This window comes from Panicum virgatum, chromosome 2N, assembly GCF_016808335.1.
Source record: "Panicum virgatum strain AP13 chromosome 2N, P.virgatum_v5, whole genome shotgun sequence".
In the NCBI taxonomy this organism is placed as follows: Eukaryota; Viridiplantae; Streptophyta; class Magnoliopsida; order Poales; family Poaceae; genus Panicum; species Panicum virgatum.
The window spans coordinates 14826608-14965495 of NC_053146.1; the positions used below are offsets into that span (position 1 = coordinate 14826608).

The 138888-nt window shown below is 48.2% G+C and overlaps 11 protein-coding genes and 1 non-coding gene across 16 annotated transcripts in view; 6 read left to right on the forward strand and 6 right to left on the reverse strand.

Moving 5' to 3' along the window:
- Window positions 1-13815: 13815 nt before the first annotated feature.
- On the forward strand, window positions 13816-16506 carry LOC120658088. 2 transcript variants are annotated; one of them, XR_005668509.1, is made up of 4 exons: window positions 13825-14461; window positions 15264-15361; window positions 15579-15736; window positions 15827-16506. XR_005668509.1 is itself a non-coding variant. In XM_039936297.1 (3 exons), the coding sequence occupies exons 1-3, from the start codon at window positions 15287-15289 to the stop codon at window positions 15921-15923; spliced, it is 330 nt and encodes a 109-aa protein (XP_039792231.1). In that variant the 5' UTR covers window positions 13816-15286; the 3' UTR covers window positions 15924-16506. The 2 variants fall into 2 exon arrangements, 1 of the variants encoding a protein (XP_039792231.1); XM_039936297.1 differs by having other exon boundaries at window positions 13816-15361.
- A 3071-nt stretch (window positions 16507-19577) lies between these two features.
- LOC120658087 (pentatricopeptide repeat-containing protein At3g26782, mitochondrial-like) lies at window positions 19578-22854 on the reverse strand. Its single transcript, XM_039936296.1, has 2 exons — window positions 21790-22854; window positions 19578-20735 (listed from the first exon to the last, which is right to left on the reverse strand). The coding sequence occupies exons 1-2, from the start codon at window positions 22759-22761 to the stop codon at window positions 19692-19694; spliced, it is 2016 nt and encodes a 671-aa protein (XP_039792230.1). The 5' UTR covers window positions 22762-22854; the 3' UTR covers window positions 19578-19691.
- A 2235-nt stretch (window positions 22855-25089) lies between these two features.
- Window positions 25090-29541, forward strand: LOC120658089 (aspartokinase 2, chloroplastic-like). 2 transcript variants are annotated; one of them, XR_005668510.1, is made up of 13 exons: window positions 25090-25587; window positions 25711-25793; window positions 25893-25933; window positions 26390-26544; window positions 26882-27031; window positions 27164-27259; window positions 27446-27562; window positions 27700-27819; window positions 27909-28001; window positions 28084-28206; window positions 28601-28828; window positions 28940-29002; window positions 29096-29527. XR_005668510.1 is itself a non-coding variant. In XM_039936298.1 (13 exons), the coding sequence occupies exons 1-13, from the start codon at window positions 25168-25170 to the stop codon at window positions 29255-29257; spliced, it is 1740 nt and encodes a 579-aa protein (XP_039792232.1). In that variant the 5' UTR covers window positions 25092-25167; the 3' UTR covers window positions 29258-29541. The 2 variants fall into 2 exon arrangements, 1 of the variants encoding a protein (XP_039792232.1); XM_039936298.1 differs by having other exon boundaries at window positions 25092-25587; window positions 28601-28717; window positions 29096-29541.
- A 371-nt stretch (window positions 29542-29912) lies between these two features.
- Window positions 29913-29984, reverse strand: TRNAK-UUU. Its single transcript has one exon. It is a non-coding gene; the product is annotated as a tRNA-Lys (tRNA).
- Window positions 29985-32907: 2923 nt separating this feature from the next.
- Window positions 32908-38406, forward strand: LOC120658092 (receptor-like serine/threonine-protein kinase SD1-8). Its single transcript, XM_039936299.1, has 7 exons — window positions 32908-34292; window positions 36239-36361; window positions 36485-36624; window positions 36928-37141; window positions 37274-37517; window positions 37609-37744; window positions 37819-38406. Exons 1-7 carry the CDS (start codon window positions 32993-32995, stop codon window positions 38137-38139), a joined length of 2478 nt encoding a protein of 825 aa, XP_039792233.1. The 5' UTR covers window positions 32908-32992; the 3' UTR covers window positions 38140-38406.
- Window positions 38407-42369: 3963 nt separating this feature from the next.
- Window positions 42370-48614, forward strand: LOC120658093 (putative E3 ubiquitin-protein ligase RF4). The gene is made up of 3 exons (XM_039936300.1): window positions 42370-42499; window positions 43966-45893; window positions 47828-48614. Exons 2-3 carry the CDS (start codon window positions 43983-43985, stop codon window positions 48266-48268), a joined length of 2352 nt encoding a protein of 783 aa, XP_039792234.1. The 5' UTR covers window positions 42370-42499; window positions 43966-43982; the 3' UTR covers window positions 48269-48614.
- A 225-nt stretch (window positions 48615-48839) lies between these two features.
- Window positions 48840-52567, reverse strand: LOC120658094 (indole-3-glycerol phosphate synthase-like). The gene is made up of 9 exons (XM_039936301.1): window positions 52285-52567; window positions 51759-52178; window positions 51595-51669; window positions 51442-51486; window positions 51117-51281; window positions 50140-50218; window positions 49940-50019; window positions 49423-49491; window positions 48840-49152 (listed from the first exon to the last, which is right to left on the reverse strand). The coding sequence occupies exons 1-9, from the start codon at window positions 52405-52407 to the stop codon at window positions 49069-49071; spliced, it is 1140 nt and encodes a 379-aa protein (XP_039792235.1). The 5' UTR covers window positions 52408-52567; the 3' UTR covers window positions 48840-49068.
- An 8036-nt stretch (window positions 52568-60603) lies between these two features.
- LOC120658095 (DEAD-box ATP-dependent RNA helicase 5-like) lies at window positions 60604-67905 on the forward strand. 2 transcript variants are annotated; one of them, XM_039936302.1, is made up of 12 exons: window positions 60604-61115; window positions 61225-61349; window positions 61896-62003; window positions 62347-62427; window positions 63342-63420; window positions 63985-64070; window positions 64151-64275; window positions 64838-64906; window positions 64989-65082; window positions 65793-65957; window positions 66039-66131; window positions 67455-67905. In XM_039936302.1, the coding sequence occupies exons 1-12, from the start codon at window positions 60722-60724 to the stop codon at window positions 67545-67547; spliced, it is 1512 nt and encodes a 503-aa protein (XP_039792236.1). In that variant the 5' UTR covers window positions 60604-60721; the 3' UTR covers window positions 67548-67905. The 2 variants fall into 2 exon arrangements, with proteins under 2 accessions (XP_039792236.1, XP_039792237.1); XM_039936303.1 differs by lacking the exons at window positions 65793-65957; window positions 66039-66131 and having other exon boundaries at window positions 60660-61115; window positions 67455-67902.
- A 409-nt stretch (window positions 67906-68314) lies between these two features.
- Window positions 68315-88766, reverse strand: LOC120662432 (CO(2)-response secreted protease-like). Its single transcript, XM_039941580.1, has 5 exons — window positions 88500-88766; window positions 69522-69625; window positions 69190-69432; window positions 68758-69080; window positions 68315-68703 (listed from the first exon to the last, which is right to left on the reverse strand). Exons 1-5 carry the CDS (start codon window positions 88764-88766, stop codon window positions 68315-68317), a joined length of 1326 nt encoding a protein of 441 aa, XP_039797514.1.
- A 3714-nt stretch (window positions 88767-92480) lies between these two features.
- Window positions 92481-98866, forward strand: LOC120658096 (ABC transporter G family member 1-like). Of its 2 annotated transcripts, none has more exons than XM_039936304.1 (8): window positions 92481-93097; window positions 95071-95150; window positions 95337-95801; window positions 95915-96001; window positions 96139-96270; window positions 96369-96557; window positions 96655-96741; window positions 98163-98866. In XM_039936304.1, exons 1-8 carry the CDS (start codon window positions 92656-92658, stop codon window positions 98799-98801), a joined length of 2121 nt encoding a protein of 706 aa, XP_039792238.1. In that variant the 5' UTR covers window positions 92481-92655; the 3' UTR covers window positions 98802-98866. The 2 variants fall into 2 exon arrangements, with proteins under 2 accessions (XP_039792238.1, XP_039792239.1); XM_039936305.1 differs by having other exon boundaries at window positions 96139-96201.
- A 9288-nt stretch (window positions 98867-108154) lies between these two features.
- On the reverse strand, window positions 108155-112906 carry LOC120658097 (PGR5-like protein 1B, chloroplastic). The gene is made up of 10 exons (XM_039936306.1): window positions 112440-112906; window positions 112255-112351; window positions 112049-112149; window positions 110909-110965; window positions 110201-110277; window positions 109981-110032; window positions 109061-109171; window positions 108887-108984; window positions 108716-108800; window positions 108155-108409 (listed from the first exon to the last, which is right to left on the reverse strand). The coding sequence occupies exons 1-9, from the start codon at window positions 112779-112781 to the stop codon at window positions 108731-108733; spliced, it is 1005 nt and encodes a 334-aa protein (XP_039792240.1). The 5' UTR covers window positions 112782-112906; the 3' UTR covers window positions 108155-108409; window positions 108716-108730.
- Window positions 112907-122089: 9183 nt separating this feature from the next.
- LOC120658099 overlaps window positions 122090-138888 on the reverse strand; it is an 18566-nt gene continuing 1767 nt past the window's right edge. Inside the window, exons 3-5 of the mRNA XM_039936307.1 lie at window positions 124430-124782; window positions 124248-124346; window positions 122090-123753 (exon numbers count right to left, since the gene is read on the reverse strand). Of these exons, the coding sequence (XP_039792241.1) occupies window positions 122622-123753; window positions 124248-124346; window positions 124430-124782 (1584 nt within the window). The 3' untranslated portion in view covers window positions 122090-122621. The remainder of the gene's footprint in view (window positions 123754-124247; window positions 124347-124429; window positions 124783-138888) is intronic.

The window sequence follows — 138888 nt, forward strand, 5'->3', positions numbered from 1 at the left end:
AGCGTGCAAGGAAGTTTTGTTGATCATGCGAGGGGGGTTTGCTTGGCACGTGGAATTTCACAATCGACGGCAGCCAATTTATTCGAGGATACGGCCTTAGCCGCAGCATGGGAGGAGCCTCCGAGCCCCAACCCGTGTGAAGGCATTCAGGGGAAACCCTCGACTTAGTATTACGACCCTCGTCACCCTTCCACAGGGAGGAGGGGTGAAGCAAGCCATGCTACCCATGCCCGAGCCGCAAGCTATGGATGCTTCAGTGAGCTGTTAGCGGGTAGTTCAAGTGGACATTCGAGCCCTGTTCGATAAGGGTCAGCTCGTGGTCCGTGGACACGTCACATAAAGTGCTCGCAAAGATTTGCTAGGCGGGGCTTGGGCCCATTAGATAGGGTCCGAGGGCTCGATGCTCTCCCTCGATGGGATCCCCCTGCTAGACACCCTCGACTAGCCTTGAACACTGCGTAGGACATCTCAAACTCCGCGTTCGAGGGTAGCTTGTAGGGCACGTCCATGCTATCCCTGACTCTGGTGATCTGGGGTGTATGTCAGACCCTCCGCGGGCCAGCCTTCGAACCCCTGATCCAGTAAGGCCTCGGAATAAAGTTCCTTCGATGGTAAGGAACCCCCGAAGGGGATATTCTGTCACATTCCGCGCGCGGGGCGGAGTCATGGGTCGTGCGCGGGTCGTCCGCTGGTTGTGGGCGACGTGGCCTGGCGCGTGCGGTGCGAGCGCGCCTTTTCAGGCGGCAGCCTCGGGTAGGCGGATCAGCGTGGGCAGCGACTGGTTGATGTGACAGCGCTATAGTGCCGCTGCACCGCGTCGGTTACCGCATCGCGGTAATTATTACGCGTGCGCGCGGGGGGTTTCACAGGCGCGGGACCCAGCTGTCAGCGACTACGAAATCTACCGCATTCAATGCGGCAGATCCGGGGCCGCTGCGGAGAATCCACCCGTCACAGCGATAAAAAGAGAGAGAGGGGGGATCGGTTCGACATACCTTGCCATTACCTTTGCCTCCCCTGCTTTCTCCGCCACCCCTTAATCAGAGCCCAGAGCCAAGAAGCGAGAGGAAGAAGAGGAAGAAGAGGAGCGAGCACACATTTCCCTTCGTTTGAGCCTTTCCACCCACGTCCCCTTTCATTGAAGTGATGGCACAGCTTGCCGATCCGGCGCCATGGGGAAGGTCCACCGCCAACACAGCGTTCTTCGAGACGTTAGTCACCGATGGCTTCTTGCCGCCGAACACCGACGCGTCGCGCCCGGTGTGGATCGCCCCGACGCCGGCGGAGAGGGAGCCGCAGCCCCCAAGAGGCTACGTCGTGAGCCTGGCGTGGCTGCACGAGCAGGGATTCGGCGTCCCCACCGGCCGATTCATTTGTGCGCTCTGCCACCAGAATAAGGTGGAGCTGCACAACTTCTCCCCCAACTCCATCTCGCAGGCAGCGGTCTTCGTCGCCGTCTGCGAGGGCTATTTGGGGGTCGAGGCGCACTGGGAGCTGTGGAAGCACCTATTCTGCGGGGAGCTCTACACTGAGCACGTCCAGCAGGGGCCGAGGAGGGCCGCCCACGTCGGTGGTCTCATGCTACAAGTGCGTGAGAGGAGGGGGGACCTGTACATCCCCTGCAAGATGACAACGAACAACGCCGAGTGGAGCCAAGGGTGGTTCTACCGGCGCAACGATGGCGAGCAGCTCTCGGCGTACACTGGCAAGGTCCTAAGGGACAAGCTGGATGTGTGGGGGTATGGGGTATCGCCCGTCAAGTGCCAGGCCAAGCTCGGGGTGTTCATCGACGCACTACAGCACCTGGCGTGCCAGGGGCTGACCGCAGCCGCCATCATCGCCAACTTCCACCGGCAGAGGGTGCTCCCCCTCATGGAGAGGAGGTTGGCGATCTACAAGCTGACCCCCGAGGCCTCCCCTGAGGGCTCGAGGATGTCGAGGAGGCTGATTTCCCGCGACGCCGCTGCCCAGAGGGCGAAGAGCGCGGTGGCGCACTTCCCCTCCAATGTCGCGCAGCTTTGGTCGATCAAGATGCGTCCCGCAGAGGGGTACATCCAGCTGGTAAACTTAGCTTTCGATTGTCGATGGTTTTGCAATACTTCCACTTCCCCTTCCCAATCCTCGTCGTGTTCGCAGGGACTGACACGCACTGGGTATGTCTCGGACCCTCCACTCCCCGAGACCCGCGCCGCAAACCGCCTGCGTGCGCAGGAGGTGAAGAAGAGGAAGAACAAGGAGAAGGCGACCCGCGAGAGGAAGAGGCTGAGGAAGAAGGCACATGACAAGGAGAATCGGAGGAGGGAGAGGGAGGGACTCTCACCGGAGACCACGCCCGAGTCCACCCCGGAGCAGAGCTCCTCGTCCGGCGGGGTGGACTTCTCGGAGTCCGAGGATTTCGACATGGAGATGGCCGGAAGCCCTCCGCCGGTTCAGCAACGGGCCGGCGTCGAGGCCTCGGCACTGGCGACGGGCAAGAAGGGCCCCGTGCTGGCGGCGATTGAGAAGACGCCCACGCCGAGGGCGGACAGGAGGTCGCCCACGCCGGCAGCGGGCAGGAGGTTGCCCATGCCAACAGTGGGCCGGAGGTTGCCCGCGCCGGCATTAGGAGGGAGGTCGCCCATGCCGGCAGTGGGCAGGAGGGTGCCCGCAACGGCGGGCAAAGGAACACCCGTGCCGGCGACGGCGGCGGCCGAGCGGACGCCTGCGCCTGCGACAGCGGCGGGCGGCAGGATGTTCGCGGCAAGTGCGGCGACCCTCGGGCGGACGACGCCGAGGGTGTAGGCTAGTCCAAGGGCGACGCCCCCAAACCAGTCGTCGGGAAGCGACGAAGTGCCGCGAGCCCCGAGGAGTGGTTCGGACAAGCGTAAGTTGAGCGCCCTTTCGAGGTAAGTAACTCTAGTTTCGTTCTTCGTGTTTGCTGTTTCTTTCCCCGGTCTCTGCTGATCCTGGTTTCTCCTTGCGGGATTTAGCTGGAAGGCTACTGCCCCGGACACCACCGCGCTAGCGCCGTCCAAGGTTCTCAAGTCAGCGGCGAGTGCTACACCGCGTTCGGCGGCGCAGCCCCTGACAGGAGGGCCCCAAGCGCTAGAGGCGACCGTCGCGAAGTACAGGGAAGCACTGACCCGGGGAGCCCAGAGGGCCCAGGCCCAGACGGATGCGGGCGACGCCGACCATAGCAGCGGTGAGGAGCACGCTGCCCGGCCAGATGCGGGAGACGAAACCGGCTGAGGCGGCGCAGAAGACGCTGCCCAGCCGGGAGCTGGAGACGATGCCAGGCGAGGCGGCGCTGAGGACGCCGCCCAGCCGGGGGCTGGAGGAGGAGAGACCGGCGGGGACGCATCAGAGTGTCCCGCCAGCCAGACGGAGGGAGAGATCCTCGCCCCCGAGCCCACAGGGGCTGGTGATGAGGGTGCTGTAGCAGCGGCGGTGGCGCAGACGGGGCCAGTGGTGGTGGCGGCAGAGGAGACGCCAGCGGAGGTGACGCCGGAGGCGGCTGCGCCAGGACGGCATGAAGAACCGTGGGAGGTCGCTGCTGCGGACGCCGCGCCTGGCGCCCCGCCAGTGATGGAGATGCCGGCGGGGGACCCCTGGGAGGTAGCTGTCGCGGCCGCCCGCGTCGCGTCCACCTCCGAGGGTGGCCTTGGCGCCAGGCCGTCCGAAAGGCCTGGGCGCGCGGACGACTGGGCGATGGTTCATCCCGGGATCCCCTCGGTGTTCGACCGCAATGAGCGGTGAGAATATGAGGCCTGGGGGGAGTATTTCAAGGTCGGCGCTGAGATCAACGACGCCCTCGCTCTTGCCCTGGAGCTCCATCGGGGGAGGAGTCTCGACGCAGGCAACGTAAGTGACTCTCCCGTGACTTGCCCGTTTCTTATTGCATTTACATCGTCTTTGCTCATGCTCTCCCACCCGCAGCTGCTGAGGCAGATGTCGTGTGATAAAAGCGACGAGCTGGCCCACCAGTACACCAGGGTATATTGGCTCGAGCAGGACAACGCCCGCCTTCTCGCGCAGATAAGCGAAGTCAACGCTCAAGTGTCTGACTTGGAGGAGCGGGACCATGTGCGGGGGGATGAGCTGGCCCAGGCCCGCCGCGAGCGCGATGTGCAGAGAGCCGCAACTAAGCAGAAAGCCCAAGAGGTCGAGGCACAAGCGGCCGAGTTGCGGCGGAATGGGGGGCGCTGGAGCAAAAAGACAAGGCGCTCGAGGCGAAGGAGGCCGAGCTCCAGCGCAAGGAGGCTGAACTCCAGGGCAAGGAGGCGGCCGTCATGACGGTCACCGAGACCCTCATGCAAAAGGACGTTGGCCTCGAGGCACGAGAGGTGGCCGTTCGGGACGCAGAGGCCGCCCTCAAAGAGAAGGAAGCCTCCTTGTCCACACTCCAGGAGCAGGCGGACGCCGCGCGGGCTCGACAGGAGAAGGAGAAGGAGCGTATCGAGGGTAAGTATCTGAAATTCACTTGAATTATTTTCAGTTTGCTGAAACTTATCTTCGTTTTCTTGTTCAGCACTGAAGAAGGCGGTGGCGGACGAGACCACGGCGAAATAAGCCCTCCAGGTCGCATATTCATCGGCGCAAAAAGACCTTGTGGATCTGGAGGGCATCGCCGTGGCCGCGTGCCAAGAACTCGAGGGGGAAGGGAGCTCATCTGGGAGCTCGGTGGCCAGTCGCCTGCGATCCTTGGGCGGTCAGGTGGCCAAGCGTCTCAAAAGTGCCTTTCGCCTCGGCGTTCAGAGGACCCTTGGCGTGGTGTCGACGCACTACGTCATGGACCTCGAGCGAGTGGCGACGGGCTACGTCGTTGCACCTGGCGCCGAGGGAGATGACGCGGTGGCTGCTATGGAGCAGGCCGACGCTGCCATCGAGGGTGCTGCCTCCGCCTTGTCCGTGCTGCTCGAGGGCGACTTCCTCCCCGACGCTGAAGATGACGCCGCTGAGGGTCCGAACGATGGGGAGGGTAACCTGTAGGAAGCTTGGGCCATGGAGCCTGTGTAAATGAATTAGTATTTTGTCTTAACCATGTTTCTGTGCAAGAAAACTGATTGATGTAAATTGACAGTGCAGCCGCTCGAGGCCTTCGTGAATTTCGTGCCAGCATTTTCTTTACTCTGTTTTCATGTTTTCGTATGCAACTTAGATAAATTTTTGCAAGGAACTTCGCGTTCAAAAGCAACTTAGGCGTAGGGAGGTGAGTGGGGATGCCATATCCCGGAGGCGTAGGCGGTCCCACGGCTCAGCCGATCCCGTTCCATAGTTGCTTACGACATGCATCCATTTTTTTAAGTATATGAAAAACTTAGGTACGAAATTTTTTCAAAAAGCGGTGGCGTTTTTGGGGACGTTTGGGGGTTCCCCCCGTAGTAGCCCCCGAGGGAGGCTTGGCTTTGCCGAGGGTATAGCCGAGTCTACCTCAGTGTTCGTGCGTGTCCGAGCCCCCGAGGGTTCGAATGATTCCCAAAATATACAAGTAAAGCATACTCTTTATTACTTCGGGAAATTCGAAATACAAGTACAAACTATGTACAAATAGCTTGGAATTTCAAGAATAGAAGCGACGTAGCTGCTGAATATTCTAAGCATTGGTGAAGACTTCACCCTTCTCATTAGCTAGCTTGTACGTGCCGGGCTTGAGTACTTCTGCGATGATGTACGGGCCTTCCAATGGCGGTGAGAGGTTGTGGCGTCCTCGGCTATCCTGCCGAAGCCTCAGCACCAAGTCCCCTTTGTTGAGGTCTCGGCGCCGAACCCTCTGCGATTGATATCGTCGCAGAGACTGCTGGTATCGCACAGAGTGTAGGAGCGCCACATCTCTAGCCTCATCTACTTGGTCCAGCGAGTCCTCGCGGGCTTGCTGGTTCTGCTGCTCTTGGTACGCCTTGAGCCTCGGTGACCCGTACTCCAAGTCCGTGGGGAGGATGGCCTCGGCGCCATAGACGAGGAAGAACGTGCTGAAGCCCGTGGCTTTGCTCGGGGTCGTTCTCAGGCTCCAAATGACCGAGGGTAGCTCCGTGAGCCACCTCTAGCCAAACTTATTCAGCTTGTCGAAGATTCTTGGCTTGAGACCTTGCAGGATCATGCCATTGCCACGTTCCACTTGGCCGTTCGTTTGTGGGTGCGCCACAACCAACCAGTCCATGCGTATGTGGTAGTCGTCGAAGAATGCCAAGAACTTCTTGCCTGTGAACTAGGTGCCATTGTCAGTGATGATTGAATTCGGAACCCTGAACCTGTAGATTATGTCGGTGAAGAACAGCACGGCTTGCTCAGACTTGATTTTGCCGATGGGTCGAGCTTCGATCCATTTGGAGAACTTGTCGATTGCCACCAACAAGTGGGTGAAGGCCCCGGGCGCTTTCTGCAGTGGCCCGACGAGGTCCAGTCCCCACACGGCGAAAAGCCATGTAATGGGAATGGTTTGCAGAGTGTGAGCCGGGAGGTGCATCTTCCGGGCGTAGAACTGGCACCCCTCGCAGGTCCGCACGACCTTGGTGGCATCGGCGACTGCAGTGGGCCAGTAGAAGCCTTGCCTGAATGCATTGCCGACGAGGGTACGCGGCGCCGCGTGGTGACCGCAGATTCCGGCATGGATATCCTGGATCAGCTCCTTGCCCTCGGGAATGGAGATTCATTGTTGTAGAACGCCCGAGGGACTGCGCTTGTACAGCTCGTCGTCGATCAAGACGAAGGACTTGGCCCGCTTGGCGATGCGCCGCGGCTGAGCGCGGTCCGATGGTACAACCCCTCGGATCATCCAGTCGAGGTACTGGGTGCGCCAGTGTCGAGGAGGTGGGGCCTCGTCAATCTCCATTGCTTCAGCTTCGCCTACCGAGAAAACCTCGGCTTCCGTGTCCATGGCCTCGGACTCCTTCGCCGAGGGGTCTTCAGCCGAGGGCTCGGTGGTCGCAGCCCCTGAGGGTTCGGGTGCTGCTCCGATGGCCTCTATTGGATTCTTGAAGTCGACGGATGGCTTGGTGAGGTCGCGGGTGAAGACGTTCGGGGGAAGGTGGTCCTCCCAGATGCGATATGGGCTAGCTCGTCTGCTTCCTCATTGTACTTGCGCGCGATGTGGTTAAGCTCGAGTCCGTCGAACTTATCTTCGAGGCGGCGCACTGCGTTGTAGTACGCCTCCATTTTCTCGTTGTGGCAGCTGGCCTCCTTCATCACCTGGTCGATGATGAGTTGAGAGTCTCCCCGAACGTCGAGGCGCTTGATACCAAGCTCGATGGCGATACGGAGGTCGCTGAGGAGGGCCTCGTACTCCGCCATGTTGTTGGACGCCTGGAAGTGCAAGCGTACCACGTAGCGCGTGTGCTCTCTGAGGGGTGAGACGAAGAGGAGGCCCGCGCCTGCACCGGTCTTCATCACCGACCCGTCGAAGTACATGAGCCAACATTCTGCTTGAATCTGGGGTGGGAGCAGCTGAGTGTCGGTCCACTCGGCAATGAAGTCTGCCAAGATCTAGGATTTGACCACCTTGCGAGGTGCATAGGTGAGAGTCTCTCCCATCAGTTCCACGGACCACTTGACTATCCTACCCGTGATCTCCCGATTGTGGACTATCTCTCCCAAAGGGAAAGACGAGACCACGGTGACGGGGTGAGCCTCGAAGTAGTGGCGCAGCTTGCGCCGAGCCAGGATCACTGCGTAAAGCAGCTTCTGGATCTGTGGATCCGTGTCTTGGTTTTAGAAAATACTTCACTGATGAAGTACACCGGCCTCTGGACGGGCAGAGTGTGTCCCTCCTCTAGCCATTCCACAACAATGGCTGCGCTGACAACCCGAGTCGTGGCTGCCACGTATAGGTAGAGGGGCTCGCTGTCCATTGGTGGTGTTAGTATTGGAGCGCTAGTGAGCGACGCCTTGAGTTTGTCAAGGGCCTCCTGGGCCTCGGGGGTCCACGAAAAGCACTCAGATTTCCTCAAGCGCCGATACAGAGGCAAGCCTTTCTCACTGAGGCGTGAGATGAAACGGCTGAGGGCTGCAAGGCAACCCATGACCTTTTGTACCCCCTTTAGGTCTCGGATCGGTCCCATCCGAGTGATGGCCGAGACTTTTTTAGGGTTGGGCGCAATGCCTCATTGGGAGACGATGAAACCCAAAAGCATGCCTCGAGGCACTCCGAACACGCACTTCTCGGGGTTGAGCTTTACCCCTTTGGCTCTAAGGCAATCGAATGCGATCCTGAGATCGGCTACCAAGTCGTCTGCCTTCCTAGATTTCACGACAATGTCGTCGACATATGCCTCTACAGTTCGCCCGATATGATCCTTAAATACATGGAGCATACATCGCTGGTATGTGGCTCTGGCATTTCTAAGGCCAAACGGCATCGTGACGTAGCAGTACATGCCGAAAGGGGTGATAAAAGAAGCCGCGAGCTGGTCAGACTCTTTCATCTCGATTTGGTGGTAACCGGAATATGCATCAAGAAAGGATAAAAGTTCGCATCCCGCAGTTGAATCGACAATTTGATCAATACGTGGCAAAGGAAAAGGAACTTTCGGACATGCTCTATTTAAACCAGTATAGTCTACACACATCCTCCACTTCCCATTCTTTTTTCTTAACTAATACAAGATTAGCTAGCCACTCGGGATGAAATACCTCCTTGATGAATCCGGCCGCCAAAAGCTTGTGCACCTCCTCGCCGATCGCCCGTCACTTGAGCTCGTCGAAGCGCCGCAAGCTTTGCTTGACCGGCTTGGAGTTCGGCAGTATGTCAAGGGAGTGCTCGGCGACCTCCCTCGGTATGCCAGGCATGTCCGATGGGCTCCATGCGAAGGTGTTGGCGTTGGCGCGGAGGAAGTTGACAAGCACCACTTCCTATTTGTCGCTGAGGGTGGCGCTGATCTTCAACGCCTTGCCATCGGGGGTCTTCGGGTCGAGGGGGATGTCCTTGGCACCCTCGGCAGGCTCGAAGCTGCCCGCGTGTCGCTGCGTGGAGTCCATGGCCATGTTGGCCATCCTCTGCAGGTTCGTGGCGAGGGCCTCGTCCACAGCCAGAGCCTCGGTGTGCTCGACGCACTAGATGTCGCACTCGTAGGCGTGCTCGAACGAGGAGCTGACGGTGATGACACCCTTCGGGCCCGGCATCTTCAACTTGAGGTAGGTGTAGTTGGGGATCGCCATGAATTTGGTGTAGCGTGGCTACCCAAGAATGGCGTGGTATGCTCCCCGGAACCCCACCACCTCGAAGGTGAGCACTTCCTTGTGGAAGTTGGCCACCGTGCCGAAGCAGACAGGTAGATCGATCTGACTGAGGGGTTGGACTCGCTTCCCCGGCACAACGCCGTGGAATGGCGATTTGCTGGGGCGGAGCTTGTCCAAGCCGATCCCCATGAGCTCCAAGGTGTGGCTGTACATGATGTTGAGGCTGCTGCCTCCATCCATGATCACCTTGGAGAAGCTAGTGTTGCTGATGATGGGATCCACAACGAGTGGATACTGTCCCGGGTTTGGGATGCAGTTGGGGTGGTCCTCGCTGCCAAAGGAGATGGTGTCCTCCGACCAGTCGAGGTAGGATGGCGTGGCCTTGGTGATGGAGAAAACCTCTCAGCGCTCGCGCTTGCGCTGCCGAGAGGTCATGTTCGCCGTGGGCCCTCCAAAGATGAAGAAGACGTTCTCCACCGAGGGTAACTTTCTGTCACCACCCTTGTCATCCGCATTTTTCTTCATGTCCTCGTCCCTGTGCGCGACTCGGTTGTAGTACTTGCGAAGCATTTCGGACTGCTCGAGGGAATGGTTGACCGAGCCCTTGTGGTAAGGGCACGGCTTCTTGAGCATGTCGCCGAACAGGACGCCACCGCCCCGAGGGGGGCCTCGGGGACCCTTGCGATCTGGGAAAGCCACGAAGGCCTTGTCGGATTCCTCCCCTTGCCCCTGACCGCGCTGGTTCTGCGGGGCCTGCTTCTTTCCTTTCTTACCCCACTTTAGCTTCTTAGCGGGGGTCTTGGTCTTGCTGCTGCTGCCCTCCGCGGGCGCACCCTCCTTGCACTTGCTCGTCTTGCCGTCGAAGATGGCACAGACTGCTTCCTCGCCGGAGGCAAAGTTGGTGGAAATATCGAACAGCACGTTCGCGCTGGTGGTACGGCTTCGTGCGATCTCGTGCACTAGATTCCTGCACGTCGTGTCTTTGAGGAAGGCATTGATGACCTCGACGTCGGTGACGTTGGGGAGCTCGGTGCACTGCTTGGAGAAGCGACGGATGTAGTCGCGCAGGGATTTGTTGGGCTTCTGCTGGCACCCTCGGAGATCCCAGGAGTTCCCAGGGCGCACATAGGTGCCTTGGAAGTTTCCCACAAAGATCTTGACCAGGTCGTCCCAGTCGTGGATCTGGTTCGTGGGAAGGTGCTCGAGCCATGTCCGCGTAGAGTCCGCAAGATGCAGAGGAAGGTTGCGGATGATCACGGCGTCGTCCATCGCGCCGCCCAGCTGGCACGCCAGGCGGTAGTCGTTGAGCCAGAGCGTGAGATCGGTCTCCCCTGAGTACTTGACGAGGGTGGTAGGCTGATGAAAGCACGGGGGGAAGGGAGCAGTGTGGATCTCCCGTCTGAACACACGGGTGCCCGGAGGCTCCGGTGATACGCCCCTTTCATGCTCAGGGTCGAACCGCCCACCCTATCGAGGGTTGTACTTCTTGCCGTTGATGATGTTGCGGGCGTCGACATCGTCGGCGCGCCCGCGCGTGTCCTGGATGTGCTCCTTCGCAGGATGCTTCTTGATGCGGTCATGCACCGAGGGTGCTTTCGCGCCATCCGCCGCGAGTGCCTTGCCCCGTCCACCCGGTGGAGTGTGCACCGAGGCCTCATGGTCCTGCTGTGCGGTCCCACCAGCCTTTACGGAGGCCGCTGAGCGCATACGAGATGCGGAGCTCTCAGCCTGCTGCACTGCAGTCTGCTCGATGAGCACTCGTGCCTCGTCGCGTAGATTGCGACCCGCGTGCCTAGAGGGTCCGGGCATCGCTTGAAGTAAGTAAGCCGCGGTGACGAGTTTCTGGCTAGCCCTTTTCAGGTCCAGCGGGTTGTCTACGTCGTCATCGGCCAGGATCCGCTCCTGGGCGACGCGTCCCGCCGCCAGAGCACGCGCACCGCGCACGGTGCGCTCCTGCTCGAGCGCGGTACGCAGCTTCCGTGTCTGCCGACGCTCCTCTTCGAGCTTGGCCTCGAACTCTTGGAGTTGCGCCAGCTGCGCCTACCTCGTTGCCGAGCTTGTCGAAGCAGCCGACTTGGACGCCGCCGGTATCACCTGTTGGTTCACTGGTGGGTTTGCCGCGAGTTTTGCGGCGTCGTTTGCCCCGCCGTCTGGTGCGTCGTCGTCGTGATCGCCCAGCTCGACCATGAAGCACTCCCGAGTGGGATCGTAATCCCCCTCGCTGGAGTCCTCGGAGCAAGTGAGGCAGTAGTCCGCCGCGGTCTGGAACGACAGAAAAGCATTGAGGTCGCGGACCCCGGAGTAGTCCCACTATGAGGCCGTGAAATTATCCATGAAGAAGTTCACGTCGTCCGCAGTGTCGGGGTAGGAGTCGTCGGGTGATGATGCGATGAGGTTGCGGATCGAAATGAGGTGATGACCCGGCAGATCCTCGTACGCACTCAGGTTGGTGCTGACCGACGAAGCGTAGGTCACTGCGGTGGTGCGCATCCCAAAGAGAAAGGGTGACGACGTAGCCGTGCCCTCCTTGGGAGGCACCGTTGCAGCATCTGGTGGTGGTGAAGCGGTCACGTCCTCCGCCACGGCGCCAGGCTGCGACACGCCAGTCTCAACCCGCGTGGGGGAGCTGAGGCCAGCCGCTCTGCACAGCTCCATGCGCGCTTACCGCGCGCGCTGGCCCGAGCGCCTCCTGCGTCGGGGCGGTGGAGTCGGAGCATCGGGGTTGGCTCCGGCCGGACGAAGCTCCATGTCGTAATCGTTTTCGGTCGCGACGAAGTCGAGACTCCCGAACCGGAGCACCATGCCTGTCGGGAGCAGGCGTGGCCCGTCTGCCATCTAGGGGACAAGAGGGAACGAAGACGAAAGTCACGCAGCGCAGTCCCCTACTTGGCGCGCCAATTGTCGGTGTCCAGACCCGGCGGCCTGGCACCAACTAATGAAGATGCTGCGTGTCCCTAACCTAGATGGTTGACGCAAGAGGTAACACAGTGACGCAAGGGTTTATCTTGGTTCCGGCCACAGGGCCGTACGTCCAGCAGGGGTGTGCGAGTGCACTGTATTATCTTGCACCGAAGTGCCTATAGTAGGGGAGTACAAGCGAGGCGAGAGAGGGAGGGAAGCGCCCAAGTCTCTGCTAAGTGATTGAGGCAAGTGCCAATATCGGGAGAGTGAGCGAGTGCTCTGTGAGTTGGGTGTGAGTGAATGGATGGAAGGCGATCGGATGAAGATGAAGGTGCCCGCCTCCTCATTTTATAGACACAAGGAGGGGCGGAGTACATGTACGGGGAGATCAGAAGTCGTCGTCTTCTCCCCGAATCGTAGGGGTGCAGTGGTCGGCTATTGTTGGCTGTGGAGTACTGGAGAGCATGGCGCCGGGCGTGGCAGTCGTCCTGGGAAGCTCTTTAGCCTTGCGGGGATCGCGCCGGTGCCCTGGTGACTCCTGTGGGCGTCGTGGTTGTTGCTGTGGAAGGTACCGTCCTCCACACTTGACTCGGCGGAGCACCGAGGGTTCTGCTGGCGGGGGTCTTGCCCTGGTCAAGGTCCGTACCTCGTCCGAGGGTTGCGCCCATGCTTGCCGAGGGTTCTGCAGTAGAGGAGGGTACGGGGAGTTGGCAGTACAATGGCAAGAGCAGTGTCAGGCACGTCTGCACATGGTGTCGCAAGTTCCCACAGGGTCGAAATAGTGCCGGGGATGGCGGAACAGTGACCGGAGTTGGCGGACGGGACTCCGGTCACAGCTGTTGTGCGGCATGGTGGCCTTACACCGTCTGACTCCGCACTCTGCGGTGGAGTGGTTGGCATTTAATGGCTCTGTCTGTCGGGTGAGTGAGCAGATGGGTTGCTAGTTCCATCTGCTGAGGGGTGGCCTCGAGCGAAGCGGAGTTGGCCTACCTTCTGAGGGTAGGTCCGTACCCTCGAGCGAGGCAGAGACGGAGCGCACCGCTGGAGGCCTCGGCGGGGAGGCCTCGAGCGAGGCGGAGATCGTTCCACGAGTTCGAGGGGGCTCGGATGGGCCGTACCGTGGAACTGGGCCGTGCCGTGGAGCTGGGCCGCGAGCCAAGTGTGTATTGGGCCTTACGGGAGCCTGGGGAGGATCCGGGTGTTGTAGGAGAGCTGCAGATGCTCCACAGTATCCTGGTGCAAAGTGACGATGGAGTTATCATCATTGGTGGCTTCTTACTCTCCAGAATCGCCGTCGAGTAGTCTTTTTTCCCCTTCAGATCGGTGGAAAACGGCTTGTCTTGGTTCGCCGTGACTGAACAAAGTGGTTGGCACTGTGGGCCCGATTGTTTAATTGTGTTTTGCGTTTTTTTAGAGCAGTTTAATCCCTAGATTAAGGTGCCCCTAATTATGGTACTCGATAGTTATCTATTGGACCCCTAGTCAGTCATGGAGCCCACATGTCATTCACTTTGCCTTTATCTTCTTCCTCACCCAGCCTCCACCGCTAAGCAGTCCGCCCGCCGCCGCCCCGCCTGGCACGGCCTCCGCGCGCCGCCCGCCCGCCCGCCCCCCCCCCCCCCCCCCCCACGCCGGCCACGGCTCCGGCCATCGTCGCCGCCCTCCCCTGTCTCCGCCGCGGGCCCCGCTCCTCCGCCTCGCCTCGCCTCGCCGGCGCTCCGCCCGCAACGCGCCGGCACTCTGCCCGCCCCTGCCTCGCGCCGCCTGCTACGCGCTGCCGCTCCGCCCGCCCCTACGCACCGCTTCGCCCGGCCGTATCGCCGGCCGACACCGCTCCGCCCCCCTCGCTTGCCGACACCGCTCCTCCCTCCTCCACGACGAGCTCGGCCGGCGCCGATCCTCCCTGCTCCACGCGGAGCTCCGCCAGCGCCGATCCTCCCTGCTCCGCGCGGAGCTCCGCCGGCGCCACGCCTCCCTCCTCCGCTCGGATCTCGACGAGCTCGGGCAGCGCCGCCCCTCTTTCCTCCGCGCGGAGCCCGTCCTTGCCCCGCCCTCCCCTTCACGCTCACGGACGGAAGCCGACGCCGTCCAAGTGGGTCAGGGTGGTAAACTGGTAACTCGTAGCAGACACAAGTTGCAGTCCAACCCTCATCTTTCTTCCTAATCACCCCGCTTTTTTTTTCGAGCCCCCAAACGACCAAACTTCCCCCTGTTCCGCCGTCCCGCGAGAAGAACCCGCACCTCTCCCGCCGGCGGCGAATCGACGCCTCCGACTTGGTCCCATCTCCTCCATCGCAGCAGCGTAGCGAGCCCACCACGATTCTCCCACTTCCTTCCTCTATCCGAGGCCCTTTACTCTTGTTCGTACCCCGCAACTGTCTGGGCTCTCCTGGATTGACTTCTTTTGCCGGTAACGAGGCCTTCCTTGCTTAGGCTGGGTTGCTTTGTTTAGTGAATTTTCTGTTCCTGGATCTTCTCGTTGCTGTGTGCAATCAAACCCGACGATTTCTTGCTTGGCATGGATATTCCGGGCCATCCAGATCCAGTTTGCTGCTGTGATGCAACTTGGCTGAGGGAGCTAGAGACGCATTGTGAATTTGTGTTAGGTTGCTGTTCTGCGGCCGTTTTCATTGTGCATGTTGACTTAACTGGAGCACACCATTTCGTTGGGAACATAAATTTCAATGCTTATAAGTTATAAGCATGATTTTGTTATTTCAGGAGCTTATCCAACAAGGCAACAACACGACTGCATGAGATTCGTTCTTTGTTCAGTTACACGATTATATGTTGGGAAAAGCCTCCATAGATGGCTGGCCGCCTCAAAATTCATGTGCAAGCTTGTTATGTCAAGCAAAACTAAGAATTGAGATATACTTTGTTGTATTCTACTGTAAAAAAGAAAAAGATGTACTTCATCCGTTACTGATTGATGATGATAGCTGCATGTTTGATTCACACTGTATCCAGATCCAGTTTGTCTGATGAAATTCCAAATTATGATTGCAATTTCATCGGATTTAAGCAACTCTTTGTCAGTGATTTCCGCAAGACTTGTCCTTTTAGGTTAGGTGGACCAGTTATGTTGTCTGAAATTGTTCATTGTTGTATGTGAAAACATTGCGTAGCCACTATACCCTTTTTCTGCTATCCTGAGAACTATGATGATTCTTCATGGAGCATATACCTGACTTTGTTATCATTTCTGCTAGTGCTATTAACCTTGGATACATAAATGGAAGGGCGCCCCTCAAAAAAAATATCAGCTGCTGAAGCTGTCCTGGTGGGAGCATTGTCATCCGGTGTTAATGTAAGGGCATTTCTTTTGATGCAGAATTACTGCAACGAATTCCATATTCAGTGTCTTCCATCTTAGTTCAACTCTAATAGTGTCTCTTTTCACTGTGGTATAGTGTTCGCTGTTGTACAGTGTTCATTATACTATCAATATATCTTGTCTCTCCTTACGTGGTTTGGCATTGCACAAATTGATAAGAAAGCTCAACAGATGTTGTCTTGCTGTGCAGGCTCCCACGTGGTCTGTGCTGAAGATCACATTTTTGCTCCTGGCCTTATGTTTTACTGCAATGCTTGCTCTAGCATTTTCGTCGAAAAACTTTGTGATCGTTGGGCATGTTTTTCTGCTCATAACTATTGGCATGGTGCTATTTGTGCTGCTTAATAGGTCAGTCCCTATCCCCGTGTGGGGTGCCCCACTAACAGATTTGCTCTTTGTTGATGAATGATTAATTCAAGTGATGTTTATGTATTGTAGGTTTCTGGCAGAAGTTGGGCTTGTGCCTGTTGAACAACAGATGCAGGAGATGGGCATCCACAAAACAGAAGCCACAGATAAAGAGAAAAGAAAGTAACCGGTGACAGACTATTGTTGATATGAGAAACAGCTTAACACCTTACATTACATCATTTGACAGAGTGCCATTTGCCATTCAGCTCCGATGATAGCTTTCAGTTCAGCATTCAGACAATACAATTTTGCACAGACGATCCTACCTCTTTGGACATACTTCTAAATGCAACCCTATTCCTATCCTGAAGTGAAATGGATCATGGATGTAGCAGCGCACATCAAGCCTGCTTTTGCTCTTCCTTGGGTTTGCTCTTCTTCTTAATGTAGCAGAAGCATGAGCAGCAGGGGAACTGAAACAAGAACTTCATTTATCAGAGAAATCACGCATACTTTGTTTGGAGAAATGTTGTGTGGAAGGGATTTGCATGCAATGCAACCCTTAAATATACTAAATGTGTTGCCTTGCTTATCCATCTGACATTAGAATTTGTGGCCAACTGTTTTCGGCCTGAAGCTTTTAACCTCCTCTGATACTTTCTTTTGTTTGTGATCTTTATGTAATCTCATCATGTTTGACTGTTATTTAGCAGAGGAGATTTTCACTGCAAGTAATTATCATTCCTTTGGCTGATTCTTGTATTAAACGGGATATCTAAATCTGATTCAGAAGTCTGGAGGGCATTTGATTATTGGAAGCTTGTTTGAAAAGCTAGGGAAGCCTTCCGTCGCCATGGAAGGCATATTCGTTAGCTGCTGATGGGTTTCTGTGGTCTCTGCAATCTTTTAGACTTGTGGATTCGAAGGGCAAGTGTATGGAGTACGTGCAACTCTAAAAGAAGCTGCTTAAATACACATTTCTTTTGGGCTGTCATATAACTCTGTATTTTAACTAGTCTTCTTTCGTTGTCTGTACCCAATATACTGTTACATCTGCATTGTCAGATGCTTCTGGCATATCACTAGCTGCACAAGTAGCACCAAAAGCATCAAAAGCTGGACAAGTAGCATCAAATACGCTCTCAAATTTCTTGTCCTGGACCACACAGCAATCTAAAGAACTGAACGTTGTTCACAGATGCACCATAATGCAGACATAACAGAACCATGTAAAACTGTCCAGCTTACTTATCACCACTTCAACCCAATAATAGCTAGAGGCTGTTGAACTGTGCCATTTTGGTTAATAGTAACTAAACATGTTACAGATGTAGACACACAATAAAACATATCCCAAGAAAATACATTCTGCCAAAGTGTACACCTCAATCATTACAGAGAGCAGTTGCAGAATACGCTTCAGACTTCAGATTGTCCTGGAGTGGAACCTAAAGGCTACAGCTGGTATTCAGTTATCGCTAACAGCGACAGATACCCAGAGAAGCATCAGCACCCTCATCACAGCGACCTCTGCGAAGTTCAGCATAATTCTACCAATTCAACTTGAAACCCTGACACAATTTTTTATTGAATAAACTCTGACACAAATGGAAACCCTTCGCCCTATTCTTTCAACCCTAATCAAATGAAACAAGCGCCTGAACAGCAACATGCACTACTAACCTGTGGTTGCTTCTCACTTTTGCTTCCTCAATCTGTGCTATATCCCTTGTCTTTTTTGCTGGATTACTTCTCTCAGCTCCGATATCATCACCAGCTCGAGGAAGCTGAGGAACGGCAGGGTCTACTGCTGATCTCGTAAATGGGAGGAAATCAGGAAACAACAACAGATTCATGCCTTCCATGTATGTGTCATCCAGCAGATCTGCTCACCTTATATGCATGCCCCTGTCACCTCCAGGCATACCATATTTGTCAGGCCAGGGGCAATGCAATGGATTGTGACTACGGAATGAATTCTAGTCTACATTCGACAATATGTGTAGTTACGTAAAAAGATTACTTTAACTCTGGTTTTCTGCAAAGGAGAAATAAATATCTGCCTTTTTCTGCATTTTACTGTAATGCTGTAAAACTATCAAAGATGCTTTATTTCTTATCAAATTGCGATGTGATTAGGCTCTCTTGTCCTTATTGTGACAACAATCCAATCCACTACAAAAGGATGTATTAGCACTCACTTTTCACTAAAACACAATCCAGTTGGGTGATAGCTTACATTGTGCATGCTACTTTTTGACACACTACCAATAAAAAGAACATCATTTTTAAAGCCTTTAACTATGAATGAAATGGTATTCAAGTCCTCATTCCTCCACAGTATCACATGTTGTTTACTGATATGTACATTTAAATGGGAATAATATACAAACCTTGTATAATGTTACTGAACATTGTTGAAACTAAGAAATGATCATGCCTCCATTTTCCTATTTGAGGTACAATTCTTGGATGGACAAATTCAAGCTTCTGAAGTTTCCAGAAGTGTTTCTCATCACTTGTAAATATTAAAATCAATCCATATAAAAGAAATTCATGTGCTCCAAAATGAGTTCATACTCCTCGTATCTATGAATGATCAAGGCTGAGCCATTATGATACAAGCCCTTCAACCTTCATATCGTGATGACAATCATGTCTTGCACATGAAGGTATTACTCAGGACTGCTGAAAGTGGCCAAAGATGTGCTGCCGTTCATCTTCAACACAGATAAGCTGCCACTGCCGCATCCAGCTATGTGGTTCAGGTCATTTCAGCTTAACTAGGACAATAGCGCGCTCCGCCGCGCCCGGTTTGGACGCGCCGTCCCGTGGACGCTCCGCCGGCCGATTCCGGTGGCGATGGTCGCCGGCGGCGAGGGGGTTCGGGCAAGGGGGCAAGAGGCGACGGAGAGCTACCTTGGGAGGGTCGGATTTGGGCTCGGAGCGGCCGGGAGAAGGTTCGCCGGTGAGCAGGGGGAGGCGGCGGCGGTGGCAGCGCTCCGGTGACGGGATCGGGCTGGGAATGTGCCGTGGAGGTTCGCCTCGACTTGGTGAAGCTCTCTGGGGGCTCGGCTTGCACGGATTCGGCCCGGAGGAAGAAGTTCGCCGCGCGGGACTCGACGGCGGCGAGCGGTGTTCCCAGCGAGCACAGAGCGGGAAAGGCGAAGAACAGGGGCGCGTGAGCTTGTGGGGATGAAGGCGAAGCTTGCTAGGGGGTTGGCATGGGCTGGGGGTGACCGGAGATGGGTGCTCCGCGGCGAGCTCGTTGCGGCGGCGATGGCGACCGTGGCGAGCTGCGGCGGGAGAGGGAAGCGGGGGTTTGGGCTCTGGGAGGGAAGGAGAGCAGAGAGGGGAGGTGGGACGTCTCTTGGCGAGGCAACGTGGGAGGAGAGGGGCTGCAGAGGAGGGGCGCGGTAGTGGAGCGGCAACGGGCGGCCGTGGTGGCCGGCACGCTCGCGCGCCGGGAGGAAGCCCCACCCCGCTGCTCCGCGGGCCCGCCGCGCGCCGGCCGCCGCAGCTCCGCCACGCTGCTCCGCGTCCGTCCCATGCGCGGCGGAGGTAGAAGGGGAGGGGCGGCGCCTCCGCCATGGCCCCGCGCGGGCATCGCCTCGGCCATGGCCCCGCGCAGGCCTGGCACTGGCGAGGGCGGGCGCGAGGCGGTGCGGCAGAGGGCTGTGGGCCCCGACACGGCGCGCCCGCGGGATGTGGATGTAGCAAATCAACGGACCGCGTCTGGCATCCCTCCCGCGAGACAGGACATGTGTCGTCCCACGAGGAGCGGAGTGCTCCCAGAGCTCCCCCTCCACGCTATATAGAGTATAGAGTATAAGGATGAGAAGTTACAAACTGTATCACTGATATATTGGGCCTTGCATCTTACACAGTGATCTCAATATCTGATATTCTGATGAGTACCAATATGGCATCACAACCTAAGCCTCATTGTGTGTCACCAATAATCCCCACATGAGCACAATCCATCCTTGAAATGATGAAACCGCTTTATATCTCGAACAACAATCTCTCGTCCAGTAAGCTTTGTAATAATCTTTATTGCTGTATGGCAATCAGTGCAGACCCGGAGATTCTTTATGACATGGATTACTGATCCTTGTACAGAGTTCATTAGCGCAAAAGCAACAGCAAGCTTTTCACTATGGATGCGCAACATGGATTCTTTTTCTTCTTCATCCAAATCATGAAGAACAGAACCTGTGTTTGGTGCATAGCCTGCTTCTTGCATTCTCTCAAGCAGTTTATCCAAATAAGCATATATTTCCTTGTGCTGTGGGTGTCTCTTGTCTCCGACGTAAAACAAATGGGTTTTACCTTTCAACTCAACGGAGCTATACGCTGGAGGCTTTTCTAACCCTCTTGTTTTAACCAGAACTCTAATTCTTTCCGCATCTTTCCACATTCCCGCTTCTGCATATATATTGGACAAGAGAACATAGCACCCAGAGTGAGTTGCATCCAACTCAAACAATCTATTCGCAGCAATTTCTGCCAGCTCAACATTTTTATGGATCCGGCATGCATTTAGTAGAGCTCCCCACATAGCAGCATCAGGTTTGACCTTCATTTCTTTAATAAGTCCATAAGCCTCATCAAGACATCTAGCACGACCAAGAAGATCCACCATGCATCCATAATGCTCTATGCCAGGTTCAATTCCAAATTCTTTTCTCATGGCATTGTACCAATGACGGCCCTCATTCAAAAGGCCAGCATGACTGCAAGCAGCTAAAACCGAGATAAAGGTTATGTAGTTAGGCTTTAACCCCGACCCCCTCATCTCATTGAAAACCTCAAGGGCCTCTTGCCCATGACCATGCATGCCATAGCCAGCAATCATGGCAGACCATGAAAGGATATTCTTTTCCTTGATTCTGTGGAAGGCCTTCCTTGCCATTTCAACTCTCCCACACTTGCTGTACATATCAACCACAGAAGTTCCAACATAGACATTCTCCTCCAAACCCAATCTTACCACCTTTCAAAAATATAATTAAGAGGAAGCTATTTTAATTTCATAAATCTGAACAGAAAGAATTGCTTAGCACAAACTTCTGATCAAAAGGTGAACAGTAGATTCGATCAGTATCCTTGCTACACCACCAGAACTTCAGAAGGGAGTTAATTAAGCTTAAACTAATTTGACGAATAAACTAATGTAAATGACCTAGTATTTCAATGATTTCTAGATCCGTAAAAAAAAGATAACTATGGGTAACATAGTGACAAAAGTTTACTCAAAATTCTCAAAAACAGATGTTTATAATTTCATCCAAATTCAATCAGATGGAAGTAAGAAAATTGCTTAGTTGTGAATACTGTTTTATCAAAAACTCAAAAAATAGTTGATGGATAAATTTTGACAGATATACTGAAGATCTCCAAAAGCAAAGCGACAGTTGAGAAAAGTTACTGTATACTCTGGTACTTGAAAAGAAAAGGTGATATTGTACTTTGTTACCATGCTTCTGCATTTACATTTTCAGTATTTTTTTAACACATGCCTATCTATTGATATATTGAAATTTAGAATTATTTCACGTAAAATTTCCCTATAACAAGGCCAGGACCACCTGTACTATAGAACAATACTCCCTCCGTCCCAAAATAAGTGTTGTTTTAGAAAATTTCAGACATGTTACTCATCCTAAGAAATGACTTTATTACCCCTAATTGCTGTTAGCAATTGTGATTGAAAACCGTATTATTTATTTGGTTTTCTGGATCCTCAATGAATGCATATGCATTGAAAATAGAAAATTTGTCATATATATAGGTATGGTGTTATAAAGCCATCACACCCAAAAAGATGGCTCGTGAGGTCAGGCTTTCCTCAAGGATAGAATTGGCAGACAGGCCCTTGACAGCTAATGTAGGAAATTCTAACAGTTGCAGTTAACTCCCCTTGTTCAGCAAAATAATGAAATAATGTAGATGATGCTTTAATGGTGGCATAGTGTTTGATCCCATCAACTAATTAAAATGGTCAAACAACATCAAGACATAGATAAGGAGCATAGCAAGTAAGTCACCTGATTATGAATGCGTTTTCCGGTCTGTATTGCCCCAGCATGCGTGCAAGCCAGCAGCACAGCTGACAAAGCCACGGCATTGCATCTAATGCCACCACCAACATTCAGCATCTTATTATACAACCCGAGCGCCTCTGCTGACAGTCCATTCTGTGCATACAGCGCAATCATCGTGCTCCAGGACACCGCATCCCTCTCCATCATATCAAAGAGCTTCCTCGCAGCTCCCAGGTCACGGCTGCCTCCTTTCGCATAGGCGTCGAGCATCGTGTTAGCCACGCTAGCATTCCCATCCAAGCCTACCTTCGCAACCAGAGCGTGAATGCCACCAGTAACGCCACGGTCGGGGACGCGCGCAGACGCAGAGAGCGCCACCAGCGCGGCCGCCTCATCGACCACCCCGGCGGAATCAGAGGCGACCATAGAGCGGAATATGGCGAGGGCGGGGTAGACGAGGTTGTTGCGCGCGCAGCCGGAAGCCATGGCGGTGACGATGATGGGGTTGGGGGCGGGGATTTCGTCGAACGCCCTGCGGGCGTCGAGCGGGCGGGCGCAGTGGTGGTACATGTGGAGGAGGGCGGAGGCGGAGTAGGCGTCGGAGGGGAAGAGGCCCGAGCGGAGCGCGAGGAGGTGGAGCTGGCGGCCGGCGGCGAGGGAGGCGGCGGCAGCGGCGGCGCGGAGGGCCGGGGGCAGGGCCGGGCGGAGCGCGGCGGGGTTGGCGCGGAGGGCGGCGGCGAAGGCGGCCAGCGCGGCGGCGGGGTCGCCGGCGGAGAGGAGGTCCGCGACGGCGGCGGACCATGACGAGGGGCGGGAAGGGTCCACGGCGCGGAGGAAGAGCGCGCGGAGGGACGGGGTGGGGGCGTCTCGTCGGAGTTGGGCGTCGGCGGTGGGAGCTGTGGGGCTACGCGCCGCGGCTAGTGGTGGACCTGGTGCCGGGTCTGCGTGCGGAGGCATGACGCCTGCTGCCGCCATTGCTGAGCAGCCGACGCCCTGCGGTGGTGCCGTGGTGGTTTACTCTGGTTTCTCGGAGTCGGAAGGGAAGGCAAGGGAAGGCCTCACTGAGACTCGAGAACATCAAAGCAAATATTACCTATAAGCCCTCCGAAAATTGGGAAAATTAGAATTTTGGCCTTATGAAAAGCGAGCTTCGCTAGGATGCCATCGAAATTGTGGGCTTCGCTGGAATGCTCTTATGAATGTTGTCATTCCCGCTATAATGTCATTTTCAGCTTATTTGAGCATTTCACAAAATCTGCAGCTCACTTTTTTATTTGAATGGACGCTTTTACTCCTGCCTCATCTCTCTTGTCCTCTCGTCCCTCTGTTCAAGGGAGCGCCGCCCGCCGCTGAGCCCCCGCTGCTGTAGCGCCGCCGCCCGCCGGAGTCAGCGATCCCCGCCCTGTCCGACAGCGCCGCTATCGCTCCAGGGCCGGCCGCCCTTGCTCCCCCACCACGGAGCTTGGCCGCCGGCGCCATGGCCACACACAGGAAGGGGCGGATCTCAGAGCTCGGAGCCCTGGGGCGAGGGAGGGAGGAGGAGGGGCGGCGGCGCGCGGGTTGGAGAGAGAGAGACGCGGTGCCGGATCTGTCGAGGCCGCTCGGCGAGGGAGGAGGGAGGAGGAGGGGCGGCGCGCGCTAGCGGGAGTGCCGGCGCAGGCCAGCTCCGTTGCGGCCGGTGCGGGCTGAAGCGAGGCCGCCGCGCGCGGGCCTCCGTTGCCGCGCCATGGCTGCCACGCGCGGAGGAGCCGAGCCGAGCCGAGGCAGAGGAGAGAGGGCGGGAGGCCGGGGTGCCGGCGCCGGCGAGAAGCAGCCGCGCTCCGCCCGCTCCTCCCTCCCGCGGCTGCGCGCGCGAGGAGGGAATCGGCCGGCGCTAGAACTCCGCCGCGCGCCGGCCACCTCGCCGGATCTGGCCGCCACCTCCTCGGCCCGGCGTTCGGGTCCGCGTGGGAGACGGAAGGGAGAGGGAGGGGCAAAAGCGTCCATTCAAATAAAAAAAGTGAGTTGTAGATTTTGTGAAATGCTCAAATGAGCTGAAATGGCATTATAGCGGGAATGACAATTTTCATAAGGGCATTCCAGCGAAGCCCACAATTTCGATGGCATTCCAGCAAAAGCCCGTTTTTTATAGGGGCGAAATTCCAATTTTCTCCCGAAAATTAGATGTTGATGAAATTAACGAAGGGCATAGGTCATCTAGCCCGTTTAAACATGCTTTAAATTTGGCTATTTCCGTTTAGTTCGTTCATTTGATCATTTTTGTCTAACTGCACGTTTTGGTTTATGTTGCTATACACATTCTACTCTCAGTCACAAACAAAAGAAATACAAGTGGTTCAGTGTCGATGAACACATCATACGTAAAAAAAGATAAAACAAAACTTATGAGCTAGGTAGGTTTCATCGTAAGAAACAATCAAGTACACTGTGTGCAACAGTCTTAATGAGTGATGATGATTCTACACAACTAGTAATGTAAAAGTCGGCTCCAAAAAAAAAAGAGAAAACCCGTACCGTTACATTTCTTATAACTTTTAGTTACCTAGCTTGCCAAAGGAGGTGCTGAAACTACAAACTTTTTATTTGATAGGGACAATAAAGTACAAATTTAGATTATTATTAGGAAGATAAAGACTAAGAGAAAATGTATCAGTGGTAACTCTCACAATATAATTATAATTGCGAGGTAAAACCTTTGTTGTATTCTTTCTAATTCTTTATGTTTGCCCAGTATGTATATCTAGATGATATTGTATTGAATTAGTAATTAATTAAATTATGTTAGATTTACACCTTTGAATAGATAAACAATCCATTTGTCCCATAAGGAGAACGATCTAATTGCATAAAAATACATAGTGTTTGTGTCTCCTAAGTATCGAGCCAAGCAAACATTGTGAGAAAGACTTTGTAATTCCTTATGAAACTATCATTTAATAATATATATGAAATTTCTTACCACTACTTACTCCCTTTTCCGAAGGAAACTCTACACCAAAACATCATGCAACTGAGAATTTTTAAATTCATATAAATGAATTTTTCATTTGGACTAGGTCCCTAATCTCCTTTTAAATGTCCTTTGTCCCGAAGAAAATGCCCTTAACATTGTTTTCGAATGCAGAAAACGTCCAATTGGCTGATGTTGCCTCCCACAATGAGTTGACTCATCAACTGACAGGTGGGCCCGATCGTGCACGGGTCCACGTTGACCGATCGTCCATCTGGGGCCCATGCCTCCAACAGTGAAATCCAGTAGTAGCCGCCAAAGCTGATCTGCCCCGTCCGCAGGAGCCACCTCGCACCCTTCCCCGCCGTCCGTTCTGCCAGCTTCACCTCGGCGCCTTCCACCTCCTCTTCCTGCTCCGCCGCTCCACCCTCATGGCGGCGGCGGCGGCGGCGGCTCTCCGTACCCCCGCGCGGCTGGGACTCGACGGTGCTGCCGCCGGGGAGCAGTGGCCGCGGAAGCGGCAGTGGCAGCGGCAGCGCGGGGCCCCGGCGCCTGTCGCCGTGCCGTGCCGGACGAAGGCGGCGGCGGCGGCGGCGGCGGCGGTCCGGTGCCAGCGAGCCGCCGGCGCCGCCGTTGTCGAGAAGAAGGATGCGTCGGTGGCCGCTGCGCAGGAGGGAAGCGGCGACGCGGGCGCGGGGCCGGAGCTCACCGTCGTGATGAAGTTCGGCGGGTCGTCGGTGGCCTCGGCCGAGCGGATGCGGGAGGTGGCCGACCTCGTCCTCAGCTTCCCCGAGGAGCGGCCGGTCGTTGTGCTGTCCGCGATGGGGAAGACCACCAACAAACTCCTCATGGTATAGTGCCGCCCCGCCGGCGCCCTGCTCCATTTATTTACCTTCGATACGCGAGCTGTTCATTTTGGTGAAATGGAGGTGGGTTGCTGGGAGTGAGAAGTGGTTTCTTGATTTTGGTTGCAGGCTGGGGAAAAAGCAGTGAGCTGCGGCGCGGCGAACATCTCCGAGCTCGACGAGCTCTCCTTTATAAAGGAATTGCACCTTGGGTGTGGTTCCGTGAACCGCAGTGCTTTACTTTTGGTTTTGTTATTCAGTGGATTGCTTTGGAATGCTTTTGCCTGATTCTACTGTTTTATTTTGTCTAGGACGGTTGATCAGCTTGGGCTAGATAAGTCAATCGTTGTTGGTAAGATGTTGCTGGTTTTACCAAATGCTTTTCGTGGCCTTCTTTGTGACCCCATCATCTTCGGGGTTATGAAACATGTGAAATTAACAGTTTCACCCAAATCATATTTCCTCAAAAAAATGCCTCCATGTAGGGTATGAAGGTGGAAGGCTGGTGCACGCTATGGCTATGCAGATCCAGCTATAATGTTAACCTTAGATTTACTGTGTTAAACAGAATATAACAAACCAGTTTCTGACAACAGAAGCAATATGAGTGTTCACACAGATGAACTTACTGACAATGTACTTTTCAAGCTTATGCCTATTTTGAAGCTTTCTCTTTGGATCAATCATGTTTACTCAGAACCTAGTTCTTTTTTAATCCGCCTCATGAATATTTCACTTTCTAGCCTTTGTCTGTAGTGCTGCAGTTTTTCTTGATGAATCATAACACTTCCAATATGAAATATTGTAGGTTTGTTGGATGAACTTGAACAACTTCTTAAGGGAATTGCTATGATGAAAGAGCTGACTCTTAGGACACGAGATTATCTAGTTTCCTTTGGTGAATGCATGTCTACAAGAATATTTGCAGCGCTTTTAAACAAAATTGGGGTAAAAGCTCGGCAGGTACATTCTTGAGTTATGAATTTTGGATGATCTTTCTCTTGTTTCAGATATGCGCCTATTACTTATCTTAACACCATGCAGTCCAGTAGCAAATTCATTAAGGCACGTCATGCACTACAAAATTTATAGTTCCAAATTTGTTTTGTTGGCAAGTCATTATATTTTCTGTGAGTAGAAAATATTGGTTGCATTATATTCTTGTACAGGTACTGCTAATAAGTGTTTATAATTGTATTTTCTTCTATTCGAGTTATGTCAATGAACAATAAATTCTTCGTGTAAAGCATCGACCAAGTGGATGTCTAGTTAAAGTTATCTGATTCTCGCTACTTTGCAGTATGATGCATTTGAAATTGGCTTTATAACTACCGATGATTTCACAAATGCGGATATTCTGGAAGCAACTTATCCGGCTGTTGCAAAGAGGCTACATGGAGACTGGATTAACGATCCTACTATTCCTATCGTCACTGGCTTTCTTGGAAAGGTTGGCCATCTTACGTATTTCATTTGAGGGGTATCAATGCTCTGCTTGTCCTCATAATGCCTTTTTTTCCTCTCTCTCTCTGAGCGTGTTTGTTCATATAATGTTAACGGCTTCATCCACTTAAAATAACAGGGATGGAGATCTGGTGCAATAACCACCCTAGGCAGGGGTGGTAGCGACCTGACAGCTACAACCATTGGCAAAGCCTTGGGGTTAAGAGAAATCCAGGTTTGTAACTTGTAGGACATTATATTCATATCTTTCTCAAACATGCAGGAAGCCGTGTTCTTTGTATTATGGAGAAGGACAGAATTTTTGTCACAAAACTTCATTTGTAAAAGCAACAGAGAGACTACATCTTTGCTAATTTTAAATTTTTGTGCAGTTGACTAGCTCTTGTCTTATTTCTATTAGGTTTGGAAAGATGTTGATGGTGTTTTAACATGTGATCCTAATATTCACCCGAAGGCAAAACCTGTGCCATACTTAACATTTGATGAGGCAGCTGAACTTGCCTATTTTGGTGCGCAGGTTTGTGTTGTTATCCATTAACAAAAATGTTGACAAATGAAGATGTCATTATTTGTGATCTTGTTTTTTAGCCTATAAGAGTCAATGGTTCTCTATGATCTTTCTTTACGACTAGTTTCCATCAACCATTACTTTAGGTTTTGCATCCACAATCAATGCGACCAGCTAGAGAAGGTGATATACCTGTTAGGGTTAAGAATTCTTATAACCGTCGAGCCCCTGGTACCCTCATCACTAAAGAAAGAGATATGAGTGAGGTTTGTTGCTTTCCTTGGCTAAATACTGATCCTGGACTTAGCTAATTGATCTTGGTCTCTGACTCAAATGCTGACACGTTTTGTTGTAGAGTATTTTGACTAGCATTGTATTGAAATCAAATATTACAATGCTTGATATAGTGAGCACGCGCATGCTTGGCCAATATGGTTTTCTAGCTAAGGTACAACCATCCAGAGGCTGCTTTTCTTAAGTTTATTCTTGGCGTTTCAGTCTTTTGTTTGTAACTTTTTATCAATTTTCAGGTCTTTTCAATATTTGAAGATTTGGGCATCTCTGTTGATTGTGTGGCTACCAGTGAAGTCAGCATATCTTTGACCCTGGATCCATCAAAACTATGGAGTTGTGAATTGGTTCAGCAGAAAAATGTTTGGAACTCAATTCATTCTTTTCTAATTCTCCGTCAATAATTTTATATTTCTTCAAGCTTTATGTTTGCATAGTCTACCTAAACACATAACACTTAATGCTTCAACTTTTCCTTGTCAATGCCCCCTTTTTTCGACTGGCTGTACTTTGTTCTCACCTGATGTTATGTAGGGCTGAACCTATAGTGGCACCCTAGGAACCCAGGCATACCACTGAAGGATAAATCATTTAAACTTAGGATATTTGGTTTGCTTTGGTATTAGATTATTATTTGGTCAGGCCTTAAGCCATATCCTTAAAGATGATATTCCTTTTATCATGATAAGGAGACATTTGTAGGTAGATTAAACAGAAACTTGATTTATACTATACTCACTTTGTGACATGTACCAGGAACTTGATGATGTCATTGAAGAGCTGGAAAAGATAGCAGTTGTTCATCTCCTCCAGAACAGGTCAATAATATCTTTAATTGGAAATGTGCAGAGGTCCTCTTTGATTCTTGAAAAGGTAAGTGCTTTTAACCTTAGCTTCATGGTTGTTAATACTCCTGATGCTGCAGTTGCAACCTTCAATGTTCAAAGTTGAGCTATGAACTATGGTTATTGGCTACAATTCTAGGTAGTGTGCACAAACACATATTATAGTAAATGTAACTAATGAATGACCACGCTGTGCTAAAACTCAAACTGTCTCATATGTTTGTGATTCATACTCACTGCTGCATGGCAGGCATTTAATGTTTTACGAAGAAACGGTGTCAATGTCCAGATGATCTCGCAAGGGGCATCCAAGGTACTCCCTGTTTTCTTCTCATGTTTGATGAGACCACCCCCATACTTGTTGTTAGACACCAACCTGATGTAGAGTACATCATCCTTTACACAGGTGAACATTTCATTGGTAGTCCATGACAGTGAGGCAAAACAGTGTGTCCAAGCCCTCCATTCTGCTTTCTTTGAGAATGGCTTCTTGTCCGAAGTTGATAAAATGGATGTTCTGCGCGATGACTTCACATCGCATTCCAAAGGAACAGTTCGCAGCCATTAGCTCAGATTTTAATATAGCCCCCCGTTTTGCTACTGGGGTGTCATTTGTATTTTTCGAAATAACTATGATCAAATAATTTTGGGTCGGCATCCAATGTCTCGTGACACCAGGAGGGGGTTTTGGTTTATGGCTATTTCCAACTTGAAATATACAACGGTGCCAGTAGTCCAATGTCTGCTGAACTGTAAAGGGGGTGAGCACATTATTCGATCCGTGTTGCTTGTTCTGACTCAAATCTATTTGGGGCGTGCTGGGCCGGAATATTCACAATGTTCTCGCAAAAATCATATGGTCCCATGTAAAATCCCCGTGAAAATCGAGTTAAAATCTTGCTGCTCAGGTGGAGCCTGATTGTCTAGAAGTTTTCTCCATTTGCAAGGACGTTTTGTTGCTGCTGATTGCACAATGGCACTGAAAGGTCGTGTTGATTTCCTTTTAATTTTCCATTTTCAGAGTGAGTTTCTGATTGAATTCAACATGTCTCCTGGAGAGGCAGGGAGACGGGAAATGTGGCCCAATGTGATTTAGCCGCATTTTTTTTATATGGATTTGAATGTTACACCCTGCAATGGACAGTGGACAGCACTTCAAGTGTCTTTTCGATACACGTACCACTGAAAGGTTGGTGTGCAGTAAAAAAAAAAGGCAAAAATCACGCCGTCCGTGGGGATCGAACCCACGACCACGTGGTTAAAAGCCACGCGCTCTACCACTGAGCTAGGACGGCTGGCACATTGAATTTCCGAGTGAAACATATTTGTTACGCCTGTTCTGCATACATACGTGCCCCTTCGTAAAATTTACAAGTTAGAAGAGCTTTTCCCCATCTCACGCCTAACTCAAATGAGAACTGAGAATGGTCTTTAAGCACGCATGGCTCTGTCTTTTTTTCAACAAGTGGTGAGGTAAGAACATCAGACTCGTGGTTGTGCGCTCAGTCGCTTGCTGTAAGCCTGTACCCCAGGGCCAAGAAGTACTGCTCACTCTTCCTCTTCTGGAATCCGGAAACAAGTCCTCGCACCTAAATGTCAGTCCACGCCGATGACTATTTGTGCAAGTGATCCTGACTACGGTTTTTTTTTGTTCCTCCAGCAATGGATTTTGGTTCAGGTGCATGTGGGAGTCCAAGGTGAAACGGCAAACTCGCTCGAACGAGAAACTGATAAATGGGTGCGTCGGCATGGAAATTGTTCTAAGCAAGCCCAATGCTGGTGATTGCTTAGTTTCAGCGTCCTCAAAGTTTTTTTGCTTTGTTTTGCGAGGAAGCTTCTTGGAAGCTCCAGTACCAAATGGTCAAGAATTCAACCAAGACTTAAATGATGAGACGGATTTTTAAGATTCTCCGTCACATCGAATTTTGTAACACATGCATGAAGCATTAAATGTAGTTTAAAAAAATAATCAATTACACAGTTTAGCTGTAAATGATGGGACGAGACTTTTGAGCCTAATTAGTCCATGATTGGACACTAATTGCCAAATAAAAACGAAAGTGCTACAGTAGGCGAACTCCAAAATTTTTGCGAACTAAACACCCCCCAAATTCTTTGTCATCTTCACATATAGAAGAATAGTTGCAACAATCATGGAACTTCGTCCGCCCAATCAGAAATTCAGAATAGACAGTTTTCTTTTGAAAAAGCACCAATTTCTAGAAATGATTTATCGTAGAACAGACACATAGAGAAGTCAGTCATGCACTCCCTTTTGAGTATCAGCAGCGTACATAGATATGTGCACCAACTGACAAAATTACTATTCTATGTACAAAACTAGCTCGGATGCATGATGCAACATTTAATTAACAAATTATTGGCATTCAGACAGGTTTTTAGAAATGAGCTAAGTTCGGTAAGGATAAATCGTTTCATGTTTCAGAATGTGTGTAAACTAGTGCAATCTATTAAAAATATTTGATCATTGTAAAACTGTCTAATTTTTATTTTGTATTTATCTGACAACGCTTCTCTGGAAGTACTTGCAGAGCAAGTACAAAATGGTCAAGAATCACCTGTAATCATGCTTCAGTGCTCAGCAGGGGTTCTCACCAAGAGTTCTTGATTGGTCCATGCATCCCGTATAGACAAAGAGGCAACTTGGCAAATGGCAAGAGCAAGTGATGCCGTTGGCAGACGACTCGGTATCGCTTGAATTGTTTTTAGCTGCCGTGCACTTTAGTTAAACCATGCCACAAAGTCAACACTTTGCTGCTATGGCAGTTTTAACTTGCACTGCATCTCAGGTCCTCGACAGTATAGTTTCCTATTTCTATTAGGGTGCGTTTAGTTGGTGAAAAAGTTTGGGTTTTTGGTACTATAGCACATTTCGTTATTAGTTAATAAATATTGTCCAATTATAAACTAATTAGACTTAAAAGATTCAGCTCGTGCTAATCAGTTAGACTGTATAATTAGTTATTTTTTCAACTGTATTTAATGCTCCATACATGTGTCCGGAGATTCGATGCGACGGGTATTGTGCAAAAAATTTTGGGAACTAAACAGGGTTGTAGAATAAAGCTGCAGTGTACATCCATCCAAAGTGTTGACTTGAACACTCCAGTTTTTTTACCGACAGAATTATTTGCAGTGTACATCCATCCAAAGCTGCAGTGTACATATTATATTAGGACTTGAACATATATTTGCCGTTGCAGAGCATATGGATCAATAGTCCAACATCTCGATGAAGCATCATATAAAACAATAAAACTTACGGCTCTTGTTCAGCTGTTTAATCTAAAGCACTGCCAAACAAATGGTCATTTAATTTAGAAGGGTTGATCAGATGATACATTCCTAATTGGAAATTCTTTCTAAATTTCTTGTTAATACTCACGAGACACGGTAAAAAAAAATAACACTGCCATAAGTTTGACGGATTCTTTCATCTGCATGGGCTCGCGCATCTTGTACACCAGCACCACACTATAGTTGGGTGTAGGTAATACATCATACTTAAAGCAATTCCTCTAGGAAAAGGAAAATTTCTCATAAAATCAGAAACATACATCTATTAGTTTATTAGTGGATTCTAACTATCATTCATAACCATAGCGCGCGATAGGATCTATCTTATTTTAAAAAAAATATTCACTTCTGTCATTATAAAAATAATCTAAAGTATCCCTTAATTCTGCATCCAAATTACCCATCTCTACTATACTATTACAAAAATAATCTGAAGTTACCCCTAATCTGCATCTGAAGCCATTCCTTTCCTTGTACTATTTGCAACTCCACATTTCCCTTGCAAATCCTCCCTGTTTATCATTTCTGCTTTTGCAGAATCGAACTATGTGGGGGAGGATTTGCTCGTGTGAGGCAGCTTCTGCTCACCAATCCATTTCGGAATCCTATTGTTTCGGCACAACTTCTGGTTTCCTCTGAAGATGACTTGGAGCAGAGAGGCTACGCAAAATTTTGTCCAAGTAGTCCCGGTATGGATCACAATTCACAAATGCCAAATGGATCTCCAAAACTTCTCTAATTTACATCTAGACTAAAAGCTGAGGTGGATTTACTTTTCACCGGGTCAACAGTCAACACCAACTAACTTGATGTTAGTAAAACAATAAAGTATTCAGAAGACACCTGTTTTCCACACGAATGTTCAAGCCATGGCGAGATGCTGAAGGTTGTACATGTTAAACCCTGCGTTGCCCCCATCGTACAGTAGACTGTCCGTCCTTCAGTCTTCAGTCTTCACTTCTTCAGAGTTCTCCCTCGCGCGCGCATGGCCATGAGCCACCTGCTCGTCCTCGTCCTTGCTCTTCTCTCAGCGTCGGCTCTCCCATCCTCCGCCGCCAGCGGGAGCACGCTGACGCGGTCCAGGGCCCTCACCGGGGATCAGACGCTGGCCTCGCCCGGCGACGCCTTCCGGCTGGGCCTCTTCCCCGCCAGCGACCGCTCCAGGTGGTTTCTTGGCATCTGGTTCACCGTCTCGCCGGACACCGTCCTCTGGGTCGCCAACCGTGACCGCGCGCTGACCAGCCCGTCCGGCGTGGTCGAGGTCAGCGACCAAGGCGCCCTCGTCCTCCGCGACGGCGCGAGCAGTAACGACACCGTCTGGTCGTCGTCCACGAACTCCACCGCCGCGGCGGTCGCCGCCGGCGCGGTCGCGGAGCTCCGCGACACGGGCAACCTGGTGCTCACGGACGCGGCCGGCGCCGTGCTGTGGCAGAGCTTCGAGCACCCGACCAACACGTTCCTCCCGGAGATGCGGGTCGGGCGGAGCCTCCGGACCGGCGCCGAGTGGTCCCTCTCGTCGTGGCGCGGCGCCGACGACCCGTCCCCCGGCGACTTCCGCTACGTCATGGACGCGCGCGGCGCGCCGGAGCTGCACGTCTGGAGCCGCGGCCGCAAGACGTACCGGACGGGGCCCTGGAACGGCGTGCGGTTCAGCGGCATCCCCGAGATGACCACCTTCGCGGACATGTTCGAGTTCCGGTTCACGGCCACCGCCGACGAGGTCTCCTACATGTTCCGCAACCGCGACGGCTCGCCGATGTCGCGGGTGCTCCTCAACGAGTCCGGCGTGATGCAGCGCATGGTCTGGGACGGGGCCTCCGGGTCCTGGAGCAACTTCTGGTCGGGCCCGCGGGACCAGTGCGACAGCTACGGCAGGTGCGGCGCGTTCGGCGTCTGCAACGTCGCCGACGCCATGGTCTGCGGCTGCATCGCCGGGTTCGCGCCGAGGTCGGCGGCGGAGTGGTACATGCGGAACACGTCCGGCGGGTGCGCCCGGAGGACGCCGCTCCAGTGCGGCGGCGGCGGCGGCGACGGGTTCTACGTCCTGCGCGGCGTGAAGCTGCCCGACACGCACAGCTCCGCCGTGGACGCCGGCGCCACGCTCCAGGAGTGCGCCCGGCGGTGCCTGGCGGACTGCAACTGCACGGCGTACTCGGCGGCGGACATCCGCGGCGGCGGCGGCGGCGGCGGCAGCGGGTGCATCCAGTGGTTCGGCGACCTGGTGGACACGCGGTTCGTCGACGACGGGCAGGATCTCTACGTCAGGCTTGCAAAGTCCGAACTAGGTATGGCTGAATCCTTTGCACTGTTTCAGGATTCGCTAATGACATAGCTGTTTGAAATTCTGATCCTGCAAATATTTTTCTTTTGAGCAATTTCATCTCTGCTTCGTTTTGATGTCATCATGAACCGATGCGTGTTCGACGTGCGAAGAATTGGTTTCCTGATACACAATCACACACTAGAAATCAGTTCTTTGGTAGTTCAAACTAACTAAATCAATTGACTTCTAGCAGAATAGAAGTACAAGTTCTGAATCTGAATTTGGAACTAAGAATTCTTTAAAATTTTAGCTTTTTTTCGAAAAGAGAAATTTTATTGATTTCAAGCATAATACATCAAGCTGATACATCGTCTTGAAATTTTCTCAACCTCTATCTAAACGACACACAACCTAAAAAGAGTTTGAAATAGATCCTTCCATACTAATGACTGTCAATTCTAAAACTATATCGCCACCCATGTGCCCGGGCAAAAAAAACCTGAAACTATGTTAATCTGTAAGCTTTCCCCAAGGGTGTCGTTATATTTTAGCTTTGTTGGAGGATGACCGGAGCCGGTTGCTTATAGCAACTCTGCCCTATTTTTCCCCGGCAGGTGCTATAGTTTGTTGTCGGTATTGCTACAGTGTAAGCATTTTGTTTTCTTGTCTGACCATGTAACGTCTGCATACTTAACCTACCTCCAGAAATTCTTGAAAGCTGAAGTCATGGGTAGACTAAGGATATTAAATTGAGCCATTTGATGGTTATTTTGGATTAAGCATAAAGTATAAACCACTTCAAATTTATCATATAAATTCCAAAATATAAATGGGGTCTAATAATTGAAGCTTTGCCAAACAGCCCATATGGCAACTGAAAAAAATATACATAGACTCCAAAAGTACTTGCTTTTCTCCTCCTTAATATGAACGCACAACCCTCCAATGCATTCTCCAAGAAAAAAAAGTTAGCTCGGAACAGGGTTGTGATTTACTAAACTTACCATACTAACCCATGGCAATTTAAAAAATGGGAAATTTGTCAGAGGATGACTTGGACTTCGAAAATCTCGGCTTTACATATGTTGCTAGACGCTATACTTTTTTGTATATTTTATGGAGGATATACATGCAATTAAGTGCCTTTCCGCAAATTAAGATCCAAATTTATCAAAAGACCTTGCATTTTGTCATCCATGTAATACCCACATTTTAGATGTATCCTGTGGCAAACTTTGAAGGCATTCATCAGTCTCCTCCTACGGCAAAAACAACAAAGTCGCAGATTCTTGTTCCAAACTTCACCAAAACAAAATTAAATGTTGCAAGAGGTGCTGTTGTTTATGAAATCCCTTGTCGGACTTAGCTTCTCCTCATTTCTATCCTAAGCCAGCAGAACTCTACTAGTATCTAGCAGTTGGTAGTTGATCTACTCACTTACATTATTGCATAATCACGAGTCTGATTCTGGTCGAATGAAAGAGATGGTCATACGGTCAAACATGTATACGTAGGGACAAATTTACCCTTCACATTTTCACAAGTCAAATGGCAGTGAATACGACGTGCATCCTGCACTGCATCCACTCAGTTTCCGCCCATGACATTATTCGATCTCCTCAGGGGAAAAAAATCGAAACCCTGCTAGATCTTTCAGCCGAATTCATGCCCTGAATGATGTTTCCATGCACTGCCATGTGCCAACAAGTCCTTTTCAGTCGCCTACCAGGACGAGAACAAGTCAAGTCATGCCGACAGCGATGCTCCATGCTCGGTCCACTCTCTGATCTCATGCCATCACCACAGAATTATAGTTTCAATAACAAAGCATGAATAGTCTCAGTCCCATCACCCTCAGTCGTCAGTAGTAAGTAGGCTAGTAGCTTGTGCCTAGCTAAAAGAATTTTCTTTTGATTCAACTGCCGATCACTGTCTCACTGATGCTGGACCTGCATACCGTCTCTTCAGAGGCTCCCAAGAACACCCGGACGAAGCTCGCGGCTGTCATCACCCTGGTGATCGCCGGGTTCGTGTTGCTTCTTCTGTCCCTTGCCTTTCTGATCTGGAGAAAGGCGCGGCGCAGCAACAAAGGTCAGTTTTTCGTTTTGCAGGGGTTCATAATTAAGCATCTACCTGACAAAGAACCATTTATATTCCTTTCAAGAGGACAATCTGTTTATTGTGAGTTCCTTAATTCCTTCTCCGTATTTTCAGCTAGTACCATGCTTGATGAAGCAGCTGAGCTTATGAGCGGCGAATGCCCCACGTACCCTCTGGGGATCATTAGAACAGCCACCAACGGGTTCTGCAGAGAAAACATTATCGGCCGAGGCGGATTCGGCGAAGTTTACAAGGTGGTAACTATTGTCAAATAATTCCCAATAATTGAACTATCCCTATATATATAAGCCAAATTACTGACCGAACTGATCAGAAAATACTGAACCGAGTTACTGAATGTCTGAATTACTGAATCACATTTAGTAAAATAGTGTTCAGTAATCGCTCACAGTGGTTATTACTGAACATTTATTCAGCAATTAGTTGGGTGTAGCTACATCTAGCGCGTGGGTAGCACATGGGTATTGTGTTGTGAAGAGTTTTAGTTTGTGTCGATGCGTTGGTGTGACGAATGCATGTCTGGTTGGGTTGTTCAGGGGCAGTTGCCGGACGGGCAACAGGTTGCTGTGAAGAAGCTGTCGGCGGAGAACACGGCGCAGGGCCTGAACGAGTTCATGAACGAGGTGGTCCTGATCGCCAAGCTGCAGCACCGGAACCTGGTCCGCCTCCTCGGCTGCTGCGTCCACTGCTCCGAGAGGATGCTCGTCTACGAGTACATGAGCAACAAGAGCTTGGACGCCTTCATCTTTGGTACTACTAGTTAATTAATTATTAGCATTATACGTGTAGCTAGCTGCAGATCAGATTTCACCGCTGTTACTATTAAATAAACCTGTGTTTGATCCGATCCGGTAATGGGTTTGCATTGGGTTGTTGGAGCAGACGAGAGGCGGCGCGCGTCGCTGGGCTGGAAGACGAGGCTGGGCATCATCCTGGGCGTCGCCAGGGGCGTCCTCTACCTCCACCGGGACTCGAGGCTCAACATCATCCACCGGGACCTCAAGGCGGCGAACGTGCTCCTCGACGCCGACATGGCCGCCAAGATCTCCGACTTCGGCATCGCCAGGCTCTTCACCGCCAGCGCCGACCGCCAGGAGACCATCACCAGGACGATCAAAGGCACATAGTAAGAAGTGAACGAACGACTGATTAAAAAACCTGCTGCGTTCGTTGTAAGAATCTGCTGACACCATTTTCCATGTCCGGCGGCGGCGCAGCGGGTACATGGCGCCGGAGTACGCCATGGACGGCACGGTGTCGTTCATGCAGGACGTGTACAGCTTCGGCGTGCTCCTGCTGGAGATCGTCGCCGGCAGGAAGAACAACCAGGGGAGCTTCAATCTCATCGCTCATGTAAGGCATCCGTTTGAGGAAATAAACGGCATGGTTGGAAAATTTCTCTGACGAACTTCTTCGATTCCCTGCAGGCATGGGAGATCTGGGAAGGAGGCCGGAGCCAGGACCTGGTCGACCCGGCGATCCGCGGCGGCTGCACGGCGGGCGAGCTGGGGCAGGCGGCGACGTGCGTCCAGGCCGCGCTGCTCTGCGTGCAGGAGTGCCCGATCCAGCGGCCACCGATGGCGGACGTCATCCCCATGCTGCTGCAGCAGAAGGCGCCGGCGCGGCCGCAGCGGCCCGTGGTGTGCACGCCGACGAGGACCCACCCGGCCGCCGCCGCCGCCCTCGCCGCGCAGGCAGAGCTCACCGGCGGCAACGAGCTGACCATCACGAGCCTCGAAGGCCGATAGCGGGGCACAGTATAGCATGGATCGATGCACGCAAGGGGGAGGGGTGGACTGCTTTTGATGATCATGCATTCCTCTTCGATGAAACTAGAGAATGAAGATGTTTGTTCTGAATTATCACTACCGGTCTACCGCTAATGTGTTCCCCTTTCTGAGCTGGTTCCATTTGGATATCAATCTGAAACTTGTTTAATTGAATACCTTTAGATTTTGAATTGAGTTTCTTAAGAAAGAAACCAATAAAGCAGCTAACAAAGATTTCTACACTCATAACTCTAGTGGCAGTAACTCCACGTTTGCTTAGAAGATAGCTATGCTATGCTACCTCACAACTGCTGATTTGTCGATCAGTGAATTGCCAACAAGTTCGCGAGTGCTGTGCCCATGACTAAAATTATATTATTTTTTGGGAAAATCATATTTACACTCTTGAATTATCACAAAATCTGATTTTCAACCTTAAACTACAAAATCGGATAAGATAGGCCATTCAACTATCGAAACCAGGCAAATTTGGTCCTTGGGGTGGTTTTGAATGTGATTTTTATTTTAAGAAAAAAAATTCTAATGAGATCTATAAAATCAAAAGTATTTCATTTTAAAACAGAAAAATATGAAATTGGTTTCAAAGTTTTTTAAAAAATGTAATTTATCTATTATATTACTCTATTTGAATCTTATTTATTAAACAATAATAGACATAACTACAAGCAACCAAATACTATGAATATAAAAAAATAGATTTCGAATAAATGACAAGTACAACGCCACTAGATAAATTATATTTTTAGAAAAATTTTGATACTTATTTTGTATTTTTTTAAATGATTTAATTATGAATTTAAATATTAATTTTCATAAAATGAAAAACCACCTTCAAAACCACCCAAATGGTCAAATTTGTGCGGTTTTGATAGTTGGATGGTCTATTTTATCCAGTTTTGTAGTTTAAGATTGGAAATTAGATTTTTACGATAGTTCAAGAATGTAAACTGAATTTTTTCCTATTTTTTTAAAACCAGAGAATGAACATGTTTGTTCTGAACTATCACTACCGGTCTACTGCTATATTGTGTCCCCTGGCGGCCTATTTGGCATTTGGTTCCAAATAGACCCGAAGCTACGCTACACATACGCCCACGCGGTCGTACCGAATCACTCAAGAGTATAGACATATATCACCCCTTTTAGACTAACTCCAACAAGAGAAGGCAAAATACGACATGCATATCGCGCTTTGTATTGTACACAGTAGATGCGTTGGTCACGCATTTTTCTTCGTCTCCAACAGTTAAAGCAAATCGGCCTCGCCTCCTCCGCCCATCCCACCCGAGCCCGCCGACGGCGCCCCCTCCCCAAACTCCGGCCGCCGCTCCGCCCCGCCACGGCCGCGCATCCGACGCGGGGTTGGCGAGGAGGCGCGCCGCAGCGGCGGTCCCCTCCATCGAGCTCGCCGGGGAGCCCCTCCCCTGGAGCTCGCGGTCGCCGGCCTTGGAGCGGTGGCGTGGCGTGCGGCGGCCCTTCGCCCCTCCCTCGCGGCAGCCATGGTGAAGGCCCGCGTGGCGCGACTTCCTTCTCGTTGGGAGCGGGCCTCCTCACCTCCGCGGCTCGCTTGCCCCGCGGCGCGCCCCTCCTCCCCACCTCGAGCTCGGGCCTCCTCCCCTCCTCCTGCCGGTGGCCGCGGAGGACGAGGGGCGTCGGCGGAGGGAGGAGCTTGGAGGAGGAGATCCTACGCGCCGCCGGCCCGGGGAGGGGAGCCGAGCCGCGGGGAGGGGCGGGCGCCAGCACGTGGGCCAACACGAGAAGGGGAACTGGAGCTCTGGCGGCCGCCGCCACATCGCCCACGGTCCCGCCGCGGCAGGAGGAGGAAGGCCGCGCGGAGGTGCGGCGAGGGGGTGGCTGGCGGCGGAGGGAGGAGGAGGGCCCGGGGCGAGGCCGGCGCCGGTGGAGAAGGGGCCGCCATCCGCGTGCTCGCCCGTCGCCGCGGAGGGAAGAGGATCGTGACTAGCGGCGGGGGGAGAAGGAGGCCGCGGAGGCGGCGGCGCACGGCCTGCGACAGGAGCTGGACGCGGAGGCCCTCCGCCATTGGGAGGCCGCCGTCGAGCGGCATGAGCAGCAGGAGGAGGAGCAGGAAGGCAAGGAGGGCGTCCGCACGTCGTCGTCGCCCCGACCCGCTCTTCTCCTTCGCCACCCGCTCCGGCGTCCCCGCCAGGTTCCGCCCGCCTTCGCGCCGAGTCGTCGTCACCGGCTCCCCTCTCTCCTCCGCGCCGGATCGAGATGCATTCGAGGAGACAGGGGATGTATTTTTGCATCCCCTCTCTCCTCCGAAGGGAAAAAGCATCGCGCAATGCATGATCTGTTGGAGGAGCTCGCGAACATGCACAGTAGCCAGCGCGAGGCAAAAATGCTTTTGCCTCGCGCTGTTGGGGTCAGTCTTAGTCGGACATGTAGTATTCCTCTAATGTCCGTCCCTGACATTGGGTTGTTCACATATAGGTCCGATCCCATACTTCTTTTAGTCCCGATTTGCAACCCTTGCTACTACAAAAACTCTTTTAATTTCGGATTTGTAACCTCCTTTAGTCCCGGTTGCTAGGTCACTAGCGCTACAATCTAGGAGTAAAGATCCCAGCTTTGAGTCCCGGTTGCACGGACTAGGGTCACTGACTTAAAAAGAAGATTTTACGATCTGCTGGACTTGAATCCAAGATCTCTTATCTCATGCTTAACTTTCTTACCATCCTACCTAGAACACATGTGATTCTAGTTGGATTTCGTTTTTTAACTAACCCGTGAATGACTGTTTAGTCCTTATTGGTTACTAAAGGGTCATTTTTTAGTCCCGTACCAGCCGGGTATAAAGATCCATCATGCTCCCTAGCCGTTGGATCTGGAATTAATACCTACATTAGTCACAGGTCTAATATCGTCCAGAACAAATATAAAAAATGGAAACCTTGTAGTAGTGTATCAATCTAAAACTTATTTAATTGATGATATCTTTAGATTTTGAATTGAGTTTCTCTAATAAAGCAACTAACAAAGATTTCTATACTTGTAACTACTCTAGTCGCAGTAACTCCACATTTGCTTGGAAGATAGCTATGCTACCATCACAACTGCTGGTGCGAAGCTCATTAGTCACACGGGATTTGACGATCAGTGAATTGCCAACAAGTTTGAAAATCTGAGAAAGATTTTGGTGTCCCATGACTAGAATCATATTATTTTTTAAAGAAAATATATTAACTGCACCCACACCTTGTGTGTCTCCATCCAATAATGTCGAGAGGCTCTATAGTGATAACTCCAAAGAGTTTGAAGAAACACCAAAATCTTTCTCAGATTTTTAGAAGCGAAACTCATTTGCAGGTAGGGGTGGTAATGGGCCATGGCCCTAATACTCTCTTCACAATTCTATTTGACTCTTCATTTTCTTTAGCTCAAAATTGAAATAAGATTAGAGCCCGATCTTTTTAGGGCCGGCCCTTAGATTATCTAGGAAAAAAATAAGACCCTTTACCACCCCTATTTGCAGGTGATTTGTGAGTAGAACATGCGACACATTTTCGTGGATTTTCATCTACTGTGCAAACTGAGCTAACTGAGCATCAGCTAATAAAGTTTCTGATGGTGAACCTTGCTCACTTAAATTTGAGTCCTTGAATCGGCATTTGTATTTTTCCGAATTTATTCCAAAATTTAACTATAGCTATTCTTTCAGCGGGAGGCGACGTGCCTGTCGACAGTGAAGTGTTGATTCCATCAATTTTGAGGATCTGTCGTCTCAATCTCTCAGAGATGCTTATGCAAGTAGAGTTGTGTGCGCGTACGTGGACGATTGCCTCTATAGTACCTGCAAAAAAGAACATTAGCTATTTTTTCAGTGCTAGGCAATGTAACTATTGGCAGTGTGAGATGTGTGCTGATTTCATCAATCTTAAGATCTAGGTGCGCGTACATGAACGATTGCCTCTATACTACCAGCAAAGAAAAAACGTTTGCCTCTCTACCGTATTCGAAAAAATCATTACACTGCTCCGTGAAAAAAAGGAAACGAGGATCCAGCCACCCGTCTCGCGCGCCTGCAAGCCAGGGCCCACCCTTCAGCGCCAGGCGCGCCCGCAGGCCCCGCCCACAGGCCCCACCGCGGCACGGCGCCGAAGACACGTCACCGCCCCGCGCGGCTTGGCTGCGCTGTGGCCGCGGAGACCCGGAGAGGAGAAGGGGTTTAGGCCATAAACCGAGCACCCGACTCGTCTCCCCCGAAACGGCAAAACCCACTCCCCGCTCCGCTTCCTCGCAGACCTCCCTCCCCCCGGCGGAATCCCCCAACCAAACCCTCGCGGCCGGAGCCTCGCAGGTGAGCGCCGGCGCCGGCCTTCCCCCTCCGCTTCCCCTCCCCCCATTTCTCCCCGCTCGCATTGCGTCGGGACGGATTCCGGCTTCGGCTTCGCCCCGTCAGTAACCCCCACTTCGCGGTCGCTTGTCTCCCCCCCCCCCCATTTTAGCTCCTCGGTAGGGAAACCCTAGCTTCCTCGGATGCGATTTTGTTTCCTCTCTCCGAGTCTCTGAGACTTGCTCGCTCCGGGGGATGGATCTCCCGCTGCCTTCGCCGAGCGATCGATCCCAAATTTTTCCCCGCGGAAAAATTAAATGTGAAGGACAAGGTGGCCACGCGGAGTCCCCTTGTTCCGTGAGGATCCTAGCATTTCGTAGTTTTGTTTCGATTTCCCCCCGTCCGTTGCGTCGTTTGAGATAGCGATTTAAGCTTTTGTTTCATCTAGTCCCTTGATTGATGATGCTTGTGTGCTCAGCTATCCCGCCGCTATGTTGTTTGCCATATTGAAATTGTGCATCTTCTCCACGGTTGGTTGCAATGTAGCTGCCCGCGACTGAAGGTTATAGAAGTTATTTAGACTATTGTCGTACTAACTGCCAGGGAAACACCTAACATGCACTTACTTTGTAGCTACCGGTTTGGGTTGGGCTCATCATGCATGTTTTACCTGGAATCAGTCGTTTATCTGATACTCCTGTCATATTCTGCTACCTGTGCATTAAAATTATAAGCATCTGATGGCCTGCTTGAAATGCTGGGAGCCTAGGCACCTCTCTGACAATAATCTCGATTTGCATTGTGATGAATTTGGCATGTTAGTTTCCTCTCATCCTAATTTCTCTTGGAAGTTGACTACTGCACCTGTTTCACTGGTGTGCTTGCGCCTATGATTCCTTTCCTTGTTATAATCTGTAATCGGGACTGTTGTTTGGTAGAATGTTCTTACTTGTGTTTTTACAGTCTGTTGCTGGGTGTCCATATGGGCCTTATGCATGATTGTCCTGCTCTTGTTTGGATAAGAAACAGTTTCTGTAGATAGTGGTACAAGTTTTCAGTTTGGTTCGTATCTTGTACAAGTATTCTAGACTCACTGCATAAAGAGATGCTGTACTTTATTTTGGGTGCTACATGCCTTAGTGAGCTCAATTTCCTTTTCTTTTTCCTAGTAACTGTACTAGTTAACGCGCTACACAGTTTTATTCGCAGAGTTCTCCATTTGCTTAATGTTGTTGAAGTCTGACATTTTTAAGTTGATCATATACCTAAGATATTGAAGGAAATGGATGTTATTGTTGTATCTTCTGTATACTAGAAATTGAAATGCGTGGCTTTGTTGCTCCAAATGTGAACCTTAATTGCCATAGCTAAGTGTCATTACTTCTAGACTTCTAGTTGTTCTAACTATTCTGTCCTCAGGTAGTGTTACTGCCTTTCTTTCATTGCTCTCTTGGCTGTATTGTCATTATATTCAGTGGTTTTTTGGTCAGATAAACATATCCTGGCAATGGGTGCTGCTGGCACTGTCAGCTACCCATATTCATTACATATTGGAGAAAGAGACGACAAAAGTAGCAATACAAAGTTATGTTCAGACTTTACTGCAGCTGAAATACAAGTGAACCATGCCAGTGATGATCTGTCTTTGATTCATGTAAATATGGAAGAGTCATGGTCAAGTGTACAAGCTTTTGTTGCTGAGCATATTACCTCAAAGGATCTTGATATGGATTGGAGCAAGGAGGCTGTTGGGCTGGATGGTTTCAGATACGTGGGCTGCAATGACCTAAGGGATGTTGCACTGAATAGCTTGCACATGTTCTTCAAGACTGCAGTTCAGATGTTATCCTCTGAAGGTTACACTGAGGATGCTGTTCTAAATGCTGTTGTGGACTCTGCACTCTGTTACCAGTTTGATGGGCCTATCAATAAGATCGCAGAGCATGCACGCACATTGCTACAGAGCGGTAGTCATCAGGTTGATTATTCCGTCAGTGAGGATGTTGACACAGTTTTGCACATGTTGGGCTTGTATTTTCTGTGCAATGCATCAAGTTTGCTTAAGAGATGCTGCCCATTTTTTACCTTGGGAGATGCATTGTGGTGCATTCTGCTGTGTGACCTGGATATCTCTATTCCTCGTGCAGCTTTTATTCATATGAGTGGTTATGGGAATGGCCAATCAGAAGGGCATGCTCCTAGACAGTGTAACTTATGTGAAGGTCGCAAGGATGTAAATGAGATATCAGAAGAATGTGGTTGTAGTAGAGCCACAGAATCGCCTGGGCAATTTGATGCACCTCAATCTGAAGCAGCCCAAAGGACGTGGAGCAGTATCCTGGCAAATTATATAGTTTCAGTTCAAAATTCCGCATCGAAAAATCAATATGCTCCTTCTGCTCAAGATGAAAGTTATTCTGTGCCTAGGGATGTGGTTCAGTATAGCAAAAAAGCAAAGAAAGGCAACCGTAACAAGACTAATCCCATGAAATATCAGAAAGACTCTGGCAAGGATCTGGTAGTTTTCAAGAATATCCAACAAGTCAAGGGTATAGGTAAAACATCTTCAAGAATGCTGAAAGAGAGTAAATCATTAATGGCGTTCCTTGGATCTGCGCAGAGCACATCGACAGGCATTTCGGAGGTAGCCAATAAAAAAAGCTTACAACCATCCATGTTAGTTCCACCCCAACCTGTTTCTGGAGCTTCCTATGTCAAAAGAAGAGATTCACCAGCAGTTGTTCCAACTGGATCACTTTCTTCTGCTAGCTGTTACTCCATCCCATCATCTAGTGCAAAGGCAGAATCTAAGCAGGTAATGGGGCCTGATGTTGTACAGTTCTCTCTCCCACAAACTCCTGCAGAGGGCTTTGAATTTTATTTCTCACGTGACGGCATGCAGACTACTTGGGCTCCAAAAGATAGGGAAGAGGAGCTGGCTCTAGAACTAGTGCAGCGTTTGGGTGAGTTAAAGCTGGAGGTGAAAGTTTGGACAGATTGGGCTAATGAGAGGGTGATGCAGTCAACAAATAGGCTGGTAAATGAAAAGGCCATTCTTTTATCTCTTAAAAAGGATAAGACAGATGTTGAAGAGCCTGATGTGTTCAACAGAAAGAAGCTTGAGGAGACACAAAATGCGCTAGACAGCACTTCTGATGAGCTCAATCGTGTTAATTCCCATGTTCAGGAGCTTACAGATAAGATTACACATCATAGGCGTGAGATGAAAGCTGTCCAGCTACAGGGAAAGCAAGCAGATGAGAGATTGGCTAGCCTTTTAAGCAAGGAAAAGGACAGACTGAAGTCCATGGAAACAGAGAAGTTCCTTTTGCAGGAGGAGCTTGCTGCTGAAAGGAGTAAACTATCCAATCTTCTGAAAAGCCTTGAGCAAGCTAGAAGATCTGAAGATGTGTTAAAGGTATTCCAATTTAACCCACCTTATGCCTTCAAATTTGCTGTCATCACATGTGTATTATTTTATTGGCTTTGTTACACACCCCTGGTTTGTAAATATATGATGTTTTGTACGGATACTGTCTCCTGAAACAACTTTCACCACAACTTTTAACATGAAAGTACCACTGGAAATCTAACTTATATTATGAAAATTGGATGTGATAAGTCAAGATTTGAAGTACTTTTTTTTAAAAAATGCTTAACATCAAAGTTAGAGATTTTTTACTGCATTCTTTCTTAATTGCCAGATATTTATGAATGACTGGAGTAGTTTAGTAATAAACCAACTGCATTTTTCACTCAAATGCAGAATCCTATTCTGAGTTCGGTAGGTCAATTGTCTTCTTTAAATACGATCCATGGAATGATTTCTGCATGGCAAATATGTGGCACTTTAGATCAGCATTATATATAGTTTTTTGTTTGGTAAAATCATTTTCTTATTTGTAAAATGAATAAATGACAGGAAACTAGAATGTTGTTCATATATTTTTTGTAGTTGACTAAACTTGTCTCACCAAACTTCATTGAAATGTGTGTACATACAATTTGCATATCAGGATTTATTGAGTTGCATGGGTGTAAATCGTGAGGCTCAATGCAACCATGATGGCCGTGACAACCGTGACGGCCCGCAACCACAGGTCTGGAACTGACCCGCGAACATTGGGTCCCTCAATGCAACTTCCCCCAGTGTAAAACGTTGGCGATACCCGCCTTCGGCCAATCTGCCGAGCTAGTATACAAATCTGGCCACCAGTAGGGAAAGTTTCAGTTTAAAACTGGGTGGTAACTTGAGGCTCCGGCCTTAACCGCGAATTAGAACTGTTGGGGGCATTAGTTCTAGTTCCAAGCTCATGCGCAGCTCCCACACCTGCCTAGGTAGGGAGCTAGTGTAGCGCGCATCCCTGCGGCATCTGGCCGTTGGCCTCGTTCTCCCTCTTCAGCTCCGGCACACGGGAAAACAAGGTGGCAATCGTCAATGCCCATGGTGGTAGCAAGCTGGTTCACTCCCTAGACAACCATGACGGCCCGCAACCACAGGGGACCTGACCTGTGGACACTAGGTCCCTTAATGCACCGATCAGTTCAACCCAAAAGCTTAAGCTGATGGGGAGAGGTAGACAATTCACTTATATTCCAACACTCCCCCTCACATGGAGGCTCCCTCAGGCCTCAGACGTGGAATAGGAGCGAGCAGCAATTATTTTATTTAATTGCGCTAACCAAGATTTGAACTCGAGACCTCTGACTCTGATACCATATTGAGTTGCATGCACCGACCAGTTCAACACAAAAGCTTAAGCTGATGTCTGATAAGGCAAGGTGGGCAATTCACTTATATTCCAACAGGATTTGGCAGGATGTATTGATGTCTATTTAGGATACAACAATTATTTATGTAATATGTTGTTCATTACCATGGTGCTTGAGATGCTAAATTCCTAGGTAGCAATTGTGGTATGTTCCGATTCCTTGGTTGGTTGTATATTGTAACTTTTGTGTGTTACCATGCTAATCCTGCTTTATGATATCAACCTTGAAGGCATTATATCGTTTTCTTATTTTGCGGTTTTGCTGTGGCCATTTCTGCCTGACACATCTTATGAGGAGAATGATAGGTTGATTACGACATACCAGTTAGTGTATACATATCAAAATGACCTGTGAAGATTATGCAAGTGCACGTGTTTTCATGCATCACGGATAACTTGATAGATCATCATAGTAGAAATATGCTCGTTCTTTGGTTGTCTTGAGATGAAAATGCTCAATATGACCTAGGCATCTAGCATTGCTTGACTCATGCATAATCTACAAAAAGTTTATGTTCTTGCCTTGCTTCCCTTAGTTTAGCAAAGATTGTTTATTGACCTTTGGCTGTAAACACTGCAGAGAAGGTGCCAGGAGGGAGAGAAGATGCTAGATGCACTTATGAAGCAGGTTAACTTCGAAAGAACGGAGCTTGTGCGGATCGATACATCAGCAAGAGCAAAGTCTAGCAATCTGTTGCTGAAAGCGCAGAACAATCAGGAGTGGCTGCAGGCCAATATCAGGAATCTCAAACAGCAGGTAGACGAACTGTCTAGCTTCAGCAAGCTTCAGAGGGTCGCAAAGTTCATGGCCCCTCCAGGGTTTGTGATCGACTCTGTACAGCGGGAGCAAGAGTGCGCCATGTGCCTGGAAGAGGAAGTCTCGGTGGTTTTCCTCCCTTGTGGGCATCAGGTGGTTTGTGCAGGCTGCAACCAGCGCCACCGAGACGGGGGCATGACAGAGTGCCTGTCCTGCAGATCTCCCATCGAGCGAAGGATCTGTGCTCGCTTTGCCGATAGTTAAGGAGTGTGTGTACATCTGGTGGGGAAGAATCACAGGAGTTATAGCCTTTTGCCTTTGTTAAAACAGCTGTCGTCTAAAACCAAACTACTGCTAAAGAGCAGAGTAGCTGTGTAGGATGCGGTTGGTTTCTAATTAGTCCTGACCTCAGTTGGTTTGCGGTGGAAATACAGTTGGAAAGATTTATAGTTCTAGGATGCTAGTTTCTAGTGGAACCGGAAATCTGGAATGTTACCTCAACTATTACCATACATACTTGCATGATGGGAAAAAACCAAAACTAGCAAGCTACTAGTGCGGTTTTGCGTAAGTATGGCAATGGAATATCTGAGGAAGCACATTGGTATTTTGTGTTGTGCCTTGTGGTTCGCCGGGTCTGTTTCCACGATGATGTCATGTAATGACTGTTGGTATGAGCTAACTTCACATGGCATTCACATGTTCTCTCGTTTCGGCACGCCATTCGTTCTGGTAAGGTGCTGCGAGATGCCTCGATGGATAAACTTGGAGCTGAGATCTGCTGTCCTAGCAGCGTCGTAAGCTGCTCTCCACAAACGATAAACAAACCCTCTGGCATCACAATACTGAAACAGGATTGATATTCCAATATATGAACTGAACACTAGTACAAAACAATGCACATTCGTGATTCATGCAAGGAACTGGGAACACTAGTAAATCACATTTATAGATACAGGGCTTGTTCACGGTTACATCCTATGCAATCTTTACGCTTGGAAGCAACATATCAGCAGCCTATGATTGCTACATAAGACAATTAGATAGAGCACAAGGGGAGCAGATCAGAGCAAGAGCTCCTTCCCAAACAGCCCAGCGATTGCTCGACCAGGATCTTCCTGTGTCAATAGGGATTCTCCTACCAAAACCTGACAGCATGAGTGAAAACAAATCAATGTCTGTATATATCACCCTATGAAAAAAAATATTTCCTCTAAATAAGATCAAAATATGTGTTCGGTTCGGTACTGATACGTACGATAAATTTATCAAGTCTATGCCTTCTAAGGAAAAATAAATAAAAAATGCTTTGCAAACATATTTGTTGCCTAATAATATAGTGGCAAATGAAGAGCACCGTTTTTTAAATTTAATTAATTACACCTTCTTGGCAAAAGTTAATGACTTAGAATACTTACAGCTGCAACACCAGCATTCTGCACATACGCTACATCATCAGGCGTAAACAATCCGGATTCGCTCACAACCTGAAGAAACATATATTTATAAGCCCATCCTGAGCAATTTCTATTATGGAATCACAACACATGCTCAGTGCTAGTACGAAGGAACTGTCCAATAAATCGACCAAATTAAAAATTCTGGAAGTCAATGCACAAGAAGTGGACAGACTGCTATTGTCTCACTTTCTTATACATTCTCATGTCTAGTACAATGTTGGCAACTCGGCATCATTACGAAGTTAAATGATCTGGTAAAATGATTTACTGGGATAAAACAGTTCTGTCAAATTATGATCATGGTTTTTTTTTGTAAGTTTCAGTTGTCATTAGTGTGTCAGTTTCTAGATTTTGTATATCAAGTACAATATATGCATCACGAACTGACTGGGGAAAATAATCAATTGAAACACAACAATTATATGTATCAAGTTGGGATTGCAAAATGTTTTCTTAATGAAAAAGCCAGGCATACCATTATGTTCTTCTTCTTAATGATGTCACCACGTTTCTTTAACAACATGTTTGTGTTTGCAGTATCGACTTCAAATGTCCCTGCAACATATATATCAAATAAATTTCAGGATAGCTGCACAACATCACAAACAAATTTGGCTCGGCATAATTGATGTAATAACGGATATTATGTACGAACTGATGGAGAAAAGTACGTACCTAGACTGCGATTGTTGATGCCAATAAGTTGAACACCGTCTATCTTCAGTACCCGATCCAACTCCCGCTCTTCATGGACCTAAAATTTGCAAGTTACGTTTAGTAATTCCTTGGAAGAGAAGGTTTTATGTTTAGTAATTAGTACCCAAAATTGCAGTGGTGAATGAAAACTTGCACGAGACAAGGTGAATTACAGTTCATCATACTTTGTTTTACAGTTTTCTAATTATACATATGTTGGCAGAAAAAAATAAAATGTGAATACATGAATGTACTTTGATGAAAAGAATTTACTATAATAACGGCATATGGTTCTACCATCGTATGATTGTGCTATCTGTAATAACGGCATTGAGGAAACCTCGCAACATCTGTTCTTCCAATGCCCGCTAGCTTTAACTTGCTGGAATATGTTGCAAGTAACTCCGGTGGATTCAGATTCATTTTTTGGAAACATAGAAAGCATCAAGGCTAAAATCAGCTCACCCATGTTCATGAGTTTAATCATCTTGTTATGTTGGACCATATGGACAGCAAGAAATGAACTGATATTTCAAGGAATTCAACCGTCATTGGGGCAATGCCGGGCTACTTTCAAAAAAGAACTCGCGTTGCTTATGCATCGACTCAAGGCGAAACACAAACCACAGTTAGAAGAATGGATAAGTTCCTTTGGTTGAGCCTAGTTTTAGTTTTGATTTTTTTTCTTTCTTTCTTTGTTTCCTGAAGTTCGCGTTGTAAAGACTTTTTCCCTTTGTTTTAATATATATATTCAGTAGGAGTCTTGAACTCCTCCTGTTGCTTCAAAAAAAAAAAAGAATTTACTATAGAAATTTTAAAATAACATGTGGCAAACATATGTGTATATAAAAGCCAATAGTCAAGCTAGCTAGACTGCTTAGTATAGTAGCGTAAATTAAGATAAGTTTGCAAGGATACCCCGGAGAGTAAGAACGAAGCTTGTGATGAGTACTAACCTCAACAAGAGCTGTCATTCCAAGACTCCTGCAAACACGAAGCATGTACTTGATGTCAAGGTCCGGTAGCACGGCGGCGATCAGGAGTACCGCATCGGCGCCTTTGGACCGCGCATAGTAGATCTGCCAGATGTCGATGATGAAGTCTTTGCAGAGTAGAGGGCACTGCATTTTTCGCACAACCACCATTAAAAAAAGACAGAGTCAAGACTCAAGAGACACGGAAGGAAATTCATCTCTCTTGACTTTTTTGAAAAAAATCTCTCTTGACAATATAGTATGTACAAGCATGTTCTGTATGCAGGGCTTAACTATGGTGACTTACATTCACACCGGAGTTGCGTATGGTCTCCAGATTCTCGAAGCTCCCCTGGAGGAACACGAACAAGATCGGACATGTCAGAGAGTTTCATCATAGTCATAGCTGGAAGAACAAGGAAGAAGCAAATCTGATAAGCAGCCGTCGCGAATGGCAGACCATGAAGTGCTTCTCGTCAGTGAGGATGCTCAAGCAGGCGGCGCCATTCTTCTCGTATGCCTGGGCAATCTCGACCTGTCAAGAATCGGCAGTACATCTTCAGAGTTGTGAAGGTGCAGTGCAGGATGGGCAATGTTGATCTTGTTCAGTTCAGCTATAGTTACCGGGTTGAAGTTGTCTCTGAGCAGGCCTCTGGTTGGCGACGCCTTCTTGACCTCGGCGATGAGCGCGGGGACGCCGGCTTTGCGGGCGCGCGCGCCGCGCAGCGCGGCGGCGAAGTCCCTGGGCGGCGGCGCGCGCTGCGCGGAGTCGGCCACCCTGTGGAGCGGCGCGGCGGCCTTCCGCTGGGACACCTCGACCTCCTTGTCCCAGACGATCTGCTCGAGGACGCTGCGCGGGACGGCCCTGTCGGCGCCGACGCCCTCGGAGGGGTGCGTGGGGCGGCAGCGGCGGCGGACGCGGATGCCCTGCGCGGCGGCGATGGCGTTCACGGACTTGCCGCTCTCCCACTGGACCACCTCCGCCGAGTTGAACATCTCGGCGCCCAGGCCCAGCTCCAGCGTGCACGGCGGCGCCATCGAGACCTGCCCCCCACCACCACCATGGTCCCATGAATCTCATCAAATGAAAATGCTGTCTGCGTTGACACTTAACAGTAAAAAAAAAGCTTTTGTTTAGCCGGGCATGCACCTCGGTGGTGGCGTTGCAGCGGACGGCGCGCGCGCCGCGCGCCGCCGGCCACGACGACGAGGAGCGCGGGGAGCAGACAGCGGCCGCCCTGGCGACGGCCGCGGCGAGGGCGGAGGCCTCCATCGGCGGCGTGCGGTCGAGGGGGCAGTGGCACGAGGAGCGAGGCCGGAGCCCGGAGGTGGTGGGAAGCAGCAAGAGTAGTGATGCTCGGCGCCTCCCCGCCCCCGTAGAGGGCGCCGCTTTTATAGGCGGCCAGGCCGGGTCCCCGCCGCGCCCTCCAGCGATGACGACGGAGCCGGAGCAACTTGTCAGTTGGTCGCGAACTCGCGATATGACATCCTCCCCGGCCCGAGCGCATCGACGCCCGGGCCCACGGCGTCCTCCTCAAACCGTCCGATTCCGATCCGATCTGATACGACGACTGCGGCGGCCGTCGCATCCATACCGGCTCGCGAGCGTGAAGCATAATGTACTTGGAGCCGGATTAAGGGTAAGTACGTTGTTGTTCTAGTTTAATTGGCGGTTTCGTGCATTGTCACGTCATTCTAAGATGATGTAACAAGTAATATATGCAATGAGCTATCTTATAAGCTGTCTCATAGTAAATATATAATTTTTAATAGAATATTGTAAGTTGCAATGCAACAACTCCCAGTATATACGTTCGGATCACCTGCTCGCTTCCATCGCTAGCTCAACGCCCCAAAATTAACAATTCATTTTAGTACACCAATTGTATTTTTTTGTTGGAGTGGTGGAGTTATATATATTATCGTCCGGCTGTCACACCGGTAACGTTAGACGGGCAGGCAACCACCTCGGTTTGCCCTTTTTTTACTATCATTAACCCCTCGGTAATCAATTAGATCCGTAGGTTGTTACGGATAGAGTTGATATAAATATCGGATATGTATAGTTGTTTGTTATTAAATTCGTAGAGATCTATGTGACTGCGTCATGAACGAAGAGCTGGTCCAACTCACATACGGGATAGACTAGGCTCACTTATCAATGACATAAGATGAACTAAATTAAAATTTAAGAGAAAATCTTACTTGTTTTAGAAATAAATATAGATAGAAAGTTATGGCCATATGTTGCTATGGATAGAGTAGAGGGAGGAGAGGTTAGGATTTTGATTCATTTAATACTTGTCTCAGCAACCGGGCTCATATAGAGTTTTTATTGGACTCAGTCTATTAATCGAGGTGGACCTTTATAAGGTGTTTGCCTCCGAAAATAGGGCTATTAACTGAGGCGTGTATTTTAATGGTGACCGCCTCGGTTAATGGATTTGTGAGACGATTTTCTTTAACCCTATCGGTTAATGCCTGCCATTAACTAAAGCGGTTGAAATTTATGCCCGTCTCGAAGGTGTTTAGAAAAGATTACGGTAAATTATTTTTTTAGTAGTGAGCAGTATTTGTATAGGAGGGGGTGGAGGAAGTAATTTTCTAGGTTATTACCTACATGACATGATATGTACAGAAGCTACACGTAGTGTTTCGTGCTACGATACCCTCGGTATCCCAGCTCATAGCTCGATCATGTCATCATGTGCGCTGATGGAGTGATCATGCGCCGCGACACAGCTCCTTCAATCACGGGGTGGATCTTTGGGTAATGAATGGAACCCATGCCACTTGCGCGCATGCTCCACGCGCCGCGGACAGATTGATCCCTCTGGCAGCCACATGCCCCACATGGAGGAGAGGTTTATTAGGGAAAACGATTAAGGCTAATAACCCACAATTAACACATTTTGGCCTAGCTAGTATAGTTATTGCGCGCACGTACATACCCTCAGTATCCCTGCTCACTCAGGATGGCAACGGAGCGGGGTGGGGCCGGGGGAACGATCCCCGCCCATGACCCAATCCCCAATTCACCATTCCCGTCTCGACCCCGAAAGCACTATCGGGCGAAATTGCCCCCTGCCCCTGTTCCCGGGGATCCCCAATCCCCGATGGAGCCCCGCGGGGAGGACGCACGGCTGGACGGCGAGGGCGGGCGGGCGAGCTCCAAATGCGGCGACGGCGGATGGCGACCTCAGGGAGGAATACGAGGAGCAGCAGCGCCGGCGGATGGGGAGGTCGGGATGGGAGGAACCGCGGAAGACGAGGAGCTACGGCGGCGGCGGATGCTGACCTCAGGAGGAAGATGAGGAGTGGCGATGGCGGATGGGGGTGGAGGAAGACGAGGAGCGACGGCGGCGGCGGGTGGGGAGGTCGGGACGGGGAGGAAGATGAGGAGCTATGGCAACGGCGGATGGCGACCTCGTGAGGAAGATAAGGACCGGCGGCGGAGGCGACCGCAGATGAGGGGCAGAGGAAGACGAGAAGCGACGACGGCGACAAATGGGGAGGCGGCGGCGGATGGGGGAGGCCATGCTCGGGAGGAGAGGGAGAGACCGATAGGAAGGGAGTGAATGGGCCAGATCATTAGGGTTTCACATAGTTTAATGGGCTAGATTGTTGGGCCATGGGCTGATTCATTGATTTTTTCAAATTTTCGGGTCCCCATGGACCTTCGCGGGTCGAAATCAAGCCCCGAACCCGCCCCGGCTCCATTTCGGGGCCCCGCCCCGTTCTCCCCGCGGGGGGAAATCCTCCCCGCCCCGCTGCTAACGGGGCGGGTCCCCGCGGGGATCCGCCTTCACGGGGATTTTTGCCACCCTGACTGCTCACAGCACGATCGTGCCATCATGTGCGCTTATCATGCCACTGCTCCTTGATCACGAATCGGGGTGGATGTCTTAGCTAGTAGATTAGTGAATGAAATCAAATCCATGGTACCGCGCGCATGCTCCACGCGCCGCGGTTCAATAGTATTCATTGAATACCTATTATTTTTTTTCAAAAAAATCAAATATATATAATCATATACATGTATATGTATTACAAGTGAGGAAATAACATCCAACCTACCTATCTTCTCTAAATGGGCCGAACAGTCTAAAATCGTCCTACTGGCCGGCCTTTTCCTCTCCACCACAACCTACAACTTTAAATTATGAATAGTTTATGTTATTAGTACTTAATTATATGCTACTGATATATACTTTGAGCTGTCAAAAAAACTTTTTTGACACTACTTAAAATTTTAAATACTCATCATCCAAATCCTCGATCCGCGGCGGACGGATTGATCTCTCTGGCTGCCACGTGGTCTCACATGGATGGGTGGTTTAAGGAGAGATTAAGATTTGTTTTGACAAAATGAGCAAGATTAAGACTAACGTAACCCCTCTTTGGCCTGGCTCCGTAGCGCAGCGCGCGCGTACCTTTGGCCCAGGCTAGCTCTTCGGCCAGCCACCGCCCACCAGCCCAGCAGGATTCGCGGACAATGCGCGCACGTGGGTACACGTGATCTTTTTTTTTTTTGTTTTAAGTTGGGTGCACGTGATTCTTCTTCTTCGTTCTTCTTCTCCTGCTGCTTGCTTCAAAAAGGAGAACAAATGAATTAAACTTTTCTAACATGGTCGGAGCCGGAATCCTTGTTTATGATAGGAGTGGAGCTAGGAATTAAACTTAAGGTGGGCCGGACCAAATCAAGTTAAACTAATAGATAAAGTTACGATATTGGCATCCGTTTACTTTTTTTACTAGTCAAGAGCAAGGGCAATAAGAGAAGTTTTAAGCTTTTTCAATATCATCTAGAGATACTATTTAGAGACATATACTTTAATAATCTGTCTCTTAGACTGTTTTCTGTGGGTATATGAGCATTAAATTTTTATATATAAAAAAATGAAAGTTCACGAGACGCGTGCGCAAGAGACGAGTTTGGCTGTAAAATCGACTCTTGTGTTTTGTTTCTTGTGTTGGAGGCGTCTTTTGTATAAGAGCCCGTTGTACTTTCTCATTTTATTTCTCTCTCATCCACGTAAAATGAATGCTGACATGAACAAGTTAATAAATTCTTATTGTACATGCTTTTAAGATGCGGGATTCGGAGGGGCATCCTATCTATATTCTGGAAGATGCATAGCTATCCATCGCACAGCCCACGTACGGCCCATGTCTACGATGCGCCCGCAGCAAACAGCATGCAGCATGTAATCACCATCTAAAAAATAAAAGCAGCATGCAACCACCACGAAGTGCACATGGATACACACAACACATGTCATAGGTGAGCTTTCTTTTTTCTTTTGATCTGACATACTAAATTGTTTCCTCTGCTAAAGAATATACTTCAAGATGATACATCCAAAAGTGCCAAACTAGTCAACATTTTAAACTACTTCAATCAACATTTTAAAAACTCAGCACAACAATTCTAATAAACTGATTCAACATTTATGAGGACATGTTGAATCAGCACATATAAAATTATTGAACATATATATTCAAATTGTTGAAACGATACATTAAGAATGTTGATTTTTTAAACAATAAAAATATATTCATATTGTATTTTATTTTGTTGCATAAATTGTAAGTAACACCATGGTCCAAATAGAATCATGAAAACATTTATGGTTTAAAAGAAAATTGAAAGCAAAGTGTACTTTCCAAAAGAAATGTATAGAACTTCTCTTTCCACCTTAGCCAGCTGTGCTTGGACAGCTGTCCAGCTCCCCCACGGCAAGTTGTGCCTGTGCATACAATTCCTCCCACCAGGTTTTATTGTGTCAATTTATTTTAGTCCGCACGAATCTCAAACAGTGGAATATATCTAATGAAATTTCTTCCGGAGGATGTATACATTTTCCGGGATTCGGACGCGAGGCTCCGCTGCCTGCAGGCTATTGCTCGCGGACTTGCGGGCTGGCGGCCTTTTGCTGGATAGGTAGCGTGGGCCCAATTGCTGACAGGACATATATCCTCTAACGTGAGTCCTTCCTCACAGAAGGTTTCATCCTTGCTGACATATGGGGGTTAGCGATTGACCATGTCGATGTGGTAATTGTTCATAGATCTATCTCATCTCGATGCATTTCTGACATTATCGTGCAAAATAAGTGCAAAATTTTTATCGATCCACGTCACACTAGCTGAGATTAATGGCAGTAGCATTGCACGAACTCTCATTTTGCGATGGAAATTGAGAATAACATTTATCGACATATTACTAATGAAACAATAGCAGTCACAATTGCTGCCCTATGTACCTTTTTTTCAGCGATTGTACTGTACTCAGAGGCGGATCCAACACGGGTCTAGGGGGGCGGAGCCCCATTCCCACAAATAATGAAGTCCTCCTCTATTTTTTTGAGAATAAGAGCATCTCCAAGAGCTCTTCTATAATCTTAGCTAAATTTAAAGTTTTACAAGCTTTGTAAAAAAATAGAAGACTTTCTATAGTGTAGATAAACCAACAGATTATTTAAAATTGCACTCTTCATAAATTTACTGTGTTGTGGACCCCACATGTCATACTCATTTTCTTATCTTCTTCACCACCTCCTCTCCTCCTCTCCCCTCGCTCCCGATGGGCCTCGCCTGCGCGGCGGCCGGCACTGCGAGAGTGCCCAAGCTGTGCGCTGCCTCCTCCATGCAGGGGCGGCACTCAACGGCGGCCCGGGACGGCGAGGCCGATGCTCGACGGCGGCCGGGGATGGCGGCGGCGGCGCTCAGGGGCGGCTCGGGATGGCGGTGGTAAGGGCAGCAATCGATGGCGGCGACCTGGGACAAGCGGGGGCGGTGCTCGCCGGCGGTCCTGGACGGCAGGGGTGGTGCTCCGAGGCGGCCCGGGATGGCGGCGGTAGGGCGGCTCTCGACAGCGGCTCTGAACGATGAGGGCGGGGGCTGCGCTCGTCGGCGGCCTGGGACGGCGGCGGCGGCGCTCGGGGGCGGCCCGGGATGGCGGTGGCAGGTGCCGCAATCGACGGCGGCGACCTGGGACAAGGCGTGGGCGGCGCTCGCCGGCAGCCCAGGACGGCGTGGGTGGTGCTCCGCGGCTGCAGGTGTGTGGGGTTGGGTGGGGGTGGGGAGCAGGCCACGGAAGGATGCAGAGCAGAACAAGTCTTCTTTTTTTACCCAGGGGAGGGGAAGAAATAGAAAGCAGGATAGCTAGCCAAGCAAAATACAAAGTTTGTTGGATTTGAGTTTTGATGGAATTTTTTTTTAGCTAACTCAATAAGTATACAAGAACTCTTGGAGATGCTATAAAGGAGGAGTAAGATGGGGAGGAAGATGAAAAAAGAGGGAGAGGAAGAAGAAATCGGCCACTCCTTTAATCATTCCTAACCGTCATGCATTAGCCTGCACATGGTTGTTGTATGATTTGTTTTAGTGCAGGAAGTTGTGCGTTATGGTGCTGCTTGTTTTAAATGGAGGTGCTCTTTTGTTGGTCATGAAATATGCTGGTTGTTTAGTTGAGCATGTACTCGGTCGTTTAAACAAAGCAGGTAGCTTTATGTTTTGAAGGTGTTCACGTCAAATTTCTTGCATGTTTTATTGATTTACGTTGATGTTATTATCTCCAAAATTCAGAGTACTACCCCTCAAAAAAAAAACTCCGAGTATTGTGACTTTTTAGTTGGGCCTCCTTTGTGGTGGGCTTAGTGTGTTATCACGTAGGCTAATTTTATTCTTCGTCCAGTGCATCCATGTTTCCCTTGAACGCCGGCCATAATAGATTACTATAAACTTTGGGCTAACATGCATTAGATCTTGTGTTGGTTACTTGATTCTTGTAATAAATCTATTACAGTACCTGTCGTTTTTTTTTGCCACCAGCCAGTGATTCTCATGGATGCGCGTTTAGGGGTAGCTGGTAATGCAAGAAGACGCAAGAATTTATACTAGTTCGGGCGGCTCGGGAGTGCAATACCTTACGTCCAGTTCGTGCTGCTCATATATCTTACACTTGTTTATAGTAGGGGATACAAATGGGCGAGAAAGGGACGAGCGTCCCAAGTCTTTAGGATGGATAAGAGGAGAGTGTCATCGCTAAAGGGTGTTCCGGTTGATCTATCCGCTCTCGTCTGGTTGGGGCAGTCGCCGGCGGGAGCTGCTTGAAGCTCCTGCCTACCTCTCCCAGCCGCGAGAGTGTGCGTGTGTGATCCCTTGAGACGAGGCGATATGGTGTCTAATCTCTCCGGAGTCTGATCCCGTGCGCAAGAGTCTGTCCTCCCCTCTTTATATGACAGAGTGAAGGACAAAGTAAAATAGAGAGAACACATCCTCCACCGCTCTGGTCGTCGTGGCGGCCCTATCATCGCTGCCCTCCTCCTCCGCAGCCGGGTCTGTCTCGCCGTACGGTCTGCGGAGTGGGACACGTGGCGGTGTGTTTGTCCAGGCGTAGCACACCCGCGCCCTATGGCCTACGTTGTTGTAGGCCACGACGGGAGGGGGCATTCCACGGCACACTGTGTCAGCCCACACCGTGTCAGCGTGCGCTCAGTGGCCTATCCACCCACGCCGTTGTTAGTCACGCGCGACACGGGTCGTGGTGGGCCCTTTCCCTAGGACATGCGCGTCTTCCTCATCTGGCCGGTTGCTTGACGAGATGGGACCTCTTCCCTAGATCTGGCGAGGCGGAGGTTCCTCCCCTAAGTCGGGCGAGGTGGAGTCCCCTCCTTTGGCTGGGTGGGGCGGAAATCTCCCGTGTAGATTAGATCGGCCGGTTTCGCCGCGACTGCCAGTTAGCCTAACCGGACGGCTTAACTGCTAATCCCTTATCCCCAGGTATCTGATATATTTATACCCGACAGTGCCACATCGAATATTTGGTACCAAATAGAAAGACTAAATATAAACTAATTATACAACTAAAACATAAAAGCTTGTTCACGAGATGAATCTATTAAATATAATTAATTCATAATTAGTATATATCTAATGTAACATGATATGAGCTAATTATGGACTAACTAGAATTAATAGTTTCGTCTCGTGAATGAGATGTTATGGATTTATTTTATCATTAGTCTATATTTAATATTTTTAATTAGCATCAAGCATCCTAGTTAGCATTGCACCCTTTTCATTTTCATGCATCACTGAAGTAAAGATGCAAAATCAGTTTCTCAACATGTGAGTTGCTGCCTTTAATTTTGATTTGTATTATTTAAACTGATATTTGAGGTAGGATTCTCATAAAAAATGCATCTAATTGGTGCTAAGGTTGTAATCCAACTTATTTAAATTTTTTTTGCATATCCAACAGCTAATTTATGATCCACTTAAGAATTTCGTTTGAGAAAACAATATTTTCAATTAAATAAATTTTTTTCTAAAAGCTGATCCGGACAATTAATGCGAATCTAATCGTAAAAGATGACATACGAATAATCAGGTCTAGGTGTTTTTTAATAAAAAATCGAATGGAGCAACTGATACTTGCTGGGCGGGGCAGCCGGGGTACAGGATCACGAAATAGACGGCTGAGATTCACCAACGCGTGCCTCGGTTCCCCTCTAAAACCCTAGAAACCAACCATCCCGTCCCCCTTCCCGCCGTCCTCGCCTTCCCCGCCCACCGCCGCCATGGGCCGCAAGCTTCCCGCCGAGCAAGCGGAACCCAGGAGCAGCAAAAAGGAGAAGAAGAACAAGAAGGACAAGAAGCGGAAGCTCGCGGCCGAGGCGGCGGCGACGGAGGAGGCGGTCGCGAAGAGCAGCAAGAAGAAGCGGGCGGAGGATGGGCCCGGCGGCGGCGGAGCAGGGGAGGCGGAGAACGGAGCCGAGAAGGCCGTGGCGGTGACCGGGAAGGGCTCCGAGGACCCCAAGTACGCGGCCCGGCGTTCGTTCTCCGCCGCCGAGCTGCCGTCCCAGGTGCTCGACTGCTGCAAAGAGTTCGCGCGGCCGTCGCCCATCCAGGCGCACTCCTGGCCGTTCCTCCTCGACGGCCGCGACCTCATCGGCATCGCTGCCACCGGATCCGGTACAGCGAAATTTGTTTGATTTCTGCTTTCCGTTTGGTTATTGCTTTGCCCCGTCGGTGTACGGATTCCTGATAATCTCGTTGCTTTGCGTCATCGGGGTAATGCCAGGGAAGACAATTGCCTTCGGTGTGCCGGCGCTGATGCACATCAGGAAGAAGGTAGGAGGGAAAACGGGGAAGAAGGCCGTGCCGCGGTGCCTCGTGCTGTCGCCGACGAGGGAGCTCGCTCAGCAGGTAAGCCCGTGAGTGTGGTCCACAACTTTGCTTTTTAATTATATATACTCAAACAAGGCATGCAAAGTTTAGGTAAATGCTGGTTGATTGCTGTGGCGTTAAATAATTTACTTTGGGTTCAGTTGACACACGTACTTTTGCTTCGTTATATTCAAGCTGCTAATTTATCGAATGATGAGTCTATGGGGCTTTCCTTGTTTTGCATTTTTTTTCTGTAATAATCATTTTTTTTTACATTCGTGCCCAGTTGTTTTTTTTTGAGCTTCTGCTGCTCATTGAAGTTTGTACATGAATTTAATGGACATGGTGCCTTTTTTTCAATTTCTCCAAAAAAACTTCAATTGTACATAGTAGGGAAAAACTCTCATATGATCAGCATAATAATCCTTTTACCATTGTCTACAAATGTGTGCCATATCCTGTTTAGTTAGTGGGATAGTAGAAAAGCTTTCAATTGTAATTTGTAAGCTTGGTGGGGTCTGAAGAAAACAATATGTCTGAATACAATCATGCAAGGATGATTTACACATTTCTGTATTGTGCCAGATTGCAGATGTACTTAGTGAGGCTGGTACACCTTGTGGGATAAATTCAGTTTGCCTTTATGGTGGAACTTCAAAGGGACCCCAAATAGCTGCCCTTAAATCCGGAGTGGTAAGATAACACTAATTTCAGTTTTTGAATATATTGAGTACATTCAGGAACTTGTGATGTTGTTATCCAATTAGTACTGACACATTGCCCCCCCCCCCCCCCCCCCCCCAACACACACACACTGTTTCCACTTACTGAAAAATTACAAATATTTTTTAAATTTTATAGGACATGCAACTTTACCTTGGTCTTTCAGTATTCCACAGCATGGTTCTTAAGGCTTTAAGGTGTCCTGTTGCACATCGGCAACGCCTTAACACTACTTTTCCACAGCTACTTTTATGTAAAAATACATTGCTGCCTAACCCATTATTCATTTTCTTGGTTTTTTTTTTGCTTTCAGGATATAGTCATAGGAACTCCTGGTCGTATGAAAGACCTTATTGAAATGGGTGTTTGTAACCTTAATGAAGTTTCGTTTGTGGTAAGTCAGTTGTGCTTTTCACTGTGCTGTTCTTGTTGTCTGACAGTCTGAGTTTATGGTTGGCATACTATATACGTTCTCTTCAGTCACAAATATGGGGGTGTTTTGGACATCAACAGGCTCACCCAGTTGCAACTTCAATCACTTTTCCTTTGTTCTTTTGTATTTGATATCATAAAACTTTGTGGGTTGGCTGTATGAAGCTGTATCACTAGTTTTCTAGTTAAAAGTAGTTCCATAGGATTTTTTGTTTACAACTAGGTATCAATGCTAAATTAATGAAAAGAATAGTGAAAGTGACATCTGGAAACCAGAGGCTATGGAAATTGGGAAGCAGAAAACTGAAAAATATTATGAGTACTTTCTGAGACAGATCTGTAAGTCATGTCTAATCTAAATATATTCATAAATAGATATCCTCAGTGGTGCTGTTAAATATATTAGAATGGTAATTGAATTGACTTTTACATAGGTATTACATTCCTTTCAGCTAACTGTGTAGCCTGGTACACACTGTCATTTGGTGCTTCATAAATCTCTAAGGAAATCACCCAACATAATTCACATAAACAGAAAAAAAATAGTTGAATATGGCATTTCCCACAGCTACTTCGTCCCCAATCTTCCATACCTTGTCGGTCCTCACTCAGGTATCTAATGAACATGTGATTAGATCTAAGAAGAACTGGCGATCAAGATAAAAAAAATAGTAGTGAAATGGATTAGCATATTTCGGGCATCAGTCACCTCAAATGTTTCTTGGAACTACTGCTGTGCTCACACTTTCATGGTTGTGCTCACACTTTCATGGTTGTGCTTTAATGATTAATTATTGTGCTCTATTCTGTTGCTTTTGGCCTTGTATGGTGTAATAGATGTCCTTTTAACACAGGCTTCTTTTTTTTTTTGCATAGGTTCTAGATGAAGCAGATAGAATGCTGGATTTGGGTTTCGAACCTGAAGTCAGGGCAATTTTGAGCCAAACATCTTCTGGTTTGTATCTATTACTTTATCTTCCTATACACATGCATGTCAGTTTGTTGCTGTTGCTGCTGCTGTTGTGTGTGTGTGTGTGTGTGTGTGTGTGTGTGTGTGGACTTAATACGTACATCTGGGCTAGATGGCAGGATCTGCGATCCTTCTATGTGGTACTAATGCACTACCATGGTACTACTAGTCTCTATGTTCTGATATGGATGCGAAATATTTCAGATTCTGAACAGTTCTGCTAATAAGTTGATAGCAGGATATTAGGTCAGAATAGAATAAGCAACAATAAAGCGCTCAAATCAAAATATGAAATAAACTGCAAAAGAAATTCAGATTGGGATTCTTTCTGGATTGTAAAGTTGACAAGTCCAAGTGTCGCAGTTTTTCCTTTTCTGACAGTGTGCTTACTACAAATTAGAAATTTTATTGATGATGATATGTAATGCAACCTGAGCAACCTGGACTTTGTGGCATGCCACATAGTGTTGTTATCCTTTTTCGGCTGCATCCTTGACCTCAAGCCTTCTGTTTTCTGTGTGATGCATAATGATGCTATTTCTCATGCAGTACGCCAGATGGTTATGTTCAGTGCAACTTGGCCTCTTGCTGTCCACAAGTTAGCCCAAGAGTTTATGGATCCAAACCCAATAAAGGTTATGTTTTTTTTGTTTGTTTTTACTTTCAAAGTACCTGATCACTTGGGTTTGACAGTCTGTTCAACATTTCACTGCAGGTTGTTATTGGATCAGAAGATCTTGCAGCTAACCATGATGTGATGCAAATTGTTGAAGTATTGGATGATAGATCAAGAGATTCAAGATTACTCGCCTTGCTTGACAAATACCATAAAGCACAAAGGTATATATTAGTCAGGTTTTACTTGCTGCTGTATTTGTCATTTCCTTAAGCCCTGATTCCACTGGCACACTGGGAGATAAGCATCGGGCATGTTAATAGATTGATGCTCAAACAAACATATATGAACTTGACCATATCATTGGATGCAATTTGGTTACTAAAGGAGAAATTTGTGGTCCGCTTGAAATGCTTGAAACATCAGAGTTGCTTGAAATGCTTTGGTTACAAATGGAGAAATTTTGTCCATGGATTTTTTTTCGACTCGAACAAAACTAAAAAAAAAGTTGCTGAAAGTATTAAAAGAGGGATAAAACATCTTTAGAGATGTGTAAGTTATGAACCCCCCCCCCCCCCCCCCAGCTTTTTGGGACAAGCTTAAATAAAAATCCAGTTTTCTTACTCTACCAGTCTTAGCATTATTAGTCATTTATTACTGTCCCCTCAAAAAGTGAAAAACATTCTTTTTTGCACATGGACAGTTTTAGTGATGATCTTCTTTTGTCCTTGACTCCTTGGTATTTAAAACTCATATAAGGAAGTTTATTTGTTCTTAATGCAACAGCAACAGGGTTTTGGTTTTTGTGCTGTACAAGAAAGAAGCTGCACGAGTGGAAACAATGCTTCAGAGAAGGTAGCAGATTCATTTTCCATCTTTCAATTTAATCTCTCACAATATCTCCATATTTTTAATTATATTATATGTTCTTCTAAAGGGGATGGAAGGCTGTTTCAGTCCATGGAGACAAGGCTCAGCATGATAGAACAAAAGCTTTATCTTTATTTAAAGAAGGAAAATGCCCTTTAATGGTTAGCTTTTTTCAATCACTTTCATATAATTGATTCAGGCCTGAGAATCCAATTGTAGATAGGTATGGGCTATTGGGCTTTGCTTTTTATAAATGGTTTGGGTTGTTTAATTTATGATGATTCAGACCTTCATATCCAGGGCTTTTCTTGTTTCACCAGCTTTGCTATGCAAGGTTGGGCAATGCTAGTGGAGAGCCATACTAAGTAGGAGTACTTGAAAGTACTAATGAGATTCATGACTTCATGTTGCATTGTAAATTTTTAGAAAGTTTAGAGCAGCTAAAGAGCTCCTTCTGGATATCAACAGGTTATGCTACTCCTGGATTCTCATCTTTATTGTTTAGATATAATTTGTAATGTGTTCTGATCAGTGGTTGAAAACATCCAAGAATATAGGTGTCTATCAAATTTATTATTAGTGTACTTATTGGAAAATTAGAATCTGGTATATCAACAAGTGCTGGCACCTATTTCAGTTATGATGTTGCTCATATGGTAAGGCCACTGTATTTTTTTTACGAGGTGAACCTCAGTTATTGAAAACATTTTGCAACAGTATAAATTCTTCAAAATATGCGTGGCTGACTGGATCCAGTGTAATATTTGTGGTTTTATCTTGCATGCGAACATCTCTTATTTGTTTTACTGTTTCAGCAACAAATATTATGGTTTGTTCCATCTGTGTGCTCATTATTTTGTAATACATGCAGATTGCTACAGATGTTGCTTCACGTGGACTTGATATTCCTGATGTTGAAGTTGTCATTAATTATAGTTATCCTTTGACAACTGAGGATTACGTCCACAGGATAGGAAGGACTGGTCGTGCGGGCAAGAAAGGTGTTGCTCATACCTTTTTCACCCAAGAGAACAAGGTACACGATCATATCCTTGTTGCACATGTGCACTTGACGATGTCAGTTTTTGAGGTTATGTTAATTTAATGGCATCTACAGGGTCTTGCTGGTGAACTTGTGAATGTTTTGCGTGAGGCTGATCAGATTGTTCCTGAAGCCCTTAAGAAATTTGGCACACATGTCAAGAAAAAGGTTTGTATTTGGCTCAAATTTTTTTATTTTTATTTATTTTTTATTCATAGTCCATATCTGATTGTTTAGGTTTTGGTATGGATATCTAGCAAAGTCAGTAAGAGTACAGAAAGGAATGCATTTGCAAATACATATTCTTACAAAGTTGATTGGTATTTAATCACCTTGATTATGTGTGTCCTGTCTAGAGCTTTTGTGTTGTTGCAAATACTATAAATGCCTGGAAATTGGGTGTTTCAGTTCACTAAGTATGCATTTTTTTTCCATCTCGAAAATGCAGTTGAATTTTATCTTCATTTTTATTTCACGTCACTGAACATTGCCTCAATCTTAAATTTTCCCTAGATTTGTTTACTTATGCGTTTGAATTTCATAGGATTTGTAGCATCTGTCCATTTGCGTAGAGCTTGATGTCTCCTGCCATTTTAAGAAGCAGAATAGTCCATTTGCATCCCTATGAAAATGCCAATTACTGGATAAAGCTATTTGCCATGACAGAAAACTAGATCAGTTGTGCACTCCGCATCAAAACATGTAGGATCTGGATTCATGAAACATTTCAAGATTTGACCATCAGAATATCAAGCTGCATAAATTAATGGAAATAATTAGTGTACTCAACCCATCATGCAAAATCCGTAACTATTTTTTGTCTGAAATGACATGACATGACTAGTTGGTTCTGTCAGATATCTTCATTCAAGCGGATAACTGTCTCTAGATTGCTAGAGGCAGCAGACATAGAAATTACGGTCCTGTTACCATTTCATGGGAGCCAAGGTCTAGTCCATGTGGACAGCAATCAGCAGCGGACTGATGCTACCCCTGCAGAATCTGACCACAGTATAACAAAGGCAATTGCGACTGCAGGGGCATGCACAAACAAAGATTTTATATGTAGCAAACATATGTTTTTTTTCCTTTGCTTCCATAGTTTGTGGACCTGGAAATGCACAAGAGGTGGCAATGTGGGTGGCAAATGAATTCAGAGGGCTCGGGAGTCAGGAGCTGAGTGATTGACCTTTTTTTTAATTTGAGCTGCCTAGCCCAAAGGGATATAGTTCTGGTGATGGTTTTCAAAACTATATGCTTTCTTATATCCAAACAATTTCCAGTCAGTCAAAATAAAGTTTTATTTCTGAAACTGTAGTATTGACTTAAACCTCAAATAATTTGTATCGATTTTTAAATGTAGAGAATGTTATTCAGTTCTTTGAATGTATTGAAGGCTCAGTTAACTACATGTGAACCGAATGAACATTTAAGTAGTTTGCATGAGAATGATTTCGATAAATGATGTTATCCTCTGCCATTCTTTTGCAGGAATCTAAAATATATGGCTCCCACTTCAAGGAAATCACAGCAGATGCTCCTAAATCCACGAAGATCACATTCGGTGATTCTGACGAGGACTAAACTAAGAACGGTTGATATTTTCTGATTTTCTCATCCCTGCTTATGGAAACTGGATATATCTCGGTTGACGATGCTATTGATATCATCGGATCAGGCATCCAGAAGCTGATTGCAGTGGATGTAATACGTGGCGGAAGGCAGCTCCAAAATATAGCTCTCATAGTATCATCCATGTTTTAGGTAGTTTATTATGAGCAGTATTCTGCTTATGTATTTTTTTTACCATCCGCATTATAATTGGTTGTATGCACCACAACTCTTTTCTTGGAGAGTAGTTAAATCTGATTATGATAATGATTGAATAGTAAAAATGTATTTCTTTTCTTGCTGTAGAAAAAGTGAATACGGTTTTCCAGTCTGGGTTGGCTTGCCAATGGCGTGGCTGTTGGGTTCCTAGCGCCTTTTTAAACATTTGGCTATATCACACACTTTATGTTGTGATTGTTCGTTGCGTGGCGATCTTGCACAAGTTTAGGTGTCATGATTTACCGGTGCTACTCTGCAATTTGGTTGCTACAGAGTATGTGTTGGACTTTGTTGTCACTTTGGTAAGGCCTGCTTCACATGGTGTCATGTCTGTGACCAAGACATTGCCGGTGACCCAGCATCAGAAATTCAGAATTTTTTTATAGTCGCCACTGCTAGATGTCAACATCTTCATATCCTTTGGTCACAGCATAGCTTGACCACTGCAACATCCATGATACTTGATGGCTTGATGCTACATTGCTAGTTGTCTACTAGAATACTACATGTGGCATTCTGTTTCAGCTGGTCACCACAAATGGGCTGCGAACTATGTGCTTTCCATCCGACCATGTAATGGAGCCGGACATGGCGCCCTTCTTCGCCGCCACCGCGTCTTTCCCGCCGGAGAAGCTCACCTGGAAGGCCAGCGTCTTCACGCCCTGGGTGAACTCGAGCTTGCTCGGCGTCACCTTCACGTCCAGGCCGGCCGGCGCGCTGGCGGCGACCGTGTAGGTGGCCTCCTCCTGCGCCCCGACGTTGGTGACGGCGCGGGTCACCGTCCGGCCGCCGCCTGCGGCCTTGCCGAGCCTCGACACGGCGATCGACGGGCAGTTGAGCTCGGAGATGAGGCGTGTTGTCCAGCTGCGTCGCTGCCGCGCGCGGCGGATCGACCGGACATGATGAGAGACTTTCTTCTTCGTCGACGGCCAATTTCAGATTCGGGGATGAGGATTAATGTTACCTGTGGTCATGATGGCCGACCGGATCGCGGCGGGGCTCCACGCGGGGCTCCACGCCTTGACGGTCGCGGCGGCGCCGGCGACGTGGGGGTACGCCATGGACGTCCCGGAGACGAGCTTGAACTGCGAGGCCTGCGCCTGCCCTGCCGGGATCGACGACGTCGGGATCCACGACGCCAGGATGTTCACCCCCGGCGCCGCGACGTCCGGCTTGATCACGTTCCCGGTCTGCGCCGACGGGCCCCGCGACGAGAAGTAGGCCACCACGGGCGCTGGCTTGTACTCCGTCACGGTGGCCGCCGGCGTGATCGTCGCCACCGGTTGGCTTCCGTGGCGGATCGGAATTGAACGACGACAAAGGTGAGGCCTTTTCTTCGCTTTGGGAGACGGGATCGGCCATCGCCGGTTGCAGAGCTACTGCTAGTACTACCTACCTGGTGGAGGCGATGTACTTGCGGATGGCCTCGACGGCCGCCGAGGTGACCTCGGTCGCCGGGAAGTCGAGGTAGGTGGTGGCCACCGCATTCTCGGCGTCGTTCACGAAGATGGACCCGGCCGCTCCGGCGCTCTTCAGCTCGTCGGCCTTCGCCTGCTTCGACGTGTTGCCCTGCGAGTGGCTGCACAGCACGATCTTCCCTTGGACCTTGCTGCTGTTCAGCGTGCCGGGCTCGCAGTGGCTACATGATCGGGGAGGACGACGACGGCGTCACAAAGTTTTGCAGAGAGCTAGCTGTTCAGAATCGATTTGGGTTGGTGTTGCTCGTACCTTGCTGAGTCAGCATCGGAAACTGAGCTCGACTTTGCTGATGCGCCGGTGATCAATGGATACTTCGGGGATTTGTCCAAATTAGAGAAGTTTATAGCTACACTCTAGGTGTCTGCACAGTAGAATAATATTTATTTTCTGTGCTTCATGTGTGAAATTGCTTGAGTAAGGGTCTATTTTAAAAATATCAGGCCCATTTGTGTAAATATGAATTGATGTATGGTCATTCTTATAGTTTTATTTGAATAGGATGTGTGATTATTGTTTTGGTGGAGGGTTTATTTGAAAAGTTCAGTGTAATCATTACATGGCAGAAAATTTTACTCTTAAGTCTGAATTTGAGGTGAATTTGCAATGGAAAAGACAAAAGTCCATTAAATTCAAAATCCTTACTTTGTTTTCAAAATAACTCTTTAACCTTTGGTCAAATCAATTTTTGCACAACATCAAAGTTGTAGATCTTGAAAAGTTGAACAACTTTCATGTTGGACACCTTTTCAATTGAGCCCTAGTTTAGGAGTTATTTTTGTTTTACAGTAGGGCCCCTAAACTTTTTGGAAATTGCAAATCAGTCCAGACTTCATCTCCCACCTCTCTGCTTCTCTGTTTCTCTCTGCCGCCGGCGCTGAGCGGCACCGCCCGCCGCCGTGGAGGGCCGCAGGCCACCTCCTGCTCTCCGTGGCACCCACGCGTCGCGTCCAGACTCCACGCCGCCCTCCTTCCCTCGCGCTGGATCTCCCCTCCCTTCGCCACGCCACCCCGGCCATCCGCGCGGCCGCCACCTCGCCGTCGCCGTGGAGAGATCGGGACAGAGCCCCAGTTCCCTTCCTCGCGCGTGCCTCGGCACCAGGGGAACCCTCTCATTCTGTTCCACTCTCTCTCGCCAATTCCCTGCCTGGAAACCCCAGAACGCCGCCGCCATGGCCGCCGCCTCCCTCTGAGCTCACCGTCGAGCCCCCTCCTCCGCTTTTTCCCGCCCTAAATCGACCCTACCAATAGCTCCCTCATGTCGCGGTGAAGCTCCCCGACCACTCCACGCCGCTTCTACCTCACCGGAACGCCGCCTTTGCCGCTGGCCGTCGCCGCCGGAGCAACTGCTTCGCGGGGAACCCCCAATCCGGCCACCCCGAGCCCTAAGAAGACCACCATCGGGTAGAGCTCGGTCCTCTCTTGCTCCTCCACCCCATTCCCCTCGCCGCCGGCGAGAGAAACCGCCGGAAACCGGCCGGCCCCACCCGCCCTTTCTCCTACCTCTGGCCAAGGGCCAGGTTGCAATTTGTTTTAGAATCCCATGGGTCTCAGCGCAAGAAACCATGGACTAGTTTGTAAGGTCTAGTTAGGTTTTTCTAAACTTTGCTGTGAAATTTGAAAATGCCTAGAAATTCATAGAAAAATAAGAAAAATCCAAATCCAAATGTTTTAGAATCCTTATTACAAGATCTACAAGTTTTGTTACATGAACATCTTCATTTTTGTTCTGTATTTTAATCCAAGAAAAAGAATAGAATAAATAGACTTTATTTGTTCCATGAGTTATACTCAGTAACTGTATGTAGTTTTTATCTAGGATGTGTCTTGCAGTATTGTTAGCATCTGGTAAAAATTTGAAACCTATTTGACATCATTAGTTAGGTCAAAGTTTCAAGATTCTTAAATCTACTAGTTTTGCTAATTTATTTGTACTGTTAGAAATAATCAAGTTTTGTGTGTGAAACTTTTTCCATGATCACATGTTACTAAAACCTTGGTATTTCCCAAGTTTGGAAAATTTTTGATCTGTTTAACTATTTCTTTGATTTAATACTTTTTAAGTATGCTTTAATTGTGATAAATAGTTTCCTTTCTTAGAAAATTCTGAGAATTTTTGTAGAACTCTATTTTGGTCATATGTTCATGTCTGTAAAATTTAGGATCCAGAAACACTATATAACTTCCTGTACTAATTAGTTTTATCACATGTCACAAGGCTTGATCTTTATTTGATGATAGCCAGAATGAAGATCAATCTTAGAGAAAATCTTGGCTCCAGCTAACTGATCAAACAGAATATCAATGCGGGGAAGAAGATACTTGTTTTTAATAGTGACCGCATTGAGTGGTCGATAGTCAACAAATAGCCTCAAATTGTTGTCCTTCTTCTTCACAAACAGGGCTGGACATCCCCATGGTGAAGCACTCGGACATATAAAACCCTTGTCAAGAAGGTCTTGAAGTTGGATTTTCAATTCTGCTACTCATTTGAAGGCATACGGTACGACCTCTTAGAAATAGGGGTGGTACCGGGTTGAAGCTCGATAACAAATTCGATATCTCTATCAGGGGGCATTCCAGGCAAATCATCTGGAAATACATCCGCATACTCACACACAACAGGAATATCTTCAATTTTAATTTTTTTGTGGCATAAGCACAAGAGTTGAAGCATTCTCGTTGTGGCAGATAGAGTATGGTGGCTCCTTGATAAGGTGAATCTATCTCAATAGCTCGGGAACAGATATCTAACAATACTTTATGTTTAGTCATCCAATCTATGCCCAAAATAACATCCATGCTTTCTAAATTCAACAAGATCAAATATGTCTTTATCAAATTACTACCCAACTTAATTGGCACATGTCTAATGATTTGATTGGAAGTTATCTTCCCACCAGGGGTTGCTATCATGAAAGATCCCTTAGTATGACAAAAATCCAATCCTATTCTTGCTCCAAATTTGGCACTTATAAAACTATGAGCTCCTTATAAGTAATGGCCCGCGTTGACCAGGGGATGCGCGACGATACAATCTTCTTGAGTAATGGCCATATTGACCATCTCATTATAAGTATCCGGCTGAATAAGGTTCAGGCGTTTCTTGAGCTTGGTGTTGAGGCCACGACGAAAACGATCGCGCTTCTTGGCGTCAGTATCCGCATGATCGCCCGCGTACTGGCACAGATGATTGAAGGCCTGTGCATACTGTAGAACAGTGCGGGTTCCTTGATTCAAAGCCAAGAATTCATTCAACTTTCTCTCAATCAATCCCTCAGGAATATGATGTGTCCGAAAAGCATTCCGGAATTCCTCCCAAGAGATAACATGTCCAATAGACTGCATAGCACAATAGTGATCCCACCAAATACGAGCGGTGCCACGAAGCTGTTGGGTGGCAAACTGTGCCTTGTGCGCATCAGCAGAAGGTACTGCTAGCAAGGCAAACTTGGACTCAATAGTACGGAGCCAAGCATCAGCATCCAAAGGTTCATCAGTTCGGCTGAACAGCGCAGGTTGGGTACCAAAGAATTCCTGGTAACCCGCTGGTTGTGCATCACGTCCTCCATGTTGCTGGCGTGGCGGATTCTACTGCCTTGCACCAGCTGACGAAGTAATTCGGTTTGCATGGCCATTAACTCGGCCAGATTCGGCGGTGGTGGCGGTGGCTGCTGAGATCCACTGCCAGTTTCACGGCCGAAACCTTCAGGTGATCCACGGGTATGACCAACCATCAGTAATTATGGAAGACATCCATTAGATACATTATTCTTGCTTCCAAAATCAATGGTATGTGCAATGATCATACATTGGACAATAAAAATCAAATCAAATCAGCAGAATTAACAAAATGCGGTGTAACACAATATGCATAACACATATTTGTTCAACCAACATAACTCAGAATTGGTCAGCTGTTAGATGACTTCATACTCTTTCATTTCGATATGCATCAAACAGCCTAGAAATGCACCGATGAAGAGATAAGAATTTGGCAAGCAGAAAGATCAAGATTTCCAAACTGGTAGCCACGACTATATTACATCCAAAGTAGTCTTTATATTACAAGTCTAGCATCACGCTTCCTTACCACATATGCTACAACAAGTGGGACTCCTTTCTAGGGCTATTTTACAACATTTCATTCCTTATTTACATATACTATAACAACGAAGATCACATGTTATCTAGGACTATCCTAAGATGCCTAGAAGTCGTCGAGGTTGCCCACAGAGGAAGCACTGCCGGAGGAAGAGTCGTCCGGCTGAGGGTTAGGCTCGGTAGGCGCGTGCTCGGAATCTATCTCTGAGACTCCCTCAATCTCCTCTGGGTCTTCTTCTGCTGCAGGCTCGGCTGGGACCACTGGAGGTATTGGCTGCTCATAGAGCATACCAATATGGGTCATAGCATCATCCAGATTCACTTGGAGCTCATGAACCTACTCCTGAAGAAAACCAATCACCGTGTTGCGCTGCACTATCTCAGCACCACGCTCCAGAACCTGAAGCTCAAACTGTGCAATGGTGTGATCTCTCCCAGCAACAGCCTCATTAAGCCCCTGAATCTGAGTGTCTCTCAAACTAAGACCTCGCTGGAAAGTCTGGGCCAAGTCCATCACCTGATCCATGTGCCTCTGCTGAAGAATCTGATAGTGGGACTGGGCATTCATATACCTGATCACCGCCTGGATAGTCTCCTCTCCTACGTCTCCAACTAAGTGTCCAAAGTGGGTGGTCCTGAAGAGCCACTCTGCGTTGCCAGCACTGACTGCCGGAAATAAGCCAATAGGATAAACGGCTACTTCATCGGGATGATGCTCATAGAAGGTAGTAATAGCTTTGAGAGCTGCTGTCTCAAAAGCGTCCACAAGACGATATCCAACCACCTCAATATTAATAGGCGGCCAAGCCAAGGTGGGGTGCTGAGGAATGGTCATGGTGACTCTGCTCTTCTGAACTCCATCCTCAGAAAACTGCCGTCCCTTGTACCGGGGTGGGTCTGGGTAGTGGAAAATACGGAGCGTATCCCACAAAAAATCATCGGAAAGCTCTCCCAGTACAGGCAATCAGTATGAGCACATCCATCCTCATCCCAAAATACATTGTGATAGTTCGCCATCTGAATAAAAAAGGATTCAAATGTGAGTTATATGTTTATCTCAAGACTTCTCAAATAAAGCTTTTTAAGAAGACTGCGGAAAAATATGATTCTGATTCAAAGAATTATACGATTTCACAAACTCAGGAGGTAAACAAACCACAATTGGTACTGGTTCAACATTTGAAATTCTTTGAAACGAAAAGATCATTAGAACATCAAGATGGGGCTAAGGATAAAGGCATGACTTAAATCCATCTTTTTATCCAAGGAAATCTAAATGTTTCAACAAACATGCTCCTAATATCAAGCTTTAACTCAACTTATGGGTTAAGCATACTAGTACATATCCATGAAGATCCATACTAGAAATTCCTTAAAAAAACTCATGTCACAATTTCAAATTCTACGAATCAAATCAAACATATTCACACTATGCATGCATGACCAATTCGCCCTCACAAGATAAACAATTGCCAACTATTATTGGGCTTACGCGGTTAGTACGGTTGCATAACATAAATACGTCTCTCCCTATTATATCTAGTCGATAAATTCTAACCATTCTTAACTTATCGAATCGTGGTTAGTGTACCTGCAGAAAATTAACATAATACATATATACATTGAACCTTTCATGCCAGCACTCATGAAAGCGTTCCCATATATTACCGCTCACTATAGAAGCGGCAGCCATACAATTTCCGTCGTATGGCCAATGTTAACATACGCCACTGAGATAGCGTATTCACAATTTCCTTTACTCCCAATATAATCGACCGATGGTCGGTATATTGGCAGCAGCTCAAGTAGGCCACTGCTTGAGCGCAGCGTTCGGTTCGCATCGCCGACAGGAAGGTAAGACTCCCTCAGCTGACTGAGTATACTTTACTTCTAATATAGTCAACTAATAGTTGGTATATTGAGAGTACCTCAAGTAACCCACTGCTTGAGGGCAGCGTTCGGCTTGCATCACCGACGAGAAGGTGTTAACATACGCCACTGAGATAGCGTATTCACAATTTCCTTTACTCCCAATATAATCGACCGATGGTCGGTATATTGGCAGCAGCTCAAGTAGGCCACTGCTTGAGCGCAGCGTTTGGTTCGCATTGCCGACAGGAAGGTCAGACTCCCTCAGCTGATTGAGTATACTTTACTTCTAATATAGTCAACTAATAGTTGGTATATTGGGAGTACCTCAAGTAAGCCACTGCTTGAGGGCAGCGTTCAGCTTGCATCACCGACGATAAGGTGTTAACATACGCCACTGAGATAGCGTATTCACAATTTCCTTTACTCCCAATATAATCTACCGATGGTCGGTATATTGGCAGCAGCTCAAGTAGGCCACTGCTTGAGCGCAGTGTTCGGTTCGCATCGCCGATGGGAAGGTCAGACTCCCTCAGCTGACTGAGTATACTTTACTTCCAATATAGTCAACTAATAGTTGGTATATTGGGAGTACCTCAAGTAAGCCACTGCTTGAGGGCAGCGTTCGGCTCGCATCACCGACGGGAAGGTCAGACTCCCTCAGCTGACTGAGGATCCTTACCTTCTTACCTTCGCGTAGGTGCGTCATTACAGAAATTTAAGGTTTGCTTATGAGTATGGTTTGACAAAAATGTAAAGTGCTGGAAGTCAGATATAATAAATCATACATAGATAGCCACCTGATAAATCGCATAATTTCCCTAGGACTTTACGTTCTATGCACAATCTTTAACGAAACCAACGTAGTTTTATACACTTTGTAGGTCCAATTTTTATACCAAAATCAATTTTGAAAGTTCTAACACCTATGGTGTACACTTGCAGCTCTGATACCAGCTGTGGCAAAACCACCTAAATTATCCCGGCTCAAGTGCGCTGGCCATCACCATAAAGGCAACACCGACACAAATGCAATTCAAACGGAACAATTCTTGGTCTGTCGGGTAACGTTCCGATACAACCATCGGTTCTCGGATCGAACAAGCATACCCCGCACGAAGGCGAGTCCAGAGATATTACAACCACATATTTTACAACACAAGCATAGTAGTTATTACAAACCAGTTAATAGTATTATTACAGATCCAAACTCAGTAAACCTTATACAAGCCATAAGTTTAAAGTTCAGAGTTTAAAGCAGCGGAAAGAAAACACGACGGCTACAACACGTCGCAAAAGCATACCAAACTAACCCAAGCAAGGTATCACTCATCTGGGTCATTGCTGGCCGAAGACGGATCCCATTCTACGGACCAGCCAAGAGGCAAAGAGCAGGGCCAAGACAGACTAGCGATCTGGTCCTCAAAACTCATACCTGAAAAATGTTTCAACAGCAAGGCTGAGTATTCTAATACTCAGCAAGACTTAACCGTCAACGGGTATACATAGCCCACCTAACTAGACTATGCAAGGTTATGCGAGGCTCTGGTTTTCCTTTTGCTGAAAAGCAATAAAGAGTAGTTCCTTACTTCACATTTTAGCTTTCCATATTCTAGTTGATTAACCATTCTATGTAAGCACTAATCCTATTCAACCATGGTAGAACTTTTAAGCAAACATCAAGATTGATCATAATAATATTACTCTTATTACTCTGTGTGACAAAGGGATCAAGTAGTCCCAAACCGTGAGAAGCGGATGATTCGAATCGAATTTGTTAACCTGGCCAGGAAGACCTAACACACACGTTCGGAACACCGTCGGGTCGTTCCCAAACAACTGTTTACCTTTCATTCCGACCTGTGGATAGGGTCACTCTCCCCGACTACAGGGCACCATCTTCCTCCCAGTAGCCGCGGTGTTGCACAACATAAACATAAATAAAAACCTATCTCTAAGAGAGAGTGAAAGGTATATCCACTCACCGGTCCGATCGGCTACTAGACTTACCGCGTATCATATTTACGGCATGTGGCTAGTACGTTCAAAAACTTAACCACCACTACCACACACTGCGACCTTAACAAGTTCATTAACACAGACGGGGTCTCACACAAGGTCATGATATCGAACACGACCCCGTCCGTCGTCCTTATATTGATAGCAGAAAGTAAACAAGCAATTCCTATAAAGCTCGCGAGTGACAGGCAATCACTCGATTTTTACCGGTCATATAAGCTTAGCAATTATTCGAACTCAGGTCTAATGTTCAGTACATAGGTTCATAGGATCATGCATCTAGGGTTTCAATTCAAATCCTAAGAACTGTAAATGCACAAGTAAGTAATAACGATAAATTGTAATAATTTGAAATACTGGGTTATGTCCGAGGCTTGCCTTCGCGATAGTCGCTAACTAGATTAGCCTTGGGCTCTTCTAGACTTTGGTCCGGGGCTTTGGTCAGTACAGTGGTGTTCATCTGGGCTTTTGGATCACCTTCTTCGGACTCTGGGATCAACTTGTACGTCCCGTCCGCTAGAGCTGTCGTATCTATATGTGATGCAAGAACAATATTACACAAACACTCTTCACGATAAAGTTGTAGTCCAACATTTAGCAAACAAACATTCATATGGTGTAGCGAAAATGGCCTCTCATGCCATATTTCAATATAATGTTTTGGCGATTGATGACACACGCAACACTTGAACTAATGTGTTTGCTTAGATGATATACTCAGGCTTTTAGGTTCAAGTGATGACAAAGAGAAGAGAGGCGAAGCTAGGCCCGAAGGGCCGCCCCTACGGGGGTTCCTTCGGTGCATTGACTTGAGCACGTCTGGGAGTTTTAGTATCACCGGTTAAACCGACGTAAGGCAAAATGTACTCATCGGTGCAATGACAGAGATGGCCTGCGGGCTAGGGTTTGGCACCGGATGAACCGACGATAGGAAGTTTGAATACGTCGGTGCAATGGCAGAAGCAGACTAAGAAAAATGCATACATCGGATGAACCGATGATGCACCGGTTAATGTCGTCGGTGCAGTTGTCCAGAGAGTTAGTTTTTCAAGGATTAGAGGACAGTTGCACTCACCGGTTAAACCGACGCTAATATTACATACACCGGTCGATTGCGTCGGTTGATTGCCCGTACACGTAACGGCTAGTTTTCAGTGGGCAGTTTAGTATCACCGGTTAAACCGACGATGGCAATTTGGGGAGCATCGGATTAACCGGTGTTAAGCACATTTCTGGCAGCTTTTCTCCAACGGCTATATTTGCTTGTGCTGCCTATATATACCCCCAAGGCCGGGTCATTTGAGAGTGCTGGAGTTCAAGGAAGTATACAAGAGCTAAAGATCATCTCCAACCACCATAGAGCTTCATTGTACATCATATAGGCTTAAGCACACTTGTGAGAGTGCTTAGTGCTTGTTTAGGCTTAGTTCTTGAGAGAACTAGCTTGAGAGAAAGTCTTGCTGCGGCAAGCAACTTGTGTACTCGTCGTGTGACCCTCCGACTTGGTGTGGAGTGGCAACGACACTTTGTGCGGGGAAGGAGGCCCCTACTTGGTGTTAAAGCTCCAAGATAGTGAAGACGGTGCCGTGGTGACGCTTCGAGATAGACGGTGGCGGTGACCTCGTCTTTGTGACTTGGCGTCACTTAGCCTTTACTTGTCGGGAGCCTTGGAGGCGTGGCAAGACGGTGATTAAGCGAAGAGACTCGGCATCCCACTTGTTCTTTGTGAGCAAGTGGCCGTGGACGTAGGGAGGGACTTTGGTGTCCTAACCGAACCACGTTAAATCGTGTGTCTTGGTGTCTTCACGGGAGTTTGCATATCCTCTCCCTTACCGCTTTACTTACCGCATTACGTTTCCGCATTTACTCTTTCTTGCTTACCTTTACTTTCCTAGTTAGTTTGATTAGGATTGTCTATAGGTTGCAAGTCTTTTGGGGTAAGTAGAGGGTAGCATAGATAAACCTTAATCATAACTAGCATGTGTAGGACGTGTTAGGTTTATCTTATGCAATTAGATTGAGCCCTAGGATAGAAAAGCGATTAGCGACCCTATTCACCCCCTCCCCCTCTAGGGTCGGACACCCCGGTGATCCTTACATATGGGCAAGCATTTATACGGTAGTTATTTAACAATGATTACTACACAAAACAACAAGATCAACTTCACAAAACAATTTGATTAAACTTACAAAGTAAGTGTTAGTATATATAGCATATAAATCATGGTTTGCAAAGAATTGAGTAACTCAGTATACTAACAGTATCTAACTTCAATAAAATTACTTCAAACATTAAATACAGAGAGAAATCTACCCTGTAAAATTCATTCTATTTCATGCCACCAATTAATCAGAATAAAACAGTTATTCAGACTACACCTAGAGCAAGATCAAATTCTACAAAACAAACTACAATACTTATGAAGCTCAAAAGTTTTCAAAACAGGAGTCACATGATTATGAACACCTCATAAATTTTTCAGAATTTATCTAGGCATAAAACTGACGTAATAATTTTGACAAAATTAAACCACATATGATAAAACTAATTATTACAGGAAGTTATATAGTGTTTCTGGATCCTAAATTTTACAGACACGAACATGTGACCAAAATAGAGTTCTACAAAAATTATCAGAATTTTCTAATTAAGGAAACTATTTATCACAATTAAAGACTACTTAACCAGCATTAAATCAAAGAAATAGTTAAACAGATCGGAAATTTTCCAAACTTGGGAAAAAGCAAGGTTTTAGTAATATGTGATCATGGAAAATGTTTCACATACAAAACTTGATTATTTATAACAGTACAAATAAATTAGCAAAACTAGTAGATTTAAGAATCTTGAAACTTTGACCTAACTAATGATGTCAAAAAGGTTTCAAATTTTTACCAAATGCTTACAACACTGCAAGACACATCCTAGCCAAAAACCACATACAGTTACTGAGTAGAACTTATGGGAAAATAAAATAAATTTATTCTATTCTTTTTCTTGGATTAAAATACAGACAAAAAATGAAGATGTGCATGTAACAAAACTTGTAGATCTTGTAACATGGATTCCAAAACATTTGGATTTGTATTTTTATGATTTTTCTATGAATTTCTATGCATTTTTAAATCCACAGCAAAATTTAGAAAAAAACCTAACTAGATCTTACAAACTAGTCTCTGGTTTCTTGCGCTGAGACCCCTGGGATTCTAAAACAAATTTCAACGTGGCCCTTGGCCAGAGGTAGGAGAAAGGGCGGGCGGGGTCGGCCGGTTTCCGGCGGTTTCTCTCACCGGCGGCGAGGGGAATGGGGTGGAGGAGCAAGAGAGGATCGAGCTCTACCCGATGTTGGTCTTCTTGGGGCTCGGAGTGGCCGGATTGGGGGTTCCCCGCGGAGCAGTTGCTCCGGCGGCGACGGCCAGCGGCGGAGGAGGCGTTCCGGTGAGGTAGAAGCGGCGTGGAGTGGTCGGGGAACTTCACCGCGACATGAGGGAGCTATTGGCGGGGTCGATTTAGGGCGGGAAAAGGCGGAGGAGGGGGCTCGACGGTGAGCTCAAAGGGAGGCGGCGGCGTTCTAGGGTTTCCAAGCAGGGAATTGGCGAGAGAGTGAGTGGAACAAAATGAGAGGGTTCCCCTGGTGCCGAGGCATGCGCGAGGAAGGGAACTGGGGCTCTGTCCCGAGCTCTCCACGGCGACGGCGAGGTGGCGGCCGCGTGGATGGCCGGGGTCGCATGGCGAAGGGAGGGGAGATCTAGCGCGAGGGAAGGAGGGCGGCGTGGAGTCTGGGCGCGACGCGTGGGTGCCACGGAGAGCAGGAGGTGGCCTGTGGCCCTCCACGGCGGCGGGCGGCGCCGCTCAACGCCCGCGGCAGAGAGGTGGGAGATGAAGTCTGGATTGATTTGCAATTTCCAAAAAGTTTAGGGGCCCTACTGTAAAACAAAAATAACTCCTAAACTAGGGCTCAATTGAAAAAATGTACAACATGAAAGTTGTTCAACTTTTCAAGATCTACAACTTTGATGTTGTGCAAAAATTGATTTGACCCAAAATTAAAGAGTTATTTTGAAAACATTATCTAATAATTTAAATATTTGTCTAATAAATTTGTTAATTACTCAATAAATTTATTAACTACCTAATGAATTATTTAATTGCCTAATAAATTTGATATATGCCTAGTAAATAATTTAATTACCCGATAATTATATTAATTGTCTAATTAATCATTTAATCATCTAATAAATTAATTAATTGAATAATAAATCTGATATATGCCTAGTAAATCATTTAATTGCCTAATAAATTTGATAATGTTCACGAAAAATATTACAAGACATAATCATTCAACTAAGGAAATATTAACTATGGTTTTAGGTGCACAATAATAAATCATTTAAATGCACTATAATTTTAATTACTACATAATAAATCATTTAAATGCACAATAATTTTAATTACTACATAATAAATCATTTAGGTGCATAACTAATTATTTTAATTGCATAATAAATCATTTAAATGCACAATATTTCTAATTACTACATGATAAATCATTTAGGTGCATAACTAATCATTTTAATTGCATAATAAATCATAATAAATCAAATAATTGCATAATAAATCATTTAATTGTCCAATAAATCAATTCATTGCATAAGAAATCTAATAATGTTCACAGAAAATATTACAAGACATAATCATTCAACTAAGGGAATATTAACGATGGTTCGCTTTACAATCGTCCCTTCATTATGATCATGACGTGCGTACGGAGCCTCCTCTTCGGCTAAAAGAATACTTATGTCAACCTCCACTGCGAACGGAGTCATATCTTCAATCTTATTGTATTCTTCTTCATCTGTGACATCATCGACTCCCACAATTTTCCTTTTTCCTGCCAGAACAATATGGCGCTTTGGCTCATCTCCGGCACCTACAAATCTTGATTTATTCCTGGACTTGTCCTTTCTCGGTTTGCTAGACATGTTCTGCACATAGAAAACTTGAGTGACATCTTTAGTTAGGACGAATGGTTCGTCTCGATAGCCAAGCTCTTTGAGGTCTACCGTTGTCATTCCGTACTCGTCGATATCGACACCTTTTCCTGCGAGTTTAACCCATTGAAAACGAAATAGAGGTATTTCCAACGGCCCATAGTCGAGTTCCCAGATCTCTTCAATGTAACCAAAATATGAGTTCATTTAGCCATTAGAGTCGGTGGCATCTATACGGACACCACTATTTTAATTGGTACTCTTGTTATATTGGGCTCTTGTATAAAATGTGTAACCATTAATTTCATATCCTTGGTACATTAAGATTGAATTTGCCGGACCCCTGGCCAGCCAAGCTAGCTGCTCATGAATTTGATCATTAGCCATGACTTCCTTCTGCAACCAGGTGATGAATGTATCGTTATGATGTTTTGTAATCCATGTCTCAAACTTCAAAGGGTATATGCTTCGCACAATTTGCATGTGCTCCTCTATGTATGGAGCCACCAAGACTGATTGTTGCAGAACCGTGAGATGTGCTTTGGTCAACGAGGTATGATCTGTGGCATTTACTGATTTTCTTCCAAGTGTGCCCTTTCCAATCAGCCGCCCCTCATGACGTGATACTGGAATCCCAATTGGGCAGAGTTCTTCCACATAGTCAACACAAAACTCAATGACCTCCTCTGTGACGTAACCCTTCGCAATGCTTCCTTCTGGACGAGGCCGATTACGAGCGTATTTCTTTTGGACTGCAAAGTATCGTTCAAAAGGGAACATATTATGAAGGAAAACAGGACCGAGAATACCAATCTCTTTGACCAGGTGAACTAGAAGATGCGTCATAATATTGAAGAATGATGGAGGAAATATCATTTCAAGACTAACTAAACTTTGGACAACATCTTCTTGTAGCCTGCTTAAACTCAATGGATCGATTGCCTTCTGAGAAATTGTGTTAAGAAAGGCGCATAGCTTTATGATTGTTGCTCGAACATTAGCTGGTAGAATACCTCTAAGTGCAACTGGAATCAATTGCGTCATCGACACGTGACAGTCATGGGACTTTACGTGTGCGGATTTCTTCTCTTTCAAGTTCAGTAGCCTCTTTATATTCGAAGAGTAGCCTGATAGGATCTTGATACTATTCAAACAGTCGAACTTACTTTGCTTCACTTCCTTACTAAGAGTGCAGTACGCAGGACCTAGATAATGACGTCCTTTATCCCTTTTTTCTGGATGTAGGGCGGCCCGTTGTTTCATACGTTGAAGATCTTGCCGCGCTTCCAATATATCATTTGCCTTACCATAGACACCAAGGAAGCCTAGAAGGTTCACACAAAGATTTTTTGTTCGGTGCATCACATCAATTGTGTGGCGGACGTCTAAGACTTCCCAATAAGGCAACTCCCAAAAAATACTCTTCTTCTTCCACATAGGTGCACGTCCGCCATCACTCTGCACTGATCTGCTGCTGGGTCCTTTTCCGAATACTACTTTTATATCTTTGACTATTTCAAACACCATTTTCCCACAATGGTGCCTCGGCTTGGTACGATGATCTGCCTTTCCATCGTAGTGAGCATGCCTCCTCCTTAATGGGTGCTTGATCGGAAGAAATCGACGATGACCCATATACACGATCTTCCTACAGTGCTTGAGGTACATGCTGTCGGTTTCTTCTAAACAATGGGTGCATGCCCTATAACCCTTATTGGATTGTCCAGAGAGGTTACTTAGTGCTGGCCAATCGTTGGTGGTTACAAAAAGCAATGCATGAAGGTTAAAATGATCCTCTGCGTGCACATCCCACATACGAACACCCTCCTCTTTCCACAACAATAGAAGATCCTCAATCAGTGGTTTCAGATACACATCTATATCGTTACCGGGTTACTTCGGACCGAGGATAAGCACCGGCATCATAATGAATTTCCGCTTCATACACAACCAGGGAGGAATGTTGTATATACAGAGTGTCACAGTCCAGGTATTATGGCCACTGCTCTGCTCACCGAAAGGATTCATGCCATCCGTACTTAAGCCGAATCTTATATTCCTCGCATTATTTGCAAATGTTGGGAATGTTCTGTCCGCTTTTCTCCACTTCGACCCATCAGTAGGGTGTCTCAACATATTGTTTTGCTTACGTTCTTCTTTGTGCCATCGCATCAATTTAGCATTCGTTTTGTTCATGAACAAACGTTTCAGACGTGGTATTAGAGGAAAATACCACATCACCTTGGCAAGCACCCTCTTCTTGACACGCATCCCCTCAATGTCGCCTGTATCATCTCGATGGATCTTATACCGGCATGCGTTGCATACAGGGCATGAATCCAAATTTTCATACTCACCTCGATATAGGATGCAGTCATTAGGATAAGCATGTATCTTCTGTGCCTCTAATCCTAAAGGACAAATAACTTTTTTGCCTCGTATGTTGTCTCCGGCAAGGTGTTACCCTCAGGGGGTAAGTTTTTTATAAGTTTCAGCAACTCCTCGAATCCCTTGTCAGATAAACCATTTGATGCCTTCCATTGCAATAATTCTAATGTGGTACCCAACTTCTTTTGATCTTGTTTGCAATCAGGATACAATAATATTCTGTAGTCCTCCAACATACACTTCAGATCTCTCGATTCCTTTTCTGTTTCGCAACCTTCCTCAGCTTCGCGCAGCATCTGACCAAGATCATCTTCTACAACGTATCCTTCAGTATCTTCTTCAAGTTCACCCATTGCAGTGTCATTGAAAAAGGAATTATAATTGGCTGCAAAGTCAGGAATCCTGTCCTCTTCTTCTACATTATTATCCAGCACAATTTCTCTTTCGCCATTCTTGGTCCAAACATAGTAGTTCGGCATGAAACCACTATTGAACAAGTGACTATGGATGGTTCTTGATGATGAGTAATCCTTCTCATTCTTACAGAATTTGCATGGACAACGAACGAAACCGCCATACTTGTGTTTCTCGGCCGCTTCTATGAATTCATGCACGCCATCCATGAACTCCTTTGAACGCCGGTCGGCCATGTACATCCATTGCCGACTCATCTGGGTCCACAATACATTTATATACATCATTGTACTGTACAAATAGTTCATTCATACTACCAATTTATAACAATATATTTATATAATTGATAATGCATATACCTATAATAAATAGATACTATTCACTTATCAAATAAATTGATAAAACATATAAATACAATAATTTGATAGTATTCAAATATCAAATAAATTGATAACGCATATAACTACAATAAGATGCTACAAATAAAAATAATTATCACATGTATAAACTAAATCAAGTAATAACTGTTTCTAAAAATTAATTGCTAAGTTATAAAGAAAAATAACTAACTTTTTTTTTCAAAAAAAGCAAAAATTCGCCTCCCCTCACCTCACTCAGCTGCCATGAACAGTGAGTTCACGACAGCTTGAGGGGGGGAGGGGCTGGGGTATTTATAGGCTCGGGCAAAAGGCACCGGTTGGTTTCAATGACCCGGTGCTAAATTTTGTTCAATAGCACCGGGTCAAGGCACCAATCGGTTCCTTAGGCCCGAGCTGCCACGTTTCATCACCATATGAACCGGTTATTACCATCAACCGGTGCCTATAGCACCGCCTTCATTTGGTACCGGGTGGTGGTTCAAACTGGTTCCTATGCTGACGCATTAGAACCGATTAGAACCACCACCCGGTGCCAATTGTCCTCCACTAGGTCGGTCGAAGGCCAAAGGTACCAGCTGCTGTTGCAGCCGGTACCGATGGTACCCCATCGGTACCGGCTGCAACAGCAGCTGGTACCTTTGGCCTGGACCGATGACCCGTTTTCTAGTAGTGGGTCGTAGGTTTTAATTTGGTATGCCCTGTCTACCAATTCCGAGCTATAGCACTATAGCTCATGTAATGCGTAACATAGCTCATGTAATGCGTAACGAGGGTGTACATGGCCGAGGCAGCCCCACAACCCAAAAACAAAGGGTCTGTGATGGTGGTGGTGGGTGGATGGAAACAGATTGGATTCACGTGGATACGGATTTGGATATCTCAGATATTCATCTTCCTGTTTCCAGCCTTTAGGATCGATGGAAACTGGATTCGCATGGATATAGATTCGAATATATGTTTTCCTGTTTCGTTCTCGTTTCCATCCTACTAGATGCTTATGAATATATATAGATGGTCAAACGGACCGCCTGGCACGACACGGCTCAGGCCCGACAAAGTTTGGTACGATTAGGCACGACCCGACTAAGCTTGTTTATTACATGGGCCATGCCACGCCCACCCATGGGCCAAGCTGCTGGCCCAGGCACAACCCATTGGTCCGGCAGGAGCTGAGTAGAGTGGTAGGTGTGGGCTGAGGCAGCATCGGCGCTAGTGGGGAGGAGGGAGCGGGGCTGGCCGTGGCGCGGGGAGGAGAGGAGGGGCCGGTGCCGGGCCGTGGCGCGTGAAGGGATGAAGGGGCAGCACTGGCAGCTGGCACAACGCGAGAAGCGGCGGCGACAGCTGCGGCACGGGGAGGGAGGAGAGGAGGACATCGTCCACTGGCGTAGTGCGGGCGACACCGCGGGGCAGGAGAGGAGTGGGTGGCGCCGGCCATCGTGCTCGTGCTATGGCGAGCAAAGGGGAGTAGGCAGCCATGTGTGAGGAAGTGGTGGTGGTGTGAGCTAGCTACTAGCTAGCTAGCCTGGTTTAGGCCACCATCTCTGTTGAAGTGGCTGGCGAGATACGCGAACTGAGCGATAGTGTGGTGGGCGCTCCCGTCGTGGATGTTACCTGCCCGGGCTCCAACCTGGTGCGGTATCCCGCGCAATAAAATTCCTTCTCGTTGGCGCAGCTAAGGTTCGGAGAAAATTTTCATCACCGCGGCTTCATCCCGTGATGAAAATTTTTTCCGAACCTAAATTTTTTGTTTGATCTGTCTTGTGTCATTGACAGGTTCGAGTCAGACCATCCTTGCATCCACGCCTCGATCACGTAGATTCCTACAAATTAACGCACGGAAATTATACGGATGTGATACTTATATCAACTTTATCCGTAGCAATGTACGTGCATAATTGTCTGGTATTTTTCACCAAAATTTGACCCACCATACTCCTCATGGAGATCCCACTTGCTAGGCCAAAGATTTGACAAAAGAGAGCATAGACCCACGACAATGACTTTTTGGTAAGACTTGTTTGATATCCTAACTTGCCGCGCCGGCTCGGTTACTCACTCCCGCCAGGCACCAGACCACCTCCTACCACCTCCTACCCTCCAGACCTAGTGAGAGTTTTTTCCCTTCCATTCTCTCCTCAAATTTTCCCTAAATTTCTAACTTCTTTACTCCAACCTAACTAGTTTTGTTGTTTGATTTTAGTACGGTTTAGTTCAATAGAGGTAGGTTGTAGATGTGTGTAGTAGGAATTAGGGTTGTATTGCATTGATCGATTACTCCTTTCGTAATATGTAGACTTATTATGCTATTTAGTAGTTGTGTACCGAATTATTGGATAATTTTATGAAATTTTACCGAATTCTTAAATAGATGTACCCTGTTTGCATACAAAACTTTTAGTTTGGTATATCCTATAAAAAATCCTAGCTACGCACTGTATACAGCTGTTGCTTTCTGCATGCTTGGCTACAACTACGAATAATTTCTGAGGGAAAGAAAGGAGTTTACTCCTCTTCAATTCAAAGATCATTGATTGCAATTTGCATATCTACCAGTCAATTTTTTATAGAAGAAATCAGTCAAAAAAATTTAACTAGTCTTTTTTCTAAATATGAAAGCCCCGAAGGGCGGAGGCCTCCCCGCTAGTTATCCTCTTGCCATAAAAAATCTCAGCCCCGTGAACCATTGAGACGATTGTCGGCGCTCCGCCGGACGCCCCGACCACGCGGCGGAGGCCAGCAACTGCGGCCCCATCGGCCAACGGCTGCGGCCCTGATGCATGACGCGCACATCGGAGCCGCGGTTGGCGGCCCCGGCGCAGGAGAAAGAGGAGGAAGAGCCGCAGCGTCGAGCTGCCCGCCGAGCAGCCGCGCCGAGCCACCGCGCCGCCGCGCCTCCCGCCGCACGACGCCGCCACGCCGCCACGCGCCGCCGCGCTGTCCTCCTCGGCGTGAGCGGCGCGGCCACGCCGGGCGTCCGGGCCACCGCGGAGGAGGAGCCGCCGCGTCGAGCTGCCCGACGCTTCTTCTGCGCGGACTGCACACGGCGTGTGACCCTGATTAGCACCGTGGACGCCGGGACGGAGTTCGGCGGCGGGGACTGCGACGGCAGCTTCTTGAGAGCGTTGGCCAGCACGCACTCGAACGAGTCCCCGGCGGTCCCATCGCCGCCCGACGCCCCCTTGATGGCCTGGCGCAGGATGCCGCCCTTGTCCGCCGCCAGCGCCGCTTCCAGGTGCAGCAGCGTGAGCTGCGCGTGGCCGGCCTCCGACGCCATCTCGTGCGCCGCCGCCAGCGTCTCATTGGTCTTGTGCGTGAAGTTAACGGGATTCATGGCTGCTGCTCTCTGCTACTCCTCACACTCTGCTAGAACATGCGGCAATGAAACCTCTCTACCTCTATTGGTTTCTGAAGCAAGCGAGATAAGATTAGAGGTGCATGCGGAAATAGGTTTGCTTCAACTAGCGGGGTTATTTAAATTTTTGTCATCTTCCCAAATGGCACTCTTTCCGTTGCCATCCTTAGAATGACTTCTATATTTTTACCAGTCAAACCGAGAACTCAACAGATTTGCCAAGATGGAGCGCCATGTCAGCAAAACCGAGAACTCAACAGATTTGCCAAGGTGGAGCGCCATGTCAGCAAAATTGACAAATCTGTTGAGTTCTCGGTTTGACGGTGGCAGAGCCATGAGTCGAGCTAGCCCAACCTATTAAGCCGCGGACTGAGCTGGCCTGTCGAGCCGATCCATGACTCCGAGCCGAGCCTACCCGATCCTTCTTGGAGCCCAACAACCCTCGTTAACCTTTTCATTTCTCTTTTTCTCTTAACCAGAGCTGGCACGTGGGCTCCGCATGTCAGTGACTCGGTGAAACTGACATGTGGACCCCATTGACCTGGCTGTTGACCTGTTGACCCGTTGATCTGGTCAACATTGATCAAGTCAACACTGACGTCATCAACAGCCATGATGACGTCAGCATATACCTGACCCTGTGATGACGTCATGCTGATGTCAGCATGACACGTGGTATGGCCAGAGGCTGCCACGTGGCTAACTGTTTATTTTTCTTTTTCCGATAATCATTTATTAATTCTAGAAAATGATTTAGTCTTGAAAATTCATAATAAATTAACCGGACCTCTGGGAAATATGAAACAAGTTTCATAATTCTTATAAAATCATGACCTACCCGTTAGAGTAGGTTTTGTTGGGTGTTTGGATCTTATTTGAGCAATTTTGTGCATTCTTGCACTTTGGTTCCTGTGTTTATTTGTATATATGATTAGGTCCTTTCGAGAAGAAGCTGGTCGACGTCCCAGACCACCGGAGGATCCAGAAGACTTTCCCAATGCCGGAAGATCCAGGAGGACGTACTGGACGACCAAAAGATCTCAAAGACTTAGGAAGACTATGAAGAACTATCAGATTCACGCCCATCTATGATTTGATTACCTATTAGGCATTGCTTGCTAGATATGCTATGCTTTACTTTATGTTGAGATGAGATGAGCTTGCATAGCCTATTTATTTATCGTATTCCTTGAATTCCCATGATTACCTTGATATATAATCAAATGCTTTGGCTACTATGCTTGCTTTGGTATCTTTGTGGGATTATGTGATATGAAAGTCTCAGCGTGAGTGAAGATTCTCCTATATAAGGAATCAGTGATTAGGGTTTTTTTGCGGGGGCGAGCGAACCATAACCGATCTTCAGATCTGGGGCTGGGGATTGTGTGTTGGGCACAATCCTGCGGAATACATGTGGTGGGTACAACCTTCCTTCGGGAAGACCGTTCCTTCGGGAACTTCGACGGAGTTGGAGGGCAACACCTGTAATGGGTGTCAAACGCGGACCGCGAGGACGGAGATGCACTTTGACGAAGATGCTCGCCCCGGCAAGATTAAGGACTTGAGATCGTGGACCTGGAAACAGAACTATGTCAAACGTGTACACCACTTATCCATTATGAGGGTGGACCCGGTCCGAGCTAGCTATGCGCAGCACCAAGTCTGTAAGAGGATAGAGTATCAGTGTTAGAGGGAGAGGGCAGTCCTATGGCCCTTGATCAGCAAGATTCGTTTAGATCCCATTCTAGATTGCTTCACAGCCCCAGGTGACCTCTCGCGGGAGGACGCACCCCAGACCAGGAGCATATTGGTACCATAGCCGTTAGTTTCATTAGACTGGTGCCTCGAAGTCAATCGGGTCATTCCTGGCTGGCGTCGGGGCGAGTGGGTATAGGTGTACAACCCCTGCAGGGTGAAAACTATACGTATAGCCGCATACTCGGTCATGTACAACTCTGAATCTGACTTCACTTCTTAGAGTAGATCCACTTACTATATTTATACCTCCCTCTAGTCTACTTATCTTGCTCGGATAGCATTTGAGGTGAGGGGAGAGGGAGTTCCCACACCGAACCAGTGATTGGAGTGGAAGATAGGTATGACCGGGAGTCCGAGATAACAGATGGCCCGTGTCCAGGAGTTATGGATGACTCATATATTGCTTGCTGCTTGCATAGGAAAACCTAGACTTTCCTTTGGCTATATTTTTGTACAATTTGCATCCACATCAAGCTTGCATACGGATGGTGACGTGAACCTATCCCATCCTTGGGGATAGCCTGATAGATGCAGGATTCGAGCGAAGGAGTCAATAATGATGACGAAAGAAGGAATTAAGGATGGCCTGAACTACACTCTGAGCTACCTGTGGAGAAGAGTTGAGAAGATGAAGAATACCCAGAAGACTAGCTACCCCTTCCGCTTTCTGTTTGTTTTCTTTTAGCCCAAGAGGCTTGTACTCTTAGATCTGTATTACAATCCTTTGAATTGTGTAATAAATAAACTCATGTATTGATTTAACGTTAGATATGTCTGTGATATGTAATTGGAATAAGTTATGTATGTGATAGCTACTAATCCAGGGACTATCACGATGATACAGAGAGTCGGATTCTCCATTTAGAAACCCGGTTCGTTTCAGCTGCGCCGACTAGGGCAACCCCGTGGACAGGATACCCACGGCGAAGTGGAGCGACGTCCTCTGGCGGCAGTTGGCGAGTGTAGGGGTGTCGACAATGAGGGAGCGAGGGCGACGGCGAGAGGCAGCCCTACCGACAGGCAGGCTATACCGAAGGCGACGTCCTCTGGCGGCGGCTGGCGAGGGCGATTGCGAGGGCGTGGTCCCGTTGGCGACGGCGAGGGCGACGGCGAGGGTGAGGGAGAGCAACGGGGGCTGGGGCACGGAGGAGGCGCGGGCGGTTTGTGGTGGGGTGGAGTTTTGGGGTGGACAAATGATCATAGTACCCTTGGCGGATTAAAATTACCTAAACAAACTAAATTAAGGAGGTACCTAGCGGTATCTATTAAGCATAATTAGCCCATACGATACTAATGTAAATATATGTTAATTATGAATTAATTAGGTCTAATTGATTCATCTTGTGAATAAGCTCTAGGCATATGCAGTTAATTTTATAGTTATCTTATATTTATTCCTTCTAGTTGGCACCGAACATTCAATGTGACATGGCTTATTTTTTAAGCCTTTGGAATCCAAACACCCCCTAAACATATCCTACGAAATGAACCCCAACCAAAGCAAACTTTATCTTTACTCCATGGTCCAAATCAAACTTTCTTTGGATGTATTTTATTTGCAAACGATGCGTTATCTCACTCATCAGATGCGGAATGGATGGGGGAGGCACCGTGTGGCTCACTTCAAAGAATAAATGGGTAGCATGGTACCTCAAGCAAACTTTTTCCAGCACGGTAGCCATCAAGGGGTACGCGTGTTGCTGACTCTCAAAAAGGGGTTGGTTGTACTACTGTATTAATATGTACAAAAAATGTTACTACCTCCATCCCAGAATATAAGCATTCTTAGCTATTTATCAGATTTAAAGCATCTTCTATGTACCTAGACTAATTTTTGTCTAGATACATTAGAGAGATGCTATAAATTTAGACATCAAAAAACATAGCTAGAAATGCTTATATCGTGAGACGGAGGGAGTACTATTTATACTACTAGCTATACGGGCGGAGGTTGGCTTAGAGCAGACCCTCCGATCCCCCCAGTGTCTTCTAATTAACCTATCCTAGGCTCTGAATTGGCTAGGTAGAAACGAAGAGAAGAATTGAAGCTTGGGTAGAGGTTGCACGAGCGCCACATATTGTACGTTGAGCTTGATCGAGCATTAGAAACATGGCGACCTCGCCGCCGCCACGGTGGGCACCGACGCCCAGCCCGTCGCGGCCGCTGTGGGGTCCTTCGTCGCCCGCCGCCGGCAGCGACAGCCGCTTGCTGCCCCCGTTCCGTGCCATGCCCCCTACGGCTACGGGGGAGGCACAGCCGCCGGCACCACCGGCCGGGGATGGTGGTGGCCGCAGTGGAACTCATGCTGGGTTTGATGGCATTATTGCTCATCATCCCGAGGACGACGACGACCAGCGGGAGGACATCCGTCGCGGCGGCGGCGGCGGCGTGTTCATAACGTGGGAGGACGTGTGGGTGACGGCGGTGGACGGTAGGGGGAAGACCGCCACCATCCTGCACGGCGTCAGCGGCAGCGCGCGCCCCGGCGAGGTGCTTGCCATCATGGGCCCCTCTGGTTGCGGCAAGACTACACTGCTCGACACCTTGGCCGGTAATTTTTATTTACACGTACGTAACTGCTCCTTCCATGCCTGTCTTTTGAAACTGGATTCGAAAAAGATTATTTCTTTTGAAACTACCTTTTGTTGTGGTCACTCACCACGTAACTGCTGCTCCAGCCATGCTTGTTACATCCATATAACATCGAGAAAGCTAATGCTTTGTAGCTCCCAAAACTGGCCACCGTGCACAGTAATCGTAATGGCTTGACACACATACTAACTATATGTATTTGCACTGCTCAATTCTTTTGTCTCAAAGTTGAATCTATGACATTTCTATTTATACATCGATTTATTCCTTTGAGCCTATTATTGGTTTAATTAATTAAACTATGCAATGACGTTCAGCTCAACATTTATTAGATGATAGTTAATATCATTAAATTGTGATTGTTAGAAAGATTTTTGTTGGAAAAGCTGGGCACTCCACTAAAATATATGTGACAAATTAGTTATGGACTTTGCACTCCGTCCTGTCGTTGTTGATCAACCAATTAGTTATGGAAAAGCTTGGTTACGCCACAATGATGGATAATAGAAAATTCTCATGGTGAATGAAGGAAACACTTCTACGGTGGATGAAGGTACAAGACTAATAGAAGAAGTGAGCAGTACAACAACATATAAATAGTACTTCTCCGTTTTTTTGCCAAGCCTATTTCGTTTTGTTAGAATAAGATTTTGACCAACAATTGCTCAATTAATATTTCATATATGTAAAAAAAAGTTATAAGCATATGTTAGTGCTTTTGAATAGGAATCCAATAACACCAATTTTGTTTCCATGTACATATGCATTAATAGAGTAATTAATGGCCAATGACTTTGTGCTAATGAAATGAAATGACCCTTGTAATTTCTAATAGAGATAGCACTGTATAAGTGCATCTCCACCGGTTCCCCTATAAATCTTTCCTAATAACCATCTAGTGGTGAAGTCCCAATAATTCTTTCATGATTATTGATTATTGGGAGGTTGCTTTTGCATTTCTCCAATAATCTCATCCCAATGCAAGCCAACTACCATATTCGGAGCGCATCAATTAACTTGGGAGAGTTGGGGTGGATTATTGGTTTGTCCCAATAATTATTGGAAAAGGGGAAAGATAAATGGGATCTGCTAAAGCATAATTTTTTACACAAACTCTCCCCGTATGGTAGTTGGATTGGGGAATGAGGATCCGCAGGATCGGAGATGCTCTAAGTGCGCTGCTTTAGGGTATCTTTCAGTACGAATATATTATATTATTGTGGTAAATAGAAAGCATAACCCAAAAAGATTTTTTTCAAGACCACACGGGAGAGATGTTTATCTTTGGATTAACAAGGAAATAGCCCAAAAAAGATCACTGCCATGCCAGCATTAGCCTACAAAATTTATAGCTTGTTACATCCATATAATTTGCCGCATTTTTCTTGCTGTAAGTTTCCTTTAGCATGACGGCCTAAGTTTCTTTAGACCAAGAGAATTTGTCAAAAAAAAAACAGTGCCCTTTTGGTTGTGGCTTGTTGTGAGCCAGCGATCTAACTCCGAAAAAAATACAGAGAGCTACATGCATGCCCATCCCCCATTGACATGCTATAGGTAGATCTCTCATGGAGTATCAGCTCGACCCTGCAAACCTTAGGTGCAGATTAGTTTCTCTTTTTCATTTTTGATTCGAGAAAGTGGAATGTTCACGGTATATATTTAAATTTCTTTTTTCTTGTGACATCAATTGCATGTCGAAATTTATCCTGCTTAATATGCCTGTTTCGTTGCTTCTACATGTTGTTTGGATATATATGATGAATTACATATTTAACATCACAATTTAAAAAGTTTCTGAAATAACTGAACTTCTTGCAAGCCGGAAATACTCGTCTGATTAAAATTCTCGAACCTCACTGACATTGATCAGTAGTCAGTACAGCATTAGGAACAACTTAAAACATTTAACTAACCTTTGCTGCTGTCTCACAGGGAGACTAGACACGAACCTGAGGAGTAAAGGAGATATTCTCATCAACGGCCGGCGACAGAAACTCGCCTTCGGAACCTCGGTAAGATTTTGATCTGAATTTCAAAACAGAAACACTAAGGAAATGAAAGACACATTTGAATGAAGTTCAGGCTTTACTGTCAGTGGAGCTTCCAGCAACTTAGTAATATTCTTGTGCATTATATTGATGTTTAATGGAGTATGTAGACTGATTGAGCACCACATTAATGCATGATAATTGATCCAGGCGTACGTGACGCAAGAGAACGTGCTGATGGCCACCCTCACGGTGCGCGAGGCTATCTACTACTCGGCGCAGATCCAGCTGCCGGACACCATGCCGGTCGCCGAGAAGCTCGCCCGCGCCGGCGACACGATCCAGGAGATGGGGCTCACCAGCGCACTGGACACGCGCATCGGCGGGCGCCAGACCAAGGGCATCAGCGGCGGGCAGAGGAAGCGCCTCAGCATCTGCCTCGAGATCCTCACGCGCCCGTGGCTGCTCTTCCTGGACGAGCCCACCAGCGGGCTCGACAGCGCCGCCTCGTACCACGTGATGAGCCGCATCACCGGCCTCGCCGCCAGGGAGGGGATGACCATCGTCGCCGTGGTGCACCAGCCGTGCAGCGAGGTGTTCGAGCTCTTCCATGGCCTCTGCTTGCTCGCCTCCGGCCAGACCATCTACTTTGGCCCGGCAGCCAACGCCACTGAGGTAATTGGGGGATTTTCTTCTCCTTCGATGCTGGGATTCCACCATGTTCGCTAATTGTGGTTTTTTTAAAAAAATTCTTTGCTAATGATTTACTTTATATATTCCTTTTGCAGTTCTTCACATCAAACGGCTACCCTTGCCCACCAATGACAAATCCTTCAGATTATTTCTTGAGGACAATCAACAGAGACTTTGAATTGGTATGTAAAAAAAATTATTAGTTTACATACTCCGATGCAAACATTTCTATATAGGGAGTAGGTCATTATTACTACTATGTCAGGCTTAATATACATATATAGATCATTTTAGTTCATGTAAGCATCCGTTAATATAGGAAAATGAAGAAACAAGAACAGTATCCAAGCCATCTGCAGCAGATGAAGCAATAGAAACTTTGGTAAGTGCCTACAAATCCTCCAATACTTCAGAAAATGCCAAAAAGGAAATGCATGACATAAATGAAATGGTTAGTATCTGAACTCATGTCTTCTAGTATTTGTATTACTTGCAATGAACATGTTATTTGCTAAATCATATATGATATAGTTTGGCCTGCTAACCCAGGGCGGAGTGATGCTCAGAAGAAAGCAAGCCACTTTCCTTACCAAGGTGCTTGTACTCACTAGAAGATCGTTTGTGAACATGTACCGAGACGTTGGATACTACTGGTTGCGACTTGGAATCTATATTTCCATTAGTTTATGCCTTGGTACCATATACTACAATTTTGGCTATGGATACGATTCTATTCGTGTAAGTTGATTGATTAATTCTTCTACTGGTGTCACATAGTATATACAAACTAAATTAATTGTAAAAGTTATTGATGTTATTACTCCTATTGTTTCAGTCTAGATCATCAATGCTAATGTTCACCGGTGGCCTTCTAACCTGGATGGCAATCGGAGGATTCCCTTCTTTTGTGGAGGAAATGAAGGTATTAATATTAAAGTTTATTTTTGACTATTTCTAGATAGTTCTAATTTTGAACAAGGATTACGAGATTAAGTTCGATTATGAGAAAACATCAAAGGCTGATGCAACAAATAGAAACTTATTAACTCAGCTTGATCATGATATGATATTTGAAATTAGAGTAATGCACCGCCAGTCCTTAAATTTAGCTCATAGTGTCACCCATGCTCCTAAACTTCCAAAATGCACATTCAGATCCACAAAATTACTAATTATTTCATGTGAAGTCTAAATTACCATTTTAAGTTATAAAGCTGAAGTATTTATGTTGATGTGGAACTTACATGTGGGAAAACAAATTTCCACTCAACTCTTATAGTTTCAAAATTTATGTCCAAATATTTTTTCCAATATTTCCTCCAAAATTTATTCAATTTATTTTAAATTTTTTTACAAGTTTTGTCATATGAGTTTTATTTTCCTGCAAAATTTTTATATAGATCTTTTGTAGTTGAACGTTTTGTACAAGTAAATTTTGTTATATTTCTTTTGCATGTATATATTTTGTATTTGAAAAAATATATAACTTTCATTTTATCTTAAGCAACGTGATTTGGGCCTCACGTGATACTATTAGCAAGCTTAAGGATTTGAATGTGCTTTTTGAAAGTTTGAGGACCTGGATGGCACCCCGAGCCAAATTTAAGCTAAGATAGTGTATTTTACTCTTAAAATTAAATCAACTATGGTGACCCATAAGAATGGTATGTAGAATTAATAAAAGTTTATTTCAAATACATATCGACCTGCTCGTGAATATGAAGTCGTTGAATACCTATCAATCACATCTAAAAGTAGATTCATCACCTTTTTTGCCACATATCTACCTAGATTATTTTTTTATAAATTATGAAACAAGAACATAACCTTTGCCAACGTAGTTTTCAATGAATTTAACTGCTTCCAAGTATATACATGCAATACTTAAAAGCATTGTTGAAATTATTGCTCATTTGCCTGCAGAACAAGGTATATGTGTAACACTTACATAGAATCTATCCACATTGACTAATTTTCACAACAGTTTTCTTTATGGAGTAGAAAAGATTAAAAATGAAGTATCCCAAAACCAACACAGAAATTACTCAATTTTTCCTTTTCTTTCACTATATCTTGGGGGTCTCATCTTCCAGCTAGTATTTTTGAATCTTTGATAATATAGGGTGACACATGTTTTTATATATCCAAATGGAACATCCAATTTATATAACACAAAATTATTAGATCTTCTACAGTAGAATAAATATAGTTTTGTGAATAGCCTTTTTAAGTTTCTTGTTTCTGACTACATGAGGTGAGTACATGAATTCAATGAAGTACGAGATCATTAAATAGGGTGTTGAAGGTGCTCCTCTCACTTTTGGCCTTATTTGTGGTACCCAGATATTCAGGAGAGAGAGGCTAAATGGACACTACGGTGTTTCAGCATTTGTGATCTCCAATTGGTTGTCAGCCACACCATATCTCGTACTCATCGCTGTATTACCTGGCGCAATAGCTTACTATCTGTCTGGTCTAAAGAGACGAGTAGACCATTTCATGTACTTTACGCTTGTGCTTTGTTCATGCACAATGCTTGTTGAAGGCCTTATGATGATCGTAGCTGCTATCGTGCCAGATTTTCTTATGGGCATCATCACTGGTGCGGGAATACAAGGTATCATGTTGCTCAACTGTGGATTCTTCCAACTACCTAGTAAACTGCCAAATATAGTATGGAAATACCCAATGTTCTACATTTCTTTCCACAAGTATGCACTCCAAGGATTTTACAAGAATGAGTTCTTGGGTTTGGTGCTCGAAAATAACCCAGGAGTTGGAGATAAAACAATAACTGGTGAGCAAGTTATCAGTGTATTATTTGAAACAGAAATGGGGCACTCAAAATGGGTGGACTTTGCAGTGTTATGTGGAATGATTGTAGCATATAGGCTGCTCTTTGTAATGATTATTAAGGTTGTCGATATCCTAAAGCCCATGTTTAAGGGTGAAACATTTAGGTGCCACTCTCAATGCAAGTGATGTATTATATGATAAAGGATGCTACCAATAAATAAAAGGTACATAGTATAATTAACTCGGATATATCAGCTCCATCATTGTGTAATGTTGTGATACGAAAGTGGGTTAAATCAAAACTTTACTGACAAGCTACCTTATTAGCACAAAATAACATCAAACTATGTTAGTGCTAATAACATTTCAGAGAAAATCATTTGTGAGTATAAAAAAGTTCATACTTCATATGGTTGCGATACCTGAATTCTAGTACTCATCAATATTACTTCGACATGCATGTAAGGTAGCTTCATGCTAGTAAAGAATCAACTATCCTACATAAGATTAATGTGACTTTGGTGGTTGAAGAACAACATGGTCAGTGGCTAACAATGTTTAGTTTTAAAATGTGATTAACATATAAACATGACCGTCATTAGTGCATAAATGAGCATCATAGCAATGTCATTAGCATGAATTTTGTGTTTCTGTATATAAGTTGAGTATGACTTATAACTTTCGTTTTTCCAATGCTATTGTGCCTCCACTTAATTTAATCAAATACTAGATGCAAAATGATGTATTTAGGATAATTTTGATAAATTCTTATGAAGTAGTTTGCTAGGGTATAAAATTCATGCAAACTTGTAAACTAGCCGTTTTGTTATTTTAATTGTGATCAAATCTGAGAAGTTCTGTTGCTGATTCAAGTTGCATTTGTATTGTTTATGATTGAAAGAGCATCTAGGCACATAAATTGATTTTGGTGATTAATGAAACATAGTCATTGTAACTAACATGTGTTTTACAACGACAATCTTAAGTTTGTGCAATGATGGGCTTTCATGGTATTCTTGGCCCCCATCACTGTGGTTTTCATTGTACTGGTGACAAGGATGTGTGCATAGATTAAGGATTAAGCTAGTTTTAAGTGTCGTTTGGCATGGAGAGAAACTTAGAGCAGTCTAGGACTTTGTTTTTCCTTTCGACGTACTACAAAGGGGGGCAGGCAAGGTGTAGTAGATTGACCTAGATAAGCCTAGAGATAGTAGCAATGTACACATCTAAAAATCTAGTACTAGGTATCTCAGATGAAGCCATAATAATCTTAGACATGAGTTAGACTCAAAGAAATAGTATTGGACGAGTTTGCTCAACTCAGGAGTCATAGATTCAAATGACTGACTTGTTCAGTCATGGAAATATGGGTCACCGAAACAGTTGGTGGTCAGTTGACGGTCTATTTTAACCCATTTTGACCGCCAAATTCTGCACAAAAACCAAGTATATCAAGGAATAAATACTAGCATAGGATTAAATATTAACGAATTCCATAGATGCTGGTTTGAGATTGTGTGCAGTTAATCTTTAGCTAAAATTACGTGAGATGGTGAGGCATGATCTGAGGCATGAGGTTTCGGCCAATCAGAGCGCTATACGTGGCTTCACACAGATTGGAGGGCCCACCAGAGTAAGTAACTGACTTAAGACAAAGGCCACTCACCTGAAAATGACATGTGGACCCAAGGGACAACCTGTCCGAAGAAGTTGGGCGTGCTTGGCCACAGGCCCAGGACGGCCGACCGGCCCCGATCAGCCGAGGTCCCACCGCCTCTAAATTTTGACTTGGCAGCTCCTCACTGGTGGAGAATGTAGGTTCAAGGAGGCTCACCTTCTGCAACACGGTGTGAAGACCCGTGGCTTCCTCTTATAAATATGAGAGCGGGGTGAAGAATTGAGACACACCACACCTTGCAACTCATCCTCTTCTTCACTTGGAGCTTGAGAGCTCTCTTCCTAGGTGCCTTAGGCTGTCTAGAGGTGTAGGAAAATATGAAGAGAGTGAGGAGGAGTCAGGAAGTGCCGGGCTTGTCGGCACTCTTCTCCGCTTGTACCTCGACGAATACTTATCAATCATAGTAAGCATTCGTGTTTTCTTATATTCTTCAGTAATTTGTTTTAGACTTAGTTCTAGATCCTAATTGTTTACTGGATTGAGTGTTCACTAGTTTATTGGATGATCCTAGTCTAAGACTCCTGATAGAGACAGATGTTTTTGGCCAAGGTTAGGATTAGTAAAGGACAGCGTAGACATGGTATCTAGGCTAGATTTTACCCCTCGTTTGTTGTATCACCCCACGGTTTGTAGAGATAGCCTGCAGGTGGTGACAGCCCTATTTTGTGCCATCGAAATCCTCCACGTTCGGGTATATAGCAGTATCCTTATTATCAGAACTCGCTAGTTTTATCTAGGGGAAGCTGATAGCCTAAAGTAAACAGCTACGCTAGATCTTTCTTATCTTAGATTCTGGACCTTAGGAAACCATTTCTACCGTCTTGATCCTATCAGTGTGTCTTTGGACGAACCTGAACTGTAGGTAGTGTACTCATGTTCCTCTGTGGATATGATACCCGGTAATACTCCTGGATGAAAGCTACAGTGGTATCCGTGTGCTTGTGGATTTATTCGTGATGTTACAAAATACCAACATGGTCCTTGGCTCTAATTCAGTATGGTTCATTCTGGAATGACATATGATTTCTAGGCCTTGTAACCTGATCAAGACCAAATCAGTCGGTGTTACTATGTTGTCTGTGCAAAGCATTTTGGAATGACTGATCGATACGATGGCCACAGGTTTGGCAGTAACCATACCAAATGGTGGGTTCTTATGAAACTGTAGATGTCTCTAGAATGATAGTAAGGTTCCATGATCGTGTGAAAGAAGGCCTGATGTCGGATCCGAAAATAACCGACTGATGATCTACTCGATTGCGTGTTTATCATGCGTCAGATCGGATATGGTCTAGCACTCAATGACTCAAGGATGTAGACTGGTTCTGATAAATCCGGCCCAGGTGGGGTTGGACGAGGCCCAATACATTAAGGTTGTCCGAACCCCAACAGTCCTTAGGCACACCCACTCAGGGAATGGCCCAATCTCCCTAAAAAACTAGTCCAATAGTGGAAGGGTGGCTCTCCCTTTTAAGGTGACTTCCTCCTCCCAAACTAAGCAAGGTGGGATTATTCAGAGGCTCACACGGTCGCCGCTCGACTACAACTGGGCCACTTGGCCCCTCTGTTGCATCTTTGCTATCGGTTAATAGTGGAGGATGTCCTCATCATTCCCACCCCCTTAAACAAGGGCACATCTCAGATATGAAATGATAAATTCAATGTCCCATGCATGTTTCTAACTTCCCTTGGTGCTTCATGATCAAACTGATCTTGCCTTCTTTTGTACTGATCAAAGGAGCTCAGGATAAATGATTTAGAGGCTTGAAAGTGGTTTGATGTCTTATTTGTAGTAAATATTTTTTTGCAGTACAAATTCTAAATAAGAATTACAGAATATACAGCCTCACATTATACTCAAGCAAGCATGGTTACTATATTGTCAAATTCTATTCTGGAGCTAATGAAATTGTCATTATTTTTGCAACATAGTCATTATTTTAGGAGTAAAATGCACTGTGGGTCCTTAAACTAGTTGAGTCGTTCTGTTCAGGTCCATGAACTTTGAAAATATATTTTTAGGTCCAGAATCTATTTAAGTGAGTCACTTGAGGTCCAAAACACCTCCGACTGCCTCTAACCGTCTACGTGGACGGCCAACTCGGATCCAACATGGACTTAGATCCAACGTGGACTACCTCTCTCTCTCTCTCTTCCTCCCCATCCCCTCCTCCGGCGTCCTTCCCGTGCCGCCGCCCCTACTCAGCTCCCTCCCTCCTCCGCCGGCGGGGGCAGAGAGCACCACGTGGCCGTCGACCTCGTGCGCCGGTGGCCCGAGCGCACGCCGCCGCCGTGCCGCGAGCCCGCCGTGGCCCGAGCGCGTGCTACCTCAGCTCCGCGAGCTTGCGGCTCGCCGGCCGCGCCTCGCCTCGCCACGCCTCCACTGCGAGCGGCCGGCGTGCGCGCGAGCTGAGGGGGCGGAGGGGGAGGAGTGGTGCCGGCGATGGGGGCACCTCGCCTCACCTCCGCTGCACGACGGAGGGAGCATAGGAGGGCGAATGCCGGCCGCCATGGCCCCGTGGAGGACAGGCTTGACGGCGGAGCTCAGGCGGGCACTGCGAGGACGGCGGAGGAGGAAGGGGGCGGCGCGCAGTCTTCTAGGAGCTCTGCTCCGCTGCGCGAGGGAGGAGGAAGGGGGCGGCGCGCGGTCTTCTAGGAGCTCTGCTCCGCTGCGCGAGGGAGGGGCCGGCCACCCGCCATGGAAGCGAGGAAGGAGAGGCCGGCATTCGCGACGCTCCTGGAGCGGCCTCCGCGTCCACCACACGACGCCTCCGCGAGCCGCCTCCGCTCCGCGGCCTCCGCGCGCCGCCTCCGCCTGGATGCTGCAGGCCGCACCACCGCCCGCCGCGGAACTCGATCCGCAGGCATCTGCGCCCGTGCGCATCCTTGCCGGGGAGGCCGGAGGAGGCGGTGGCCGTGGAGGCCGGAGGAGGCCACGGCGAGCGTGCGCGCGCGGGCCGAGCAGCGAGCAGCAGCGGCGTGCGAGCAGGGGGCTGAGCGGTGGCGTGCGGGAGAGCTCCGACAAAGAGAGAGGGGCGGGGAGAAGCGGACGGAGAGAGGGGGGTCGGGACGCCGCCGGAGCTCGGGGTCGAGGAGGGCGCCGCGCATCTGCCGCGGCTGCAGCCGCGCCCCGGTCCGCCCGCCGCCGCCCAAGCCCATGGCCGCCGGGAGGAAGCGCCGGGAGGGAGGGAGGGAGGAGGAGGGGGCGGCTCTGTGCGGCGAGGGAGGAGGGAGGAGGGGGCTGCGCGCGTCGCCGTCGCCGCCGTGGGCCTGAACGCGCGTGCCGCCGCCGCTGGCCCTGCGCGCGAGCCGCCGCCGCTGGCCCTGCGCACGTGCCGCCGCCGCGGGCAGCGCGCGTGCTCGCCGCCACCCCGCGCCCCTGCCGCCGGAGGGGATGGGACGGCTCGCGGCCGGGGCAGGAAGGGAGGGCTAGGGCGGCTCGCCGGCAGGGAGAGAGAGGAGACGAAGGGAGGGAGGGCCGGGCCCCTGCTCGCCGGAGAGAGAGGAGGCGCCGAGAGAGCAGGGGGTGCCGCCGGCTAGAGGGAGGCGGAGGCGGAGGCGTGATGGAGGGGGAGGACGGGGAGAGAGAGAGAGGGGTGAACAATAAAAAGAAAATCCACGTCAGAGCCGACTTGGCGATCCACGTAGACGGTCAGAGCAGGTCAAGGGCGTTTTGGACCTCAATGGCTCACTTAAATAGATCCTGGACCTAGAAATGCATTTTCAAAGTTCATGGACCTAAACAGAACAGGAGAACTAGTTTAAGGACCCACAGTGCATTTTACTCTTATTTTAGTGAAGTGAATGTGCATTACCATGGAGTCTCATACAAGAAGATCCAGCTTTTAGCAAGTAAGCATTTTGTTCCCAGTACACTTAGATTCTCATCTTGGTTTGCTCTTTAGTGTATCATATTTTACAGGCTTCATATTACAATAGCTGCTTCCATCACTGTGTCCCTGTGTGTTCCTTTAGTTTACAAACAAAATAGGGCCATATGAATGGATCTTCATAAAGTTCTTTATGTGGTATCATACTGTAGGCTGTAGCCATTCTGCCAGATCACATAAAGTTAAAATTATGCATAGATTCAAGTCCCTCTACATAGCTTGGATTACTTCACTAAAACTCAATTTATTCAATCCAAACTAAAATATATTGCCAAATGGAATCAAGCAAACAGTTTACGCGTGCCAAGGCGCACGCACTGCACTCATATATGCTATGGTACGTTGGAGGTGTGGGTTTACCCGCATTCATGCAACTTTAAAGAGCGTTAGCTGCAGCACCATCAAAACTAGGTAGGACTGTATGAGGTGCCAACTGTATAGGTGCATCGCATAACAGCAGTGATTGTGGGCCGCGTTTCCCTACCTCCACTATCACTCGCTGACTCCAACACCACTTCGCCACCTCCGCTGCCACCCTCCACCACCGGCGCCGCTAGTCTAATTATCTTCTTCAACTCCGACCGAGCTCCCCCGTTTCTGCCACCTTATCTGACTCCGCCGAAGCAAGCTCCCTTGCTACCATCCCTACTCAGCCGCCACCCACACCACCGTCGGCAGGTGGCGTGCTCCTGTTGCCTCACAAGCTTACCTCCTCACCCCCGTCTCGACCGGCCCTACCATCCGTCCGGCCCTTCGGCATGTTAGAGTGAGTCGAAGAAGAAGTGGTGGGCTGTGGCCTGTGGGCCATCAGGACGAGAATGGAGATCCGCAGGAGGGTGATGATGGTGCCAATTGCGTTAGGGAAAACAACAATGGGAGATTTATTTGCTTATATATGTTATTAAACTACAGGATAGCTCGTGATAGATATTTTTTATCTGTATCTTGAGCAATGTCTACAATCTTTCCGTTGAAGAAGTATAGTGCATTATATTATTTTCTTCCTGTAAAAATGCAGAATTTCATGATTATTTATTAGGTCAGGAGCATCTAAGTTAATCAATTCTAGATATGCAAAAATTTCATGAAATGCTGTGAATGGGAAAAATAGTAAAGTATTTTTTTTCTCTAACATAGTGACGGTGGGTGAGTACCGCGAGCAGGAGTTTGCCTGTTTAGAGATTCGGCTAGGGGTGTAACAGGCAGTAGGGATCGCGCTTAAGAGAGGTACGGGTGATAGTGGTTTAGACAGTTCGGGCCGTCCTGGAGCGTAACACTCTACATTCTGTGTGTTTTCGTGGATTATGCTTGACGAAAGTCTCTACCTCTAATTATTCTAGGTCTCAGGTGGAATTGATGCCCTTACATGTTGGGTTTCCTACTCCCTTTATACTTGCCCCACCAGGGGATATTTACTGCCTCGCATGTGAATGTGGCGCCTGACCGCGGGCACCAACCAATGGGTGGGAGCCAGCTCTGGACGGGATGAGAACCCATGGGCTAGGCCTGTCCCTCCTCGGGGTCACTCGTCGTGTGACCCCGGGGGTGTTAGGCCGCGTTTAGTTTCCAAAAAGTTCCAAACTTTTCCGTCACATCGAATTTTTCAACACATGCATGAAGTATTAAATGTAGTTAAAAAAAATAACTAACTACACAGTCTGACTAATTACCACGAGATGAATCTAACGACGTTAATTAATTCATGATTGTACATTAATTATCAAATAAAAATGAAACATGCTACAGTATCGTAACCCAAAAATTTTGGCGATCTAAACGCGGCCTTATGTAGCTATCCCGAGGTCCCGGCACCCTCGGTGCCTTCCTCCTCGCAAGTCCCAGGGTCGCGGTGGTGCCATCCAGGGCTGTCCTTGACATGATAGGCAGTAACAAAGGTGGGTCCCTACGCCACCATTCGGGGGCAGGTGAAGTGACGTGTCCTGCGAGGGGCATCCCCGGGCCATCCGTAAGCATGTCTCCCCTATAATGATGGTGTTTTACGTGGGAGACGCACCACCCTCGGGCCTTGCGATGTGGTGGCAGTGCGGCGCAGTATATGACAGTTGCCGACGTGCCCCCTAATCGACCGGTCCCTTCTTGTCGAAGTGTGGTCCCCTACCCTGGGGGACATGGGTCCCCTGTCGTTGGGCCTTCCCGAGGAAGGCCCTTTGGTCGGGATTCCTGCTTCTTGTTCATTCTTGCTAGGCCAAGCCTGCCCAATGGAACCTTTAAGCCTATTTTGTCTGGACCTTGGATGCGCCCGTTCCCGCGGCGCTGACACATAGCATATCATTGCTCTCCGTCATCTTACAAAATTTGAAATTATAGAACTCAAGTCGTACAAGGAGAAATTAGAAGAGAAAAAACAAAAACTAAAGAGAAAAAATGAGGTAGTAGATCACTATCATGATGTAGCGTATCTTCCTGATCCCCAAGAAACATGCATTACCACTCACCAACATTATTTTTATAGGACACGCATATGTACTTCGTAGTGAAAAGTAAACAGTTCTAGGATAGGATCGCTGGGTGCGTCGGTCTGCACGAAATGAATCCGCGTGGCATATCGGTAGCGTACGCCACCCTCGTAGTGGGGAGGCACACATGCGGGCCTCGTCGGCGTTGGAGCACGCGCGCTTGGCCAATTTTCTGCTCACCACTGTACCGATGCCTCGCAAGAACTTCGCGGCGTCACTACTCTACTCCTGCCACATGTCAATTGTTCACAAGTAGCTGGGAATGAACACGCCCAACCATATGAAGCTATCTAATATCTATATCCTTGACAGGAGTAGATGCACACCAAACTTGGAGCATCAAGTGGGCGGATCTAGCACCGGGTCAGCGGGGGCTAGAGCCCCTTCTATCCGAGCTACAAGCATAGAGCCCCTTCTATAAATTTGTAGCCATTGAATCTTAAAAGAAATAGATATAGATAGAAGATGAAGTGAAAAAGCACTTCCTAATATTTTTTTCTAGATCCGCCATTCTTGTGCAAGTTGAGAGAGAATGAAACAATTAGAAGATGGTAGTTGTTGTGATATGGCCCATACCAGAATGTGAGAAAGGTTATTTATAAAATATAAATTTGACTAAAATAAAATTAATACATTCTCTTGTCCTCTCACTGGTTTGTTCGTTTGGCCTTTTTCTCTGTTTTTTTTTTGCCTCCTACAATAAATGGTCTAAGACCACTTGAAGTCATGGTTTTGCAGCATAAAGTGGTTATCTATTGTCTCCATTCCAAATTATAGGTTATTTTATATTTTCTAGATACATATTATTTTCTATGTATTTAGACATAGCGTATCATTAGGTGCATAGCAAATGCTATGTACTTAGATTTTAGAAAAAAACCAAAATAACCTATAATTTGGAACCGAGTGAGTACCTTCTTTTTGCTAGATGATCACCCACTAAAAAAATGAGATTGCTTATGGGTTGAATTTAGGTCATGTTTATGTCAAATATTTTTTATTTCATAATAAGGGTGTGGATCTGAATTCATTCTGTATTCAAGATTATTTGGATTCACATATTTGCACTCAACTATTTATAGTAATGTGAAAAGTAGACTATTTGAGTCGTAGCCGATCCGTCTCCATTTTCCACACTGAAAATGCTATTCAACGCATAATATGATAGCAGTATAAGCAGTAGGCCCATTTTGTCAACTTCCCACAGGGCAGAACCTGCCCTGGCCACCATTTATACTGAGAAAGCAAGAATGTACTGCTAGCAGCAACTTCACACAAGGTTATCATGAGCGCCAGAGAGCAAGAATGTACTGAGAAAGCAAAACCACTTTATACTTTGCCTTTCAGGTAACATCGAAGAGCAGGGTGAAGTCAAGAGAGACCTTAGTCTTTTCTCCTCACAATTAACTCGACTACAAACTCACACTGCATGGCATTTTTTCAGGTTGAGTTATGTTTTTACGATGGTGGTCTTTCCTAGTGAACTTCACATCCAGTATCAAGTTCTTCAGACAGGGTATGATATGCTAAGATAGTACGAACATATATGGCCAGTTTTTCTTTGTACACTATGCACATATCTCCATTTCATCAACACTGTATAGTACAAATATCTACACTTGTTTAAGATATACATCGACCAGCATGACAAACAAACATCACTGCACGATTGTCACCCACTCTAGGTCAGGCCTTGCTTTGTGCTGTGGATCACAGGATTTGCTCGGCCATCTCTCCTCCTAGTGAAACCTAGGAAGATCCAAGCAGTTAGTATTCTCTTGCACATAAAAATGAAAAATGCATGGTTTGAGCTGAGATTGCTGTAAAAATTGGCTGTGCGCAGTTGCAGAGGCTGGAAACTTTCCCTTTTCTAAAAAAATAAAAATGAAAAATGCATGTCCTATATAGATCTTACACATTTTTCTAAACTCTTCAATTTTTTCGACACAGTATGGTTTGATTCTAAATTAAGTATGCATAACTATGAAGTCACTAGCATGATACTTTTGGTCTAACTTTGATTGATGACTGCAGGCTGGTGGGTGAGTGACTCACCTAAACCACCTTTACTTATGCCTCTGCCAGTTCTGGGAGTGTAATCAACCGGGATGCCGAGTCGTACACCAACTCAGTGCCACAACTGATGCACAAGCATAGCAATAAACACTTATCAGAATATAAGGTTGAAAGCATACAGAACTTGATACTAACAATTCTAAGCCGTACTTTGCGCATTTCACAGTGTTTTTTACACCACCACTAGGCACTGACAATATAGTCCCGAAGAAGGAAAGGTTCTCATTTCCACAATTTGGGCATGGGCCCTGAAAAAGGAATAATAAATCATCTCTTTGTTCTCCAGTTAAACTAATAATGTATGAACAACAAAAAGGAAGATACCTTCAAAATCAGGAAGTCTTTCACAATAACATTAGTGATAGCCTGTGCTATCCAAAATATTAAAGGCAGTGCAGCGAACCATGTGAAGATGAAACTGAAAGGCTCTGGCAACTGCGTAAATCAGAAAAATGCAGTTACAACTAATAAAAATCCTTGGGTTAACACATAAACTTTCAAATTTGGCATGCACAAGAAGAGAATGTCATCTATTGTTATCAGAACTCTCGATTACAAACCCGACCTGTAATACAAGAAACTCCAAAGAAAAGTCCTAGTTGTATCTGACAATAAGTTGGTCTCAGAAATATATCATCTAATCAGAAAACAACTGTATTAATTTTATTAAATTATATCTATTCCTTTCTAACTTTAGTCTATCATTTCTTGATGCAAAGAACAAAGACTCAATAATAAAGAATAAGAAGAATAAATCGGTTGCATGTGTTGCTTTGTCGGCTGGTCTGAATATTTCAACAGTTTGGAGCAGTTTGCAAAACCAGCATGTTCAGCAAAAGACTAAAGTCCTAGCGGCTCATTTTTATGCAGGAAAAATATGATGGCAAAGGAGGTAACTTTTTAGTATAAGAGAATTATTTTCCATGATATTGGGATGGCTTGCTATTATATATCCAAAAGTGTACACGTAATAGTCAGATGTCCCTGGTAATCTTAGCAGCAGCTACCGCCCACTGGAGGGCAACCCCCAGTTTTAAATCTCCAACTCAAGAGGGAACGACTTTCAGTATACTAAAAGAAATGTGATTATAGCATTCCTAGTTCTTGTACAGAAGCCTAAACTAATGTTCTTTTAGTAGGGAATAGAACTAATTCGAGTTTACAAACAAAAAGCACATGTATGCAGTCTCTGTAATATCCTCAGTGAAAAACATATAGTAGGACTTCGATTTGCCAATATTTACCTCAAGAAGATATGTGATCTCAAATCCCGTCAAATCATCCAAGAAGAAGAATCTGTCAAGAAGAAACATGCATTAGAGACCTAATGAAGATAGTGGTCCCTGCTAACAATATCTATGTATGGTTGCAGTGTAATATATGAAGCAATCAACAAGAATTCAAGCAATGAAGCAATCCTCTTTTCGTTCCTGTCATCTCAGAATATTTCTATTTAATACTCACAGTGTTAGAGCTACAACAGCCGCTGGAACATTTAGCAGGAACATCTTGAAGTAGTCAACAGTCAAGTCACTGTAGACCTGCACGATATTCCCTAATAGGTCAGGATTCTTAAAATGAACATACTCACATTACTGTCCCTAACCAGTGACAATAGGAAAGTCACGTCTAATCCTAATAGGTATATCTAATATGAAGAATTTACGCTATAATATAACGTAAACTCATCTGACTTGATTAACACTGTTTGACAAATTTCCTGGTTTGTTTACTTGGTACAAGAGATCTACAAGATAATGTTTATTAGCATTGACTTGATGGTAGGAACTTAAGATCACAGAAGACTTCACCTGTTACTCTAGAAAATTTAATAGAAAAAATTATATACCAACAGACAACCCTTCCTTTGACCAATTAATAATATTCAGTTACAGTTCACATGGTATAGATGTTGAACACTATGTCAGCCATTTGATCACCGATGGAAATGTAGACGACCATGTTGCAAAAAGTTTGGTGACAAAGCTAATGAAAGGACTGGTTCTGATCTTCTGATAGGTAAGGATAACTATGTTGGGGCATGGTCTCATTACAAGCCTCACTACATACTACACCCAAAAATTGATAGAACTACAATTTCTTTCCAGTGTGTTCTGTGATAAGTAGAAAAATTGGCAATTCAATAAGTTGAATGATTATCATAATGCATACCTTTCGACTCCGTAGGCTGCACCTTGGACCTTCCTGTACAATGTCGCTTCCTTCTTTCTGGAGGAGAAATTATCAAGCAAAAACAATAGCAGATTTAGAATATCACATTGTTGTGCTTATGATGCATTAGTTGCTATATGAAATTCATCCCAAGCTTCTCGTGGTCTCAAAAAGTCCAAGATTGAAATGCTGGACCTGAAGCCAAATAGCACCTAAATGCTGTAACACTGTTGGCCCAGGAAACAAAAGGAAGGGAACTCCACTAAACAAATCAATTATGGACCTCTCTTCCATGCACGCTGTGGAGACAAATTGTCAGCGCACCAAAATGCTCGTTAGTCGTTACATGATCGACTGCCTCCATGCCATACTCCGTCAATCAAGAATGGAGGTCTACTAATAAGTGATTTGCTTAATGGCACAAGACCTTTGATGGTAATAACTTGCTATATTGCTAGAGTTTCATTCTCTCTATATCACACTCTCATAGATGCAGAGGAGCTGGTGATGCACAAGCATATAGAATTTATGGTCAAACTCAACTTTGTTTGTGAGACATGAGATTGACAGAGAGCAAACAAGAAAAAACAACATATACCTTGTTTGCCCTTTTCTTCATTATATCTTCACTTGCCAATTTCATACCTTAGAAACAGAGTCAAGCTCAATCTTAGAATTTTACATTTTTGTGCATCATCACCTCCTCTATATGTACGAATTCTTTCTTTAGAATTTTTCAAAACATGTCAACATGATTTTTAGCGAGGTTTTCAAGATTCCACCAAATGACTTTCTTCCATCCAATAGTTCTCCCTCTTGTTTTGTAGTTATTCTAGTCATAACTTGAGAAATGGAGACCAAACTAAGACCAACCATCCTTAGTAAATCAGGAAAATTGGTTCGTAAGAGCTAAGAACTGCACCAAACTGTTTCAAATTTATCAGAAACATATATTTTTTATAGTTTTAGGGCTCCAGCCTCAACCTTAAAGCAAAGACCATTCAGAAACGATTACAGCGGAGTTCTCGCAGCCAAAAGATTTGGCAGGTGGTGACAAAACAGTATTAAAAATTTTTCCCATAACATATCACCATGACTGCATTAATAAATTAAAAGATTCATAGAATAGCAAGATCTAACCTTTAATCTCAACTTGAGGTCATCGAATTCAGCATCCGTCATGATGGGGTTGCCAGCCACATATGCCATGGAGGCTTCCAGAAGCCTTTGTTCATCCGGGCCTAACCAAAAACCAAAGGAACATTGATCAGTAATTAGCACTATCAAATCATCTCCGTGCGTCAGAGACGAAGAAAATCAGGATGGGCTTACGGAAACGCGCTTACTTAGCATGACAACGCTGCTGCCTTCCCACATGAGCTCCTCCTTGAGGTTATCGAACTCCTCGTTGGACAAGATGGCCTTCTTGTCGAAGTAGAACGCCTAAACACCAGGAGAAGCAAATACCTCGGTCCAATTAAATTCAATTAAAGAACGCGCGGGTGGGGGCGGGTAGGGGGCGCGGGCGTGCCTGCAGCGCCTGCAGGAACTCCTGCTCCATCTCCCCGATGGTCTTCTTCTGCTTGCGGTCGATGCTGCAGTAGGGGAGCACGTTGCTGTCCACCACCTCCTCGTCCTGCTGCTGCTGCTGCTGCTGCTGCACCTGGCCCTGCGCCTCGCCCCCGGCGGCGCGAGCCCGCCACCGCCCGCGGGGGCGCGCCGGCACCGCCGTTGTCAAGACGCGGCACCTCGGGGAGGTGGACGCCGCCGCCACCGCCGCGGCGGCGCGGGGCGGAAAGCGGCGGAGCGCCGGCGGGGGCGGCAGGCACGCGGGGAGGCGGCACGGCAGGGAGAGCCGCGCGTCGGAGGCCATGGCGCGCGCGGCGGGCTGGCGGGCGGGCGGGCGGGAGCGGGATGAGCTCTACCGCTCTAGGCGGGCGCGTCGACACGGCGAGACGGAGAAGGGATAAGACGGGAGCGCGCGCGTGCGCGGGAGATACTTTTTGGTTTGTGTGTGGCGACGGTGGGTGGCGACCGCGGCGGAGGGATAAGGCGGGTGGGGGCGGCGCTCGGAGATGCGTGGTGCAGGTGGCGGGAGACCTCTCGATTTTTCTCTCTCACATGCGGCCATGCCCATGCGGGCTCGTGCGTTTCCTTCTTCCTGGTGGGCTGGTGGCTCAGCAGTCAGCAATGTCGCCGCTCGCCTGTCAGCCCGTCGCTTAATGGAATTCAAAATTGTTTTTTAAATAAAGGAAAATCTCGACTTTAAACATTCACAAGTGAATGCCTACAACCTAACATTACATGAGTTTTTAGACTCTCGACCCCAAACAAAGATATAAAACAAGAATGAAAACATTAAACAAAGAAAGAAATAAAAAAGATTAAGATTCAATCCTTCTCTTCGTCCACGTTCCATCATTGCAAAACTTTTAAATAATATCAAATCATCACATCACTCGTCTTCTTAAAAACTTGATGTCTGAAACCGTTTGATGCCGCCTAGATAACAAAGTCGATCGAAGGATCTCAAAGACAACGCTCCAAGAAGAAAATGACATCAAAGACGCCGTCGCGGCCTCATCCGGCAAGCTAGAATTAGGTTTTCACCGAGATCCATCCAAATTTGTGTAGATAGTGCATCAGCAATGTATCCAAGAAGAAAACGGCGCGTCGCCATTGCCGGCCAGCGTGATGCCGGACTAGGATTTCTCCCTGCACTCCGGAAGCCACCTATGCACGTTTGCGCCCATAGGAGCGACTGCCGGCGGCCGACCAGCCTTCGAGGTTGGGTCTCCGTTGCCGCCTCCCAACCTACCATTGCGCCGACACCATGATCGAGCCAGCCCCCGGACGGGAGCCGCTCAGAAGTGGCCAGCGACGTGGGAAGAACCCGCCAACACAGCCGCCGGAAGGGCTCCCCGTCGCGTCGGACCATAGCCTGCTGCGGTCGGAGCCGCCAGTAGATCCGAGCGTCCGGCTCCAGATCTACACTTGTACCGCCAAAGTTGCACGCGCAACCGAATCCTTCCCCCACTCGCCGGATCCGGCAAAAAGTTGCCCGGATCTGGCCTCATCGTCACCTGCGGCGCTGTCCTCGCCGGCCGATTTCCCCTAAGGGAGAGATAGGGAGGGAGGAGGAAGAACCCAACCGCCGCCATCCTTCCTCTCCGCCGGACTTCCAACCTCGAGCTCCGGTGGCGGCCAGGCCGAGGAGGCATGGGGAGGCCCTGCCGGCGGCGGCGGACGGGGTTGCCAACCGTGTCGCCCCGAGGAGAGAGCAACGCAGGGGAAATGTGTCGAGGCTCCTAATGGAATTCAAAATTTTATATAAAAGAAAGTTTATGTTACTCCCTGATTTCTTTTTGGGGTCTAAAACTCAACCTAATTATTAAGTATGAAACTGTCTCACGGACACACCGTACCCTCCCTCTCCTTGAATTATTCAAACCGGATGCGTGAGACCTTTAAAAGGGAAGGCTGCTTTTTTTCTATGGTGTATTTCGCAAAAACAAAAACAAAACAAAACCTCAACCGAAACGATGCCGTTAAAAAAATTGACGACCGATTTTGATATTAAGAAAATACAAGTCTTGAACCCCTGAGAGTGCGCTCCAATAGCCACCAGCCCGCGAGAGGGCTTTTGCGAAGCGATGATGTTAAACCTGGAAGGAATAGTGAAGCCGAGAAGATATGATGCAGAGTTGTGTCTGAAAGTGTTTTCCTAGTCCAGTAGTCCTTCTTGGAACATCCGATTAATTTTGAAGCTAAACGGAGTGGTTAACTTGCTACACATATTGAAAAGTTTCTACCACCAAAATGAGAATATCAAGATTACTACAATTAACACAAGGTTAAGAACACAATTGTGCTAAATTAGACCTAGTTTGTATCTTTTAAAATGTTTATGTCACATCTTTTTTTAAAAAATAATATGTGTGTAAACTGCAATTTCAAAAAACTTTTATTAAACTGTGAACATACATTAGAATAGGTCAAATATAAGTAAATACATCTCTTCTCTTTTGAAAACTCTTTGTGATTAGATTGCGCGTTTAAGTAGAACATGTATGCATCAATGATTCGTATTTTATTTGGATTAAAGTGAGATATTTGTACTGTAGTTTGAATTTGAATCCAAGCTCTAGTTATAATTTTACAAATGGAAAACATATCTGAATAACTAGACCCCGACTTGGGCGGAATCCAAGTCATTGCCCAGCGGGCACTCCTATTTATCTTGCAGAAGGTAGATAAAGTATGTATCTTTGAGCCTAATATATGGTCCAACCAAAATATATAACAACCCACTACTGTGACACATGCTTTTTATTCAACAGGAGACACAGCAACATGTACTCATATAAGCTAGCATATATTTTTTTCTTTCCTATTTCTAATCCATGTAGGTACTAAATGCATGTTTCATGATTTCATATATTTTAAAAGCAGTCAACATTTTCAAAAAGTTTATTCAACAAATTTCAATATTTCATATAAACTAGTTGTACATTTGATATGAAAAATATTGACATAGCATATCCAAATTGTTGAACAAGTGATTAAAAATTTTGACTTTTGAAGAGAAGCAAAATATATTCATATCGGATCTTATGTTGGATTAATTCTCAATTATGCAGTGGTTGAAACGGATTCAAAAATGAGTTCTAGAAGGAAAATGCATTTTAAGATTGGAATCTAAAAAGGCACATACATGGGTAAATAGCTCCCCAAGATCAATAAGATTTTTTCCATTTCAGCTACTTTGTAGGCACGTGGGTCATCATTTATCTTACTAAAAGACACAACAGTGTTGACAACAAACTAGAGCCGTACCGGCAAATCCAAAGACCCTATTTATCTTACTAAAAGACACAACAGTGTTGACAACAAACTAGAGCTGTACCGGCAAATCCGAAGACCCTGTGCGAAACTGTGAACTGGGGCCTAGTGGCCTAGTAATAACTACTATAAAAATGACATATATGTTATAACATAGTATATGTAAACGAGATATTTCAAGAATTATCATATATAATCATTATTCAACTCTTCTTTGCATGATCTTGACTTGAAGAACGTCATTCTTTGAGTGTTCTTTGAAGACAGCGACCGAGCGGCGCGTTTCCTCTTCTATGACATATTTGGGCCACAGTTTGTTTCGTATTGGGCCAAAAGACAGCTAAAATAAAACCTACTATATAACTATACATAGTATACTCATTATATTTTGGGGGCCCCTAAAATTTAGGGGCCATGTGTGGTCGCACGGGCCGCGGGCCTGCAACAAAACTAAGTTGATCAAAAAATTAGAAACCTCTGGCACTTCCTTAGATGCAGCAACGAGAGCTAATTGTAATCGATGAGCAAAACAATAGACATAATATGCATAAGGACAATCTGCAAGAAATTTTGCTTGTAGTCCATTCCACTCTCCACGCATGTTACTAACGCCATCATACCCTTGTCTTCGAAAATTTTGAACATCCAATTTATGGCTAGATAACAAAGAGCATATCTCTTTCTTAAGTGTTGCAGATGATGTATCATGAACATGAGCAATATCAAGAAAGCATTCTCTAACGAAACCCTCTTTATCAACAAAACGAATAACAAGTGTCATTTGTTCTCTAGCAAATTCATCTCTAGATTCATCAACAATCAAGCAAAAATTTGCATCACCAATCTCATCATGAATTATCTTTTGGGTTTTAGAAGCCATAATACCCAAGGATTCCTTTCTGAATCAGCGATGAGGTGTACTTTGCATTACCTGGAGCATTACCTAGAACAACTGCCCTTGACCTCGCCATCATATTCAGCTAGAAGTTTTACCATCTCAAGAAAGTTGCCTTGGTTCTTTGGAACCTTAGATTGATCATATCCATGAAAAGCACAAGCTTGGAACGCTAAGCACTGGACAATGTCAATTGTTACTCTTAGTTGAAGCCTATTGTGCTTGACATCTTCAGTTGATTGCTTCACCACCATCCTTTTAAACTGCCCACTTCGTTGATTCTTCAAATTATTATAGCATGTAACATTATAACTATGAGCTGAGTTAGCATCTTTTCCCATGTGAGATATGAATGCACACTTCTTTCCTTTCACCTTTTTACAAGAATTGAAATCCTTCACCGTAAACACATCTGTTCCTGCCCTTCCTCATGGTTTCTTAGAAAATAAATAGCAATGAAAGCAAAATGCGGCATCTTTTGCAGGAGAGTATTCTAACCAAGGAAACTCTTTAAACACCAATGTGATGGAAAGCAACATTGATGAGACTTGGGACCAGAATATGGGTACTTATCCTTCAAAAATTGAAACGGGCCATGCATGATGTATGTTCTGTGAGCTTGATCTTGTCAATCATGAGGATAGTTCCAAAATTGACAACGTAAACCAGGATCATGTTCTACAATTAGAACACTAGCATATGAATTTAATCTCTGAACTTTAGGTGGAGCTGGAGCTAGATCGGCGTGCGTGTGGATCCCTCCGTCGCTCCCAACATGCCTCCCCTCGGCAAGAACGAATCTCCGAGCGACCCCGCTCCCGGCGCGGCTCCCGTTCGGCGAGGAAGAATCGACGACCGACGAGGATGATGGTGCGCGAGATTGAAATGTATTGGTTTTAGGGCCGCTCCTCGACGTGCCTCCCCTCGGTGAGGACGAATCGCGCCAGGCGATGAGATCGACGCGTGTGGATCCCCTCCTTGCTTCTGGTGCAGATCCCACTTGGCAAGGAAGAATGGACAGTGAAATTGAGGCGTAGCAAATTTTTGGGGCTGGTGGAAATATTAGAAAAATGAAGGGCGGTGGGTGGAGGGGGAATTGGAATCGGTATCAGTAACCAACTTTGAGTGGGGAAAGTAAAATGGCACAAAATTCGAAATCAGAGAGGGAACGAACAACAACACAACACTGGTGAAGATGGGGTAAAGAAGGTGGATTGATATGGGGCGATCGCTACTATGGGTCCCGACGCACGCGCGCTAAATAAGAAATTGGCCTTTGATGCAAGGCATAGTGGCTCTCCAACACCCCTATCGCGGCGAATGCCCAGCAGGAGCCGCAGCCGCCCTGAGACCAGCAAAGCCAGCGTGGGGGCTGGGGGGCTCGATCCCTTGCCTAGTAGGAGCCGTAGGCGCCCTGGGACCAGCAGAGCCAGTGTGGGGGCTCGGAAGGGGGGGGGGGCTCAAGCCCCCCTGCACCACCAAGAACTCTATGGAAATTAGAGGGAGGAAGGAGGGAGACAAAGAGGAAAAAAAAGAGATGAAGTGGAAAAAGGGCTGGAAGAAGAAGAAGGGAGATGAGGCCCTCTACATCCAATTGCTGCATCCGCCCTTACCAGGGACTTGACTGGAGTGAGGCACGGGCCTTTGCCGCAGCTCTTGCTGCGCCATGCGGGCTCAGCAGTCAGACTATTCGCTTGGCTTGTCAGCCAGCCAGCCAGCAGTGTGTTTCTCTCATACCAAATTAGGATAAGCCATCAGCCACCAGCCAGTCAGCAATGTCTTTCTCTCATATCAAATTAGGATCAGCCATCACCCACCAGCCAGCCAACAGTATTTTTCTCTCATAATAAATCAGTACCAGTCACTAGCCACAGCCAAACGAACATAGTGTTGTCGCCACTTGCCCGTGGTCGTTTAATGGAATTCAAAATTCCATGTAAAAGAGAGTTCATGCTACTCCCGAAACTCTTTCTGGGGGTCTAAAAATCAACCCTAATTACGAACCTGTCTCACTGACACACTCTCCTCCCTCTCCTTGAATTATTCGTACCGGATGTGTGAGACCTTAAGATAAAAGGAAAGAAGTTTTAGGCGTCAAAAAAAAAGAAAGAAGTTTTTTTCGATAGTGTGTTTGACACACAAAAAAAAAAAACCTCAACCGAAGCGATGCCGTTAAGCCTGGAAGGAATAGTGAAGCCGAGAAGATACGGAGATGTGTCAAAAAGTGTTTTCCTACTCCTTAATGGAACATCCGATTATTGTTGAAGCTAAACGGCTATACACATTTAAAAGTTTCTACCACCAAAATAAGAATATAAAGATTACCACAATTAACACAAGGTTAAGAACATGATTGTACTAGGTTAGACCTAGTTTGTATCTTTTAAAATGTTTATGTCACATCTTACTTTTTTTTTAAAAAAATATGCGTGTAATGCTGTGATTTCAAAAGCTTTTGTTAAACTGCGTACATACAGTAGAATACATCAAATATAAGTAAATACATCTCTCCTCTTTTGAAATTTCTTTGTAAATTATATTATGCATTTAAGTGGAACATGTATGCATGAATTATTCGTATTTTATTTTTTAAGTGGGATATTTGGACTGTAGTTTGAATTCGAATTCAAAGTAGTGTTATAGTTTTATATAAAGGGAACATATCAGATGCAAACCAACTTCTTCATACAAACCATACCAACTTCAATCTAAACCACTGAACTAACATCCAAGGACATGGTGGATTGGGGAATTTTATAATTAACCGTCCTCTAATTATACTTTTGCAAATCCCCCTCCCACTCCTTCTGCGCACCCCTTGGATGTTGATTCAGTAGCTCAGATTGAAGTTTGGTGGTTTGCATTAAGAGATTAGTTTGCACCTGATATATCCCTAAATGGAAAACATATGTGAATTACTAGACCCCACCTGGGCCGGAACCCAAGTCAGTGCCCAGCCCCCAGACACTGAACACACGCCCACGCGGCATCACGGGCCGAACCAGCGCCGCCGCTTAAGCTAACCAAGCGATCCAGTCAGGCCCAGCTCGGCCTGCCGTGCCGAACTCCGCCGCCCACCACCACCGATGAGGCCATGAGCTCATTGTACTTGAGCAGCATTAGACTGACTTCAACAATACTAGTCAAACGCAAAAATGCATCGAGCACAGTGTTTTTTGGATGAAAAACGCCCTCCGACAGAAGAGGCAAAAAAAAAAAGGTAAGCATTTTGCCTAGGAGGCCAACGGCAATGCAAAAATGCATCTTCTCTCTCCAGTGATGCAAATCGCAGGCGCCGTAGTGGAGCGGCCGAGGCTGCCAGGTGCCTGCGAGCTCTGCCGCCGGGCCTCGCCGGGCCGCACGCGAGCTCCGCCGCTGTGGCCCCGCGAGCGCGCGCCAACTCCCCAGCCGTGGCCTCGCCGGGGCGTGCGTGAGCTCCAAGGCCCCGTTCCGGACGCCGCACCTTGACCTCGACGACGAGCGCCACAGCCTCCTCTCTCCCTCGGCGGCCGCCGCACCTTCCGGTCACTGCCTCCTCTCTCAGCTCGCCGACCGTGGTGACTGTGGGGACGAAGGGAGGCGGGCGCTCGGCGGCTCGCCGTCCACCACAGCCAACCGTCTCTCTTCTCCACTGAGCTTCCCAGCACCCTCTCTTCTTTCTTCTCTGTTCTTCTCCATCCAAAAAACAGTGACCACCATTGTTCTCAAGCAAGCTCCATTGGTCTACCTAGAGCCCAACCAACACGTCGGTGAGCACCTACATACCTCCCTCTTTCTCCTAGACCTCTCTATGTGCCTTCCCGTGCTCCATTTGCCCCAGCCCCGCGCGCCACCACGGAACCACCATGGCCGCCGGCCGCCAGCCACCACCAAACAGGGGCGGAGCCAGGAATTTGTTTTTTATTATTAGGGGGGCCAACCATACTAATTTATATAAAAATTTAATCAAAATTCAAATGTTCAATGTAAATTTGGGAACCATAGGGGGGCCAGCCCCTACCCGCCCCCTGTCTCCGCCCTTGCCACCAAGCCTTCCTTGGGCGAACTAGCCCTCAAAACGGAACCAGCACACTCCAATGCCCCGGCCCCTCAATTTTATCTCAAATCGATGCAACAAAAAACGACTAAATTGGCTCCTTTCTTCCCTAGCTTCAACCAGTGGCGGAGCTAGAAACGAACCGTAGGGGGGGGCATTTTGCCTAACTTATGCAAGGTGTATATACATACATATGGTTAATAATATTTTGGTCACATTCTTCATCTTGTATTTGTTCCAATCCGATTAAGGGGGCAAGAACTGGAGGTTCCTCTCGATCCACAATCGGATCATCCCTTTTCCTTTTAAAAATTCATAAATTGGTTTCTCTTTAACCATTTGTACCTAAAATTCGTACAACTAATCCTATCAGTTATAGGTAAAACAAGATGCTGTTTTTGAAGGTGGAAAGCAAGGAACAGATTAACGGAATACGCAAGTACTAAAGTAGCCAATAAGAATCGGCCTAGTTACCTGCTGTTGCCTTCTTGCCGAATGCCAGAATGCGGATGATGCTGAATTTTGCTGATTGGGGATTGGGGATTAGGGATTGGGGAATTGTGACTGGCGGATTGTAGCAGGCGGATTCCGATTGATCTCGCGACCAGCTGCAGTGGCAGGCAAGCAGCAGACGATGGAGACCGCCGGACCTGGGGCCGGCGGCGGCGAGGCGGGGGGCCGACGAGGCACGAGCGACGCTGCGGCCGTCGCCTCGACGCTGCGTGCGTCGTGCGGTCTGCCCCCTTGCGCCAACCTGGGTCAGTCCGTGAGTGGACAAACGAGATGGCCAGGTGGGCCTTCGTATACCTATGTGATTTTATTTGGGCCAGGGGGCACGCCCAATTTTACCGATACACAGCTCCGCCATTGGCTCCAACTGCCGCCTACCTCCCGTTCCGCCACCAGCCGCTGCCCCTCTCCTTGCCCCTGGCCTCGCGCTCCCCCTCTCCCTCTCAATCGCGCACGCGCGCTGCCCCGGGCCGGCGAGCTGTTGGCGCCGCCGCTGCCTGTGCAGCCACCGCCGCTTCCCTCACCCCCGGCCACACGGAGCCGTGACCTCCCTCGGATCACATTTGGACGCGTCATCTGTGCTGCTACTGCCAAAGTTTGCATTGCGCTTATGCCTTCGCTGTTGGAGAGATGAATTTTTAGGCTACTGTAGACACGAGGCAATTCTCATTTTGCCTCTCAAAAATGCAAACCATTGTTGGAGTCAGTCTTAGAACTCAACAACACAAAAATCGCTTATTTAAAAAACAACATAAATTCGCGACCAGGGCTTTGAGATTTAGGCTCCGATGAATGCAATTGCAATGCCATGTAATGCAACCAAAAAGTAACAAGGAGACAAACAAGTACAGTGTTTCAAAAATTCAAAAGTGCAGATGAGCATCATGGAAGACGGCTATGGATCAAATCAAATGAGCTCCATGCTGAAGGGGACAGACCAGTGAAACTGAAATATCCAGACTTAAGGGCTGAACAGATGTAAGCATATACATGAAGTAGATCCATCATTTAGAGACTGTTCTGAAGCATAAATCCAATTCCGCAGAATGAAAACCCCAAAAGGAAATGTGGTGTGCCATTATGTCATATTTTTCACATGATAAATTCAACTTTATTGCTCATTCAGAAAGTAATAAGTGAAGCAATACAACATTGCTTAACAGACATACATGCTGCCATGTCAATACTCATAGGCAGGCCCAGGCCCCTTCCAGCACCATAATGCTGCAAGTGTTAGCGAAACTGGAGAAATGAGTAACAAGCCAGTAACTTTCCAGGGAGCACCCATATCAGCCAGGACCTCTAAATCCAATTCTCATTCAGTTTTCCACCAAAGGATTTTGCTGCTTACTTGTCCCCTCTTGTAATACTTATGTTGCCACTCTCTTTGTGACTTTGTGTTATCCATCCATATCTTCTAATTAAAAGCATCAGCGCCTGCCATGGAAGTCACCACTTCTATCCCAATTTCTTCTTCCATTTCTTTGTGAACCTCTTGAACCATTATCTAGCTGATTACCTCTAACCCTGCGGCTCCTATCCGATATCGGCCCACCACGATGCATATTAAAACCATTAGATTGTTCGTTCCGGTCCGTTCTACTATAACGATCCCCTCTAGACTGTCTATCATTCAAGTTACGGCTTCTGCCACGTAAGTTATCACTGGTGTTTGTGGGAGACTTAGTCCGCCTAGACTGGAACCGATCAGCCATACCAGAATCCATATCATCAGGAAATGGTTCATCATCACTATAGGCAAGTGCATTGTGCCTGACAGAAGCTCTTCCCTGAATATGCCTTCGTTTACTTCTAAGACCTTCGTCAATGTCCTCGTCCAAATCGGAATTGATCCCGTCATCACTCTCTGATCCAAAAGATTCCCTTTTATATTTATTAGAACCACTCCGACCTCTGGTTTTATGCCAAGAATCAGCAAGATGACTTGATCTCAGGGAAGGCTGATCCTCGAATTCATCCTCATCAGCAGACACTGCTATATCATCCTTGGTTGCATATCTGGGCTTTCTACTGTTATCAAATTCACCAAAATCTTCTGAATCAGAAGCATTCTCAAGATCAGAATAACTCATCCTTGACATTCCACCAGCCTGACTTCCTTTTGATAAGTCAAGTTCGTAACTATCAATGTCATCCTCTTCATCATCAAAATCATCAAAACCAACCCTAGAAGATGGCAAGCTATCTCTTTCTGATAACTTATTATCTCTTCCCTTAGTCATTGTTTCAGCCATTCTGAAGTCCTCGTCATCTGAGCCTCTAGCAGAATCTCTATAGGACATGCTGTCTGCGGATGAGCTCTCCCTCGCTTTAGATGAATCAGCAAACTCAAATGCAGCAACATCAGCGCCGTCTGACTCATTATCATCAAAATCAAAGTTCCATGCACTAGAAACATCAGACTTGCGTGGAGGTTTTTCCAATCTTTTCCGTAGTGCCGATTGCTTTGCTTCCATTTGGCTCTTGGCATACTCATCAGCAGGGCGGTCGTGCTCACAATGGAAACATGACATATTCCGCCTATAGTTCAAGAAATTGCACCTGAAATTTCATGTATACAAATAAGATCAATAAGTAAAGGCATTAACTACATAACAACATAATTCATGAACGACTGGGAAGTGTGCTGTTTTCATTTTCTTATTTACCATAATCAAAAAGTCACCTCATCAGAAATTGATGTCATAGAGACCAGACCTATGGATCTTAGATACCAAGCCATTTTTTGTTCATATTTGTGTTTGATTACAGATAATCATATGCAGTGAATATGGATGTAACAAAAGAAAAGATGTTGGAAAGTGCCAGAGGCTACTGCAGTGTGTTTCCTATACAGTTATTACAGACAAAGGTTGAAAAATAGATTGCATCCTAGATACCAACTTGTTTTTTCATAAGTGAGCCTGAGGACAGATAAAATATAGCAAACATGGATGCAACAAAAGATGTTGAAAAGTGCATTGTGCGTTCAATATAGTTATGACAGAATAAGCTAGAAAATAGACACCAAACAGAATTATGGTGAGTATGCTAACCGAGGACATTCCCACTCTCCAGGGAGGAGTTGCCTTTTTGGACGTTTAGCATCACACTGCAAGCAAACATTGTTTTTTGCAAAGTTCATGAAGTCACACCTGCAAACAGACTCCAGAAAGTAAAAATACTATTCCTCAAGTCAACAAGATTGCAAAAATTACAGGAAAATGGCTTAAATTACTTAGGGCAGAGCCAATCTCCTTTCTTCATCTCTACATCATCACGTCCGACTCGCTTCTTTGGTGGGGGAGGTGGTTGCCTCACCTTAGGAGGAGGTTTCCTTATTACAGGGGGTGGAAGATTAGGATCAATAGGAACAGCGCTCAACTTGACAATCTCATGTATTAATTTCCGGACAACAGTCTTCAAAGATTTCAATTTGAGAAGAGGCTTGTTCTCTACGGTTTCCTTTATGTGATCAAAACCGTAGATCAATAAAATACGCATAACATCAAGGGTCCTAGCTTCATCTTCTTTGCGTGTAAGGATGTAACCCCTCGAGCATACATTTCGTAAATTACAAGAGCTACATACCTGTGAATTAGAAGCAAAATAAAGAAATAAGAAGGTCAGATTTTCTTAACAGGTATTACCATATTTGATGTTCACTTAGACATTGCAACTAAAAAGGAACTGGTCTACATTCCTTGGGACTAACATCATCTGTTGATTATTGCTCATAAAAATACTACACTGAATTCTATCATGATGATGTATAAAAGCAGTGCACTAGCTACGAAAAATTAGAAGAATGGGAACAAGGCATTAGCTAAGGAAATTTAGCTGCATGAGAAATATAACACAAGTAATATGTTAGAAACACAAGCATTTAGATCTCATGACAAGGCCAAACTGTAATTGACAAGGCTAACAGTAAAATCAGTATGAGAGAGCAAACAAAAAGGATATAAAGCATTAGAGTAGTAATGATATCCAAACAAAAAGAGGGCACACGTCAGACAAGGTCAAACGCAATCGGGATAGGCAAATATCTGCCATTTTTTGTCATGAAAAACTGAAAAAGCAATATACCATTTGATAACGCAGAGGTAAAATAACCTATTTCAGTGTCTTTTTTGGGCAGAACCTAAAGCAGCTTTACTAGGGAAACACTTAGTTTTCAGAAATAAAACTCCATTTCACAATTCTTGTCCATAAACTGCCATGTGCAGGAAACAAGGTGACTAAGTCCACGAAAAACTTAAGAGGAACAACCACAGATGCTAAATGGCATAATACAAAGGCACAACCTCTTTCACATCATTGATGTAGGGGTAGAGGAAAATGCAATACAAAAGGGAGTACCCAGTCCTGAAAATAAGCCACAACAAGAAATTAAACCTTTCAGGGAGGCTGGTGAAACCCAGGACAGGTAAAAAGTTCCTCTTTTTTTCTTGATGAACAACTACTTTGAAATGGCAACTCTGGGTACATGTCAATTACACTTCGAACATAGGTTTTTCAGAAAAAAAAAACATGGACGTTTCACAACAAGATTGTTCAGCACACCTTCTTTAGCTCAAATTAACAACAAAATGACCTTACAACAACTAATGCCAGGTGAATAGTTCCATTTTTTATGTAAAAAGAACGAAGAAATTATCGAAGGTTAAGCATTTTATCATATTTGTGAATAGTGACAATTTTAGTTTGTCTAGCATAGGTGGCTTCAGAATGCTAGGAACCACCCTCCTGTAAAGCTTTTGACCAGTTGATGAGCTTATGCGGCCAGCATGCCTAGGCGGTCAGAACTCAGAAGAACTCGCTGCAGCTGGTTCAAAGACATGAACAATATGCAAGAAAGTGATGTCGAGATACCTTGGGGATGAGGAGATTGTCTAAGCAGGGTGGATCCGGGTTTAGAAAAGGAAGCAAGTGGAGGTGGAGGTACACCCAGAGCGGTCAGAAGGAGAAGAACTCGCTGCAGCTGGTTCAAAGACGTGAACAATGTGCAAGAAAGTGATATCGAGATACCTTGGGGATGAGGAGATTGTCTAAGCAGGGTGGATCTGGGTTTAGAAAAGGAAGCAAGTGGAGGTGGAGGTACACCCAGAGCCAAGGTGATTATGACTTCCTTCACCTGTTGGTTTTGTGGCATCGTCAGCATGGTTAAGTTCTTTCACTCCCCCCACCCACCAACAGTCCATACTGGGCAAAACTTTTTTTCCTCATCACTCTTATCCAAGGTGGTGAGCTGGATTTGTAATTGGATCATTCTCTTCTTAATACAATGATACGCAGCTCTCCTGCATATTCGAAAAAAAAAACCCTCCACCACCCACCCCTCTTCCATCTCATCACCATCTTGGCATCTTGTATGCTAAGTCAACTAGGCATTAGGCAAAATCCAGCGACTTGCATAGCACCTTTTACAACAGTCTAGCACGTAGTGTACCAGTTCAATGTGAGAAGTAGATAAAAGAATCCAAACCTTTCTTCTTAAAATGATCTTTTTTGGTCCAAATTGTCTTTTGTCCCTATCTTAACTAACTCATCAATCTTAGAGTATCTGATAGAGGAATTAGGACAGAACAATTTCATATCAAAACAATTTAGTCATCGTTACTTCACATAAACTTCCTTCAATCTCTTGCTGCCATGACTGTATCATATGTGGCTCTGGGATAAGCCACAACCAAGCAATGACGAATAATAAATAGTCCACAAGCATCAAAGAATTTGCAGACTAAGTTTTCTAGTGGGTTGTATCTCTAGGCTACCCCAATTTGCTTGGGAAAAAAGGCTATGTTGTTGTTGTTGTTGTAAGTTTTCTAGTGGGTCCATTGACTGTTGTGAGTGTCAATGCAGCAGCTGGAGCACTTGACGTCTTGACCAGCAGTAGTAGCTAATGAGTTGCTGATGTTGAAAATATGCAAGCACAACAAAAACATTAAGCATATACTAATGGAATTTAAAGTTAATTGACTTCCCTAAATGTGGAGTTACCAAATCCAACTAAGCCCTAATGAATCAGCATAAGAAAATAAATTGTGTTTGCCATATGCAACTGGGAATTAAGAACGGAAGAATTGAAGATAGTGTTGGTGTATATGTGAGCCCATGTATAGAGGCCCATCTAGAGGCCCATGTATAGGATCTATATATCCCACCCTTCTAGGGTTTGGAGGAATACAAGTCATTATTCTCTCCATCATGGTATCAAAGCCAGAGGTCTCGAGTTCGAGTCTTGGTAGAGGCATCTTTTAAGTCCTCCGCTCCCTTCTTTATTTCTACATTTGCGCCTTATTTCGGCTGCATGTGAGTGGGAGTGTTGTGAAGTATTAGTGGATTGCCCACCTCTTTCCAACAGCTTAAGCTTTTGGGTTCATTTGGTTGGTGCATGAAACCTAACATGGTATCATTAGCCTAGCCTCCTCCTCCTCTCCTCCCTACCTCCACCAGCCGCCGCCGCCGGCGGCCATGGCCGGCCGCCGGTGCCTCCTCCCCTCTCCTCCTTCCCTTCTCTCCCCTCTGTTGCTGGCGCCGACGCGGGCTCTGCCTCTGGCGTGGACGTCACCTGGCCTGCCTCTGCCGCGGGGCGCTCCCCTGCCTCCGGCTTCCCCCGCGCTGCAGCCGCTGCTGGATCCACCGCGGACGCCGCAGCAGGGGCCGCCGATGGGGGAGCCGCGGGCGCAGCTGCGGCCGCCGCCCAGCAGGGCCCCCTGCTAGACGCAGCCTCTGCTGGCGCGGGTGTGGGGGCTGCAGGGCCTACGGCCGCCGCACGGGCCGCCGCGCAGGACGTCCACCGCGCCGCCATCGCGGCGGGCAAGCAGCCCGCCGCCGACGCCTCGCCCGATCCCGCGTGGACCGGGCTGGGGATGTCGCCCGCGGATGCACCGCTCGTCACCGCCGCTCTCGCCGCGGCCCTCCTCGCCGCCAAGTCGGAGGCTTCAGCGGCCCAGGAGCGGGTCCGCGTGGCTGCCCTCGCCTGGGAGCGCGAGCGCGCCGCGGCCGACACCTCCGCTCTCCGGGTCGCCGAGGCGGAGTGTTAGAAGCTCAATTCTAACTCTCATTGAGCTGAGAGGATGACAATGAACTTGGGGCAATTTTCTGGGTTTTCTTCATTCACAAACTCAAAGCCATGCCTTCCAACGGGAGGGGTGGCCACACATATATACAGCCAGCCAAGGAGCTGCTAACTGCCTAGTCTAAGATGCTCCTGCTGTCCTAGAAAATTAGATGTTAACTGCTGCAACTGCAGCTGTCCTAGCAAACTAAAAAGCAGTCCAAGATGCTGTCCTCTAGGGGCAGCACAAACCCACTGCATGCTGCAGCAAAAAAGGAGATGCTGCAGCCCCCACAAAGACCAAGAGTACAAGACTTATTCCCTTCATTCTCCCCCTAAGCCTTGTGCGTCGTCTTGTGGGAAAGTTGGACCATCCCGGTCCTGGAGCAAAGCTCAAGGAACTTGATCCTCCCAAGGGGCTTGGTGAGCAGATCCGCAAGCTGATCCTTGGTGTTGATGTAGCTCGCCTTGATGCTTCCTTCCTCCAAGCAGCCTCGGATGAAGTGATACCTCACCCGGATGTGCTTGCTCCGTTCGTGGAAAACGGGGTTCTTCGCCAAGGCCAGAGCGGACTTCTGTCCACCCTGAGCTCCACTGCTCCAGTGTCTCTGCCGAGTAGATCACCAAGCAGTCGAGCGAGCCAGAGCGCCTGAGTCGACGCGGTGGAGGCCGCTATGTACTCGGCCTCGCAGCTGGACAAGGCCACCACCTGTTGCTTGACCGACTGCCAGCTAACGAGGCACTCGCCGAGGAAGAAGAGGATCCCGCTCGTACTCTTGCTGGTGTCGATGTCGCCGGCGTGGTCGCTGTCGCTGTACCCGACGAAGTGTGCCGCCCCAGGGCACCTCGGGTAGTGGAGACCGTGGTCGAGAGTCCCCGCAACATAGCGGATGATCCTCTTCACGGCCTGCTGGTGCTCCGTCGTCGGTCGCTGCATGAACCGACTGACGTAGCCAACGGAGAACGCCAAGTCCGACCGTGTGTGGGCGAGGTAACGGAGGCTCCCCACAAGACGCCGGTACTGAGTAGTGTCCACCTCCGCCGTGCTGTCACGGCTCAGCTTCAGCCTCTCCTCCATCGGAGTGAGGGCTGGGTTGCAGTCGGTGAGCCCAGCGAGCTCGACGACGCGCTTGGCGTAGGCGGTCTGTCGAAGTGTGATCCCGGAGTCGTCCTGGTGCACCTCGATCCCCAGGTAGAAGGAGAGAGGCCCCAAGTCGCTCATCTGGAAGGTGGCCTTCATCTCCTCCTTGAACACCGCCACCTCCGCATCCTTGGTGCCGGTGATCACCAAGTCGTCGACGTAGACACCCACCAGCAGGGCATTGCCTCCTTTGCCCCGCCGGTAGATGGCCGCCTCGTGCGGGCTTTGCTCGAAGCCCATCCCCTTGAGCGTGGAGTCCAGCTTGGCGTTCCACGCCCTCGGGGCCTGCCGCAAGCCATAGAGGGCCTTGCGCAGACGTAGCACCTTACCCTCCTTGCCGGGGATCGCAAACCCCAGCGGCTGGTGCACGTAGACCTCCTCCTTCAAGTCGCCGTTGAGAAACGCCGACTTGACGTCCATGTGATGGACACGCCAGCCCTCCTGGGCAGCTAGCGCAAGGAGGAGTCGCACGGACTCCATCCGTGCCACGGGAGCGAAGGCATCGTCGAAGTCGACTCCCTCCTGCTGCACGAAACCTCGTGCCACCAGGCGAGCCTTGTGCTTGACGACGGTGCCGGCCTCATCCCTCTTCAGCTTGAACACCCACTTAAGGGTGATCGCGCGGTGACCGCGAGGGAGATCAGCAAGCTCCCAAGTGCGGTTCTTCTCAACCGCGTCCATCTCCGACTACATCGCGGCACGCCATGCCGCGTATCCCTCGGCCTCTGCGAAAGACCGAGGCTCGCCGTCGTCGCACGCGAGGTGCAACTGTGCCTCCAGGTCGTGAGGCACCAGTCCCGGCACCGGCTGATCACCGAGAAGGTCCTCCATCGTACGGTACCGCAACGGCTCGCCATCATGGTACGCGTCGACGCGCTCCTCGTCGTGAGAGAGCGGAGTAGCGAACTCCACCGGACTGTGCTCAGCACGAGCAGGTGTCGAAGTAGACGGGCCCGGAGGAGTGGCTATCGGTACTGGAGTGCGCGGCGTCACCGGCTGTGGTGGTGCAGCTGAGGAACTCGGCGCAGCCGGAGTCGTAGCTGAAGGGCGTGGTGCCACCGGTGTGGCGGGCGCCGGAGTCGATGGAGGCTCGGGGACCGGGGTAGGCACGCTCGGCGAAGAAGAGCTGCCTACTCCCCCAGCTCCCTCGAAGTGGACGTACTCGACGGTGAAGTCGTCGTACGCCGGAGCCGAGCCGTCGTCCACCGCCTTGTCCCACGCCCATCCTCGCCCTTCGTCGAACACAACGTCGCGCGCCGTGCGCACACGCTGTGTCTCTGGGTCGAGAATGCGGTAGGCCTTCGAACCCGCCGCGTAGCCGATGAACACTCCCGGAGTGCTCCTGTCGTCGAGCTTGCCGATGTGGCCAAGCTACTTGGCGAACGCGAGGCAGCCGAAGACCCGCAGGTGGGAGACCGCCGGCTTGCGCCCATGCCAAACCTCATATGGCGTCATGCCGTCGAGTGCCTTGGTGGGCGAGCGGTTGAGGATGTAGACGGCCGTCACCACCGCCTCTCCCCAGAAGACAGCCGGCATCCCCCTCTGCTTGAGGAGGGCCCGGGCCATCCCCACAACCGTCTGGTTGCGCCGCTCGACGACGCCGTTCTGCTGCGGGCTGTACGGCGCGGAGTAGTGGCGCTGGATGCCCTCATCCGCGCAGTACGCCGCGAACTCGGCCGCCGTGAACTCGCCGCCGTTGTCGGTGCGCAGCACGCGCAACTTGCGGCCGCTCTCCGCCTCCGCAGCAGCCTGAGCACGCCTGATGGCGTCCGCAGCCTCTCCCTTGCTGCCGAGGATCATCACCCACATGAAGCGGGAGAGGTCGTCGACGAGCAGCAGGAAGTAGCGCCGTCCTCCTGGTGTGACCGGTGTCACCGGGCCACACAAGTCCCCGTGTACGAGCTCGAGCCGCTCCTTGGCTCGGAAGCTCGCCTGCTGGGGGAAGGAGTGCCGCCTCTGCTTCGTCAGCACGCAGACGTCGCAGAGCTGCTCCACGTGGTCGAGGCACGGGAGGCCTCGCACCATCTCCTTGGCGCCGAGCCGCTTCAGGGCCTCAAAGTGGAGGTGCCCAAAGCGCTCGTGCCACTGCCATGCCTCGTCGTCCCTGTGAGCTGCAAGACAAAGAGGCTGGGCCACCCCGACATGGAGGATGTAGAGGCGGTTCTTCCCTCGAACCACCCTGGCGAGAAGCTGGCGACGGTGGTCCCAGATGCGGAGGACCCCGCTGTCGATCACCACGCGGGAGCCGCTCTCATCGAGCTGCCCAAGGCTGATGATGGAGTTTCGCAGCGCCGGGATGTAGTAGACTCCGGTGAGCATCCGGTGCTCTCCGGACTTGGCGGTGAAGATCACGGAGCCCACGCCCTTGATCTCCACGGCGGAGGAGTCCCCGAACCTGACGGAGCCACCTACGTCGACGTCCAGGTCGGAGAAGAACTCCCGCCGCCCGGTCATGTGGTGCGTGGCGCCGGAGTCGAGGTACCAGCCATCGACCCTGTCGTCGTCGGAGCCGTTGCCGAGGAGAACTCGGGCACGCGGCTCGTCGAGGTGGACTAGAGCGGTGACAGGCGGTGCCGCCGGCTGCGGCTCCATGTCCCCGTGGAGTAGGAACAGAGCCGGCTCGTCATCCGGCTGGGCCTCCGCGATGTGGGCTTGGCCCCCACGCCTCCGCTGCGGGCAGTCCCTGGCCCAGTGGCCGGGCCTGCCACAGTTGTGGCAGGCGTCGTCTCGTGCCGCCTTGGGCCTGTCAGCGGCGCCGCCCTGAGCATCTCCGCGGGCGCCACCCTCGCCGCGCCCTCGTGCCCCGGCTTGGGCACCTCCGCGCCCCTTTCGTGGCTTGCCGCGCTTGCGGCCACCAGTCGAGGAAGAGGGCTCCCCCCTCCTCCTGTCACCGCGCCGAGCCTCCCACTGCTCCTGAGTGAGGTGGAGCTTCCCACCGATGGAGATGCCTCCCGAGGGAGGCTGTGGCTCGTCGCTGTCGACGACCTTGAGGCGACCTATCGCCTCCTCGATCGTCATGGTGGAGAGGTCCAGCAGAGACTCGATCGAGCGAGCGGTCTGCCTGTACCTCTCGGGGACGCAGCAGAAGAGCTCGACGGCTCTCTCCTTGTCGTAGGTGTCGTCGCCGAACTGCACCACCTTCTGCAGTAGAGTGTTGAGACGGAGGGCGAAGTCATCAACATCCTCACCTGGCTTGAAGGCTAGGTTCTCCCACTCCTTGCGAAGTGCCTGGAGAGTGGTCTTGCGGGCGCGGTCGCTGCCGATACGTGCCGCAGCGATGGAGTCCCAGGCCTCCTTGGCAGTTCGCTTCTTGGAAAGCGTGAACTGCATCTCGGGCGGGGCTGCTGCGATGAGAGCATCCAGCGCCCGTCGATCCTCATCGTAGTCGACGTCGCCGTACCGGACTGCCTCCCACATATGCCGCACCTAGAGCTTCACCTCCATGACTGCGGCCCACTCGACGTAGTTGGTCTTGGTGAGGGTGGGCCACCCACCACCTGGACCGACGTCCCTGACCACCGCCTGGAGGCCGTGGTAGCCGGGGGCGCCGCCGCGCGCACCCCAGCCAGGAGCGCCGCACACCGCCCTGCGCGCCGCCGCCAAGGGCGCTGCCGCCGCCAGGGGCGCCGCTCACGCCGCCGGGCGCGCGGCCCCCTGGGCCGTCACTGGCGGCGCCGCACCCCTGGGCCGCCGCCGGGCGCGCCCCCCCCTGTTCCGCCGCCGGGCGCGCGGGCCCCTGGACTTCGCCGGCGCGCGGGCCCCTGGACCGTCGCCGGGCGCGGCGGGCCCTGGACCGCCGCCGGTGCGCGCCTCCGTCCACGCCGCCGCCGCCGGGGTGGACTGCTGCCCACCGCGCGGTCCGCTCCCGCGCTCTCTCCCTCTCCAACTCCTCAAGGTCCTCGTCGGCGGTGGCGTCGCCGGCGATGGAGCCGCTGAGGTTGCCGCACAAGGTCTCAACCTCGACCTCCGCCGCACGCGCTGCATCCTCCGCCGCCTCTGCTTCCACCTCCGCCCTGGCCGCCGCCAGCTCCACTGCAGCCAGCCTGGCCGCCCTCGCCGCTGCTGCAGCGGCTTGTGCCGTCGCTCGCCTGCGCTCCTCTGCCGCGGCGAGCTCGGCATCTCGCTGACGCCGTGCGCTCGAGGCGACCGAGCGCTGAGACGGTGCGTCGGACATGGCGCGCCTCCAGGGGGCTGCTGCGTGGAGAAGACGCAGCCTCAGACGAGCTGCTACTCGTCTGCTCGGGTGAGGAAGGTGGAGTAGAGGGTGCAGCAGGTGCTGCTGCGCTAGCCGCCGCTGCTGCGCTAACTGCCGCTGCTGCTGCGCTAGCTGCTGCTGTGCAAGCTGCTGCTTGAGAGGGAGAAGTGCAGGAGATGTCTAACCTACAGGAAAGTACGGATCTGATACCATATGTTAGAAGCTCAATTCTAACTTTCATTGAGTTGAGAGGATGACAATGAACTTGGGGCAATTTTCTGGGTTTTCTTCATTCACAAACTCAAAGCCATGCCTTCCAACGGGAGGGGTGGCCACACATATATACAGCCAGCCAAGGAGCTGTTAACTGCCTAGTCTAAGATGCTCCTGCTGTCCTAGAAAAGTAGATGCTAACTGCTGCAACTGCAGCTATCCTAGCAAACTAAAAAGCAGTCCAAGATGCTGTCCTCTAGGGGCAGCACAAACCCACTGCATGCTGCAGCAAAAAAGGAGATGCTGCAGCCCCCACAAAGACCAAGAGTACAAGACTTATTCCCTTCACGGAGCGCTTCCTCCGCATCTCCTCCGGCCAGCTGCTCGTCGACCCCGAGCCCGGCGCCTCTTCCTCCCGCCGTGCCCCGCCTGCTGGATCGGGAGCCCGGTACGTCCCGACCGATCTCATGGTCGCCCAGCTCCACCTCCAGGCCGCCGGCGTCCAGAACATCAGGGCCCTGGTCACCGTCCTCCTCGACCCGACGTCCTCCTCCTACGGACGCTGGCGGGACCAGGTCCTGCTCGCCCTCCGCCGCTACGCCCTCGACGACCACGTCCTCCTCGACACGCCGATCAAGGCGCAGGACGTGGCGTGGCTGCGCCTCGACAGCGTCGCCATGTCCTGGATCTTCGGGACCATCTCCCTAGATCTTCAGGACCTCGTCAAGACCCACGGCGGCACCGCGCGGCAGGCCTGAGTGGCGCTCCAGGGGCAGTTCCTCGGCAACGCCGAGTACCGCACCCTCCAGCTCGACGCCACCTTCCGCACCTTCGTGCAGGGGGACCTCTCCGTTGGCGAGTACTGCCGGCGGATGAAGGGCATGGCCGATGCTCTTCACGACCTCGGGGATCCGGTGTCCGATCGGGTCTTGGTGCTCAATGTCCTGCGGGGCCTGAGCAGCACCTATGACCACCTGAAGAGCTGGATCGCCCGCTAGAGGCCCTTCCCCTCCTTCCTACAGGTCCGGGACGACCTCGCCCTCGAGGAGATCACCCGGGGTCTCGCGCCCGGATCGCCCTCGTCCACCTCCACCGCGCTCGTCGCTGCTCCACCGGTTTCCTCCGCCACCTCTCTCCTTGGTGCTGCTCCCGCCGGGCAGACCGGAGGAGCCGTGGACGTCGTCGGGGGGGGGGGGGGGGACGTGGTAGTGGTGGTGGCCCTGCTTCTCGGAGTACTGGTACCGGTGGGGGCCGTCGGGGCGCGCCGATTCCTTCGGCTCAGGCTCCAACTCCCGCTCCTGCCCCTGGAGGTACGCCCTGGCCATTCTTCAGCAACTCATGGTCAGGGCGCATCTCGATGTGGCCGTTCCAGGGTCCGGGAGTGGGGCCTCGTCCTCAGCTCCAACCGGCGGCCATGTTCACCGGTGCTGCTCCCCTCTCCGCGCCGAACTGGACCCCGCCCGCTCAGCCCAGCCAGCAACTGACCTGGCCTGGGGGTGGGACCAGGCCGCTCTGGCGCAGAGTCCTTCAGCACCATGAGACTGACGCCGCCGGTCAACACCGAGTGGATCGCCGACTCGAGTGCCTCGTTCCACACCACTCCTGATGCCGGTATCCTCTCTTCTGTCCAACCCCCACACCCCTCTTGTCCCTTTTCTATCATGGTTGGTGATGGGTCTTGCCTTCCTGTCACCGCCGTGGGTTCTGCTCATCGTCTTCCTAATGTTCTTGTTGCTCCTCAAATGGTTCACAATCTTCTTTCCATTCGCCAGTTTACTACTGATAACTCCTGTTCTATCGAATTTGACTCTTTTGGTCTTACTGTGAAGGATTCGGCTTCCCGGTGTCCGCTCCTCAGATGTGATAGCCCGGGGCCCCTTTACACTCTTCGGCTTCCTGCTTCCGCAGCTCCGTCTTCGACTTATTCGTCTACTGCTTTTGCCGTGACGCCTTCTTCCACCACTTGGCACCGCCGGCTTGGTCACCCCAACCGCGACGTTTTGGCTCAGATCAGTCGTAGTACCGATGTTCCATGTAATAGGGTTCCTGCTGAGCACCTCTGTCATGCGTGCTAGTTAGGTCGTCATGTTAGACTTCCGTTTTCTTCTTCTTCGCATGCTGCGCATGCTTTTGATCTTATTCACTGTGACCTGTGGACATCTACTGTACTCAGCATGTCTGGCTATAAATATTATCTGGTCATTGTTGATGATTTTTCTCATTACTCTTGAACTTTCCCTTTGCGCGCCAAGTCTGAGACCTTCCCCACTCTCCTCCACTTCTTTGCCTGGGTGTCCACTCAGTTCGGTCTCACCGTTAAGGCCGTCCAGTGTGACAACGGGCGGGAGTTCGATAACTCCACCTCCCGTTCTTTCTTCCTCTCTCGGGGTGTTCAGTTGTGTATGTCTTGTCCGTATACCTCTCCTCAGAACGGCAAGGCTGAGCGGATGATTCACCCGACGAACGACGTCGTGCGCACCCTTCTGATCCAGGCCTCTCTGCCCCCGCGCTTCTGGGCTGAGAGCCTCCACACCGCCACCTACCTGCTCAACCGCCTTCCGTCCACTGCTTCTCCTGCTCCCACTCCACACCACGCTCTCTTCGGTACCCCTCCTCGCTACAACCACCTTCGGGTCTTCGAGTGTGCGTGTTACCCTAACACCTCCGCCACCACTTCTCACAAACTGGCGCCCCGCTCGACTCGTTGTGTTCCTCGGGTACTCCCCTGACCACAAGGGGTACCGATGCTTTGACCTCACTTCTCGCCGCATTCTGATCTCCCGACACGTCGTTTTTGACGAGTCGGATTTCTCCTACTCCACCTCCTCCACACCTTCTCCAGACCCCGAGCTAGAGTCTTTGTTTCCGACTGACCCGGTGGTTCAGCCACCGTTACCTATCTGTACTTTTCCTGCAGGTTTTCCCGGCGCACCGGCACCGCTTCCGGTGATCCCTGCTGCGCCGAGCGCGGCCCCGGTGCCCGCGGTCGCGCCATACGCGGCCCCCGGACCTCCGGTCGTGCCGCGTGCGGACCCGGTGTCTCCCGCTGTGCCACGCGCGGCCCCGGTGCCTTCCCCTGCCCCTGCGCGGGACACTCAGCCGGTGCAGGCGTACCGACGTCGTTCGGTGTCGACACCGGCGCCGCCTCCTTCTCCGGAGGCTCCTGCGACGCCTACACCAGAGCCGTCACCGCCGCCGACTCCTCCGGCTCCCTCTCGAGCCGAGCCAGAGGTGTACCACCCGCCAGTCATCCATCGGGATCCTCGGCATATTCATCCCATGGTGACTCGGCGGATGGCGTCTCAGGCCGCGACTCTCTCCGCCACCGAGGGAAAGCCGCGGGTCTCTCCGGTACCCTCCTCTGTCTACGACGCCTTGGCAGATCCTCACTGGCGTCGCGCGATGGAAGAAGAGTACGCTGCTCTTCTTGCCAACCAGACGTGGGACCTCGTGCTGCGTCCGTCTGGTTGCAATGTGGAGACTGGCAAGAGGATCTGGACGCATAAGCGTCGGGCTGATGGCACACTGGAGCGCTACAAGGCTCGCTGGGTTCTCCGGGGGTTCACTCAGCGACCTGGTGTGGACTATGATGAGACCTTCAGCCCAGTGGTGAAGCCCGCTACGGTGCGCACGGTCCTCTCGCTTGCACTCACGCGCTCCTGGCCTGTGCACCAGCTGGACGTGAAGAATGCATTTCTTCACGGCACTCTCTCAGAGACTGTCTACTGCTCTCAGCCAGTGGGATTTGTGGACTCGAGTCGTCCGGATATGGTCTGCTGGCTCAACAAGTCTCTCTATGGTCTGAAGCAGGCTCCTCGGGCTTGGTACTCTCGGTTCGCCACGTTCTTGCTAACATTGGGGTTCACTGATGCCAAGTCCGACACGTCTCTCTTCATCTATCGCCGTGGGGATGAGACTGCATATCTGCTACTCTATGTCGATGACATTGTGCTCACAACCTCCAGTCAGCAGCTACTTCAGAGTGTCATTTCCTCTCTGCAGCAGGAGTTTGCTATGGAGGATCTGGGTCAGCTCCACCACTTCTTGGGCGTCACTGTTGAGCCTCGCCCGTCTGGTGTTCTCCTTCCCCAGCGGCAGTACGCACTCGATATTCTGGAGCGGGCTGGGATGACTGATTACAAGCCCTGCTCCACTCCTGTCGACACTCAGGCGAAGTTGTCTGCTGGACTGGGTGAACCGGTGGCTGATCCTACTGCCTACCGGAGTCTGACTGGCGCTTTGCAGTACGTCACCTTCACCAGGCCGGACCTCACCTACGCTGTTCAGCAGGTCTGTCTCCATATGCATGATCCCCGGGAGTCACACCTTGCTGCACTGAAGCGTCTCCTCCGCTACGTTCGTGGCACTGTGGATCTCGGCCTGGTGCTTCACCGCTCGTCCTCTGCTGAGCTGGTGGTCTACACCGACACTGGCTGGGCTGGCTGCCCGGACACTCGTCGCTCTACTTCCGGCTACGCCGTCTTCCTGGGCGGCAACCTGGTCTCCTGGTCGTCCAAGAGGCAGCCGGTTGTCTCCCGCTCCAGTGCTGAGGCGGAGTACCGGGCTGTCGCTAACGGCGTGGCGGAGGCGTCCTGACTACGACAGCTCTTGGCGGAGCTCCACAGCCCGCTCACCAAGAGCACACTCGTCTACTGCGACAACGTCAGCGCCGTGTATCTCTCCACCAACCCCGTCCAGCATCAGCGGACGAAGCATGTGGAGATTGACCTACATTTCGTGCGCGACAGAGTCGCCATCGGCGATGTTCGGGTACTCCATGTCCCGACTACCTCCCAATTTGCTGACATCTTCACCAAGGGATTGCCCTCCTCGACCTTCTCGGAGTTTCGCTCCAGCCTCAACGTAGCCGGTGGCTAGTTGTGGCTGCGGGGGGTATTTGCCCTTTGTACTCTCTTCTTGTCCAGTCTTGAACACCGCTGCACCGGTAGTTCAGACTGCGGGGGGTGTTAGCTTTCTCGTTGTCCAGTCTTGAACACTGCTGCGCCGGTTGTTCAGACTGCGGGGGAGTGTTGGTGTATATGTGAGCCCATGTATAGAGGCCCATGTATAGGATCTATATATCCC

Excerpts from the sequence above, each read along its gene's own strand:
- LOC120658088 (XM_039936297.1), top strand. The coding sequence starts at position 15,287 with ATGGAAGGGCGCCCCTCAAAAAAAATATCAGCTGCTGAAGCTGTCCTG. Across the intron at positions 15,362-15,578 it reads CATTGTCATCCGGTGTTAAT|GCTCCCACGTGGTCTGTGCT; the intron begins GTAAGGGCATTT and ends CTTGCTGTGCAG. Across the intron at positions 15,737-15,826 it reads CTATTTGTGCTGCTTAATAG|GTTTCTGGCAGAAGTTGGGC; the intron begins GTCAGTCCCTAT and ends TATGTATTGTAG.
- LOC120658087 (XM_039936296.1), bottom strand. The coding sequence starts at position 22,761 with ATGGCGGCAGCAGGCGTCATGCCTCCGCACGCAGACCCGGCACCAGGT. Across the intron at positions 20,736-21,789 it reads GAAAACGCATTCATAATCAG|GTGGTAAGATTGGGTTTGGA; the intron begins GTGACTTACTTG and ends TATTTTTGAAAG.
- LOC120658089 (XM_039936298.1), top strand. The coding sequence starts at position 25,168 with ATGGCGGCGGCGGCGGCGGCGGCTCTCCGTACCCCCGCGCGGCTGGGA. Across the intron at positions 28,002-28,083 it reads AATATGGTTTTCTAGCTAAG|GTCTTTTCAATATTTGAAGA; the intron begins GTACAACCATCC and ends ATCAATTTTCAG. Across the intron at positions 29,003-29,095 it reads TCTCGCAAGGGGCATCCAAG|GTGAACATTTCATTGGTAGT; the intron begins GTACTCCCTGTT and ends TCCTTTACACAG.
- LOC120658092 (XM_039936299.1), top strand. The coding sequence starts at position 32,993 with ATGGCCATGAGCCACCTGCTCGTCCTCGTCCTTGCTCTTCTCTCAGCG. Across the intron at positions 34,293-36,238 it reads GCTTGCAAAGTCCGAACTAG|AGGCTCCCAAGAACACCCGG; the intron begins GTATGGCTGAAT and ends CCGTCTCTTCAG. Across the intron at positions 37,518-37,608 it reads AGGACGATCAAAGGCACATA|CGGGTACATGGCGCCGGAGT; the intron begins GTAAGAAGTGAA and ends GCGGCGGCGCAG.
- LOC120658093 (XM_039936300.1), top strand. The coding sequence starts at position 43,983 with ATGGGTGCTGCTGGCACTGTCAGCTACCCATATTCATTACATATTGGA. Across the intron at positions 45,894-47,827 it reads GATCTGAAGATGTGTTAAAG|AGAAGGTGCCAGGAGGGAGA; the intron begins GTATTCCAATTT and ends TAAACACTGCAG.
- LOC120658094 (XM_039936301.1), bottom strand. The coding sequence starts at position 52,407 with ATGGAGGCCTCCGCCCTCGCCGCGGCCGTCGCCAGGGCGGCCGCTGTC. Across the intron at positions 51,670-51,758 it reads TCAGAGACAACTTCAACCCG|GTCGAGATTGCCCAGGCATA; the intron begins GTAACTATAGCT and ends GATTCTTGACAG. Across the intron at positions 49,492-49,939 it reads TTAAGAAGAAGAACATAATG|GTTGTGAGCGAATCCGGATT; the intron begins GTATGCCTGGCT and ends ATGTTTCTTCAG.
- LOC120658095 (XM_039936302.1), top strand. The coding sequence starts at position 60,722 with ATGGGCCGCAAGCTTCCCGCCGAGCAAGCGGAACCCAGGAGCAGCAAA. Across the intron at positions 61,116-61,224 it reads CATCGCTGCCACCGGATCCG|GGAAGACAATTGCCTTCGGT; the intron begins GTACAGCGAAAT and ends GGGTAATGCCAG. Across the intron at positions 66,132-67,454 it reads GCACACATGTCAAGAAAAAG|GAATCTAAAATATATGGCTC; the intron begins GTTTGTATTTGG and ends ATTCTTTTGCAG.
- LOC120662432 (XM_039941580.1), bottom strand. The coding sequence starts at position 88,766 with ATGAATCCCGTTAACTTCACGCACAAGACCAATGAGACGCTGGCGGCG. Across the intron at positions 69,626-88,499 it reads ACTCCGTCCCGGCGTCCACG|AGTGTAGCTATAAACTTCTC; the intron begins GTGCTAATCAGG and ends GCAGACACCTAG. Across the intron at positions 69,081-69,189 it reads AAGTACATCGCCTCCACCAG|CCAACCGGTGGCGACGATCA; the intron begins GTAGGTAGTACT and ends CCGCCACGGAAG.
- LOC120658096 (XM_039936304.1), top strand. The coding sequence starts at position 92,656 with ATGGCGACCTCGCCGCCGCCACGGTGGGCACCGACGCCCAGCCCGTCG. Across the intron at positions 95,802-95,914 it reads CGGCAGCCAACGCCACTGAG|TTCTTCACATCAAACGGCTA; the intron begins GTAATTGGGGGA and ends TTCCTTTTGCAG. Across the intron at positions 96,742-98,162 it reads CTTTTGTGGAGGAAATGAAG|ATATTCAGGAGAGAGAGGCT; the intron begins GTATTAATATTA and ends TGTGGTACCCAG.
- LOC120658097 (XM_039936306.1), bottom strand. The coding sequence starts at position 112,781 with ATGGCCTCCGACGCGCGGCTCTCCCTGCCGTGCCGCCTCCCCGCGTGC. Across the intron at positions 110,966-112,048 it reads ACCTCAAGTTGAGATTAAAG|AAAGAAGGAAGCGACATTGT; the intron begins GTTAGATCTTGC and ends TTTCTCCTCCAG. Across the intron at positions 108,801-108,886 it reads AACACTGTGAAATGCGCAAA|TTGTGGCACTGAGTTGGTGT; the intron begins GTACGGCTTAGA and ends CTTGTGCATCAG.